Raw genomic sequence first — 144,179 nt, 5'->3', positions numbered from 1 at the left:
TCCATTTTTCCCTTTGGAGAGAGCTTGGGAGTGTGTGTGTGTGTGTGTTTCTCTCTCTCATCCCCTACCATTAGGGCTTGCACCCTCCTTCCTAGGGATGTGGGAAGACTTTTTAGTCTTCCCATGACCATCCAATTTTCCCCTACTTTGGCCATTAAACAATTGAATTAAATTTAGGAACTTTAGCCTATGGAAGTCTCAATGGAGCTGAACCTTAGGTCTTTTTAAGCCCCATTGAAGCACATTGCTCTTTTACAGACTGCCCCCCTTTGGATCCCTATTTTCCCTCCTTTGGGTCCCTACAGAGACCAGTCTGGCAGCCTTACCAATATTCTAGCTTTTACTCCCCTTGTACTTCCCCATATTAAATGATCAGTTTAACATGGGAAAATCATTTGGAAGAATTAGATATTAGTTTTTATGACAGTTGGCATCGAATAGTAGGAGGAGTCCTGTCTTGGTGTCGGTCTCAAGCGGGAGGGATGTCGGAGATCCCGGTGTGACAATTTGGAGATGGTACAGTCGGTGGTCCCTGGCATGGCCCTCACAAACACATTTAACTACCTGACATGGTCGCATATGTCATATTTTTACAACCATTCTCACTACTCCTGGGTCTATATTTTCCCCTAGGATCTCTAGTTGGAATTCTTTATGTGGCCCTCTCCTCAAGAAGCACATCTCTCTCCCTTGTCAAGGTAATCGGATCTCTTGTTGTATATATTATGCTCAGAGCTTCATTGCCCCTATGTTTAGTCATTGGAAACCTGGATCCCAAGGATCCCATTGGGATAATCACTAAAATATGTTGTTGATTCAACAATTATTGATCTTTTTGGACACAATCTTCATGTTTCTAGTTTGGTCTCTCAAACAATCGGTCTGATTGTATCAGGATTGATATAATATTGATAGAGTAGGCCTCCAAAATATGTATATCTCTCAAGTTCTCTCCGGTTTACTGTCAAGTATCTATGTCCATACGACATCAACCTTTTCTGCTCCGATAACTCTCCTATGTAAGGTTCATCGCATTATAGTGTATTTGATACCCATTATTGTATTTATACAATCCTATGTGGGTATTGTCTATGTTAACACTAGGTTGGTAATGGGACACTTTTATGTCGTTGGACACTTTTATGTCCTGTTAAGTGACCATTTTCCTTGAATTATGTCAAGAGTTTCAAAATCGATTTTGAGGTGCTATCTATCTAGAAAGTTGTCTCATGAGCTGAAAAAAACTCGACATTTTTTTGGAATATGAATTCCATCTTTAACCTTGTCCTTGCACAACATTTCACAACCTAAACTGTGTGAAAAAATGGGTCCTTTTTTGGCTTTTTTCAACTTTTTGCAACTATACCACTCTAGAATTCATGTTTGTGAGGTCTATAATGCTAGAGAACTATCTTTAGTAGTCCTCAACATGTCCTGATGCTTCTAGGGAGAAATAAATGTTAAAGTTGTAAGTTATGACCAAATTACAAAAATTGTCAAATCCTGTTTTTTAGCCAATTTAAGCTCTTCTATGATAATACCCTATTTTGCATAGTAGACAACGATGGTGGATTTTTTCAATTATAGAAGAAAACGAAACATTCTAGTATATCAAGTATAGCTTTTTCAATATTGCTAGTTTCTTGTGTTAACTATATGCATTTTGTAGGTAGTAACCATATCTAGTCATAAGGATCAAATTTGGCTAGATATTGAATAGTTTCTATTGGATTCTACAACTCATAATGTTGAACCCAAGTTTTTTCATGTTTTTTGTATTTAGCACTTCATCTTTGTCCCCAAGATTCCCCTTGGTAAGAGATGTATTATTCTTTTGACATGCTCCATGGCTCCTTATGAACCTAAAGGACAATAGGGAACTAAGAAAACATGCATATATTATTTGTATTGAGCGTGGCTATAGAAACTTTGATGTTAGGTTTGAAGAATGGTAAAAATTCAACTTTTTTGTACCTATTTCTTTTGGCAAAACAAAAAATGGTGAGTGAGAAGCAATCATATGTTCAGATCACCAACCCATTGAAGTTAACTAGGGAATTTATCTCAAGTCCTACAAAAATCCCTAATCTTATTTTTATGCAACAAAATGTAAGAAATGACTGTTTTGATGAAACTGTACTTGTCCATCAACTTTGGAGGCTTGGTGTGACCAAAAGATGAGAAATTTTACAAATTTCTTATTTTTTCCATGTGTAGTAGGCCTTGAACTATAACCTCATGAGAGGATTTTACAAAATGAGTGGATCTACTATGGTTTTGGAGGTTTTTTTCACAACCATGAAAGGACACTTTTATGTCCTGTTAGGTTACCAACCTAGTGTTAACTTGTTTTGTGTCCTTCACATGCCTTAGTTTAGTATTTGGCTTGTCCAAATTAGATAGCTAATCTTCCGACTCTATGTCAACTTTGTCTTTTGTGCCAATAATTCCCTATTTTTCAAAAATATAGGGAATTTTCACAACTAAATACATTGTTTCCTCCTCCATCAAAGTATCGAGCACTACTATAGTCAATAGGCACTAGGTCCTTAAACTCTCTAGGCCTTTCCTCTAACTTCACATAGTATCAATCCATACCATCTTTGTAGATATATGCACTTTGATGGTTTTTGAATTGATACTTTAAGTGAAACAATTTTGTTTTGGGTGTTTGCTCGGATGGTCCCGCTTCCATGTTTGGTCCCTCGTTAAAACACGCATTGTTGGATCGCTCAACCATGAAGGTGTAAGATCTCTTTGATGATGTATAAGACAAAATTTTCTCAATGATCGGCTCTAAGGGAGTTGATGGTTCTTAATTTACACTCTCTTCAGTAGAAATAATGCTCACTTGGTCTCCTACGGCAAGCTTTCGAATCAGGTGAAATCTACCTAAGCTCAAATACATCAAGAAATAATCACTCTTGCAAACCCCTTACATGTTACCTCTTTGGTTGCTTCCAAAACCTCCAAATCAAAATTACCTCAAAATGTAGTGCTCTAACCTTCATAATTTGCACAATAAGTACTCGATCGCTATGAGCTTACAACCACTTTGCTAGTCCAAAAAAATCCTGAATCGATCAAACAATTGCATTTTAAGTAAAAATCCTATCTTGGCTTGCAGATTCCTCTAATGATGTCCAAATTCAATTTTGAGAAGACCTCTATAATCCTAATAATTATATCTATATGTGGTATCATTTTGGGTTCATTCAGTTATAGGGGGACATGGATCACGATCCATGTACCTTAGTAGCCAAATGTGATAAAATTTGGTCCAAAGATTGCCCTTGGTACCTTGAGACTAGATATATATGATTTTTATGTAATTTAGATTAGTATAGGTTAGTTGAAATCCCAACCCTAGGTCTAGTTTTGCGGTTTTTTAACATGAGCTAATGTTGGTATTTTTGGTCTACTTTTTTATTCATTTTTGCAAATTTATTTCTGGAAATTATGTCCTTAGAGATCTCTGCTACAAACTATATAGGCTTCTACCAAAATCTCAAACGAAGGGCATAGATTGCGATCCATGTTCCATCCCTTCTAAATATGAAACTTTGTCAATTGGTGGAATCTGCTATAAGGAGCTTATTCCCAAAATATTTTTTTATTTAGATTACAAAAAGTAGAAAGCTCTCAAATTTTAGTCAGATAAACTAACTTTAGGTGCTTTCCCACAATTTCCTTCTTTTGAGTGTGTTCTTGATGACAATTGGATCCCAAAATTTAGTTTCAGTTGATTGAAGTTAGTATTTATCAATTGGTCTTTGTATTGCTTCAATCAGCCTTTTGAGACATGGATTGTGATCACGGATCCATGTTCCACCACACATAGAATCTTCTAAAAATTTAAGTTTTGTTTCTAATTTTTTGAGGTTCTTTGGTACCCTCTTTTTGGTTTTAAATCAGCTTCTTTCAGGTCTCTACCATCAAATTTTCACTATTTCAGAGTTATGGTCTTCTTTCCCAAAATATGGTTTTCTGTCCTTTTTGCCCCGGATCTTTTCAGCCAAATATGATGGTGATGGTTCCTACTTACCCAACTCCTATGTGCTGAAAAGAAACAAGAAACGAAAAAGAACAAAAAATACAAATAAAAGTCGTAATGGAAAATGAAACAGCACTCTCAAAGAAATGAGAAAACTTGAATAATAAAATACATATGGCTATCTCGCTCAAACTCTCTTTACCTCTTAAGAATAGATCTAGCAATTCCCTTGACTCTAGACTCTATCAATCACTAAACTCACATCTAGCTGCTTTGTTGCTAATGTGTATGGAATGGATGACAATTCTCTAGATAACAAAATCTCTAAATATGCACTAGGTCACTCACCACCTAAGGATCATTCCTTGGAAAATGATGCCAACGTTAGCAGATCGCCTGACAAACGCTCATAGCATAGCCTTCTTGCACTAACATACTCGTTTAAATACTCAGAGAAGTGACTCGAATGGGACATGGAGACTTTTTGAGGATGTCAACTTCAAGAAGTGAACCTTACAAGCAAGGATGCCAATCTCTATAAGCAAATCAACAACTCAAGAATCATAAAATCTATCTGTGTCCTTTTTAACCACTCTAGGCTATCATGCTATTTCAATGACTAAATGGATTTGGATAGCCATAAAACTTTGGGGAAAGCTATACTGAGTCTAAGGAAACAAGTCTACAAAATCTGGCAACATTTCAACAAGATACAAAAATCACGATCCATTATTTATTGGATCATTAAAATTGCAACAAAACCATTCAAGTAGGTCTCGCTAAGATCTAATAACACTCTCCTATAGTCAAAATATCATACAACAAAGATTTAAGCACTCAGTGTTGAAGACATAGCTTGTTGACACTTAATCATGAATCATCACATAACTTGGAATGCTTACGCTTGAAAGAAAGAGCAAGAGAAGAGGAACACAATGCAAGTTTTAGAATTTGAAATACATTACCCAATCAAGACCTATGTTGATTACAAAGTAGAACTAAGAAGCAACTTGATAGCACGTACAACAGAGCTCCTTCTTTATTCAAAAGATTGGCCTCTTCCAAACTAGAGCTATTGACTTATATATCTAGGGTTTATTTTTAAAAATGACCATTGACAGGCTACTTTGGGCTTTCATACATAATATGATATTTACAACTCAAAAATATATGGCTCTAGGATCAAAATTACATCAGCTCATGTACATGGTTCTTGAAAAAAATAAAGGACAATCTATCAACAATGTGGCTCTGAAATTTGTGTCCGGCTAGGGGAGCGCCCATAATCTCTAATGATAAAACAACAAAGACGGATGGAATTATTATGGAGATATTATTTTTGAGTTGAATATAAACTAGTAAAGTAAAACTTAGTGGTGGCTGATGCTTAAGAAAAAAAAGTGCGATAATGGCAATTACAACCTCTACTACCTCTTTGATTGACCTTGTTCCTGAGAGTACACCCCATGATGCATTTTATAGGAAGATTCACTATTTGTTGAACTTGAATAATCATATAGAGAAGTAAGAGAGAAAATTTAAAGGCTTTCATGTTGAAGACAATGATATCACGATTAACGCGCGATGTGTTAAACTATGTCACAAGATGGTTTGACATGTCAACATATTAAAGCTGAGCGAGTTTGATACCCTGGTATACTTCATCCAGTCAATGAAATGCAATCATATCCATGGATTTCATTACATAACTTCCTTTATCTGTGAATAAGATTTTATTTTTGTGATCATGGATATGCTTGCAAAAATGACTCACTTATTCCTCATCAAGACTACAATTACGGCTAAGGATATAGTTCAAGTTTTCATGAAAGGTGTCTTTATGTATCATGGTTTACTTCACTGTATAATTTTAGATCGTGATATAAAATTCACTTCAAATTTTGGAAAGCTTTATTCTCAGCCATAGGAACCCAATTGTCCTTTAGTACTTGCTTATCATCCTCAAACCAATGAGAAAATAGAGAGAAGCAGCCAAATCATTGAGAATATGCCATGAGTTTATTATATGCATGAACAGAGTAAGTGGATTGGATATTTATATTTGGTTGAATTTGCATATAATTCTTTATTCCAACATATAATTGAGATGACTCTTTTTCAAGCATTATATGGACAGGAGTGTCTCACTCCATCAAAGTGGATAGATCCACTCATAAGAGAAAAGCATCCAAAGATATGTTGAATGAGATGCAATTGTAGATGGACCTCTACGATAAGATATAAAGATTGCTTAGGATAGACGAAAAAGTTATAAACAATATATTCAACTCTTTAAAAAAGGGGATATGGTATTTTTGGGAGTGAAACCCAAACGTAGTTCTTTATAAATGGGTAAGTGCAAAAAGCTTAGTGCAAGATATTGTGGACCTTTTTTCATCACAGAAAGAATCAATGACCAAGCTTACGGAATTTTGTTTTACCATCGCATATCAAGGTATATGATGTTTTTTATATCAGCTTGCTTAAGAGGTATGTACCTGATCCAAATCACATTCTTAATGATTCTCTGTTATCTACTTCCATCGATAAAAGTTTGGAAGTACACCCCGAAGCTATTCTTCAAAGTAGGACTGAAATTCTCAATCACACCTTGTCAAATGGTCAACTTATCCTTTACACGGATGCTACTTGGAAACATGATGATGTAATGAGACTTAATTATCCAAACTTCATGTCAAATTGAGGACACCTCAAATTTTTCATGTGTAGGAAAATGTAAGATTCCCAACTTTTGGGTCTCTTTTAAAATAAGAAAAGTAGGTTCTAATGTTCGTTTCTTAAAATTTTGGGTTAAAATCGACGTTTAGCAATGTTGTGAGTTTTTGGATTGAATATTAAGGTCATTTTCATATTCCAATAGGTCAAACATAATATTTTTGTGCTTTTTGATGCTTTTTCTTTAAAAGTAGGGCCAAATCCTTAATCTACAAGTCCCAAGGATGATATGGTTCAATTTTGTAAAAATCTACTTTTTGAGTGCTTGTCATGCTATTTTTAGCTTTTTATATTTTTCTATTCTTTTCAATAAAAAGGAAGTTCATTTTCTTGTTCAGATGGACAAGGGAAATCCGTGATTCATTTTTAGATTTTTTATTTACTTTTTTACTTTAAACACTATTTTTAGCTTTTTGTGCTTTTTGATATTTTTTAAAATGACCTAAATATAAAAATAATCTTTTTAGTCATCATTTGGATATCAAATGGCCGTACAATAAAGACACATGATTAAATAGGATTTTTATGGGAATTATTTCTATAAAAAAGCGGCACGTAAATATGTCAAGGTAGTATGAGAAAGTTGTAATTAAGACAGAGTATCATGATGCATCCTAGTTCAATTACAATCACATTAGTTGTCAAGATACCATTTCAAAAACTCTGAACTCCATAGCCATCATCTCTTTCTCTCTCTACTTTGCTTCTGAGAAACTATCCTCTCGGTGGTTACTTTATCATATATGTAGGCATGTGTGGGCTTGCCACATGTGTACAAGGATGTTCCATGCTTATTCCATCATGTTTAGCATGCCGATATATGCCTACAGTGTGTTTATGATCACGTAGGTGCATAAAAAGTGCTTTTTGTTTCACATCACGTAGGTGCATTTTTTTGGTCGTATCTCCTAAACCACTATGAATCGGATCAAACCCTTTAAACTAGAGATTAAACAAGGGTTTCATATAAGTGGAAATCCAATCCCATAAGGATGCATAAAATCCTTAAAAATTATAAGAACCCAAATCTTGTTTTTCATCTGTCTTTATTTATTGTGTTTATAAACACCGTCTTTTTCCACGAACTATCAAACTCCTTGGTTGCATGTGCATGTTTGGGGGGGGATTCCCAAAAAATGTGAAAATTTTCAACATTATAAGAAATGCACCAATTCTCAAATTTCCATAATGCAAAACTTTTTTCATTTTATCTAATATGTTCTTCGTTGTATTGATGTGATCCTCATTCTCAGTAAATAGTATGATAGCTCTTCTTCCTTGTGTTGAGCACCGTACATGCATTATGAATGATAGATTGGCAGTGAGTTCTAACTAGGAGATTGGTTCGTTTCAAGACCTTCAGCTCTCCACCATGATGCCAAAATTGAATGAGTTGGATTGCTTTGACATCTATTTCAAAGTCAATCTCAGAGTAATTAATCGAGATCAAACTTTAGATTACTATATGATAGATTCAGACTTCAAATGACCAATTGACAGACATCAACAGACTTTATATGAACAATTGAACTGAAGGAAATAGACTTCAGATTATAAGATCATTGGAATTGTATTCAGAATCAGATAATGATTCAAAATACAAGAGTTCAAAGAAAAGATCCCTAGAATGAATAATCTAGAAAGTACAATTGGTGTTAGGTTCATCACGGAATGCTCCTAAGATTCACAAGATAAAAGATTCTAGGGTAAAGAGATTCAACAGTGAAGAGTGTCAAGCCAAGGGTGCTCAAAATGGGACTAGTGGGTCCTATTTATAAGTGTCCACAGTAGCGCTAGAATCTGATTGGTTGCACAATCACTCAAAAACAGGTAAGTGATGGTAGCTCTGCGAGGTAACCACTAACTCATCCAGCTAACCCCTTGTGTAAGGCCTCTCTAAGAGTGAGTTTCCACCTTCCACATTGAATAGCTCATATGATGCTCAGAGTACCAAAAACTTCATGTGATTGTAATGGAGATTCTAAGAACGTCGAACAAGCTACATTGCATTATTCATATCCATACAATTAATGAGTATAGCAATTTGCAACCTAATGAATAGCACTAGAATAGTCATTTTATTTTACAAAACACTTAATCAAGTAGGATTCAATCGAATCTACTTTGGTTGAAATAAATATACCTAGATACTCTATTTGAAAAAAAAAATCCAATTCCAACATACATAAAGATGTCCATCTAGTCCTTTAATTCATTTGAATACACATTTTTGACAGTTGAAAGTTCTTTGATCGGTATTAAAGTCATTTTGGTGATATTGTAAACATCATTCACTCGGAAATTTGGTATCTTGGATAAAGTACATTACAAACACAAATCCGCTATTCCTTTTTCCTTTCACCTAATATATTGCCACAAATTTAAGAAAACAAATATATGAATCAATTTGAGAAGGAAAGGAATTTGATAATTAGATGTTAGAGGGAAGATTTACAAAATGAAAGTCATGAATAGTGCAAGTGAGTGTTTTTTTCTATGTCCTTGTTTTCTACTTGGATGTTTTGATTGAATAAATCATTTATGTATACGGTTTTATACAATTAATATGCTTAGATTCAGTATCCATCTATCTTCTTTTCTTTAGCAGCTACGATTAATAATGGAGAGACAAACGGAGTTTGAGTCATGGAGCTAGAACGGCGAGGGACTAATTCTACAAACTCTTATGTGATCAAAACTTAATGAATGATTGATTGGTTGGACATATTCATGATGATTTCTTGAGTCATTGTAAAACATTCAGCTTTCTTGTCTCCATTTATTGTAACTCTCTCATTCATGTCATTGGGTTCACATGATTTTTAGTTACAAGTGCATCTTTATAAAATGTTTATAGATTGTGTCAAACTTAGCATTCAGTTATGCTAAAATATTGATGTGTCTAATCCTAATTGCATCACTGTATAAGAAAATATGCCCCATTCTATTGCAAAGGCCATTTTGTGCTAATCCTTTGGCTTTATGGTGAGCTAATTATAGCCCAAAAATCCATCAAGAAAGTTGTAAGCTTAATTGTCCACCACTCTCTAAATCACATGATTGGTGATGGGTAAGGGATAGTTATCTCTTATGGAAGCAGTGTTGACCTTCTTGAGATTCATACAACTGGCAATTTGTCATTCTTTTTGGGCAGTGGCATGATTGGCAATACCCAATCTATGTGTTCAATCTCATAGATTAATGCAACCTCTTTAATCTTATCTATCTCCTCTTTGATTTTCTTCACAAAAGCTTCATTGTAAGTGTAGGGACATTGTCTGTGTGGATTAATATCACTCTTAAGGGGTATTTTATGATGAAATATACTTGGATCCACTCCCCTAAGCTCCTTATACGACCAAGCAAACACATCTCTATATTGTTTGAGAGTAGTTATTAGAAGTTGTTCTTTCTCTTCAGTGGCTATGTAAGCCGACCTTGGTTTGTCCCTAGTTCAGCTAGGTAAATCCTCATGGAATTCTCCCGCACATCATGTGATGTACCCGGCTCCTTGAGTTCCCTCATTGGCCTACTAAATCACAATTTGTTTGTCTGAAATGGTATACTTTTTGTAGTGAGAGGATACATTCCAACTTTTTTGTACTAGAATCCTCTTCACTTTTGTCTCCATTATTCAAACTTCTTTTAGAGTCTATTTCATCTTTTGATATTCGTATTTTTGTTTAGTTTTTGATATTTTTGTTGTGTCCTTGGGTTTATTTTTATTTGCTTCTTTAGATTTTTGTTAGAGAAGCCGATTTCAACGATTTTCTTGTAATTTTGTCTCGGACTCAGTTATCTTCTCCACAAGCATAAGATACTTTGTTTTGCTCAATAATCAAGTCATTGGTTTCTCTTTTGTCATTTGTTGTTTTCTCGCTCATTTAGCTTGATATCTTTGTTTTTTTCTCGTTCATTTAGCTTGAGATCTTTGTTGTCTTCTTGACTTCTAATTTGGAAAATCATAGAAGATTTCCTTATTTGTTGTGGTTTATACTTGTTTCATGAGTTACTCAATTGGTCTATGTGGTCCCTGCCCCTTTTTGAGAGGAGCGGAGTACCTTTGATAGGTCTCCACTCCTGAAAAAGAAAAACCAACGGACATTGCTTTAGCTACTACGTAGCCACGTGCATGAACCGTTAGTGAAGGATTAGTCCTATCTCACTATGGCGGAGCGTGACCACCATAACCCTATCTAATAACTATTTATAATCAATTATACCTAAAAGTATAAATCTTAGAGTGACCAACCTGTGCGCTTTTTTCTCCATGTTTCAGAAGCACAGCTGCCAAGGTTTGTCTCTTTTAAGATTTATGACTTTAAAAAAAAAAAAATCTAGCATTGGAAAGTTACCCGACTCATTGGGTCCACCCGTCCATAGAATGATACCGTCGGGGTATCATTCTCTCACTTTCCACAGCACACTCACCCTTCTTTTGTTATCTAATTACTACCACACTGTTAAAACATACATGTTCCTTTACTTTATTTATGATACTGGTTCGTTAAAACAGCCCTTCAAACAGTATTACAAACAATAGTCAAACAAGAAGTCCTCCAATTTTAAACCAACAACCCTTGGATTAGGTTCACTTAAGAATCTCTACTGGCGCTATTATGTCCGATCGGTATATACATTATTTATAAAAACCCTTGTCCTCATGAGCGTCCCATACCGATTGACAAGTACTCATTGTGCTAATCTGGACGTACTCCCTCCACAGCAACAACGGTGCCAATCTGGGCGTCATCCTCATGACACGGCAAAACAAAACTGCAGTATCCAGCTGGGCTAATCTGGGTGTACTCCCACCAGCATCAGCGGTGCCATCCTGGGCATGATCACGCCTCGACAACTGCCACATAATACCAGCGCTAATAAGTAGAGAGACTTGAGAGAAACCCTGCCGAAGGTTTTGGACAAACATTCTTTCGTATAGCAACCAGTTTAACCAAACTATCTTTCCTACTTGTCAAACATATGCTAAGTTTCTTGGGGTTAAGCCCCTTGGTTTAGGTCCGTGTTTTATTTTCATAAGGTAAATAATATATTCCTATGGTCTCGCATATGCAATGATGCATAACTTGAAACTGCAATACTAACCTGTACCATAGCTCCAATTGGTTTGATTGGTGGAGACATAGCATGTTCCGCAAGGGTTCCACCGTTACTTGTACCAGCTTCATGATCATTAGTGCCTTGGGTTCAAGCACGCTTTGGAGCCATTTTTTTTTACTACACTTATGTTATACACTTAGAACTTTAAATTGGTCAATTTCCCTAGTAATCTCTTGTTTCCAAAGAGAGTCTGTAATTTGAACCCTTGCCAACTCGGATTCACACTTAGTGTTGTTGTTCTACATCTAATTTCTATACATCAAATATTTGCTAATCGTAATTAATCAAAAATCAAGTGTGTAAACTATGAGTGAAAGTTTAGGAATGCACCACTTTTATGCTTCACATTTCTAATCCAATTCTAACATCAATTTCTATAAATCAATTTTTAGTATTATTCAAAATTCTACTTAATCTAATTGACAATAAAATTGATGAATGAGAATTTCATCATGTATAATAAGAATATGATGAGTTCTCTTATGTATTAACTTTCAATTAACTATGCATAAGTTAATAGTGAAGATGTACTAACTAGAGAGAGTAGGTATACTTACAGAGATTAGAGTAAGAGAAAACATACACACACATCTTTTCTAAAGTTAATTGAATCTTACTAATCCATTAGAAAAATTAGAGTAAAAGAGAACACACACACACATCCTTTTCTAAAGATAATTGAATCTCACCAGTCTATTAGAGAGATTAGAGTAAGAGATAACACACACACACACATATCCTTCTTAAAACTAATTGAATCTTACTAATCCATTAGAAAGATTAGAGTAAAAGAGAACACACACACATGATTTTCTAAAGCTGATTGAATCTTACTAATCTATTAGAGAAATTAGAGTAAGAGATAGCACGCACACACACATAGCTAATTGAATCTTACTAATCTATTAGAGAAATTAGAGTAAGAGATAGCACGCACACATACATAGCTAATTGAATCTTACTAATCTATTAGAGAGATTACAGTAAGAGATAGCACACACACACATAGCTAATTGAATCTTACTAATCTATTAGAGAGATTAGAGTAGGAGCTAGCACACATACATCATTCTTAAAGTTAATTGAATGCTTAATTAATACACATCTTATTAGTCCACTAGAGTTTTTGCTCTCTTAGTGGTTTGTGGACGCCTTCTCTCTAAGAGAAGTGGCAACACTTCGTAAGCGCTATAGAGGCAATCTCTATGTCTAAAGTGTGAGCATGGATGCTCTATTTATAGCAGAAAAGAAAACGTCCAACTTTTTTTTCCAAAAAAAAAATTATTTTAATTATTTTAAATTTTTAAATTTTTTTCTCCAAAAATCATACCCGCGTTTTTGGTACCCTTGTGGTACCCATCAGCTTGACCAATTTGTCATTATCATCAAAAGATAAGGCCACACAGCCCCCCCTCATTAAGATTAGTCAAGACTAGCCTCTCCTTTTCATGTGACAGTGTGTCCCACTTTGTCCCCTCCTATGTGAGTCCAGGTGAGTCCATGTGCCTTCATTTGTCATCCCTGTGTATTCTTTTGTCTTTATAATTATTTTATTTATTTCCTTAATGATAATTTACTTTACATTTTTAAGTTAAACTGTATAGTCTTATATTAACTTTACAATAGTAAAAGAAAATTCTACAATCAGTAAATAAGTCTTGCAATAAGTTAGTTATTGATTCATATAGCTAAACATGTCAGAATTTTGTAGCGTAAATCTTAAATTCTAGGTTTTCTCAACCTACGATTCATAATTTGAACTTGAATATCTTAAATAATGAGTGATAGTTAAAAAAAATTCAAATGCATAATAGAACTTGTGTGAAATTTGAAAGTAGAGACCTTACATGGTCATTCTCTATGTTTTTACTAGCTTGTCACTCCACGAATCATGAAACTCCTCATCATCATCATCACTAATGCCTCAAATGGAAACCTCGTCCACTATTTGCTTACAATCAACCATTTCATGAGTCTCCCTTGTCTCAATTTCCACTTCTAGCTCCAAGATAGCATTCACCATCTAGAAGAAAGTTATGTCAAAACCGTCTTTATCGCAAAATTTTGTGGGTGTTAGCTCCTTCACACACACATCTAGAGTCACCAAAATTTTCTCCCATGCAAAGGGTTTGAATAAAACTTCTAGAAATGGCTCTCGCATGTAGCTTTCATCCTCTACTGATTGCTTTAGGATGTAGTCTTCCTATGATTCCATATTTAGATGCTCCTTCTTTTCCAAGTTTTTTCCCATTTGACCCCATAAATGTGGTCTAATATTTAGAAGTTCTACAAGAGTAATGGTGCATCTTATATGACATATCATCAATTTGTGTAGGCTTTTTGTGTTCACCATCTATGGAACTGGACTCCATTGAGATGGAACAACCCTCACCTCTGATTTTGTTTTGTGTTCCCCTACAAAAGAAGGTAAAGTCCTTAATGTCCTAGGTTTACTCTTTGAAGATACTTTTGTCCCTGCATCTCTGTACAATTAGTATATATCGCTCGGATAAATCTCATGGTCCATGTTGATTTTTGGTATTGGGGTGATGACTACAAAGTGGCACTGCCGTCCTTTTAGTTCTTGATTGTTTCCCACACGAATTACGGCCATGGCTCGTCCACTTCAGGAATTGGCTACATCTCTTGAGACTTAGCCTCATCCATTGTGTTTTCCACTACCCTTGTATTTAATGGTGTTTTGTTCCTCGCCTTAGTTGGTCCACCAATTTTGTTTCCATTTTGCACGCTTTCTCCTCCTTTTTAGGTATCAGTACTACTTGTTTAAGAATGTTTTTTTTTTTGCTACATTAGAGCTTGGGCTGTCTCTATGAGCCATTTGCACATTTCCAATTATTTTGTCTCAACTTCAGGATGTAAATATGTCAGTCATTTTTGTTCTAATGTTTGGTTTCTTTTCAATGTTGCCTAGTAGGTCTGCATCATGGCATCCAAGTGCTCATTAATTTTTTCTACTAAAATTGAACCTCTCGATAAAGTTTTTGACAAGTCTGTTTCCTCAACTTTTCCTTTGTTATCTTGCTCATGATTCAGTTGTTTCCTTGTTTTGTGTAGTTTTGTCTCTAAGGCCTTCTTTTCCTTTAGCCTTTTTGCTTTCATTTTATCTCTTTTTGCTTTCCATGATTTTCTTTGAGCCCTTACCGTTAAGCTTTCAAACTTCGTTTTTTTAGCAGGTTTTAACTCCTATGTTTCTGTCATACTTTTTACTGCTTCCTGAGCACGATCTCTAGTCACTACATTGACGGTAACTGTTGGCTTTGACTCAAATACGCTAGAACAAGGCTAAAACCCCAATGACATTCCCAATTGCTTTTCCCTTGTTTTCTAGGTTCTTTGGATAAGAAACCTATGATTGCTCGTTCGAGTATAGAGGCAGAGTATTGGACTGCTGTAATGGCAGCATGTGAGGTAGCATGGTTAGGATTCTTACTTCATGACTTTGGAGTATAGGTATAGAGGCTAGTTGAGATCTATTGCAACAACCTCAGTAGCATACAGCTGGCATGAAACCCAATGTTTCATGCCAGTACCATGCACATTGAGGTGCACTACCACTTCTTAGCATGCAACATTGGCCTTGAGTACATGGCGATTGTAAGATCCCCAAATTTTGGGTCTCTTTTAAAAATAGGAAAAATAGACACCAATGTTCGTTTTGCCAGATTTTGATTTAAGAATGCTTGCTTGACAATCTTATAAGGTTCTAAAGTGAAAAGCAAGGTCGTTTCCATGTTCCAGTAGGTCAAACGGATGTTTGGTTCAATTTTGGGACAATATGCTATTTTTAGATTTTTTATGCATTTAGGTGCTTTTTTGCAAAACGCAGGGCCGAATCCTTAACATACAAGTTCCGGAGAAGCTATGGTTCAATTTTGTAAAAGTCTGCTTTTCGAGCACTTTTCATGATTTTTTGTGCTTTTTGCTAAAAAACGAATCCGCTTTCTTATTCCAATGAGACAAGGGAAACCCATGGTTCAATTTTAAAAAGTTTCACTTTTTTCTTTTTATGCTATTTTTAGATTTTTGTGCTTTTTGGCATTTTTGAAAAACAACGTGCTTTCTAGGAGGACCTAAACATAGAAATATTAGTTTTAGTCTCCGTTGAATTTAAAAATTGACCACCTAGAGAAAAGCAGTATTGTAAATATGATGGGGCAGTACGGGAAAGCCATAATTATGTCCGGGCATCATGGTGCGATATAGTCTAGTCACGATTTCATTAGTTGCAGGGATATTAGCTAGTTAGTCAATTTTTACTATAAAAATTGAATGGTAAGTGGGAGAGTTGACTTCCATAAGTTGTGCCATGCTTTTAGAAAAGACTAGAGTCTTTTCCCAAAAGTTTGCAGCTAATCTAGGCTGAGAGGGGGCACTTGTAGCGTGCCTTGGGCATCACTCTGGCTTGATACAGTGCCTATAAATTGGCAGGGGGTGCTCAGTTTTCAGGGCCGTGAGTTGCGTCTACTACCGCAAAGCAATACATACCAATTATACGGAGTGGTGCAAGCTCTTCATCACCATCTCCATAAGGTCTTCTCTATCATTTACGACGAGAAGAATAAGAAGAAGAATACTCTCTCTCTACTTGCTTACTATCTCCTCTCTCGTTTCACAGTGTACGTGCTCTCCGAAGGCTCTAGTGGTGAAAACCTCTACGTAGCTCTCATCACCGCTCTCTTGCGGCAAAGCAAGAAGCCATTTGACAGCCTAATCAATTCTAAAGCATGCATCGCTACTACAAGACTAGGATCACCTACATCACTTAGCCTTAGATAAAAGGGTCATTGACCTGGGGCTTTGCTGAATCGGGAGTGTTGCCTAGGTCTTCTTCTTTTGTGCTAGGTGATTAGTCCTTCGGGGGTTGAATGACCTACATGGCTAATGCGTCGGGGATCTTGCCTTGAATTTGTCTAAACACCCAATGTTGGGCATCGAAGAGTCCTGGCACCTAAACTGATATGGTTGGTGTTGATACCGTACCAATTGCTGGTATTTGGGATCCTTTTAGAGTTCGGGTTCATGGAGGGAGTAGAAGCGGCCTCAATCTCTGTCTTGCTCAGGTAGGTTGGAGGTGTTGTGGCTCGCTCCCGGCGAAGTGAAATTCTCTTTGATTGTAGTAGAGCAGAAGTGGATGGGTGGACCAGTCAATCCCTACACAGGGTGCGGTGCTCTATTAGTTATTTTGTTATACTTCTTTTGATGTTATGGTATACCCAAATTTTTTCATTGTATTAATACATGGTTGCTTGCTTCATTTAGATGGGGCATTTAAAGATTCTTTATTGTCATTGTCTTGTGTCTCTGCGCACTCTATTTCATCCTCCACTATATGCTCTCTCTCTCTCTCTCTCTCTCTCTCTCTCTCTCTCTCTCTCTCTCTCTCTCTCTCTCTCTCTCTCTTCCTGCAATGCGGTGTACACATATATTCACCCTTTACAATGTTACTTTTTTTCTCGTGTTTGCTTTCATCCATCACACCCATTCAGGGGTAGCACTAGTCGCTAGGTTCCTCTAGATGCAGTCCAGCTCATGGCCTAAACTCCATGCTAGGTCGAATGTTGAGACCTCCTCCCCTATGAAACCGTATACATAAATGAGGCAACCAATAGCAGTTTGGTAAAGAGTGACATCAGCAGGATCGCCAGCATCATGTAGACTCAACTTCAAACCTGTTTCCATGGGAGTGGCAATAGGTCCTCAAGTCCAAACTTACATAGCAATGTCTCTATGTAACTTTTCTGACACAAGGCAATACCACCATCACATTGCTTAAACTATATACCCAAGTAATGATGCAACAGTGCCAAATCTTTCATCTTGAAAGTAGCATTCAAATTAGCCTTAAATTCAGCAATATGTCTCTCATTTGGTCCAGTGATCAATAAATCGTCGACATAAAGAACCACAATGAGAAGTACATCACCCACACGCTTTACATACAATGTGCTTTCTGTTGGACTGTTACAAAAGCCTCGTTTGACCAATTGAGTGTCAGCTTTCTCATACCAAGCACGAGGAGATTGCTTCAACCCATACAAAGCCTTCTTACATATGCACACTTTGTCCTCTTGTCCTTTTATGAAAAAACCGCGAGGCTGTGTTACATAAACTTCCTCAAATATGTCATCATTCAAGAAAGCAGTAACAATGTTTGGTTGATGTACATCCCAACCAAAATGAGCTGCCAATGCACATAGAAAATGTAGAGTAGTCATACGACAAGTGGGAGCAAAAGTCTCTTCATAATATATGCCTTTTCGTTGTGCATAACCCTTTGCAACAAGTGGAGCCTTATGGTGATCGATCTCACCATCCGGCTTGCGTTTCAACTTGTAAACCCACTTCGTACCAATGGCCTTTTGCCAGGAGGCAAATCACATAAAGTCCATGTGTCATTTTCTATAAGTGCATCATATTCTGATTGCATGGGAGCCATCCAATTTTCTAAATTTTGTGCTTCATCAAAAGACAGAGGCTCCTCAACATCATGCAAGCTAGACACAGCCAAAGCATAACAATCTGATGCATAAGATGCATGGTGAGAGCCTAAACGAGTACGACTAGACAAAGGTGCATCCAATGTACTGTCATGCAAAGTGTGCACCAGCCATTTTGGAATACCCCTAGCCTGTGCTCATTTTCAGCCCTTTCCTCATCAAGTACATCATGTATATCTGCATCAATAATAGGCTGATCTGTAACCTTTTTAGAAACCACCATAGGCTATACATTTACCTCGTAGGAACTTACATTCGTATTTCCACTACTCAAAAGAGGCAACAAAGTGTCATAAATGTCATGTGAGCTTACATTATTGTCTCTAGTACATGACAACAAGGGCTGAACAGAATCTTCCACAAACACTACATCCCGTGAAACCAAAATACGTTTTTTTTGCGCATGATACAACCTATAACCTTTGCTTTCAGCACTATAACCAGCAAAAATACATTTGACAGCCTTATCATCCAATTTTCTGTGTTGTGTTTGTGGCACCAAAGCATATGCCAAATAGCCAAAAACACGCATGTGCTCAATAGAAGTCTTTCTATCATGCCATGCTTCATATGTAGTAATAGACTGCAAATCTTTTGTAGGACACTTGTTTAGTTCATAAGTGGCACACATGATGGCCTCAAGCCAAAAAGAATGCGGAAAAGCTTGACTTTTGACCATACATCGTGCCATTTCCGTAAGTGACCTGTTTTTCCTCTTAGCAACACCATTTTGCTAAGGTGTATAAGGCACTATACATTGGTGTTTTATCCCACGACTAGCCAGAAATGCATTGAATTCATGAGACGTATACTCGCCCCCTCGATCGGAACGGAGGGTGCCCATAGTGCATTTCGAGACATTTTCAGCCATAGCCAGAAATTGTTTGAAGCACATAAGAACTTATGACTTTCCTTTAAGAGGAAATACCCATGCAAGGCTGGAGTAATCATAAATAAAAGTCACGAAGTAATGGTAATTTCCCAAGGATGGAGTTTGCGTGGGCCCACAAACATCACTATGCACAAGCTGCAACCTACATGTGTCCCGAATTGAACCATCCTTTGGAAACTTAGAACGCTGCATCTTACCCAAAATACAGCTTTCACAAACATGTTTGACCAGTGCTTCAAGAGGTGGCAAAAAAGCAACCATATCAAATTTCTGCAAACGTAGCAAACTGACAAAATTCAGATGACCAAAACGTGCATGCCAAAGTTTTGCATCTGTCATCCACAAATTTGACTACAAGTCCAAGTCTAGAAAGTGCGGATACAGACAAGAGATTCTTCTTGATCCCAGGTACATAAAGTGCATCAACAAGTGTGAAGGAACTGCCATTTGCAGCATTGAGCACAATCTTTCAAAAACCTTGAACCAGATAAGAGGCATTGATGGCACAAGTGACTGAATTTCCATGAGGGACAAACTCGAGAGAGGCAAACAATTCACGATGTGAGGTAATGTACTTTGTAGCACCGCTATCGAAATACCACACATGTGAATCTGCAGCAAAACTGACAAGCATGCATCATGGACAGCAGGATTGTAAGTGCACTCTGCACTAAAAGCCCATTTTGTGTCAACATCAGCAACACAGTCTCCTTTCACAAAAGACTCAACAATGGTTGCATTTGTAGTAAAACCAGCATTTGCAGTGGAAGCACCCTCTTTCTTCTTAGCCTCTTTGGCCTTCAACTTAGGACACGACTTGATCAAGTGATCATTAGCTCTACAATAATGGCAATGATTTTTTTTTCCCCTTATCACCAGAATTTACAGACGATGTGCTGCCAGCAGAAGCATTGGGAACAGAAGTTTTGCCACTCGCAACAGAACCATAAGAAGTGGTTGCATTTCTATTACCACCCTTTATTTCAGAAGCAATAAAAGCCTGTTCAACTGCACGCTTTCTAGTCCTGTTTTTTCTAGAAAGTGACTCTTGCAATAGCAATGTGCATAATGCATCAGACTTGACAACTTCTGGATTTCCTTGGGTCATAAGCCTCCAAGTACTAGCAAAAGTATGGTAAGAATTTGGTAAGGCATCAAGAAGAGTCTACACAAGGGAACTGTCTGAAATGACTTCACCTGTAGAAATAAGTTGCTCATTGACATCCTTGACACTAGCAAGAAAAGTGTCCATATCATGTTCCTCATGCATAATCTTCGACTAATGCTTTTTACGCAGCAAAGCAATTTTAGCCTCATTGCGACTTGCATAAAGACCAGCCAAAATATCCCAAGCTTGTTTTGCAAATTTTGCTGAACGGATGTGAGGAACAATGGTGTGCGTCACAGACAACGCAATCAATGCATGAGCCTGCGCATCGTTTACATCTTAACGAGCTTGTTCTTTCATAGGCAAAACAACACTAATAGCAGCAATCCTTGCAGCAAGACTTGCAACATCCTCAACATCACTTATATCCTCAGAACCAGGACGTACATCAATGCCTTGCACAATATTCTAGACGCCCTTTGACACAAGAACGTGTTGCATCATATAAGCCCACATAGGGTAATTGTCCCCATCCAACCTGTCAGCAGCAAACATCTTGAACACATCTGTGTTGTTGTTGTCAACCATGGTAAATGCTACACCTGATGTGAAAACTGCCCAAAAATAGGAGAAATGGAGCAGGAACAACACGTGCTATATAGCGCAAACCGTAGAAGACTATAAGGCACATGTTATGCAGAAAATGGTAGTGACAGAAATTCTACACAAAATGACGAAATTGCCCGTGCAGTCCTGCCTATAGTGGAAACGGAGGCCGAAATGAGCCCGAATCAAAAATCTAATCAGACCGAGATCTAAGAGCTCTCCTGAAATATTTTTTGACTTGCGAATACTTGCAAAAGCTTATTGAAATTGAAGAAAGTGAGCAGGTGTGTACTGGAGCTGCTGGCGACTGAGCCGGGGAGGACGCAACCTGCTCTGATACCGATGGTTAGAATTAGGGTTGCAGAGAGACACACACAGCTTGGAGAAGATGAAGAAGCTCAAGGCACACAATAGAGAGTATGTTACTTAGTGTGCAATGGAAAGATAGATGGCCCTAGAGTGATGGGCGTATATACAATGCTTGGGGGAAAAAACCTCCTAAAGAGGGAAAAAATGCCCCGGCGGTTCTAGTGTGTTCACACACATCACTACCACATGTATATGGTAACAAATTTGATGGATTATGTGCATAAATTTTTGGCATAAATTTGGGTGTGTGTGTCTACTCAATGGCATTTGATATCCACATTGGGGATGAATAATTGGGATCAATTACCAATTATGATGATTGAAAGGCCTAAAAGATTGGTGCGTATGATCAAATGACTTGGTATGACTCAATTTTGTATACAATTGAGGATGATTTTATTACCATTGATGTGTATGCCAATTGGATATGGTAAAAATTTGAATGAATTATGCAATTTCTAATGTCATAATCAAAAGTGAGTATCCATGCAAAAATTTATTTTACTATGATTGAAATTGGTTTGGGAAAAGGCTATGATTTCTTATTTGATGTGAACTTGTATGTGTTTTGTGTGTGGGCATGCAAGACTACCAACAAGCCTACTCACGCTTGATGAATTTGAATGAGTAACTTATGTTGCAATGATTATAAAGTGGGATGAATTAGAGAGGAAATTTATGCATTAATGAAGCATGAATGCATCACCTGATTAATTGAGATTGATTCAATTTTTTCAAATTTGAGAAGTTAAATTTTTTCATGAATAACCTCTCACGAATGCTCAAGAAATCATCAAATTAAAGCAATATAAATGAAAAACTGAATTAAAATGTGCATGAATTTAATGCATCCAATCCATTTTTCGTCAAAGGAAGATATCGTGTTTCGATTGTTCAAACAAGTTGAAATTTTCAATTATGAAAGGATTCGTGCATAGTATATGTGGAATTCAATGTTTTGATTTATCACTCATAAATTGTGATGGAATGAGCTTGAGTCAGCCCTTTTTTGAAAGATCGGGATGGTTGAGAAGATTTCCCTCATCTTGAAAGAGTGTTTGAAGTGCATCTCCATGCTATCTTCACTCTCCGTGGGCACATCTTTAAGAGGAGGATTTTTATAAAAATGTTTTTTGAATCCTGCCACTTGCAACCATCCCCCTTTTACCTACTTATGAGGCAAGTAGCTTGCTCACATATTCACCTCACTGCGGGACTCCACACTCACACACACATGCACGTTGATTGCCTGGATATGCTCACACTTTTTTTTTTCAAAAACACCTTGATTGCAGCCGCTGGCCTACAGCTTCGCCTCGGCCCCATTCTCTTTTTAGTCAATGCATTGCAGCCTGCCTATAAATGGTACCGCAAATGCACTCTGCTTGCTTGGCACCGACCCCACACCACACTCAACACACACACACCCATGATCGACCTACTTGCTCCAAAACTGCCGTTACTTTTGTCTAAAAACTATGGAACGCCATCATGGCCTCCTCTGCAATACATACCTTGCATATGTTGGTCTTATCCTTCACCCACCATCCCGGCTTAATTGCATGCTATCAACCTTGTGGTCCCCACCCACTAATTGGTCTTTGGACCCTTCCCAAACACACACACACACGCTCGCGACAGCCATGATTAGCCTCGCTCTGATCACCACATTGCAGCACAACATATGGACCATCCTTGTCTGCTTGCAATTATCCAAACACCTTGAGCCGTTTTCTGCAGCTAGTCTAGTTCAGAACAACCACACACACACTCAGTTCGGGACCCACTTGCCCGGCTTGGGATTCATCTCTCTCTCTCTCTCTCTCTCTCTCTCTCTCTCTCACACACACACACACACACACACACACACACACACACACACACACGTGTGCGCGCATGCATGCGTGTTGGTTTTCTAGGCTCCTTGCTCATCTCTTTTGCTACCCCTACTTGCATGGACTGCCTCGCGTCCCACAGGCGCATGCGAGCAGTACTGCAGCAGCCCACCATGAGAAGAAGTCAGAAGCATTAGAAAAAGAAAAATAAAAAAGTTTCTTTATTTTAATCAAAGAGAAGGAGAGGTTCTCACCCTCCTCCTTTTCAAAACAACAAAAATTTTAAACAAATGTTCTCCTTGACTTGTATGAGCTTGGGCCGGCCGATGAAATTGGAAAAAAAATAATGAATAAAATCAAAGAAGCGCGAAAGTAAGAACGGCCAATCTCGCGGCCAATGAAGAAGATATTTGTCATTGTTCAGCTTGTGGTTTATGTCAATAGTAGAATGTTTTAATGCATTTGTTGTTGAATGATAATTAGCCAATGTTACAAATTGGGTCTTGGATTACCGATAGACACAGATGAAAATTGTACTTCATCGTACACTTTCTCTCTCATTGCTATGTATGTCAAATGTGCTTATTACAAGCATCAATTTTGTGCCCTTTGCGACAGTTCATCGAAGTATTGCATTAGTGGCATTCAAAAAAAAAAATCAAGATATGATGGATCATGAGCTTTTTCATGCACTAAAAGTTGACTTTTTGCAATTGAGTACTCGCTTTCTCTTGATTTGTATGAATTAAGAGCATGGGACATTGGTTTTGTGCACTTGTTGTTGATTGAATTAAACTTCTTTGAATGGAACTCATGGGAATATGAAATAGTTCAGGGGTTTTTAGTGTTTGATGTGAATATATGAAACTTCTCATTGCACTAAGGAATTGATCTATTTTGAACGGAAATCAGCCAATGGTACGATTCTGTTATGCAATGTATGGAAATATACTTGCTACCTGAAAGAAAACAGTCACACATCGAGTGTATGCTATGATTTTGAGAGACTTATATGAATAAGTGAACCTCATTGCACAAACTTTCTGGTTCATGCATTGGGTGAGTGTCACCTTGATTGTCACCTCATTGCACTAAATGAAATACTCTTTTCACCATGCATGCAAGCCTCATTTGAGAGCTACATTGATGATGCATACATGCTTGATAGAGAATATGATTTAAAATTTGGTCTTGGCATTGATTATGTATTTTAGTGTCTGATATGTATGCAAAAATCATTGGAAAAAGCAGGAAAATTGAGCCTGTTTTTGATAGCCAAAAGAGATCACTAAAATATGGGCTTGACATTGACTGTGCATTTTAGTGATTTCTCTAAAATGAAAAATCCTTGCATAGCACTAAAGTTGAGATTCTTGAATGGCCATGAGATAGCATTGAACATGATTTTTAGTGCTTGTATTGGGTTGACCATATGAATGTATAGCACTAATGATTTGAGTTGTTTTGAAGGGGTGTGGTTAGAAGTGTACTCTCATTGATCCAAGAAGGGGTCATCATTGCAAAAAGTTGCAAAATTTGGCTAGTTAGAGCCATTCCAATTGTTTGGATTAAAATTTGTATATATGCTAGCTCATAGCTTGGTCAAAAGTTTAAAATTTTTCATTTCAAGATAGTATTTACTCAAGTTTTTAAAGAGCTTTCAAGTACAAAATTTGGCTATTGAGAGCCATTCATTTTCATTTCGTCAAGTTGCACTCATCTCTAGCTCATAGATTGCTCTAAAAATTGTAAGAACTTCAATTGAGCTAGTTGTTAGCCAACTTTTTGAAAAGATTTAAATTGTAAAATTTGGCTATTAAGAGCCGCTTCAAATTCATTCAAAAGTTGCATTATTTCTAGCTCATGGCTTGCTTTAAATCTTCACTTTCATTTGAGCTAGAAATTAATCGACTTTTGAATCATGCATGAGAGACTTTAAATTGTAGATGCTTATATAGAAGCATTGTATCTCTCATTGTTGATGTGTATGCATAAATTTGCTATCAAAGAGCATCATGTGCTTAACTAAAGGCATTTTTTTCCGTTGGATTCCTTCCCTTTGGCAAATTCGGGTATGCAAGACCCTAGCTTTAGGTTTTCATTAATGTTTTTTGTGTGTTTTTGGATTTCAATAAAAGGCCTTTGAAGCTTGTGTTTATACTTAGCTTCAAATCAGGTTCTTTTGCAAATAAAATGATCAAATGACTTCTCTACACAAAGGGGATGCTTGCTCAAGGATGCTCAAAAGAGAAGGAATAGGTGTAATTGTTCCCTGATTTTTGCTCTTTTGTTCATCATTCCCTATGCTTGGCATAAGTAATTTTTGCTTCTAAGCTATGGTTATTTCATTTTCAAAAAGCTAGGCATATTAAAGTTTCAACACTTTGCTTTGTGAAAATTAACTCATCAAAAAATTAGGTTTTATGTATGCTAATCATAGGTAATTGGCATTGATCTTAGGTTAATGTAGGTTCATTTCTTATTAGTTCTAGACTCTGAATGATAGTTTTATTACTCCATTCATTTTTAACATGACCTAGGGCTATGATTAGGCTTTAGTCCTTTAGTCCATTGCCATTAGCATCTCATGTTGGAAGCGATAAAAAACGTGTTAAAAAATGAAACAATGAAGCAAATAGTGTCAAGAAACGGTAGCAAAAATTCTACTAGACACATGAAAAGAAAATTTCTATGTTATGTTGTGTCTTGTGAGGCCTAGCGCCTTATTGGAATTTGGCAGGCAACGGGAATCACCTTGGCTCGCTTGGTCAAGGCCCTAAACCAATACCCTGGGCTGATAGGGGTTAGTCGTCACCTTGGTAGGCTAATAGGCTTTTGGAACACCTTCTTGAGGGTTCAAGGAGCCAAGAGTCGCACCTAGACTTGCCTTGGGGTGGTAGCCTTGTATTGTGCTTTACTTTTTTCAATGAATGAACAAACACAAAACTTCCATGAGATTCAAAAAGCTGTGACAATGTGCAAATACATTAGGAGCTTTTTTATAGCCATAGACGTGATAGACTTGAGTGGTTTATTAATATTGGTTACATAGTTTTTAGGCTAGTAGGTCTATGAGCTTGCATTAGCTTAGGGTCTTAACTGATGCTTGTTTTTCATGCATAAAACTGAAATTTCAAGTGGTTTAATCTTCACGATAGTTTGAGTGTTTTTTTTCTTTATGTTGTTTAGTTTTTGACTATGATTCACCCATATTTTAGAAGCAAAAAATTCACATTGCTCATTGTACTTCATGTTTTTATCCATGTTGGCTTTTGATGCTCATTACTTGTTCTTATGTTTTGCACCTCAATATTTCTTCCATGGACTTGCTTTCTACCATGTCACTGTGTTTTGCTTCACCAGCACACGAGGACGTGCGCCAAATTAGGAAGGGGGAAATGTTAGCAGCAGCGGCTAACACAGGATACACTGAATATGCATCAAGCGGGAGACATGCTATGGTTTTGCATAATATTTCCAACTCACTTTGTATAAGTCTTGGACTCACTTGGAGTTCTAAAGTTGTATATGCTAGTTAGAGGGCTCAAGCTTAAACCCATAGTAAAAGGGATTGTGGTGAAAGCCTTTAAAAGGAAGCCTTTATGCAAGGAGGCTTCATTCTTGAGTATCCACTCTTGAGGATCCACTTTTGAGAGATCTCTCTCTCTCTTGAGTGTTACTCTATGGATGGCCTAGCCTTGAGCTTAATGTCCATGCTTAAGAGACTAGGACTAATCCATTGTAATTAGAGAAGCTTCATTAATCTAATTCCTATCTTACTCATTATTCTTATCTTCTCTACATTTCATTATGTCATGAGGTAGTATTACACTTTCATTATTCTATAATTGAGAGAGGTATGTACTTCTTGCTTTGATCTTAACTCTCTTCTTCCATAAGTATTTCAATTAGTTGATTTATCCTCTAATTATCTTGATTAGTGTAGTGTGTGTGCACTCTTGGTCATGTCCCCGAGGAGGTCACCTAAGAAAAACGTAACCTATCACGTGAGTTCAACAGAAGGGTAATTAAAGTTCTTGAAACTTATAGAAATATACATACACAAGGACATTATTTTTCCAAATTTGAAAAAAACTTACATATTTTAAAAGAAAAGGGTACATTATATTGCCAAAAAAATTCATAAATAAGGGGTTTTTCAAACATGTTTTGAATGCACGTGATATGGTAGTTTTACACATAGTGAACCCCCCGAGGTCATGTCATTAGAGTTTGTGCCTAATTGTGTGCTTAAGTGTGAAGATTTGGGAGCCTTGAGCTAAATGCCACTTGTGTGTGATGTGATTAGAGTAACTTGGTTGGCATGTGAAGATTGGGAAAGCCAACTTCAATGCAATTAGTGTGTGCCTTGATCATTGATGCTTGTGTTGATTGTGTTCTTGTGACTCCATAAGATTGGCAAGTCGGACTTTGATGGACTTGATGTGTGAAGAAGTGGATTGATTGGTGATTAGAGTATGTTTAGATTTAGTCTTGACATGGCTAATCTCTACTTGCATTGGTGAGGTATTCTCTTGAATCCTCTATTTATATGCATCCGATGCTCGTGCTTCCATGCCCTAGCCGGGTTTCCGATCCATGGATTTGATAGTTTTGTGTGGGTTGTGATTAGGTCATTGCTACAACATCTCCCAACATTTGGCGCCGTTGCCAGGGAGGATTCAAGAGAGCACCTATCCAATGCAAGTAGAAATTAGCCATGGCAAGACTAACTCTATACATACTCTAATCACTAATCAATCAACTCCTACAGACATCAAGTCCACTGAAGTCCGGCTTACCATAGACTAGAAACCCCAAGAACACTAATGATAAGCACACACTAATTGCATTGGTATTGGCCTCTCCAATCACCACATGTCAATCACGGCACTTCATCAATAGCTACACACACGAGGTGAATAGTGCTAGAGTTTCTAAAACCTATCTACACACAAGCAAGCAATATGGAGCACACATTAGTTAAAAGATTAAGATCCAACTTAATCAACCTAATTAGTGATGCTAAATATCACAAATTGAATGCTTATAGAAGAATAAGAGTGGTTAATAGCAAGAAGTACATACCTTTGTCAAATCTAGACTAATGAGAGTGTAATACTAAATTAAGGACGTAATTAAATGTAGAGAAGAAGTAGACTAATAAGAAAATAGGAATTAGATTAATCAAGCTTCTCTAATTACAATGGATTAGTCCTAGCCTTTTAAGCATGGGCATTAAGCTCAAGGCTAGGCCATCCATAGAATAACACTCAAGAGAGAGAGAGAGAGAGCTCTCAAAAGTGGATCTTCAAGAGTGGATATTCAAGAATGAAGCCTCCTTGCGTAAAGGCTTCCTTTTAAAGACTTTCACCACAATCCCTTCTACTATGGGTTTAAGCTTGATCCCTCTAACTAACATATACAACTTTGGAACTCCAAATGAGCCCAAGACTTATACAAAGTGAGTTGGAAATATTATGCAAAACCATAGCATATCTCCTGCTTGATGCATATTCAGTGTAGCTTGTGTTAGCCGCTGCTAACAATATGCTCTAGTCCTGTAGAAAAACTAAGATTTCTCATGAAGTTATATTTTGGATCCTACTTTTGCAATGTATTTCTTGTCAGAGTCCAAGAATTTTTCTTTACAAAACTTATGTTGGAGTTTGGAGAAAGTCATATTTGTATGCAAAAATCCTAGAGTTCAAGCACAAATCGTTTTTTGTTGGAGAAATCAAGTTTCAAGCCAAGTTACAACCATACTTCTAAAGAGAAATTATATCTTAGCCCAACTCATTACTATAGGTATTTTCTTGGAAAAAAATAAAAAATTCATTTGTAAGATTACTAAACCACTTTTTGCAACTACAACCTAATTTTGCTAGCAGAATTACAAGGGACTGCAGTTTGACAATGTCATAACGTTCACATTCGGCATCAAAACATAGTCATTCAGCCACTCAAACCAAAGGGAAAATGGTGTTTGAGCGTGTAGTTGAGGTTAAAAGCTACATAAAACATCATCTAAGATGTCAAAATTACAAAATTAGCTTCTTGAATTAATATATATTAATTTTGGAGGCTAGACGTTTCTTGCAAAATGTTTAATATACGAAAGAGAACTTTGATAGCATATTTATCTTTCTTTATTTTGCCGTGGACCTTATATTGAAATTTTATAAACAAAGACAAAATACTTTCCAAACTTAATTTCTCTTGAAAATATATTTTGTTGTCTTTGATAATTGTATCAAATTTGGGAGAAATTGTGTGTCTATGTTGACCCCCAGCTCGTCGTTAGCTTGTGGGTTATAGCTCAAAAAATGGCAACCCGTCTACTTAATCAAATGAAGGATTTTCTAATAGTGACACTAAATTAATGCAAGGTGCCACTAAATGAAGCACAAATTAATCAAGATGTGTTCAATTTGAAACTCTAATGATTAAATTTTCATTATCCAAACTCAAATCAAGACTTTTTGATCGTCCTAGTGAGAACATGAAGGCTACATCAAATTGTGAGTTAATTGCGTGATAGAGGGCTCAATCAATAGCAATTTGCAAAAACCAATCCACATGCACAAATCAAGAAAAGGAACCACTTGTAGAACTAAACAAAAGTAATTTATCATTAATGGGAGTGCTAAATAGAGAATCTTATTAGTGATGAACACACACTAATGTGTGGTTTAAAAATTCTCATTAGTGGCATGTGTGTGTGTGTGTGTGTGTGTTGGGGGGGGGGTCTTTGTGTTTTGTCTAAAAAGTGCTAGAAAAATCAAGAATATTCCCTTGGTTTTCTTAAGAAATAAGACGTAGCTAAATAGATAGAAGAGTAGTTTACTTAATGGAGAGAGATGTTTTTTCACAAATGAGAGATTATAGACTAGAGAGAGCGAGAGAGAGAGCACATATAATATACGTGGTTCACCTAATCTGGTCTACATCCACATAAAAGCAGCCACTCAATGGATTTAGTACTTCAAAATAAGAATTAGATTACAAAGGGACTATACCCTTTTAGTGCTCCCACCCTTGCTTCACTCTCACCACCTCTTGCCACTTTGTTGCATCAACTTCACAATGTGTCACCTCTTCAATCCGTTTTTGTGTGTAGAAAAGGCCTCCTTTTATAGTCCAAAAGGGATGTCCTCTCTCATGAGACGCAGCCGTTTGTACGCGCCCTTGTGTAGACAAGTCCAAGTTGAATTCTCGCATGCGCCCCTGTATGGCCACCCTTGAGAAGACAAGCCCAATTTTGAATTAGGCCACAGGCCATTGACTTTCATCCACCGACCATCACCAACGAGCCGACCGTTTTTTTACCACTTTTTTATCGTTGGCCGGCCATAATATTTTGGAAAAGCCAGTCTCAAGTGAAGCTCAAGACTGGCCATGGAATTTTTGGTTTTTTGATGAGTAATTTTTCTTCACGCACGATGGTTTCTCTTCATAACATGGGCCTTACAAATGCGCGTTTTTAATACAAAACAAGGGATAAATTAGACTCCATACTTAACAATCTCCCACTTGGAGACTGATCTCCACACCAAATCTGTGATTGATTTGCATCCTGGCTTCTTATCCTTGAATGCTGATTGAAGATGAGCAAAAGCTCAACTTCTCCTTGTTGACTACCTTTGTAAACATGTCTGCGATATTTTCACTTGTGTGCACCTTCCCTAGCTTTGGCAGTCCCTCTTCCAAAAGAGTATGTATGAAGTGATATCTCACATCAATGTGCTTTACCCTTGAGTGAAAGGCTGATTTCTTTGCAAGATAAATGGCGCTTTGACTGTCATTGTACAAGACACAATTGTCTTGCTTGCATCCAAGATCCTCCAAGAATCTGTGAAGCCACAAAATCTCTTTGTTTGCCTCCGTCGTTGCTACATATTCTGCTTCCGTGGTAGAAAGTGAAACCACTTTCTGCAGCTTTGAAGCCCAGATTACTGTTCCGTCTCCAACTGTGAAGGTATAGCCAGTAGTGCCCCTTTGAGTATCTTTGTCACCTGCCATATCTACATCAACATACTCTTGTAAGAAAATATCAGTGCCTCCAAAATATAAAGCATTTGTTGTTGTCCCTTTTAGATACCTAATTTCACAGCTTGGCAGTGCTCCGTACCTGGGCTGTCCATGAACCTACTTACAACTCCCATTGGATGTGCAATGTCTGGCCTTGTCCAAACCATAGCATACATAAGAGAACCTACCACTGCAGCATATGGAACTTTAGACATATAGGCTATCTCCTCTTGTGTCTTTGGACACATATCCTTGGTTAGTTTAAAGTGACCAGCCAAAGGTGTAGAAACCATTTTTGCATTTTGCATTGCAAACCTTTCTAGTATCTTCTTGATGTAATCCTCCTGAGATAGCTTTATTGTCTTCTTCATCATGTCCCTTGATATATTCATGCCAACTATCTTCTTTGTAGCACCTAAATCTTTCATTGAAAAATATTTAGATAGCTCCTCTTTTAGGTCTTTGATGTCTTGCATGTTAGAACTTGCAATCAACATGTCATCAACATACAACATTAGGATGATGAACTTCCCATCTACCAAATTCTTTGTGTAGATGCGGTGATCTGAGCTGCATTTTGTGAATCCCTAATCCAACATCCATTGATCAAACTTCAAGTACCACTATCTTGATGCTTGCTTTAAACCATACAAGCTCTTCTTTAATCTGCAAACCATTTTCTCCTTACCTTTTACTTCACCCCTTTGGTTGAATCATGTAAATTTCCTCCTCTAAGTCACCATAAAGGAATGCCATATTTACATCCATTTTCTCAAGATTTAAATCTTGTGCAGCCACAAGGATTAAGACAAGACTAATTGAGTTCATTTTTACAACAATAGAAACTATCTCATTGAAGTCAATACCTTTCTTTTGAGAACACCCTTTTACCACAAGCGTGGACTTGTACCTTTTCTTCCCACCTTCTTCTTTCTTCAGCTTATACACCCATTTGTTCTGCAATGCCCACTTACCTTTAGGCAACTCAACCAACTCCCATGTTTGGTTGCGATGTAATGAGTCAATCTCCACTTGAAATCTCTTCATCCATTCTTCTTTGGATTCATGATGCATAGCTTCTTCATATGATTCCGTCTCTCTAGAATATGAGATCAAGAGATGGTTGAAGGAAGGAGCAACCTTTCTGGAGGTATACTTTCTCTTTTGGATCTTCGGGAAATAGGTTGAGGTCCTCATTTGGTTGACATTGTTGCACGTTATCACCGTTTGCACTCCTTGAGTCTTCATCGTCCTCAAGCTACATGTACTCATCACCTATATCTTTTTTTTTTCTTTCTAAGTAATCTTTGTGTACATATTTTTCTCATTGAAAATTACATCCCTACTTTCTAAAGATTTTACCATCTTTAGGATTCTATAGATCAAATGGTACAAGAAAAAGGATATAGAGACTCCTAGGCCACATCTATAGTGAGCTCAGGCCATGTTGGGAAAATATTTATGTCAAATACCACGACCAAAATAGAACCCTCATCCTAAAAGTGACAAATGGTCAAAATAGGCCTTAAATCATTACTTCCTCAATGGCGTCTTCTTAGTCTTCTTAGGCCATGTGTACAAAAATATTGGCTTTGAAAGATTCCAAATAGTAGGGGTCAAACTTACAATTATAGGCAACATTAGCCATTTCTATTTTAAAAGATGGATGAAAAATGAGAAAATCTTCCATAATTTAGATTTCCCTCCCATCTTTTTGAGAAAAGATGGATGAAAAATGAGAAAATCTTCCATAATTTAGATTTCCCACCCATCTTTTTGAGAGATACCCCTCCCCACGGGTCTATGCAAAAAATACACAATTTACACTTTTATACAAGTTTCAATACACAATTCTTGTCCTAAAATCTAATATCTAACCAAACCAAATGATTTTCTCATATTAAACTGATCATTTAATGTGGGAGAATAAACGGAACAAGTGTTAGAATATAGACATGTGCTTATGGATCTATCTCAACATGGGGCCAAAGTTAAAGGGTTCCAAATGAAAGATGGTACATCAAAGAGAAATGCTAGCTAATGGAGCTTAAAGACCTTAGGGTTAGCTTCATTAAAGACCTCCAAAGTTTAGTGTTAAAAGTATTTAAACCTTAGTTAAGCTAGGACTATGCTTGAAATTAAAATTGCATGAGATGCTTGACAACAAAGGTGCATGCTTGAAGGTAGGCATGTGCTTGAAGTCAAATCCAATCCCTATAAGGAGGGGGCAAGTGTTACCATATACATGTGGTAGTGATGTGTGTGACCACATAACTACCACATGTGTGTGAACACACTAGGACCGCCGGGGCATTTTTTCCCTCTTTAGGAGGTTTGATCCCCCGTGCATTGTATATACACCCATCACTCTAGGGCTATCTATCTTTCCATTGCACACTAAGTAAAACATTCTCTATTGTGTGCCTTGAGCTTCATTCATCTTCTCCAAGTTGTGTGTGTTTATCTTCAACCCTAATTCTAACAATTGGTATTAGAGCAGGTTACGTCCTCTCGGGCTTAGTCGCCAGCACACACCTGCTCACTTTCTTCGATTATAGTGACGTTTGGCGAGTGTTCGCAGCTCAACAAATACTTTTGGGAGAGCTGGTAGATCTCAGTCTGCTCAGATTTTGAATTGGGCTTATTTCGGCCTCCATTTCCACTACAGGCAAGTCTGCACAGACAATTTTGTCATTTTGTGCAGAATTTCTGTGAGTGCCGATTTCTACATAACAGGTTCCTTATAGTCTTCTATGGTTTGTGCTATATAGCAAGTGTTTTTCCCGCTCTGTTTCTCCTATTTCTGGGTAGTTTTTACATCAGGTGCAACATTTACCATGGCTGAGAACAACACAGATGTGTTCAAGATGTTTGCTGCTGAGGACAGGTTGGATGGAGACAATTATCTTATGTGGGCTTACATGATGAAACATGTTCTTGTGTCAAAGGGTATCTAGAATATTGTGCAAGGCATTGATGTACATCCTGGTTCTGAGGATGCTGGCGATGTTGAGGATGTTGCAGGTCTTGCTGCAAGGATTGCTGCTATTAGAGTTGTTTTTCTTACGGCAAAACAAGCTCGTTGGGATGTAAAGGATGCGTAGGCTCATGCATTGATTGTGTTGTCTATGAAGTGCAATATTGTTCCTCACATCCGTTGAGCAAAGTCTGCAAAATAGGCTTGGGATATTTTGGCTGGTCTTTATGCAAGTCGCAATGAGGCTGAAATTGCTTTGTTGGGTGAAGAGTTGGAGTTGAAGATTATGCATGAGGAAGATGATATGGACACTTTCCTTGCTAGTGTCAAGGATATCAATGAGCAACTTATTTCTGCAGGTGAAGTCATTTCAAATGGTTCTCTTGTGCAGACTGTTCTTGATGACTTACCAGATTCTTAGCAGACTTTTGCTAGTACTTGGAGACTTATGACCCAAGGAAATCATGAAGTTGTCAAGTTTGATGCATTATTCACATTAATGTTACAAGAGTCACTTTTTTTAAAAAAATAGGACTAGGTAGCGTGCAGTTGAACAGGCTTTTATTGCTTCTCAAAGAAAGGGTGGTAACAGCAATACAGCCACTTCTTATGGTTCTGTCTGCGAGTGGAAAAAATTATGTTCCTAATGCTTCTGTTGGCAGCAATTTGTTTGGAAATTTTGATGGTAAGGGCAAAAATAAAATGCATTGCCATTATTATAAAGCTAATGATCACTTGATCAAGTTGTGTCCTAAGTTGAATGCCAAAGAGGCTAAGAAGAAAGAGGGTGGTTTCACTGCAAAAGTTGGCTCCACTACAAATGCAGCCATTGTTGAGTCTTCTGTAAAAATAGACTGTAATGCTGATGTTGATGCACAATGGGCTTTTAGCGTAGAGTGCACTTAGAATCCTGTTGTCCATGATGCATGCTTGTCAGTTGCTGCAGATTCACATGTGTGGTATTTCGATAGTGGTGCTACAAAGCACATTACCTCACATCATGAATTGTTCACTTCTCTCGAGTCTGTCCCTCATGGGAATTCAGTCACTTGTGCCAACAATGCCTCTTATCCGGTTCAAGGAGTTGGAAAGATTGTGCTTACTACTGCTAATGGTAGTTCTTTCACACTTGTTGCTACACTTTATGTACCTGCAATCAAGAAGAATCTTTTTTCTGTATCCACACTTGCTAGACTTGGACTTGTAGTTCAAATTTGTGGATGATAGATGTATAGTTCATGATCTCAGTTTTGGTGATGAAATTGTTGCATCTAGCCTTTTGTGCCATGGGCTGTATAAGCTCACTTTTTATGACAAGTGTGGACAAAATTTTGCAAATGTTTTTGCAGATTCAAGGGCTATTTCACATGCAAAACTTTGGCATGCACGTTTTGATCATCTGAATTTTGCAAGTTTGCTACGTTTGCAGAAATATGATATGGTTGCTTCTTTGCCGTCTCTTGAAGCACCTATCAAACATGTTTGTGAAGGTTGTACTTTGGGTAAAATGTAGCGTAAGTTTCTAAAGGCTGGTTCAGTTAGGGCCACATGCAGGTTGCAGCTTGTGCATAGTGATGTTTGTGGACCCATGCAAACTCCGTCCTTGGTGATTACTCCAGGCATGCATGGGTATTTTCGCTTAAAGCAAAGTCCGAAGTTTTTATGTGCTTCAAACAATTTCTGGCTATGGCTGAAAATGTCTCGAAATGTACTATGGGCACCCTCCGTTCCGATCGAGAGGGGGAGTATACGTCTCATGACTTCAATGCATTTATGGCTAGTCGTGGGATAGAACACCAATGTACAGTGCCTTATACACCTCAGCAAAATGGTGTTGCTGAGAGGGAAAAACAGGTCACTTACGGGAATGACACGATGTATGGTCAAAAGTCAATCTTTGTCGCATAATCTTTGGCTTGAGGCCATCATGTGTGCCACTTATGTACTAACCAGGTGTCCTATGAAAGCTTTGCAATCTATTATTCCATATGAAGCATGGCATGATAGAAAGCCTTCTATTGAGCACATGCGTGTTTTTGGTTGTTTGGCATATGCTTTGGTGCCACAAACACAACATAGAAAACTGCATGATAAGGCTGTCAAATGTATTTTTGTTTGTTATAGTGCTGAAAGCAAAGGTTACAGGTTGTATCATCCGCAAACAAAACATATTCTGGTTTCACGGGATGTAGTGTTTGTGGAAGATTCTGTTTAGCCCTTGCTGTCATGTACTAGAGATAGTAATGTAAGCTCACAAGACATTTATGACACTTTGTTGCCTCTTTTCAGTTGTGGAGATACGAATGTAAGTTCTAATGAGGCTAATGTAAATCCTATGGGGGTTTCTAAAAATGTTACAGATCAGCCTATTACTGTTGCAGATGTACATGATGTACTTGATGAGGAAAGGGTTGAAAATGAGCAGGCTAAAGGTATGCCAAAATGGCTGGTGCACACTTTGCGTGACAACAAATTGGATGCACCTTTGTCTAGTCGTACTTGTTCAGGCTCTCACCATGCATCTTATGCATCAGATTGTTATGCTTTGGTTGTGTCTAGCTTACATGATGTTGAGGAGCCTCTGTATTTTGATGAAGCACAAAATTTAGAAAATTGGATGGCTCCCATGCAATCAAAATATGATGCACTTATAGAAAATGACACATGGACTTTATGTGATTTTTCTCCTGGCAAAAAGGCCATTGGTACAAAGTGGGTGATCGATCACCATAAGGCTCGACTTGTTGCAAAGGGTTATGCACAGCAAAAAGGCATAGATTATGAAGAGACCTTTGCTCCCACTTGTCATATGACTACTGTGCATTTTCTATGTGCATTGGTAGCTCATTTTGGTTGGGATGTACATCAATCAAACATTAATACTGCTTTCTTGAATGGTGACATATTTGAGGAAGTTTATGTAACGCAGCCTCGCGGTTTTGTCATAAAAATACAACAGGACAAAGTGTGCAGATGTAAGAAGGCTTTGTATGGGTTGAAGCAATCTCCTTGTGCTTGGTATGAGAAAGTTGACACTCATTTGGTTAAATGAGGCTTTTGTAATAGTCCAATAGAAAGCACATTTTATGTAAAGTGTGAGGGTGATGTACTTCTCATTCTGGTTCTTTATGTCGATGATTTGCTGATCACTGGACCAAATGAGAGACATATTGCTGAATTTAAGGCTGATTTGAATGCTACTTTCAAGATGAAAGATTTGGGGTTGTTGCATCATTATTTGGGCATACAATTTAAGCAATGTGATGGTGGTATTGCCTTGTGTTAGAAAAGTTACATATAGACATCGCTATGTAACTTTGGACTTGAGGATTGCAAACCTATTGCCACTCCCATGGAAACAGGTTTGAAGTTGAGTCTACATGATGTTGGCGATCCTGCTGATGTCACTCTTTACCAAACTGCTGTTGGTTGCCTCATTTATGTATGCAACACGAGGCCGGATATTCAGTTTGCAGTCTCACTGGTAAGCAAATTTATGCATAGCCCAGGGTCTAAGCATTGGCAGGCTGTCAAGAGGATTTTCCGCTACCTTAGTGGCACTTTACATCTTGGCTTGTTTCATCCCAAAGGGGGATCATTGCCGCCAGACTTACATGCTTTTTCAAACTCAAATTGGGCTGGTTTTTTTGACAAGAGAATGTCCACAAGTGGTTTTAGTTTCATGCTTGGCAATTCATGTATATCATGGTTGAGCAAGAAGCAACCTACTATGGCCACTTCAAGTTGTGAGGCTGAGTACAGGGCAGTCTTCACAGCTACGGTTGAGTGTGTATGGCTCAGACACCTTATGGTTGATTTGGGTGTTGGACAGGACACTGCCAACACTATCTACACTGACAGTCAGAGTGCATTGGCACTTGCGAGGAACCCAGTTTTTCATGCTCGCACAAAGCACATTGAGGTGCATTACCACTATGTCAGGGAGAGGCTCTCAGCAAGAGAGATCAACTTGTCTTATGTGCCAGCACAGGACAACCTTGCAGATCTTTTTACAAAGGCATTGTCTCGTGAGAAGCTTGAAGCTTTGCACAAAGCTTTGGGCTTACTCCCCTTTGTGGACTCATCATGTCATCAGGGCATGGCACTTCCCTTTACTCATGTGCCATCTCTTGTTCACTGCATCACTCCAGAGGGGATTTGTTACCATACACATGTGGTAGTGATGTGTGTGAGCACACTAGGACCACCAGGGCATTTTTTCCCTCTTTGGAGGTTTTTTCCCCCATGCATTGTATATACTCCCATCACTCTAGGGCTATCTATTTCCCATTGCACACTAAGTAACACACTCTCTATTGTGTGCCTTGAGATTCCTTCGTCTTCTCCAAGCTGTGTGCATTTCTATGCAACCCTAATTCCAACAGTGAGCCCTTGAGGCTAGGGGCGAGAGAGAGAGAGAGAGAGAGAGAGAGAGAGAGAGAGAGAGAGAGAGAGAGAGAGAGAGAGAGAGAGAGAGAGAGAGAGAGAGAGAGAGAGAGAGAGAGAGAGAGAGAGTCCATGCACTTGCATGCTTGAAGGTAGGCATGTGCTTGAAGTCAAATCCAACCCCTACAAGGAGGGGGTGAGCCCTTGAGGCTAGAGGCATGGGAGAGAGAGAGAGAGAGAGAGAGAGAGAGAGAGAGAGAGAGAGAGAGAGAGAGAGAGAGAGAGAGAGAGAGAGAGAGAGAGAGGCGTCTTGAAATTCAACATGCATGCCTTAAAGGAGGGTGTGAGACACACAAGTAGGGGATGAGGTTGAATGACTTCTCTCTCTCCCAAAGGGCACCCCCTGCTCAACAGGCAAAAGGGACACATGTCAAGCCCCCAGTTAGGTTTCCCTCAAGGTGTGCCTAAAGACTATTGGTTGACCCTTAGAGGGGTCCAATGAGGATTTTTCTAAATAAATTAAATGATTAGGCATTTATCAAACTCTCTCTCTATATGGGGGAAGGAGGACACTTGTCCAAATACTACCTCCACTGCTTGACTTGACCCAGGCTTATGATTGGCTACGCTTGAGAGAGCCAATGACCTTCATGCATGAGCTAGGGAGGGGGTCGGCCCAAGCAAGGAGGGGGATTACTTGCAACATATACTTCTCTCTCTCTCTCTCTCTCTCTCTCTCTCTCTCTCTCTCTCACACACACACACACACACACACACACACACACACTCATTGTGGGAAGTGCCAAGTGCAAGAGCTTCATCTCCTTCTCCAAGCTTTTTGAGAAGTTGAGAGCCTACACCAACACTCTTGGCTATGGAATACAAACCCAACAAAAAGTCATGCTTCAATGCTTAAGCTTGCCATCTTCTCCATATTCATTACTATTCTATTATGATATGCTAAGGAAGAAGATTTATGATAAGTGAGGAACTATTTCTGCTCATATGAATGTTTCTTCTTCCTCTTTCCTACCCTCATTCCCCGCTAGCTCTCTCCACTTTTGAAGGTGTTTGAGGCCTTGGGAATGAGTCCGGGGATGGCTAATGCTTTTACAAAGGTTCTGTCATGCTTGTGATCCATGAAGCTTTCCATCTTCATTGCATCACCTAGGTCTTAAGGAAACCAAATATTATATTGTATCAAGTCTCTCTTTATGGGAGAATCTATAATACAAAAGCCTATTGGAGGGGGGGACCGGCTCCACATAAATCCGGTCCTCAACTATTGTGAAATTCTCTAACTCTCTCTCTTGCAAAAGTATTGATCATGCCAAGTTAATTAAGTATAAATGTCATGTTGTTAAAACTAATTAAGTTCACCCTCTATTTTCTCAAAGAAGCCTCTTAAAAATGCTCATTATAGTCTCTTAATTTTTTTGTTCTCAATGTTCATAGGCCATTTCCGTTACATTCAGGTATCATAGCTATTGGTTTCTCTGTTTTTGCTTAAGAAGAGAGGTCCTTAAGTTGTCCATGAAAGGTTGGACCTATTCATTGCAATAGGGTAAGTGGGACAGGGATCTATTATCTTGGTTGAAAATGACTTAGTTCAAGGAGGTACACCATTGGAAACTATAGTCTTAATAATGGAGTCTCTCAGGTCTTGCCTTTGGCTAAACCATTATTGAGCTACTAGCAAGATCAACAGGAACCATAATCAATTGAGCAATGTTAGACCCTCTCCATTAGTATTTTCAATCAACAGTTTCTAAACCACGAGGGTGGTTGCTTAACACTAGGTTGGTAACCTAACAGGACATAAAAGTGTCCTTTCAGGGTTTTGAAAAAAACCTCCAAAACCATAGTAGATCCAATCATTTTGTAAAATCCTCTCATGAGGTTATAGTTCAAGGCCTACTACACATGTAAAAAATAAGAAACTTGTAAAATTTCTCATCTTTTGGTCACACCAAGCCTCCAAAGTTGATGGACCAATGAATTTTCATCAAACAGTCATTTCTTACGTTTTGTTGCATAAAAATAAGATTAGGGATTTTTGTAGGACTTGAGATAAACTCCCTAGTTAACTTCAATGGGTTGGTGATCAGAACATATGATTGCTTCTCACTCACTATTTTTTGTTTTGCCAAAATAAATAGGTACAAAAAAGTTGAATTTTTACCATTCTGCAAACCTATCATCAAAGTTTCAATAGCCACGTTCAATACAAATAATACATGCATGTTTTCCTAGTTCCCTATTTTCCTTTATGTTCATAAGGAGCCATGGAGCATGTCAAAAGAATAATACATCTCTTACCAAGAGGAATCTAGGGGACAAAGATGAAGTGTTAAATACAGCAAACATGAAAAAACTAGGTTCAACATTATGAGTTGTAGAATCCCATAGAAACTATTCAATATCTAGCCAAGTTTGATCCTTATGACTAGATATGGTTACTACCTACAAAATGCACGTAGTTGTCACAAGAAACTAACAATATTGAAAAAGCTATACTTGATATACTAGAATGTGTCGTTTTCTTCTATAATTGAAAAAATCAACCATCGTTGTGTACTATGCAAAATAGGGTATTAGGTACCCCAAAACTCAAGGAATATTAGCTTTATGTTACAATATACGACATAGAAAATCAAAAATGGATTTGGATATCATGAAATCCACCAAAAAAATCATAGAAGAGATAAAATTGGCTAAAAAACAGGATTTGACAATTTTTGTAATTTGGTCATAACTTACAACTTTAATATTTATTTCTCCCTAGAAGCATCAGGACATGTTGAGGACTACTAAAGATAGTTCTCTATTATTATAGACCTCACAAACATGAATTCTAGAGTGGTATAGTTGCAAAAAGTTGAAAAAAGCCAAAAACAGGACCCGTTTTTTCACACAGTTTAGGTTGTGAAATGTTGTGCAAGGACAATGTTAAAGATGGAATTGATATTCCAAAAAAATGTCGAGTTTTTTTCAGCTCATGAGACAACTTTCTAGATAGATAGCACCTCAAAATCCATTTTGAAACTCTTGACATAATTCAAGGAAAATGGTCACTTAACAGGACATAAAAGTGTCCCATTACCAACCTAGTGTTAAGAACTAATTTTCAAAGGTAAAGAAGAGCAGTGACTAAGGTTTTTGAGGGTGCTAAAGTACAAAGTAATTTATACATAAGTTTAATTAGCACGGTTGACAATAACCAAAAGAGTAGAAAGAATATTGACAACTTTGATTTTACACATGAAGGTGCTGATAATGATGACCCCATGTTTGTTAATTATCTTGTTACTAGGTTGCAACAAGAAATGGGCAACCTTGCTTTGCAAGCCGAAGTTACTCAACAACTTCGTGCTTATAGGATTTCCCTTCCTCTCCAAGAGGAGAGAGAGCTTAGGAGGCCTCTTGATGAGACTCCCAGAAGAAGACTCTCTCCCATAAGAGATGAGGAATCCAAAGAACTAGAAAGAAGTGAATCACTAAGCTCCTCTGAAGATGTGGCTCCACAAAGATGGCGGTCTAGATGATCGCCAACTCCTCCCGAGAGGAAACGGTCAATCCATAGTCCTTCTCCTTTTCACTCCAAAAGGAAAGAGAGGAAACAAAGGAAGAAAAAGTCAAGAAAGAGGTCACCCTCTTCTCCTTCTTCTTCATCTTCCTCCTCTTTCAATGAAAGCAACAACAATTCTCCTAGAGAATACAAGAGAAGAGGACATTGCAAATCCTACCCTACATGGAGAAGGTCCAAAAAACTCAAGAAATTCAAAGAGGGAGGAAAGAGTGTCTCTTTTCTTACCTATGATGTCACCTTTGGTGCTATTGACAAAGTATTGACATGTATCCGACAATTTGATGCGGCCTTTGGAGACGAGGTCTTCACAGAGTCCTCCAAGCTATGTCATGTAGCTATGCACTTCCAAAAATCTACTCATCATCAATGTTAGGCTAGCCTTCGTGGCAAAGGCAAAGCCCCAAACACATGGAAAACTCTACGAGTTTCCATCATGAAGCAATTTCTTGCAAGCGATGCAAAGGAGAAAGTGCTTATTGAATGGCAGAGTTTGAAGCTACTCTCCAACGAGATGAGTCTATCCACAATTATGTAATCAAGTTTTGGGGTTTACATCTCAAGGATACTATCTTTCAAAAGATAGATTTTGCCAAGCAAAAGCAACAATTTTGTGTAGGATTACCTGAAGAAATGGCTGAGTATGTTAACTCCCAACAGCCTGGTTCTATCAAAAAGTAATCCACACACTATGGTTGCTTCACGCATCAATTTCCAATAAGGGGCTAAAAGGAATGCCAAGCCCATGGAAAACAAAGATCAAAATGATGCGCCAAAGGGGAAAAACAATACCCAAAACTCTTCCAAGAGTCAATTCCAACAACAACAAAAACAATCGGTCCAAGAAGAAGGGAGTTTACAAAGGTAAAAATAAAGTCTCTCCTGAAGACCTAGAATCTTTTCGCAAGGACCACAAATGCTTTAAGTGTGGAGAGCAAGGACATGGCTATCATTCTTGCCGCAAAAGAAATGCCCGCAATGAGACTCCTAGAGCTTCCATGATCAAAGCTCCAAAAGAGAATGCTCATTGCAAAGGATAACAACTCTCCTGTGCTTGGGGAAAGGTAAGGGAGCATGATGCCTTCTTCTTATTTGACCTTGGCTCTACTCACGATTTCATATCAATGGAGTTGGGCACATCTCTCCTCTGCTTGAGGAAAGGTAAGGGAGCATGATGCCTTCTTCTTGTTTGACCTTGGCTCTACTCATGATTTCATATCAACGGAGTTGGGTCACCAAGTTAGACATTCAAGCTCATGAGATGGGAGATGTGTTGTAGCCAATGCAGCCTTCAAGGGGCAAGAAGCTACAGGTACTCCCTTGATTGGTAAATTGAGGCTTCATGTCCAAGGCTATGTTGACAAAGAAGATTTCTTCATCTCTCCTCTCAAGCATGAAGATGTCATCCTAGGGTCACCATGGTTTGACCATATGGCTATTAATGTAAAGTTCCTTGAAAGAAGGTTGTATATCAATACAGGAAAAGAACATGTATATAGATGCTAATGAGCCTGGTAGTACCATACCCCTTGTAAATTCTCCTGCTTTTGACAAATCAATGAAAAGCTCAGTTTTTGCGTACATGGTTTTTTCAAACAATCCATAAAAGGTCCTAATGTTTTATCAAATGAAAATGGTAGGAATCAAGAAGAGTTAGACTTTTCTAATTTTCTACATGGATTCCAAGATGTTTTTACCGATGATATCCCTATGGACTTACCCCCAAAATGAGAAGATGATGACCATCGAATTGAGCTCATACTAGGAGTCTCAACGCCTAACAAGCCTCCTTATCGAGTTTCCCAAGCTCAACAAGAGGAGATCATGAGGAAAGTACATGAATTGGCAGACAAGGGGATGGTGAGGCATAGATCCTCTTCCTTTGGTTCTCCAGTCCTTTTAGTGCAAATGAAAGATGGTACATACCACATGTGTGTGGACTATCGAGTGCTAAGCCATATCACTATCAAAAATAAATTTCTCGTACCGCGGGTCGAAGATATGTTTGATAAGCTACAAGGTTTGATCTACTTCTGTAGGATTGAACTTAAAGTGTCTATCATTAAATAAGAATAGTGAATGAAGATAACATAAAGACCACGTTTCATACAATGTTTGGTCTTTATGAATATCTTGTCATGCCTTTTGGTTTGACAAATGCTTCAGCCATATTCAATCATTTGATGGAGAAAATATTTACACCCTACCTCAAGTACACTAGGGAGTGTTCTTTGATGATATCATCATCTACTCTAAGTCCTTGGAGGAGCACAAGAAACATCTCCAGGTAATTTTTCAAGCTTTGAGGGAGAACAAGCTTTTTATTAAATTAAAAAAAGAGAATTTTTTTCCTTCAACAGATTCAATATTTAGGTCATATTATCTCTCAAGATGGTATCCATATTTGGATCCATCAAAGTTGGAGGTAATAAAAGCATGGCCTAATCCAAGGAATCTACATGAGATACAAAGCTTTATTGATATGTGTGCATACTATAAACGCTTCATAGCCAAATTCTCTCAAATAGCAGGACCATTACATGACTTAACAAAGAAGAACGTTAAGTCATGGACTACTAAAAAGAAAAATGCTTTCAATAATCTCAAAGATAAGGTTACCTCTCCCAACCAACCCTTATGCTTTTGGATCTCTCAAAATCATTTGAGGTCCAATGTGATGCTTGTGGTGATTGCCTTAGAGAAATATTACTTCAAGAATGGCATGCCATAGCATATGAAAAATGAAGGCTCAATGCCAATGAACAAGTCTTGGGCATATTATACAAAAAAGAGATTTTAGCTTTTCTACATGCCCTGTAACATTTAATGGCCTAGTAACGTGTATGTAGCGGAAAATAGCATGAACATAGTGAGCATTCCATTAGAATATCTTCCTAATGAGCATAACAAGAGTGCTTGGGTGGAGAGAGCAATTAAAAGTATAACACCTAGTTAGATAGCATGAAAAATACTTCAAAAGAGAGGGAAATTAAGCAATTGACAACAATTGAGGACCGGATTTTCATGGAGCCGGTCCCCCCTCCAAAAGGCTTTGTATTATGGTTTCTCCCATGAAGAGAGACATTTTATAATACAGTTCTTTGTGTTCCTTCAATACTAGCTAGTGCAATGAAGATGTAAACTTCATGCACTAAGCAAAACACTTATCAAACACAACATCAATTCCCTCACAGTCTCAGACCCAAGACCTCACTCACCTTCAAAGATGGTGAGAGCTAGCGGGGTATGAGAGTAGATTGAGAGGAAGAAGGAGTATTCTTACAAGAAAGATGTACATCTCCTCACATAATCACTTATATTAGCATAGCTTAGCTTAGTAATTAGCATGGTAGAGGAGATGAGCATGCATTGAAGCTTGGCTCTTGGTTGGATTTGCATTATAAAGCCAAGAGTTGTTGGTGTAGGCCCCCCTTCTCAAGCTTGGAGTAGGTGGTAAGCTTTTCATTAAAGCTTGAGAAGGAGAGAGATTCTTCTTTGATTCACACATGAGATTGTGTGTGTGGGTGTCTATGTGTGTGTGTGAAAATCCTTGCCAAAAATCAGCCCCTCTCTCTCTTGGTCGACCCCTCTTGCTATTTGCTCATCCTCACACCTCATTGGACCTCCCCATGCCTAGCCATGGAAATTAAGCAGCATAAGTGATAGTCTTATGACATGTGTCCCTCTTTCCCCTTTTGTGAGAGCTTTAGGTAATTACTTAATTCAACTAAACTCTCATTGGACCCCTTTGCCTCCTGGGCAATAGGAATTAGGCAAGCCATTGGGCTGTTGAATGCTCATTGGACCCCTTGGGGACACTGTCCAATAGTCTTCTAGAGAGCTAAATTCTTATTGGTTCTTTTATTAAGTGTTTTTAAACTATATTTACTCTAGATTAATTTTCATTGGTCCACCTCCATGGCCATCCAATAGGAATTGAGTACACCTTGTGGGCATCTGGGCTAGGGAGCTCACATGTGTCCCTCATTCCCTTTGTGTAAAGGGAGCTTGTGTGTGTGTGTGTGTGTGTGAGTTTCTCTCTCATCTCCTACTTCTAGGGATCGCCCCCTCCTATGTAGGGATGGTTGAAGACTTTTGGGACACGCACAAAGCATCCAATTTCCCTAGGCTTTTGACCTTTGGATAGAACCTTTGAATTTTTGGAACCTTAGGTGGCCCCCCTTTTGGATCCCTATTTTCCCTCCTTTGGATCCCTGTGGTGGCCGGTCTGCTAGCTTAACCAATATTCTAGCTTTTTCTCCCCTCGCACTTCCCCATATTAAATGAGCAGTTTAACATGAGAAAATCATTTAGGAGAATTAGATATTGATTATTATGACATTACCTCTCTCTTGAAATCATAGTCGTCCTCGACTATGGGGTAGAGAAGATAAAGCATATTCATTAGTCCTTTTCCCTAGCGGGTAGAGGATCCCTATGTTACCCTACGACATCGTTCCAGAATGGATGATTAGTCCATTTGGCGCTTGAGAGCCTAAGCTATCGCAAGCATGTCTGCACATTAGTCCTATCAATCTTCCATAGTGGAGTGCCAAGCTCTACTTGGTGTTTGGGAGACGTCCTCTCCACAAACTTGATCTAAGCATGCATACTACTTCGTTTTTGTGCACAATTTTTTTTTTAAAAGTCTTATAAGACAAAAACTTTGTTCATTTTTAACATTTGTACATTTGCTTACTCTAGGGAAGCATTGTAAGCATTGACAAGGTTTAGGTTATCCTTTAATTGTATGCCTTGCATCCATCTAGCATCTTCAAAAGGATAATTCTTAAACTTAATAATATATCATTGAATAGTCTTACCACCTCTTAGTACCTTGTCTTCATGTCGAAGAATGGACTCGAGCTGCAACACCTCTTCTTGGTCCTCGATCTCCAGTGGGTTCTTCAATAGTTGGTTCTTGAGGTGGCTCTCCTTTGTAAGGCTTTAGTAGGCTCACATGGAAATCAGTGTGTATGAGTCAATGGTTGTAAACTTGAGTTGATAGGCCATCTCATTGATTGGCCTAAGAATTTGGAAGGTACCATAGTACCTTTTTGCTAACTTAGCATAGTACATTTGGTGCTGTAGGATTCTTGCCTGTCGTGTGCCTTAATCAAGCCTTAGGAAATTTGAGTAAGACCCAATCATGTTCTTCAAAGGCTTGGGCTCTTCTGTGCTTGTCAGCACTAGCCTTTTGCCTTTGCTGTGAGATAAGATAGAATCCTTAATCTTTTAGAAAGATTCTTGTAGATCTCGGCTATACTCATCTGTAGTGAAGATCTTCCCGTGTATCTTAAGTAGCAAGGGACTTTTTGATCTTCCCTCAATTACCTAAAGGTGCTTTTCCTGTGGAAGTATGTACAGTGTTATTGTAGGCATACTCCACTTAGGGTAAGTACTTCTCCCATTGGGATCTTTGATCTACTTCCGTTATATAGGCTTTTAGTAGATCGATAATTACTAGGTTAGCTATTTCACTTTGGCCATCCGTTTGTGGGTGATAGACCAAAGAGAAGTTTATCCTTGTTCCTAAATTCTCAAAGAGACCCTTCTAGAAATTACTTGTCATTCTAGGATCTCTATCCGACACTATGGACATTGGCAAGCCATGGTACTTGAAGATTTGTGAAATGAAGAGGGTTTCCATTTGATGGGCTTTGATAGTCTTTTTGACAGGTATAAAATGAGCTTGTTTACTGAACCTGTCTACTATCATCCATATTCCTGTATTCCCATGGATAGTTTTAGGCAACCCAAAGATAAAATCCATGGATATACTCTCCCATGGTGAATTAGGGATTGGCAAAGGTTGAAGCAATCCAGGTTGCTTCCCTCTATCAAACTTCATCTTTTTGCATACCACACATTTAGAAACATACTCTTGTATGTTTACTTTCATGGTAGGCCAATAGAAATATGTTTCAATCCCCTTTATGGTAGACTGAATCCCTCTAGGCTCTGCATAAGAAGGAGCCTGAGATTCATACATTACTTTCTCACGTAGTGAGCTAGTAACACATAGTCTATTGCGATAGAGAAGATAACCATCTTGTAAAGTAAATGGTTCCTCTTTCTTCCCTAGTGCAAGGGCTGAAATCACATCTCTAAAATCGAGATCAATAGCATACTCATCTATCATAGAAGATAGATCATTGTGAGTTGCTATGGAAACCGCATTCACTCTCGGCCATCTTGAGAGTGCATCAGCTACTTCATTGTGCTTGCCAGCAATGTGAGAAATATGAAAATGAAATTGCAAAACAAAGTTTGCCCACCTCATTTGTTTCCATGAGTCTAAGGCATGTAGAACTGCAAGGAGATCCTTTTCATATATGCCTAGAGCTTGCTCAACAGAGTCAAGCCTTCGACTTTCATAGCCTATGGCATGTCCTTCTTGGAGCAAAAAAGCTACAAGGCAATCACCACAAGCATCACATTGGACCTCAAATCGCTTTGAGAGATCCGGTAGTGTAAGCACAGGTTGAGAGATAAGCTTTTCTTTAAGCTTTTCAAAAGCATTGTTTTTCTTGGCAGACCATGTGTACCTAACGTTTTTCTTTGTTAGATCATGTAATGGTCTTGCTAATTAGTGAGAACTTTTCTATGAAGCGTATATAGTATGCACGCATACCTATAAAGCTTCTTAGTTCATGAAAATTAGTTGGTTTAGTCCATCCTTTTATTACCTCTAACTTTGATGGAACCATTTAGATGCCATTTTGAGAGATAATGTGACCTAAATAATGAATCTCTTGTAAGAAAATTCACTTTTCTTTCTAATAACATAAAGTTTATTCTCTCTTAGAACTTGAAATATTACTTGGAGCTGTTGCTTGTGTTTGTCTAATGAATTAAAGTAGATGATGATATCATCAAAGAACACTCTAGTAAAGGTTCAGTGAGGCCTGAATAGATTCTCCATCAAGCGTTTGAATGTGGCTGGTGCACTGGTCAAGCCAAAAGGCATGACGATATATTCGTAAAGACCAAACGTAGTGCAAAATGCAGTCTTTACAATGTCTTGATCAACTATCCTTATTTGATGATAGCCACTTTTTAGGTTAATCCTATTGAAGTAGGTGGACCCTTGTAGCTTATCAAATAGGTCTTCTACTCGTGGAACGGGAAACCTATTTTTGATAGTGATCCTATGTAGTGCTCTATAGTTGACACACATACGATATGTGCCGTCTTTCTTTTGCACTAGTAGCACAGGAGAACAAAATGGAGATGAGCTAGGCCTAACCATGCCCTTCTTAACTAACTCATGCACTTGCCGCATAATCTCCTCTTGTTGCGCTTGAGAAACTCTATAAGGAGGTTTGTTAGGCGGTGAACTTCTTGGAAGAAGTTCAATTGCATGGTCATCATTGCCTCGTTTAGGAGGTAGCTCACAAGGGATGTCGTGACTCATCAATAAAGACATCCTGACACCCCTTGAGAAAATTGGATAGCTCTAATTCCTTTTGATTGTGTATATTTTCTTTTGCTAAAACATTAGGTTCATTTTGGGAATCTTAAACAAAAATCATGTACACAGAAATGGAGATCTTTATTGACTTGTTGAAAGCTTTTGTATGTACAATGGGTATAGTGTTACCCATTTTCTTAGCATCTATATACATATCTTTTTCCCTGAACATAAAGCAGATTCTCCTTTCAAGCAATTTAACATTGGAAGCCATGCAATCAAACCATGGTGCCCCTAGGATTACATCCCCATGCTTGAGAGAGAGATAAATAAGTCCTCTTTGTCCACATAGCTTTGGACATGGAGCCTCAATTTCCCAATTAAGGGAGTGACTGAAGCTTCTTGCCCCTTGAAAGCACCGTCTGCGGGTAGGAAATCTCCCATCTCGTAGGCTTGTATGCCTAGCTTGGTGGCCAATTCTATAGATATAAAATTGTGAGTAGAACCAGGGTCAAAGAGAATAAAAGCATCATGTTCTCTTACCTTTCCCCAAGCATGGCATAGAGGAGATCCTTTGTGGTGAATTTCCTCCTCTTGGATTTTGACCAAGGTAGCTCTAGGAGGTTCATGGTGGGTGTTCTTTTGGGGACAAGTGCGGTACGAATGCCCTTGCTCGTCGCACTTGAAACAACAGTTATCCTTATGATAACGCTCAAGCTCTTCAGGAGAGAGTTTATTTTTGCCTTTATAAACTCCCTTCTCTTTAGCTTTGTTGGAGTTGCCCTTAAGAGACTTTTGGACATTGTCCTTCCCCTTAGGCTCATTGGAACCCTTGTTTTCCATGGACTTAGAATTTCTTTTAGCCCCCGTTTGGAAATTGATTCGAGGCGCCACCATAGTATGGCGTATAAACGCCGATATGGTGCGTGGCCTTTGGGAGTTGACATACTCCACCATTGCTTCAGTTAAGCTCGCACAAAATTGTTTCTTTTGTTCTCCAAAATCCAACTTCTTGAAGGCAGTGGCTTTGATTTGTAATCCCAAAACTTGTCTATGTATGTGTGAATGGATTCGTAGGGAGAGATCTTCAAGCTTCGCCATTCAGTGAGTACTTTGTCTTTGGCATCGGTGTCCAAAAACTGCTTCATAATGGAAGCTCTTAAAGCTTTCCATGTTCTTGGAGCTTCACCGTTGGCCCGTAGGCTAGACCACCATTGTCTGGCAGACTTTTGAAAGTGCATAGCTACATGGCATAGCTTGGAGGACTCTGTGAAGCCCTCATCTCCAAAACGCCGCATGGAATTGTTGGATAAAGGCCAAAACTTTTTCCGTGGCACCAAAGGTGCCATTGTAGGTAAGGAAAGAGATGCTCTTCCCTCCCTCTTTGAACTTCTTGAGCTTGGACGACCTCTTCCATTAGGCATAGGATCTCCTATGGCCTCTTTGAAGTATGGTGTGGAGAAGTATGCGATGGTCTTCTCCGTTTTGGAGGTGATGGAGAGCATTTATCCCACCGTCTTCGTGGAGCCATCTCCACCGAGGTGGCAGGAGACTCACTTCTTTCTCATTCCTTCGGTGGAGGCTCTTGAATTCTCCTTTGAGAAGGAGATGCGTCATCAAGGAGAAAAATTTTGAGCCCTTCATATGGATCCTCTTCTTCTTCCCGCATCGGAGAGAGGCCTCTTTTGGAAGTCTTGCAAGGAGGCTTCCTAGGTGTTGTCTCGTCATGGTGGGGAGCTTGGAGAATACCATGAGCATGAAGCTGCCGTTGCACTTCACTTTGGAGGGATGGATTGCCCATGGCTTGTTGAAGCCTAGAAACAAGATAGTTAACAAGCATTGGGGCATCATTAGTAGCCTGCTCATTAGCAAAATCAAAGTTATCAACATTAATTTCACTCTCTTGACTATTGTCAGCCATTCTAACAACTTTTAGGTGTAAAATTTTTAGGTGTACTTTGGCACTTCAAGCCCTAATTGCTGCTCCTCTTCACCCCTTTAGAAAAAGCACTCAAGCTACTGTACCCGTGGCTCGAATACCATTAATTGCAAGGAATAGAAGAGAGGGTCGTTCAACACCAAAATAGCACCGGCTCCTGTCAAGCTTCTAATAGCTCAATAGTGGTTAAGCCCCATAGGACTCAACAATTAAGACCATAGCTCTCGACGGTGATGCCCCGTTAACTGCACAAAGGCAGGTGCACTGCAAGGCTGAAAAATCCCTATTCTACTTACTCATATGCAATTAATAGTACCAACCATTTATAGCTAGCTTGAGGACCTCCCTTCTTGAGCAAGAAAAGAGAAACCTCGTGATCTGATACCAATGTAAAATTCATTGGCCTAGTAACGTGTATGTAGCGGAAAATAGCATGAACATAGTGAGCATTCCATTAGAATATCTTCCTAATGAGCATAACAAGAGTGCTTGGGTGGAGAGAGCAATTAAAAGTATAACACCTAGTTAGATAGCATGAAAAATACTTCAAAAGAGAGGGAAATTAAGCAATTGACAACAATTGAGGACCGGATTTTCATGGAGCCGGTCCCCCCTCCAAAAGGCTTTGTATTATGGTTTCTCCCATGAAGAGAGACATTTTATAATACAGTTCTTTGTGTTCCTTCAATACTAGCTAGTGCAATGAAGATGTAAACTTCATGCACTAAGCAAAACACTTATCAAACACAACATCAATTCCCTCACAGTCTCAGACCCAAGACCTCACTCACCTTCAAAGATGGTGAGAGCTAGCGGGGTATGAGAGTAGATTGAGAGGAAGAAGGAGTATTCTTACGAGTATTCTTACGAGAAATATATACATATCCTGACATAATAACTCATATTAGCATAGCTTAGCTTAGTAATTATCATAGTAGAGGAGATGATCATGCATTGAATATTGGCTCTTGGTTGGATTTGCATCACAAAGCCAAGGGTTGTTGGTGTAGGCCTCCCTTCTCACAAGCTTGGAGTAGGTGGTAAGCTTTCATTCAAGCTTGAGAAGTAGAGAGAGTCTTCTTTGCTTCACACATGAGATTGTGTGAGGGTGTGTGTGATAATCCTTGCCAAAAATCAATCCCCCTCTCTCTCTTGGTCGACCCCTCTTGCTATTTTCTCATCCTCACACCTCATTGGACCTCCCCAGGCCTAGCCAATGGAAATTAAGCAGCATAAGTGATAGTCTTATGGCATGTGTCCCTCTTTCCCCTTTTGTGAGAGCTTTAGGTAATTACTTAATTCAAATAAACTCTCATTGGACCCCTTTTCCTCCTAGCCAATAGGAATCAAGCAAGCCATTAGGCTGTTGAATGCTCATTGGACCCCTTGGGAGACTGTCCAATAGTCTTCTAGAGAGATTAATTCTTATTGGTTCTTTTATTAAGTGTTTTTAAATAATAAACTAGATTTACTCTAGCTTAATTCTCATTGGTCCACCTCCAAGGCCATTTAATAGGAATTGAGTACACCTTGTGGGCATCTGGGCTAGGGAGCTGACATGTGTCCCTCATTCCCTTTGTGTAAAGGGAGCTTGTGTGTGTGTGTGTGTGTGTGTGTGTGTGTTTCTGGTGAGTTTCTCTCTCATCTCCTACTTCTAGGGCTCGCCCCCTCCTATGTAGGGATGGTTGAAGACTTTTGGGACACACATAAAGCATCCAATTTCCCTAGGCTTTTGACCTTTGGATAGAACCTTTGAATTTTGGAACCTTAGCATTTTGGAAGTCTTGATGGGCTGAACCTTAGGGTCTTTTAATCCCATTGGTGCACATTTCTCTTTTTGATGGCCCCCCTTTTGGATCCCTATTTTCCCTCCTTTGGACCCCTATTGTGGCCAGTTCGCTAGCTTAAGCAATATTCTAGCTTTTTCTCCCCTCGCACTTTCCCTTATTAAATGATCAGTTTAACATGACAAAATCATTTAGGACAATTAGAAATTGATTAATATGACATGCCCTAGACACATGGGAGCACTATCTATTAGGGACTCTATTAATTTTGCGCACGAACCACCAAAGTCTCAAGTACTTCATGACCCAAACCAAGCTCTTCAACAAACAAATGAGGTGGGTAAATTTTCGTTTGCAATTTTATTTTCATATTTCTCACATTGCTGGTAAGCATAATCAAGTGCCCGATGCACTTTCACGACAATCAAGAGTCAATGCAGTGTCTATAGCAACTCAAAATTATCTATCTTCTATGATAGATGAGTATGCTGTTGACCCTAACTTTAAAGACATAATGTCAGCCCTTGTCTTAGGGAATAAGAAGGAACCATTCAACTTGTAGGATGATTATCTTGTCCATGGCAGGAGGCTATGTGTTACTCACTCCCTTTGTGAGAAAGTTATGTATGAATCCCATGCTCCTCCCTATGCGGGGCATAAATGCATTCAACATACTCTTCGAGGAGTAGAAACGTACTTTTATTGGACTACCATGGAAGTAGAAATACAAGAGTATGTTTCAAAATGTGTGGTATGCCAAAAGACCAAGTATGATAGAGGGAAGCAACCTGGTTACTCCATCCCTTTCCAATCCCTAATTCACCATGGGAGAGTATATCCATGGATTTTATATTTGCATTACCTAAGTCTATGCATGGGAATACGAGAATATGGAAAATAGTTGATAGGTTTAGCAAGCAAGCACATTTTATTATTGTCAAAAAGACTATTGAGTCACACCAAATTGCAACCCTCCTCATATCCCAAATTTTCAAACACCATGGATTGCCAACATCCATCGTGTCAAATAGAGATCCTAGAATGATCAATAATTTTTTTTAAAGGTCTCTTTGAAAATCTAGGTACAAGATTGAATTTCTCTTCGGCCTATGACCCACAAATGGATGGCCAAAGTGAGATAGCCAATCTTAAAATTCTCGATCTACTAAAGACATATGTTACAAAAGTAGATGAACACTCACAACGGGAGAAGTACTTACCCCTTGTAGACTATGCATACAATAATATTGTCCATACTACTACGAGAAAGGCACCTTTTGAGATTATAGAGGAAAGACCTAAAATTCCCTTGCTACTTAAAGTACATGGGAAGATCTTTGTTTTGCTAATGAGTATATTTGTGACCTACAAGAATCTTTCCAAAAGATTAAGGAAGCTATATACATCTCTCAATAAAGGCAAAAGGCTGTTGCTATTAAGAACAGAAGAGCCTTATCGCTCAAAGAAAATGATTGGGTCTTACTCAAGTTTCCCAAGGCTTGATTAAGGCAAACAATAGGCAAAAATCATACGGGCCATCAAAAGCATTATGCTAAACTAGCAAAAAGATACTATGGTCCTTTTCAAATCTTGAAGCCAATCAATGACATGGCTTATCAACTCAAGTTTCCCAGCCATTGGCTCATACACAATGCTTTTCATGTGAGCCTACTTAAGCCCTACAAAGGAGAGCCACCAAGAGAACCAATTATTGAAGACCCACTAGAGATTGAAGATCAAGAAGAGGTGCTACAACCCAAAGCTATCCTTTGACATGAAGACAAGGTGCTACGGCATGGTAAGATTATCCGATGATATCTTCTTAAGTTTAGAATTATCCTTTTGAGGATGCTAGATGGATGCAAGGAGTACAACTTAAGGATAGTATGAACCTTTTCAATGCTTACAGGGTAAGAAAATATAATTGTTTCCTTGAAATGATCGATGTATTTGTCTAATAAGACTAATTTTCTTTTTATTGTGCACAAATTTAAGTAGTATGCATGATTCTCTCAAACACCAAGTAGAAATTGTCACTCTACTTTGGAACTATGATATGGACTAAAAAGCAGACATGCCTGCGGTAGCTAAGTCTCCCAAGCCCCAAATGATTAGTCATCCATCTTGGAATGATGTCGTAGGGTAAAAAGGGATCCTCTACCCGCTAAGAAACATCAACTAATGAATAAGGCTTTATCTCTTCAACCTCATAGTCGAGGACGACTATGATTTCAAGAGAGAGGTAATGTCATAAAATATAATATCTAACCAACCCAAATGATTTTCTCATATTAAAATGATCATTTAATGTGGGAGAATAAATGGAAACAAGGGTTAGAATATAGACATCTGCTTATGGATCTATCTCAACACAGGACCAAAGTTAAAGGGGTCCAAATGAGAGATGGTTTGTCAAAGAGAAATACTAGCTAATGGAGCTTAAAAACGTTAGGGTTATCTTCATTAAAGACCTCTAAAGGTTAGTGCTACATGTCCTTAGACCTTAGGCAAGATAGGCCTATGCTTGAGGTGCTTGATAATTAAAATTGCATGAGGTGCTTGATAATGAAAAATGCATGAGATGCTTGACAACTAAGCTGCATTCTTGAAGGTAGGCATGTGCTTGAAGTCAAATCCAATCCCTACAAGGAGAGGCGATCCCTTGAGGCTAGGGGCATGACAGAGAGATAGAGAGAGAGGCCATGCACTTGCTAACCCTATGCTTGATGAATAAGGTGTTTGAGTGCTTAAGAATGTAGGGGGCCAAGTTGCTTGGGGCTTTGAAAGCCAACATGCATGCCTATAAAGGAGGGGGTGAGTCACATAAGTAGGGGATGAGGTTGAATGACTTCTCTCTCTCCCAAAGGGCACCCCTTGCTCAAGAGGCAAAAGCGACACATGTCAAGCCCCTAGATAGGTTTCCCTCAAGGTGTGCCTAAAGCGTATTGGTTGACCCTTAAAGAGGTCCAATGAGGATTTAGCTAATTAAGTTAATTGATTAGGCATTTATGAAGCCTTGTCTCTCAATGGGGAAAGGAGAACACTTGTCCAAGGACTACCTCCACTACTTGACTTGACCCAAGCTTATGATTGGCTACGCTTGAGAGAGCCAATGAGCTCCATGCATGAGATAGAAGAGGGGGTCGACCCAAGCAAGGAGGGGGATTGCTTGCAAGATACTCTCTCTCTCTCTCTCTCTCTCTCTCTCTCTCTGTCTGTCTCATCACCACACACACACACACACACACTCTCATTGTGAGAAGTACCAAGTGCAAGAGCTTCATATCCTTTTCCAAGCTTGTTGAGAAGTTGAGAGCCTACACCAACACTCTTGGCTATGGAATAAAAATCCAACCAAGAGTCATGCTTCAATGCTTAAGCTTGTCATCTTCTCCATCTTCATTACTATGCTATCATGATATGCTAAGAAACAAGAGTGATGATAAGTGAGGAACTATTTCTTTCTCATATGAATGTTTCTTCTTCCCCTTCCCTACCCTCATTCCCCGCTTGCTCTCTCCACCTTTGAAGGTGTTTGAGGCCTTGGGAAGGAGGCTCGGATGGTTAATACTTTTACAAAGGTTATGTTATGCTTGTGATGCATAAATCTTTCCATCTTCAGGGCATCACCTAGGTCTCAAGGAAACCAAAGATTGTAATGTATCAAGTCTCTCTTTCTGGGAGAATCTAGGTACCGGCTCCACATAAATCCAGTCCTCAACTGTTGTCAAATTCTCTAGCTCTCTCTCTTGCCAAAGTATTGTTCATGTGAAGTTAATTAAGTATAATGGTTATGTTGCTACAGGTAATTAAGTTCACCCTCTATGTTCTCAAAGAAGCCTCTTAAAAATAATCGCTATAGTCTCTTAATTCCGTTACTCTCAATGTTTATAGGCCATTTCCATTACAATTTCAATATACAATAGAGTTGTGGAAGTGTTTGCATAGGGGAGGAGTTCTCAACGCTCGACCTAGCATGGAGTTTAGGCCATGAGTCAGAATACATCAAGAGGCACCTAGAAACTAGTGTAACCTCTGAATAAGTGATATGAATAAAAGCGTACTCAAGAAAAATAACATTATGGAGGTTGAATATATGTGTACACCACATTGCAAAAAGAGAGAGAGAGGAGAGAGAGAGAGAGAGAGGGAGAGAGAGAATATTGGAAGGTGAAATAGAGTGTGCAGAGACACAGGAGACTGACAAAAGAGAATCTTTGAATGCCCCATCTACATGAAACAAGAAACCATGTATTAATGCAATAACAAAATCTAGGTATACCATAACATCAAAAAAATAAAATGACTAGCAGAGCATTGGGCCCCATGTAGGGATCGTCCAGTCCACCCATCCACTTCCTCTTTACTACGAACTAAGAGAATTTAACTTTGTAAGAGCGAGCCAAAACACCTCCAACCTAACTGAGCCAGACATAGCTTGAGGCCACTTCACCTCCCTCCATGAACCCGAGCTTTGAAAGGATCCCAAATACCAACAGGTGGTAGGGTATCAAAACCAACCATACCAATTTAGGCACCATGCCTCTTTGATTCCCAACATTGGGTGTTTAGGCAAAGCCAAGGCAAGATCCTCGACGCATTAGCCATGTAATTTGTTCAACCCCTGACACACTAATCATGTAGATGAGCCTAAGAAAAAATAAGACATAGGCAACACCCCTGATCTAGCAAAGCCCCAATTCATCGACCCTTTTGTCTAAGGCTAAGCGATGTAGGTGATCCTAGTCTTGTAGCGACGCTGCCATGAGAAACATAACACGTGAGTCGAATCATAATAGCATCTTCCATATGCACAAACAATCTTTTTCAAGCAATCAAATTGTATAGGGTCTCTACCCTTTCAAGTCCACTATGAACCATCAAAACCCACTTTTTGATCCAATCCAAAAACCATAAACCATAATCCAATCACATCACATGGGCGAGCCCCTCACCCAACTCAGGGTGATGTGCATCCACTCTTGCAAGACCACTTTAGCACACAGAACATGGCTGCAAAAATTTTGGTAGCCTAAAAATACTGTAGCATAAAAATATCAAAAAAAATATCCAAGAGCCACATAAGCTTCCACAATCAAAATCACAACCATAATCCATGAGGGATATCAGCCCTTGACAATAACCCTTATTCCATATTGAACCAACTCCCACACTTGGAGTTTGGCATATCCACTACAATCGAACTGAGCCCACCCACGTGGCCCTTAAGACATGAAATTTTTATGCATTAAATAATACCAAACAACAGCTAAACATGATATCAAAACCCAACTTTTACAATACCCAACCATGCATAAGTGATGCACTATGACTACACCTCACCCCCCTAGCACATAGAACTAGTTTTTGACCTAAAAGGGTGAAAAGCAATGTACACATGCATATGAGTAATCCACATCCATCGATGAGGTTCCATATATCATTTGACATCATTCCATCATCATAAACATGATGAAAAATAGCTCCGTCATTTTGATCAACCATAAACCATAACTTCACATATATGCGAAAAACAGCTTTTTGCAATTTTGGGTGCATGCATAGTATGCAAATAGAAGTATCTGACCTCAAACCAATGCATAAATCTTAGCTCCATAATATAGACTAACACCTTATCACATTACTTTGCCCATATGAGACTCATGTAACAAATAGTAACAAGAAAAGAAAGCCACTTTATTCATATCTGCATGTAGGGTTCGAGTTGACTAACCATATACCCTCATATAAGTTTATGGACATATAACACTTGAAATCAACTCAAAAAAACAACCATAAATCATATATAAACAACTTGACCAACTCACAAAGTCGTATGATACTCCCCCTTGGTAGCACCTCCACACGTAGGTAAACCCAGTCATGGAATAGTTAATAATCGCACTCACAAAGTGATATTGGAGACCTAAATATATTTATCATCAATTGTAATCAATAATTTAATTTTTCTAAGTGGGTTTTCTCATCCAATGAATCTATATAATGATTCTCCAAGGAGCTTGGGGTCCATTGTGCAGTGGGCAGCAAGCTGTTTTCTTACCATAACTCTTAGCTCGGGATTTTCACATGACACCCAAGAGAGAAAATGTTTCAATTGATGTGTTTTATCTATAAATTTAAAAGTTTTGACCTTATTCATAGCCATTTGTGAGATATGACCAAAATAGTATTCCTATCATCTCTGTGATGTGAAACGAAAACCGTTTCATGCCCACATTGATGCATCATCTTATGCTATAAGATGCATACTAGCTCAATCAAGTGAAGGTAACATGGATTTTCCCATTCGTTATGCTAGTCAAAGATTGAATGGTGCTAAGAAGAACTACACCAATATGGAACAAAAAGGATTGGGAATGATCTAGGAAAAAAGTCTCAACACTATTTATAAGAAAATCAACTCACATTCTTTGTAGATCATGAAGCTTTTGTTTATCTAATGAACAAACATTATAGTATAAAATATATTTTTTGATGTTTTATCATACTTCTTGAGTTTGATTTCACAATTGTATATAAGAAAAGTATGACCCATTAAAGGGCTAGCCACTTTTCACAAATCATGCATGATAAAACACATATGGTTTATCGTATTTCTTGAGTTCGATTTCACAATTGTAGACAAGAAATGTACAACCCACCAAAGGGCTAACCACCTTTTACCAATTATGCATGATAAAACATCTATAGGAACGAATGATGATGTACTCAATTCATATCTCTTTAACAGGTTGTAATTGATGAAATGTGACTAGAGGAACCTTAAGCCATTAGAGGAGGAGAAAAGATAGAAGGCTCAAGAATAGCCAGCCAAAGGATATACACCAAGTTTGATCCATCATGGAAGAAGGAATGTGTCATGTAACAAAATCCACGATGACGTAGAGACAGAAAGAGTAGCTCAAGAGCATCATACAAAGCTCAAGATGAATCCTCCCCCTTGGGCAAATAGACAACCACCATTGTTGCCATCAAAAACAAAGAAGAAGAAAATTTGGATACCTTGCAGATGATCCACTATCTTGACATAACATTGTTGATCAGTTGGTTTGTTATGCTTTGGACACAAAACAGAAAAAAATATGGGAAGCTCCTCTTCCTTTACTAGCAATGCATAGAGCAAAAACAAATTCTATGAAATTCATCACAATTTGATTTTCTAGTTGGAGCATTTTCTTGTAGAATTTGATAAGATGATACACGCTCTTCAAGTTCATCTCCTGCTCTCAAAGTTTAATCCTTGTCTTTGACCCTTTGTTGCTGGTTGCATTGTTCTCTACTAGAATCTTGATCTTGTAATTTAGTACTCCTAGAACAATTTGCATCTTTATTAACAACTCTTTGATTTAAACCTTGATATCCTTCATGCATTTGTATGTCAGTGTGTCTCCTAAAAGCATTTTCAATGATTTGGAAATGCATTGTGGAGGCGGTTCCTTCACATGGTGATTGACAATTATATCATTATTTTGGAAATGCACTGTGGAGGGGGTTCCTTCACATGGTGATTGACAATTATATCATTATTTTGGAAATGCACTGTGGAGGGGGTTCCTTCACATGGGGATTGACAATTATACCATTGTTTGTCAGGAACCATTTTGGTACTCTCTCCAGTACGTGAATGCAGTTGGGAAGTGAAGGTATCTCACAAACAATTTGGTCATGATATTTAATCAACTTCCATGGCTCCACCATTTGTTTGGTTCCCACATACAAATATTTTTAGTCACCGTTGAGTATCAGTCGACAATGGCGTCTACTATCGTACGGTTATCCATACGTATTATACAGAGTGGTCCAAGCTCTCCATCACCATCTCCATAAGAGATTCTCTCTTGTTTGTGAGAAGAAGAAGAAGAAGAAGAACACTCTCTCTCTACTTGCTTACTATATTCTCTCCTCTTTTCACGGTGTACATGTTCTTCATTCACTTCGCGGGTGGAGCCTATAAAAACCTCTATGTAGCTCTCATCATCCCTCTCTTGTGGCAATTCAATAATCCTTCCAGCCATCGTTTATCACTTCCCAAGCACAATAAGAAGCTATAAACTCCTAGCCATCATCTCTTTCTCTCTCTACTTGGTTTTTGACTAACTACCCTCTCGGTGGTTGCTTTTTTGTATACGTAGGTATGTATGGGCTTTCTAGAAGTGTACAAGGATGTTCCATGCTTCTTTCATCATGTTTAACATGTTGATTTATACACACAGTGTGTTTATGGTCACGTAGTTATTTTTGTTTCACGTCATGTAGACGATATGACATTGTTTTGGTCGTATCTTTTAAGCCACTATGGATCAGGTCAAACCATTTGAGAAAAAGATTACACATATCATTCAGAGTATTTTCTTTCTCGTGTGTCACGTGAAATTTTTGCATGAATAAAGAGTTCTGGTAAAAATACAGTTTGTTTTCCACTACTGAGTGAATATTTTGGACCCAAGGCTCCTTGGAGAACCATCATATAGATTCATCGGATAAAATAACCAACTTAAACAAATCAAAACCTTGATTAAACTTTCTAATAAATATATTTAGATCATCGGTATCACTTGGTGAGTGCGAGTTATTAACCGTTCCTTGTACGAAGTTACCTACGTATGCAGGGGTGCTACCGAGGGGGAATACCATATGAAGTTGTGAGTTTGATGAGTGGTCCATATATGTTTTATGGTTTGTTTTGGAGAGTTTATTTCAAGTGTTTGGTGTCCATAAACTTATATAGGGGTATATGGTTAGTCACCCCAAACTGTACGACCAAATCTGAATAAAGTGACTTTCTTTTTGTGTTACGGTTTTTCACATAAGTTTCATACCAGTAAAGTGATGTGATAAACTGTTATAATATGTAATGGGGCTAATCTTGATGCAGTGGTTTGAGGTCAAACACTTTCTTTTGCATATCATGCATGCATTCAAAAACAAAAAGAAGCTGTTTTTTACATATATGTGATGTTATGGTATATGATTGATCAAAGTGGTGGGGCTATTTTACATCATGATTTTGTTGACATGATGATGTCATATGATATGTGGAACCTCATAGATTGATGTAGATGTCTTATGTGTAAGCGTACACTGCTTTCCATCCTTCTAGGTCAAAATTAGCTCTATGTGCTAGGAGGGTGAGGTGTAGTCATAGTGTGTCACTTATGCATGGTTAAACATTATCAAAATGAGGTTTTAGAGTCATGTTTAGTTTCTGATCATACTTATTTCATGCATTAAAAAATTCCTTTCTTAAGGGCCATGTGTGATGGCTTGGTTGGTTACAGCGTGTATAGTTAAAACTCCAAGAGTGGGAGCTGCTTCAATAAGGGTTATGGTTTATGGTAAAGGGCTAAGATCCTCATGAATTACAATTTTGATTTTGATGGTGGAAGCGGATGTGGCTCTTGGATCTTTTTTTTGTTATGGCTATACTATCAAAATGTTGTCAAATTTTTTGCATCCATGGTATGTGCTAAAGTGGTTTTGTAGGTTGGATGTGCATCTCCCTGAGCTGGGTGGATATCCCACCCATGTGATGGGATTGTATTATGATTTACTCTATTGGATTGGAATATGAAGTTGTTTGATGATTTTATGGTGAATGTGTAAGGGTAGAGACCCTGTAAAGTCCAATTGCTATGGGAAAGGATTGTTTGTGCATATGCAAGTTGCTATTTTGATTGGACTCATGTGTTATGTTTCTCATGAGAGCGTCGCTACAAGATAAGGATCACCTACATCGCTTAGCCTTAGATGAAAGATTCAATGACCTAGGACTTTTTTGGATTGAGGGTGTTGCCTAGATCTTCTTCTTTTTTGTTAAGATCATCTACACAATTAGTGCCTCAGGGGTTGAACAACCTACACAGGTAACATGTTGGGTATCTTGCCTTAGCTTTTCCTTAACACCCAATGTTGGGAATCAAAAAGGCGTGGCACCTTACCTGGTATGGTTGGTGTGGATTTCCTACCACCTACTAGTATTTGGAATCCTTTCAAAACTCGGGGTCATGGTGGGAGGCAAAGTGGCCTTAGCTTATGCATGTGTGGTTCAAATAAGTTGGAGGTGTTTTGGCTCTCTCTTTGCAAAGTGAAATTCTCTCTATCTGTAGATAGCAGGATTAGAAGTGATGAGTGGACCGAATGATCCCTACACAGGGTTGAGTGCTTCTTCTAGTCATATATATTTTGAGGTTATGGTATACCCAAGATTTGTACTTGCACTAATTCATGGTTGCCTGTTTTCACTTAGATGGGGCATTTAAAAATTTTATTTTGTCATTCTCTCGTGTATTTGTGCACTCTATTTCACCCTCCACTCGTCTGTTTTCCTCTCTATTCCTGTTATGCAATGTACACATATATTCACCCTCCACTTGGTCATTTTTCTTGAGTGCGCTTTCATCTATACCACACATTTAGTGGTAACACTAGTCGCTAGGGTACCTCTAGATGGATTCAAGCTCATGTCTTAAACTCCATGCTACCTCAAGCATTGAGAACTCTTCCCCTATGCAAACGCTTCAACAACTTTTAGCATATATTGAAATTGTATAAAAGTGTGAATTATATAAAAGTGTCAATTGTATTATCTTTGCATAGACCCTTGGGGAGGGGTATCTCTTAGTAATTATTTATAAATCCATAATCTCATTTGATATCCCATGAAATTTTTTTCTAGCCATTACTAAAGTGTACTTGGTCTAAAATGGGACAGCATCCCCTTTTATAATCATTCCAATTGGCTAGCATTGCCTTCCTTTATTGGGCATAATCCAAAGGGCAGTGACACATGAATTAACAAGTTAGGGCCTTAGATTTGACACGATAGGGAAATAAGTAGAGGTGACAGTCACCAAAATAGAAACCAAGCATTGTAACATGATGATATAATACTCCTAACATGCCAATATTATGCTTGTATCATGTCGGTATCATTTTATTTTTTTACCAAAGTAGTTTATTGTACAAAACGTAGGATTGTTTTGGTATCATATTAGTAATATTTAACTAGTGGTTTCCTAGGGGATCTTACTTTTGGTTATTTTGGTTCAGAAGTTACAAAGAGGCATGCATTCCCAAAGTTTTTGCAAGCCATTAGAGCCTCTTTAAACGGGTGAGCAAGTTTAGAAAAATGTGTCTAAACTACAATAGTCATAGAGAGGTGGAGGGAGTGATGCTTTTAGCAAACAATGTCCAACAAGTGGAAGCCAAAGCTTTTGGTAGAATGACAGAAGTTGTTTCCAAGAATTGGGCTATATTGAAGGAAGCAAAACTTGACTTTTTCTCCACATAAATGCCAAAAACCAAGGACTAACCGTACTAAAGTAGAAGAAAAAAATTAGGCAAGCAAAGAAGATTAAGAGTTGTCTTATGAGACAGGGTATGGAGAGCACATTCAAGAGGTATAAAGGCACTCTCAAAGAGTTAGAGACGTAATTTGTAGGTCTCGTCATTAATGAAATGATAGTAGAGCCCCTTGACATCCACGACTTTGACATCCTAGTTCTTTTCCCTTTTCACATCCTGCACATCAATCTCCCAAAACATGTGATTGGCATGCCAATCTTGTGATGTATCTATGGAAGAAGCACCATCTATCACGATTTTTCATAGAAATGCTATCACATCTACAACATATATTGTAACTTTTAGCAGTCCGGTTATAAGTGGTATTACATTAAGGCTCTCTTTACTATTGCTCATGCCTCATCATGCTCTCCCTTTTTGTGGCCTAATCCAAAAAAGCTCAAGGATATTCTCCATCCTGTATAAATAGTGTATCTACAAATCAAAAATCAAAGAAGAGAGAGAGAGAGAGAGAGAGAGAGAGAGAGAGAGAGAGAGAGAGAGAGAATATTATTCTATACCTTGGAAGAAAATAGAATGGTCATCTTTCTTTGAATTGAGAGGCGACTCCATCATATCACACCAAATCTAGCTGATATTCAAGCCAAATTGCCAAAGCTACTCTACATGCCTCAAAAAATAATATTGAACAAAAAGTCTATCATGTTGCTTGTCGTTTGATAAAAAGAAATGCAGTGTCTTGCGGATGTTGCATGCACAATGTTAAAATTTTGAATTAAAGATATTATTGGAATTATATCAGAGGTTTCCAAAAATAAAATTATTGTTTCAAGAGGAATGGACTTGCAAGTATGTTATGTACACATAAGTAGTTACTTGATCGGAATACCAATGCATGGATTGGATCTCAATCTACTCCTTAAAACCGTAGTTCTCTACGAAGTCAACAACTGAAATAAAAAAATCATTTGGAATCTCTGGATACATTCTTTACATTGCTCTGCGCGCTTGCCATCTGTACACAAAATTATGCAATGTGGATTTCCTCAAATGTTGAAAGAACATCATAACAAGATTGTTGCATGACATTTCCTTGTGTGATAGCACTTTTCTTTTCTTGCTTGTTGGTACCTTGAGATCTTTGAAAACCTACACTACCATCCTTTTGGAGGGTAAAGAAAACATTGATACACAACAATCCAATGTAGCCAGGGCACAATTTGTACATTTTCCAATAACATAATCTAAATTATGGTAACTACCACCTTTTGCTTTCAGACATAATATTGTATCCATTAATGTTGTCATGTTGTTTTATGGGTTTTGGGTTTCCTTGCATGGGCATAATGATATATCTTCTATGATAGATGAGTATGCTATTGACCCTGACTTTAAAGACATAATGTCAGCCCTTGCTTTGGGGAAGAAAGCGGAACCATTCAACTGGCAAGATGGTTATCTTCATCATGGAAATAGGTTATGTGTTACCCACTCCCTTCATGATAAATTTATGTATGAATCCCATGCTCCTCCCTATGCGGGGCATAGAGGCATTCAACCTACTCTTCGAGGAGTAGAGACGTACGTCTATTGGCCTACCATGAAAGTGGACATACAAGAGTATGTGTCAAAATGTGTTGTATGCCAAAAAACTAAGTATGATAGAGGGAAGCAACTTGGATTACTCAAGCCATTGTCAATCCTTAATTCAACCTAGGAGAGTATATCCATGGATTTTATCTTTGGATTACCCAAGTCTATCCATGAGAATACAGGAATATGGACAATAGTCAACAGGTTTAGCAAGCAAGCACAATTTATTCCTGTCAAAAGGACTATTAAGGCACACCAAATGGCAACTCTCTTCATATCTCATATTTTCAAACACCATGGATTGCCAACATCCATCGTCAGATAGAGATCCTAGAATGACCAATAATTTTTGGAAAGGTCTCATTGAAAATCTAGGTACAAGATTGAATTTCTCTTTAGCCTATCACCCATAACCGGATAGCCAAAGTGAGATAGCCAATCTTACGATACTCAATCTACTAAAAACCTATGTTACAGAAGTAGATCAACGCTCACAATGGGAAAAGTACTTACCTCTTGTAGAGTATGCATACAATAATACTGTCCATAATTCTATAGGAAAATAACCTTTTGAAATCATAGGTGGAAGACCTTAAAGTCCCTTTCTACTTAAAGTACATGGGAAGATCTTCGCTCTACCTATGAGTATAGCCGTGACCTACAAGAATCTTTCCAAAATATTAAGGAAGCTATATCCATCTCTCAACAAAGGCAAAAAGCTATTGCTGACAAGAACATAAAGGCCTTGACGTTTAAAGAAAATTATTGGGTCTTCCTTAAGTTTCCCAAGGCTCAATTAAGGCAAACAATGGGCAAAAATCCTACAGGCCATCAAAAGTATTATGCTAAACTAGCAAAAAGATACTATGGTCCTTTTCAAATCTTGAACCCAAGCAATGAAACGGCTTATCAACTCAAGCTGCCGAGCCATTGGCTCATACACAATGCTTTTCATGTGAGCCTACTTAAGCCCCACAAAGAGGAACCACTAAGTGAACCAAGTATTGAAGATCACCCTCCCAAAATCGAAGACCAAGAAGAGGTGCTACAACTCGAAGCTATCCTTCGGCATGAAGACAAGGTACTATGACATGGTAAGATTATCCAACGATATCTTATTAAGTCCAAAAATTATCCTTTTGAAGATGCTAATGGATGCAAGGAATACAGCTAAAGGATAGTATGAACCTTGTCAATGCTTACAATCCTACATTAGAGTAAGCAAATGTACATGTTTCTTTTAAATGATCAATGGTTTGTCTTATAAGACTAGTTCTCTTTTTATTGTGCACAAATTTAAGTAGTATGCATGCTTAGAATCATGTTTGTGATGACGACGTCTCTCAAACACCAAGTAGAATTTGTCACTCTACTTGGGAGAATTAAATTGACTAAAGAGAAGACATGCTTACGGAAACTAAGTCTCCCAAGCATTAAATGGATTAGTTGTCCCTCTTGGAATGATGTTGTAGCATAAAAAGGGATCCTCTACCCGCTAAGAAACATTGACTAATGACTAAGGATTTATCTCTTCTACCTCACAGTCGACGACGATTATGATTTCAAGAGAGAGTTAATGTCATACAATCTAATATCTAACCAATCCAAATTATTTTTCATATTAAATTGATCATTTAATATGGGAGAATAGATGGGAACAAGGGTTAGAATATAGACATGTGCTTACGGGTCTATCTCAACACGGGGCCAATGATAAAGGGGTCAAAATGAGAGATAAACTGTCAAAGAGCAAGGCTAGCTAATGGAGCTTAAAGACCTTAGGGTTATCTTTATTAAAGAACTCCAATGGTTAGTGTTAAAAGTCCTTTGACCTTAGGTAAGCTAGGGTTGTGCTTGAGGTGGGAACCCGGCCTAATCTTGAGGTGCTTATCGTGCTTGATGACTAAGGTGCTTGAGGTGCTTGTCGTGCTTGCTGACTAAAGTACTTGAGGTGCTCCATGACTAAGGTGCTTGAGGGGCTTGAGGTGTTCCACAAAGTCAACATGATCCCTACTCAAGGGGGGACGAGCCCTCATTATAGGGGCTAGAGAGAGAACACACACACCCTCACACAAGGCAAGTTTGATACAAAGAAAGCATCTAGGAACTTGTCAAGCTCCTCATCATGTTGCCCTCATTGTGTTCCTAAAGCCTAATGGTTGGCCTTCCAAGGGGTTGAATGATAATTTAGTTAATTGTCTATGCATTTATCAAGTCCTCGCTCTCAAAGGGGAAAGGGGGACACTTGTTCCAAGCCTACCCTTGTTGCTTGATATGCACTAAGCATGTGATTGGCAAGGCTTGAGGATGTCCAATCAAGTGTCAAATAGTGCGAGAAGAGAGGGTCGACCAAAGCAAGGAGGGGAGTAGCTTGGGAGATATACTCTGCCACACACACACACACACACACACACTCACTCACTCACTCACTCAGTCACACTCATTGTGTGAAGTGCAAAGTGGAAGAGCTCCTTCTCCAAGCTAGTAGAGAAGTTGAGAGTCTACACCAACACTCTTGGCTAAGGAATGCAAATTCAACCAAGAGTCATGCTTAACTGCTTAAGCTTGCCATCTTCTCCATCTTCATTACTATGCTATTATGTATGCTAGCAAGAAGAGTGATGATAAGTGAGGAACTATTTCTTTCTCCTATAAATTTTTCTTCTTCCTCTTCCCTACCTGCATTCCCCGTTAGCTCTCTCCATCCTTGAAGGCGTTTAAGGCCTTGGGATTGAGGCTGGGGATGGTTAATGCTTTTTACAAAGTCTATGTTATGCTCGTGATGCATGAAGCTTTCCATCTTCATCGCATCACGTAGGTCACAAGGAATACAAAGATTGTATTATATCAAGTCTCTCTTGATGGGAGAATCTATAATACCAAAGCCTATTGGAGGGGGGACCGGCTCCACATAAATCCGGTTGTCAAGTTCTCTAAACTCTCTTTCAAAAGTATTGTTCATGCCAAGTTAAATAAGTATTATGGTTAAGTTTCTACCGCTAAATAAGTTCAGCCCCTATGTTCTCAAAGTAGTCTCACAAAATGTTCTCTCTAATTCTCTTAATTCCGCTATTCTCAAAGTTCATAGGCCATTTTCATTACAAATTATATGGACTTTTTTGCAAATGATCCCATTCATAAGGAGTACTTTTCTTCAATAGAAGAGTCAAATAATGAGACTAATAAGAAAAATTACAAGAAAACTTCATATAATAACTACCATGATCAATAAATGAGTATAGCTCATGAAAAGTTTTAAGTTTAGGCCATGATCTTTGATTTTCTTTGGATCAATATGAATTTTCTTTTCTAAAACAATATGTCTGAAATATTCAATGGAAACTTGAAAGATGAGTTTTTCTCGGGATTCATATACAAATGATTTTGTTTGAGCAAGTCAAATACACTTATTAAGTGTTCTTTATGCTCGTTTTCATATTACTAAACCCCAAAATATCATTGAAAATGAAAATGAAAAAATCATGATGATTGATTAAAATGATGTTCATCATGTATGTAAAAAGAGACTATTGTGTTTCTGAGACCAAACAGCATAACAAGAAACTCATAATGCCCAGTTCATGTGCTAAATGCAATTTTATAGATATCCTCTTCAAACATTTTGACATGATTGTATCCAAACTTAAAATCAATCTACTGAAAACATTTTTCTCTTTAAGTTTGTTTAGCAAATCTTCTATTCTAAGAATAAAATACCTACTCTTAATAGTGATATTATCGAAATCTTGTAGTTTATACACTACTAGGTCTTATGAGTCTCCATTTGAGTAAGTTTTTTATTTGGTTTTGTATTTCTTTATAAAAAGCTTAGGGTTTACTTGATAAGGTGCTCTACAAGGTGATTCACTACTCGAGATAATATTTATTCTATGGTCTTCAGGGTGTGAAGGTGGAATTCCAAGAGGCAAGTCATGCATTAACATTCCTCAATTGAGAGAGAAATGCATTGTGTGAAAGATTTTGATAAACTTTTAGACTCGAAAAATACTTCATAGTTAAGCCTTTTGGGTTCGCCAATGTCCTTACAGCTTCGTCTGTAGAAATAAGTTGCTCATTAATATCCTTGACAACAGCAAGAAAAGTTTCCATCTCATCTTCCTCGTGCATAATTTTTTACTCCATTGACTCCAGCTCTTTACCGGCAATGCAATTGTATTCTCATTGCGACTTGCATAAAGACCAGCCAAAATATCCCAAGCCTGTTTTGCAGATTTTGTTGAAGGAATATGAGGAGTGATAGTGTGCTTCACGGACAAAGCAATCGATGCAAGATTTTGCGCATCTCTTACATCCCAACAAGCTTGCTCAGTCGTAGAAAAAAAATCTCTCGCAGCAACAACCTTGCCACTAAAACCTACAACATCCTCAACATCGCCTACATCCTCAGAACCAAGACATACATCAATGCCCTCCATAATATTCCAAACGCCCTTTGACACAGGGACATATTGCATCATGTAAGACCACATAGGGTAATTGTCCCCATCCAATTTATCATCAGCATCAAACATCTTGAACACATCTCTGTTGTTGTCAGCCCATGGTGGTGAATGCCTGCACCTGATGTGAAAACTGCCCAAAAAGAGGAGAAACGAAGTGGGACCAACACATGCTATATAGCACAACCCGTAGAGGACTATAAGGGACCAGTTATGCAGAACGGCACTGACAAAAATTCTTCACAAAATGACGAATTTGCCTCTACAACAGTCCCTGTAGTGGAAATGGAGGTCACAATGAGTCCGAATCGAAAATTTGAGTAGACTAACTTTACGAGCTCTCCCGAAGTAGTTGTGGACTTGTTGACGCTCATCGAAGCTCACAAAAATCGAAGAAAGTGAGCAGGTCTGTGCTAAAACTGTCGCGACTAAGCCCGGGAGAACGCAACCTGCATTGATACCAATTGTTGGAATTAGGGTTGCAAGGAAATACACAGAACTTGGAGAAGATGAAGGAAGCTCAAGGCACACAACAGAGAGTGTATTACTTAGTGTACAACGGAAAGATAGAATAGCCCTAGAGTGTTGAATACTCCCCCCTCAACACATGCCGAAAACTCTTTCAGCTTCGAAAGTCCTGTCCTTCGCTAATCAATTTCGATTCTATTCAATTTCCCTTTTTTCCAAAATTGACCACGCATACTACTACTGGGATGCTTTAAAAGAAAAGCATTACTTTTGTAGATGCTCTCGTAAGATACCCTTCTCCCTCGCCCCCAAACTTGAGCGTCGCCCCCGAAAGCTATACTGGCTATCGCCAGAGAATCGCAGTGCATGCCAAGGCAACCCTTGAGCTGCAAGAAAGACATAGAAGTGTGCCTGCCTGCCTTTACCCTCGACCCAAGATAGCCCTCCGGCAGACTATGAGAGAGAGAGAGAGAGAGAGAGAGAGAGAGAGAGAGAAAAGGGCCTGCCCTGCCTTCATCTTGCTCATACTCAACCCAAGACAACCCTCCTGCAGACTATCCAAGAGCGACATGAGATGAGAGAGAGAGAGAGAGAGAGAGAGAGAGAGAGAGAGTCAGTAGCACTCCCTGCGCATGAGAGAAAGAGGGGTTTCTCAATATAGTCGGTGAGAAAAAGCCAGACTCCAACCCTTTGATGTGCATGTGAGAGAGAGAGAGAGAGAGAGAGAGAGAGAGATATGGCATGGCAAGCCACACGTGTGTGAGAGAGAATCCCAAATCCCTTCCTGATTCCTCACCCTCAAATGGCCATATTTTTTCCATTTTTTACAATTGGGTGCCCCCTACTACAACCTCTTGAATAAGATATCTTGAATTTCAAATTCGGTGTAGATTCTTGCTTCGTGTGCGAAAGGTTGCAAGTTCACATATCAACTAATTAAATCTCTGTAGTCTCTTGAAATTGGTTCAAATGACAACCTCAATAGGCTCTGCTCAAACCGCTTAAAGCTCCAAAGCTTGTTGCATTTAACCTAAACTTATCTTCTATTTCTTCGACCCTGCTTCTTCGATTTCTATCGCTTCTCTTCTTCTTCACAAGTTCAATAAAAATTAGATTCCATGTGTGGTTGATTTTGAAAAAAGTTTGAATTGAGTCGAATCAGGGAAGATACGGTCAAAGTCTCTCTCTCTCTCTCTCTCTCTCTCTCTCTCTCTCTCTCGTGCGCCGTTGCTGTGCGAAAAGTCTATGTGCATTTTCTAATCCATGCACGCATGGGCTCGTGCATGGACACATGTAAGGGTAGTAGGTATCAAGCGAGTATGTGTCCCTTCTCCGATATATATATGTCTCTCTCTGTGCTTCTATGGCGAGGAAGGCCGACGGGTCTCTACAGGGCAACCAAGGGGCTTGTGCACGGAGGGGGTCTCTCTCTCTCTCTCTCTCTCTCTCTCTCTCTCTCTCTCTCAACGCTGGAGTTGCACGCGGCTACCATTGCAGGTGGAAGAGGGGGGAGACAAGCGGGGGTTTCTACGCGTAGGTCTCTCTCTGGACTGGCGAGGGCTTGGAGGTCAAAACTTGACGTGGAAAGGGAGGGAGGCAGGCACGGCGGGGCTGGGCAGGAGACGTAGGGTGACAGAGGGTGAGGGAGCTGCGCGAGCAGAAAGAAGCAGACACATGGACTTTGGGCTTTTTTTAAGGGGGTTGGAGGAGAGAATATTAAGGGGGAGGGGGGCTCCGGACTAAGTGACACGGACATGGGAGGGTGGAATCTACGGTAGGAGGATTGTGGGCCGTAGATATGGAATACGGGTACCCTAGATTACTTTTTGTAATCTAAGGTACCCGCGTTTCGAAAGTAATGTAGGGTACCCCATTTTACGAGCGTGGGGTTTGAACCCGTGACCTCACCCATGAGAGGCACATGTCGTAACGACTTCACCTTGCGTGCGTTTTTGAAACATGGAGGTCCTAATTTACTTAAAACACATGTGCAAGGCGACAACCTCTGAAAGTATTGGGGTATCCTAAATTACAAAAGTAATCGAGGGTACCCTAGATTACTTTTGGTGCCGTCGTTTGGATCTACGGCCCACAATCACCTCGTAGATGGGGGGGGGGGGTGTTATTGAGGCAGCATCAAGTAAGAAACTGAGTTTCTTTATTGTTATGTCAGCATAGTAAAATATGTCTGAACGATTTACGAAAAGGGAAAATTACCAAAATACCCCTCTAATTTGAGGAAATTCCCAAAATACCCCTGTATCTATTTTGGTTGGATTGTTCAAGATTTTCTAATCTTCATTCATTTTTGACAATTGAGATCCATTTTGAGTGCTCAGGAGGTAATTTGTAACCAGTTACCATCGCAAAAAAGGTAATTATGTCTAAAAATAATGAAGTAATTCATCTCCAAAGCCAATGTAACCAACTCAAATTGTAGTTTTAGCATCTTGGACGATAGACAATCACTCTTCTTGTGACGACCTACAAAAAATTTTATTTTTCGAGAAATTTACTCTCACAACCAGGGGTATTTTGGGAATTTTGGAAAATTTGAAGGGCATTTTGGGAATTTATGACAAAATATCGGGGGTATTTTGGGAATTTTTGAAATTTGAGGGGTATTTTGGGAATTTCCTAAAATTAGAGGGGTATTTTGGTAATTTTCCCTTACGAAAATCGTTCAAAAAGTAGGGAATCTGGAGATGATCCGTTTGCGGCGAAGGCCAGAGGTTCGACAGCGAGGCAAGTCCCAGGACAGAATTCGGGACGGGCCCTTCTCGCAAGGCGGTGGACGGTGGACGGCTATACTTCACCGTCTCCTCTTCGCATGTACACTCGCCTTTTTGCAACAGAGGGAGACCTCTCTCTCTCTCTCTCTCTCTCTCTCCATCCACAATGAGCTTTTAATTTTTGGGGGGGGGGGGGGGGGGGGGGGGGGGGCGCGGCTACAAGCTCTCTCTCTCTCCCTCTCAGGGTCAAGCAGCAGGCCCTCATGCAAGCCCAACATGGATGCCGCCCAGAGACTTACGAGCAGAGTTGGAACTTACGCGAGGGCTGACAGAGGAAGGGCGGAGGTCGGAGGGGGGAAGGCCTATGCCGACGTGGAGTTCTCTCTCTCTCTCTCTCTCTCTCTCTCTAAATAGGTGGGAGAACTCAGGACGTGTAGAGTGTTGATTTTCTGCTGCATTGGTTCTGCAGCTTCGAAGAGGGGAGAGAGGTGTCGCTCACGGCTGGAGGCGGCCTATGCATGGGAGGCAGGTACTCGGACGGGGGTGGAATGGATGAGGTGGCACAAAGGGGCAGGAGGGTGAGCGAGCAGGTCGCGGAGACAGGGGAGGAGGGGGGGGCTCACGTGGATTTCTTGGCTGGACGGGGCCGAATATCGAGATAAAGAACTGCGTTTCTTTATTGGTACGCCAGGTATGAGTAGTAGTAGTAGGGTACCAACTCGAAAAAAATCAAAAATTAAGCCATTTAAGTCTTTTTATGAAATCTTGGAGGCTTTGATTGTTAGTGCTGAAGAAGCTGGTTCATGATCTTAATGATCCTTCTCATTTGAAATTTCCATTGGCCCATAAGAGTTGAAATTGTTGTAAATCAGCAATAAGCTTGCAAAGCACTCCTACAACACTTAGTTTTGAATTCCCCTATGACTCTACATTTGTATGATCATCTCTTTGATTTGCAGCCGGATATCTTTCATGCATTAGTAGGTCAGTCTGGTGCCCACTAATATCTCTATCTATATCCCTAGAGACTTAAGAGATATAGTGATTAAGTCTTCTATTGTTGGGTTTATGGCTTTGTCGTCATTTGCAAGGCATTTTTTTGGGACCCTATTTAATACTTGGATGTCATGGAAGTTGGCAGACTGACTGATCATGATAATTGGCTGATTTCTAGTCTTCCACGATCCGTTTGGTCCCCACATACAACATCCAAAACCTCTCCAAGTTTGAATAGATTGTGTCATCATCCAAGTATTGCTAGATCTAGAGATGTTTTTGCTTTTGTAGGCTTTTGTTTAGTGTTAGTAGCTCGTTAGAGTGATTACGATTAGATTCATATTTAGGGTCTAAGAGAATGCCTTTCCCTTACAATGACTATGATATGCCTGCCTACCAATTTTTTGATGATCAAGTGGCTTGTGTTGGTTGTCCCCATCTTGTGGTGGTTGATCCTTAGTAGGCCTATCTGCGGCATGGTCTATGGAGGCTAGCTCCCAATAATTGTTGATGGACTTGTAGTAGCTAACCCTGTGTTCTGTCCACCCTCATTGTCTCGTCATCATCATCATCATTATTTTTCTTCTAGTTTTGTTGGTCGTGTGTCACAGGAACAGAATAATAGAGATAGACAGCAAAAGGTAGAGAAAGAGATCTTTGTATTGATGAATCTTTGCAGACTTTTGATACAATAGAGGAGCAATTGAATATGGGCGCACTCCGTTGTACGCATCTCGAACCTCCCGACCACCCCCGAGCTTCAGTTTGCTTGCATGCAGCGTCTCACTCGCACTCACACTCGCACTCGCACTCGCAGAAGAAGAGATCGGTGAATGATCCCCAAATGCACCACCCGTCGCGCTTTTATCCTTCTTTTCCTCGAAAAGCCTACGACTTCTCAAAATAGTCGCTTTTTAAGCGTTCAGTCAACTCGATTTTCGCACCAAGTATACCTTCATAATCTCAATTGCAATAGTCCACCATGAAGAAACAAATCCACTTCTTGGTTGATAGCAGGGAGAGTTGTATGATGTTGTATGTCTGCCTGTCCCTGCGTATACTACCTTGCTGCTGCCTTCTGTTTGTTTCCATCATAACTTTTACAAACGAACTCAGAACAAAGCAATCCAGTTACTCAAAACGACGGAAATAGGTTTGGTCTACCAGGTTTCGCGGACAGAATTTCGAAAAACATCTTTCTTTGGCTGAAAACGCAACTTTTAGGTCGCGGCTCCTAAAACCTCTATTTTTGGGTCTCCACTACTTTTTCAACTTATTTTAAGCCTAACCATGCAATTTAAACTAAAACACATAAATATAAAACACTTATATTAATAAAAATCTCAATTTTACTATTCATAGACAGACTATCTGTTATTCATTAATCTTTATCAAATACGTCTTTAGTGTATTATTTTAAAAAAAGAATATATGTTCTCTCTTAATAACTCAAACTCATTCATATAAGCTCTATTTAATAGACTATTCAACAATCTTTCAAATCGTGGTAAACGAAAGATGTGCCCTACTACATTCTTTTCGACTTTAAGAACTTCAAAGATTAGTCCTATTACATTCTCCCCTTATCAAAATTAACTCTGTCCTCAGAGTTGGAAAAGAGAGAAAATTTCTGTTTACAAAACACTAAGATCAGCACATGATGCATCCTCTATTGGATAGTTCTGCCACTTAACCAAAACTTCCACAATGTCTCTATTTCTCAGATGTTTAACACGCCTATCTAGCACTAAGTCTGGTTCTACGGTCAATGTTTCGTCATCTTTCAACTTAGAGTTGTCTTGTAAAACATGATGCACATTAGGAACATACTTTTTCAATAAACTCACATGAAATACAGGATGCACTTTAACATAAGAAGGCAATTCCAATTTGTAAGCTAATGAACCAATGCGCTTCAAAATTTTAAACAGCCCAGCAAATCATGGAGACAATCTTCTATCCTTTCCAAGAATCAAATGAGACTTCTCACGAATAACCTTTAAGAAAACCATATCACCAGTTTCATACTCCACAACACGATGTTTCTTGTCATAATACAATTTATGTCTCTTTTGAACTTCTCTAATATTCCCCCTGATTTTGACCAACTCGCTATCCATTTTCTCAAGCATCTCACGTGACAGTTCTACCTTATTCCTCGAGTTAAGGAAATTAATAGGTGTGGGACAATTATAGCCATACATTGCCTCAAACGGAGTCATCCTAATAGATGAATGATATGAACTGTTATATGCAAATTCAACCAAAGGCAGATATTCATTCCAATTAGATTGGTTTTCATTGACATACATTCGTAACATATCTTCTAAAATATGATTCACTCTCTCTGTTTACCCATCTGTTTGAGGATGAAAAACATGCGTAACTGGGTACCTATAGAGTCAAAAGTCTCTCTCCAGAAATGAGAAGTGAACTTAGAATCTTTGTCAGAAACTATGCTCTTGGGCATGCCATGAAAACGAAATATCTCTTTCACAAACAAGCGTGCAATGGTCAATGCAGTATCAATTATTTTTACAGGAAAAAAGTGAGCTTGTTTTGTGAGTCTATCTACCACCAGAAAGATCGAGTGATACCCTCCACGAGTAGTAGGAAGTCTAATGATAAAGTCCATGCATATGGACTCCCACTTCTGTAAAGGAATGTCTAAGGGTTCAAGGTCACCAGGCATCCTCTTATGTTCAATCTTAACTTGTTGACATTGAAAGCATTCACCCACATAATTCTTAACATCCAATTTCATACGCGGCCAAAAGAATGAACTTTTAATCTTTTCATATGTTTTATTCAATCCAGGATGACCAGAAAAAGGTGAATTATGACACTCATGCATAATTTGACTCTTAAAAGCAAAATTTGCAGGAACACACAAGCGGTCATAATAATACAGATTTACCTTATACAAGTGATATCTGTTCTCATACATCTCACCAATATTCTCACGCAAGAATTTCAAAATAGGCATATAAAAAGAATCATTTTCAAATTCAGCATGTATATCATCAATCAAATTAGACCGCACAACAGTCAACAAAGTACACATAGGCCTACGACTCAATGCATCTGCAGCTTTATTTTCTTTTCCACACAAATACTTCAAATCAAATCCATAATCATCCAAAAATTCAATCCATCTCCTTTGTCTGTTGTTTAACAATGGCTGAGTGAAAATATACTTCAAGCTTTGATGATCAGTACGCAATTCAAATTTGACACCAAGCAAAAGATGACGCTGTTGGGAAACAAGCAAACTGAAACACCTCTATAGTGATGTCACCCAAGAGTGTTGAAAGAGAACTACAAGACGCAAAAAGCTTTGAAAAATCATTTTGAAACACCACAAGTCCAATAGGAGTAGACCCTTGGGAATTTACTAGCCGTCGCCCACCCAAGAGACTATGTCACATAGTAGCAAAACCCTGTCAAAGCACGGATTTATAGCACACGTCGACCAATGAAGATGAAGACAACAGCCTCTCCTTTCACAATCAAGCATCACAAACCCATAACTTCAACATCAATTCCACAATTCATAGATACATGCCCTCCGAATCTGTCTACACACAATTTGCCACTAGGCTGCCATAGCCATAACCCTACAGAGAACTAGTCGTAACCTGAAGAGCACAACTCCAATTGGGGCACTTTAAAGCTTGAAAAAAATATTGAAAAATTACTGGAGAGAAATCTGAAGATTACCAAAATCGATTCCATATGCCTCCATGATAAAAATTGACGCGAACAGAAAGCTGTCCCAACACGACTACACGTAGAGAAGGCTAGTCGGGGCAAAAAACTGCATCCAAGAGCACCAAGGAGACACAACGAGCTAAAACCTGAAAATTTCTGATCTTTGGCTGAACTTTTTTTATTTTGTACATGAGTTTTTGTTATATACAAGGCTCACTTCAAAAAACTCACTCACGGGCACTTACAGTAGTAGCCCGACAGCTGTCACTAGACTAGTGACTTGCAGTGCATGTTAATGTGCTTGCTCTAAAAAACCCGCAAAAAGAAATTCCACATGCCCTTTTGACATTGGACGTCATGTCCATACAAATTTACAAAAAACGGGGTGTCAGAAATGCGCCCAACATAGTTTGCCATACCTCAGCCTGCTAGATCATTCATGATCAGCAGCACAAAAGAGATCCTGTAAACCACATGAGGGAGTCTTCACTTCATCTTCATCATTAGAAAAATGATCAGAAAATTATTCAAAAGAAGGATCATCCTCAATCAAAGTAATCAACCTTGCAATATATTTCTTCAACCTGTAGCCATTCACACGTGCTTTATGCGGGGTACCATCCAAGTCAGCAAGCTGATATGTGCCATTTGGAAACCTGTTTAAGACCAAGAAAAGACCTTGCCACTTGATTTGAAATTTCTTTTGAAAAGTGCTATCAAGCTTACTATTGTAACAAAGTACCATGTAACCCTTCTTGATGTCCTTGTTCTTTACCTTCTCATTTGCCTTTGCTTGATTCTTCTTCAAGACCTGCTCATAATGCTCAAAAGCTAACACCCTATCCAATTGTACACATTGCAAATATAAAATTCTTTCCTTGAATTCATCCTTGGGCTCTTCTTCAAGCTTTAGCATCATCTTCAAGGCTGGTATCTCCACCTCAATAGGAAGTAAAGCCTCTTTGCCAAAAACTAGATGGAAGGGAGAAAAACCAGTACCTGATTTGATGGCAATCCTATAAGACCATAGAGCACAAGGTAACTCTAAATCCAAAGTCTTCACATTGTTTCTTGTCATCTTTGTAAGCATCCTTATGAGCTCTCCATTAAACCTTTCATTCATGCCATTGCATTGCGGATAGTATGGAGTAGTAAACCTGCGATGCACATGAAGCTTTTCACATAGATAATCCACCAACTCTCCCCTGAAACCTGGACCCTTGTCAGAAAGTAACTCCAATGGCATACCAAATTTGCAGCAAATATCTTCATATATAAATAAGGAAACATCTTTACTCGTGATGTGCTTAACAGCTTTGGCTTCGGTCCACCTGGATAGATAGTCAACAGCAGTAAGTATGTAACATTTGCCTCTAGTTGTCATAGGTAGAGGACCTATTGCATCAATATCCCACTTCTCAAACACATCATAAGACACAATGGTGCCTCTAATTCTGATTTGAGAACCCTATTTTCCATACTTTGACACTCTTTACAAGACTTGCACCAATGATGAACATCACGTTGAACACTTGGCCACACATAACCCTCCTGCAAGACTTTATGCAAAGTGATCTTTGAAGCAAAGTGACCACCACAAGAACCCTCATGATTCTCCTCTAAAATTTTTTAAATTTCCTCTTTCCAAGGCACTTTTGTCATCACAAGATCATCCCCCTTCATATACAAGGCATCACCAAGTAGCACATACCTTTTGTCACGACTTAGGAAGGTGTAATTTTTTGGCTTCTCCAACCCTGATGGAAGCATACCTGTTTGTAGAAACTCTTTGTCCCTCTCTAAAGCTTCCCTTCCCAAATAAAGAGGAGAATCATCCCTTATCACATACAGTTGCCCAATTGAAGCTTGCGCTGCACCATGTGCTTCTTCATTTTGAGACCTGTCCACATGCCTTAAACTCCAAGCTTCAAAATGCTTAAGCAGATTCTTCACTTGAAAACACATATTTTTCAGCCTTGGATTCTTACTTTTCCACACCCCAAGTACTTGCTTAACCACCAAAAGAGCATCACCTCTTACCCTCACACAACGGATGCCAAGCTCAAGGCAAAGGTTGAGACCTTTCTCCAAAGTAGCAGACTCATCTTCATTGTTGCTTTGTGCGGTAAGATTCAAACTCCTTTTAGTTACCAAAGAACCTTGAGGATCATAAAATACCACACCTCCTGAAGCTTCACCATGCGCTTTCCTGTAAGAGCCATCAAAAAACAATAGATAGGCATTGTCTATGTCAGGAGCTTCCATGTGTTGCTTCTTCACTGCATCCTCCTTAAGAAGAATAGGGATTTCCTTATAGGTAAGCAAATCAACCAATGTAGCCCTTGTAATCTCCTCAACAAGAAAAGAGAATTGGAATTCATGTAGCTCCACAATCCACTTCATGAGCCTCTTTGACAAAGTAGGGCTATTCACCAATTGAGGTAGAAGAGTGTAGCTAGTGAGGAATGTGAATGGTTTAGGGAGAAGGTAGTGCCTAGACCTTCTACATGTATAAATCACGCTTACCATAATGAGCTCCACCTCAGTATAGACTCTTTCCACCTCTAGATTCACCCTGCTAGCACAATAGATAGGCTTCATGTAGTGAGAATTGTTACCTCGTTGAAGAAGCATAGCTCCAATAGCATCCTCACCTACTGATGGATTCACATAAAACTCATTATCCCAATTAGGAGCTTGCATAGCAGGAAGAGAACCAAGAACCTCTTTGATACCTTGTAAAACCTCTTCACATTCATTTGTCCATTGTAGAGGATCCAACCTTGCTACTTGTTGTAGAGGATAAAGAAGTTGAGAGGACAAAGGAATGAACCTTGCCATATACTTCACCTTTTGAATAAAAGTAGAAAGTTGCTTTGTATCTTTAGGTGATGGGAGGAGTGAAATGCATGATCTTCTTCATTCTTAGAATACACAAAAATATCATCCAAGAATACCAGAATGAAGTCATCAAGATACGAGTGAAAAATATTATTCATTAAGCACATGAAAGTTGCTGGTGCATTAGTCAAACCAAAAGCAAGAACTGTAAATTTATAATGCCCATAACGTGTACGAAAAGCAGTCTTTGGAATGTCCTCGGCCTTAATGAAGATTTGATGGTAGCTAGGATGAAGGTCAATCTTCGAAAATATTGTGGCACCACTCAATTGGCTAAGCAATTCATCTATGTGAGGAAGAGGATATTTGTTCTTAATGGTCTGTTTGTTTAATCCCCTGTAGTCAATGCATAACCTATATGTACCATCCTTTTTCTTTTGGAATAACACGGGACTACCCCAAGGAGATACACTAGGTTTAATGAAACCCTTTTTCAAAAGATCATCAAGTTGTATCTTATTTAAGCTCATCAATGTTGAACCTGTATGGAGCCCTTGAATAAGGTGTTGCTCTTGGATATAGATATATGGCGTGGTCTACCGCTCTAGGCGGAGGTATACCAGGAAGATCGTCCGGAAACACATCCTTAAATTCATGTAAGAGATCCTCTATAAATTTTGGATTTGTCTCTTTCTAATTATCCCCAGATTCTTCTTTAATCTCATTAGCAAACACAAGAAACGTCTCACACCCTTATCTAAGTCACCTTATCAATTCCATGGCCAAAACTAGATTTAGAATCTCCTTCTTTCCACGAAGAGTGTGACTTATCATCATCAAATGATTAAAGATATATTTTTCTTTCTTAACAATCAATCAAAACATGATTTTCAATCATCTAATTGATACCAATGATAACATCATGCATATCAATGTTTATGATATAGAAATCATCTTTATGCTTCCGACTCTTCAAAGAAAAAAAAACAAATTTTCTAATAACTCTTTCGTGAAACTATTATTACCACTGGTTAAGTCCACAAGTCTTTTGACTTCTCGATTTAATTTCAAGTTTAATTTCTTAATCAATTTAGACGATAAGAAGCAATGAATACTACCCAAATCAATTAAGAAATTCAAATTTAAATCTCAACTTTTACGCATAATTTCAATCACAGAATCTTTCAAAGGACGTATCAAAGACATAAAACATCACAAAGAAGGGGTAGATGACTTACCTGTATCGTACGCATTGCCAAAAGTCTCCAATTGAGCCATCTTGGTACGTATTGTCTTATCCGTCACCTTGTTCGAGCATTCGAAAGTCTGGTGGTCGTGTTCTCGATATTGAAAGTATAATCCAAATCTTTGAGTTCTTCAATCCACTCTTCTAAATCTTCGCATATCTTTCTTATGCCATCAAACTCTTTAAGCTTAGCCTTCGTTAAGAATGATTTGGTTGTCGCTTTTCCCATATCGTCATCGTTTCTTTTTTGTGTTGACGACCTCTACGTCCACCGCCACCATTCCCACCATCACCACCGCCAAGTGCCCCATCGCCACCATGATGATTATTGTTTCCTGGTGGAGTAGCATGGTTTTCTCCTTCATGTTCACCATGAAGGTCCACATAGATATCAGGCTCTCGTGCTGCTTTTCCCTGTAGATCCTCAACACTCTCCCAATTTGTAATTTCTAGATCTTCTCGTAGTCGTCGAATCGGGTCTTCTTGCTCCTTCATCCTCCCCTCGTATCCTTCTATGTCCAGAATCAACCACTTGCTCTGATACCAATTGTCATAGGAACAGAATAATAGAGATAGACAGCAAAAGGTAGAGAAAGAGATCTTTGTATTGATGAATCTTTGTAGACTTTTGATACAACACAGGAGCAATTGAATATGGGCGCACTCCGTTGTACGCATCTCGAACCTCCCGACCACCCCCAAACTTCAGTTCGCTTGCATGCAGCGTATCACTCGCACTCGCACTCGCACTTGCAGAAGAAGAGATCGGTGAATGATCCCCAAACGCACCACCCGTCGCGCTTTTATCCTTCTTTTCCTCGAAAAGCCTGCGACTTCTCAAAATAGTCGCTTTTTAAGCGTTCAGTCCACTCGATTTTCGCACCAAGTATACCTTCATAATCTCAATTGCAATAGTCCACCATGAAGAAACAAATCCACTTCTTAGTTGATAGCAGGGAGAGTTGTATGATGTTGTATGTCTACCTGTCCTTGTGTATACTATCCTACTGCTGCCTTTTGTTTGTTTTCATCATAACTTTTACAAACTAACTCAGAACAGAGCAATCCAGGTACTCAAACGACGGGAATAGGTCTGGTCTACAAGGTCGCACGAACAGAATTGCGAAAAACATTTTCTTTGGCTGAAAACGCAACTTTTAGGTCGCGGCTCCTAAAACCTCTATTTTTGAGTCTCCACTACTTTTTCAACTTATTTTGAGCCTAACCATGCAATTTAAACTAAAACACATAAATATAAAACACTGATATTAATAAAAATCTCAATTTTACTATTCATATAGACAGACTATCTGTTATTCATTAATCTTTATCAAATACATCTTTAGTGTATTATTTAAAAAAAAGAATATATGTTCACTCTTAATATCTCAAACTCATTTATATAACCTCTATTTAATAGACTATTCAACAATCTTTCAAATCGTGCTAAACGAAAGATGTGCCCTACTACATTATTTTCGACTTTAAGAACTTCAAAGATTAGTCCAATTACATCGTGGGTCTGATCATCACATTTGTTTCCTCATTCTCATAATCATCATCTTTATTCTTTTGATTCTCTATATATTTTGAAAGGCCTCATTTACGAGTGATGTGGTGTATGTCCTAGCTCTCTCTTAGAGATATGAATGAATGGATTTGACTACTTTATCAAGATCAGTCACATTCAAAGCCAGATCGTTGTCTTTATTTATTATATGTACCAAAGAGTGATAAATGTACTTTTCCATGATTGCCTCTTTGTTAGGTGGTGTTTCTGATATAGCTTCTTATAGTCTACTTTCTTTGCTTCTAGAAACATCTGGAATCAATGAGTGTCTCGTTGAACCCGTTCAATCTCTTACTGTAAAAAATTTTTCTCCTCCTACAACACCCTATTTATATTAACTAATTTATTTATCTTCCTCTAGAGGGCCTACACATCTCTAACTTGGCTCTACTACTGGAGCTGTAATTCGAGAATCTATTGTACCCAGCCTACTTTGTCTTTCTTTACCTACTCTAGTGCCTCTTTCATCATTTTAAGCTCTTCTTTTATTTTATCCATTTCTAAGCTAGACACAAATGCATGTAGCTCCATCATCTCGCCTATGGACTCTATCTTGAACCACTTTAATAAATCCGTAATTATTTGTTTCTTAGTGGATGACCCAATTTTGTATGTGTTGATGGTCTCTTTGTCCTTGTTAGTTGCACCGTCTCTTTGCCTTTACTTGCAACTTGTTTTGTTGTAGTGTCCTTTGTCTGTGTTGTGCTAGTCTTGTCAGACCCTCCAATCTTGGTTTCTTCAAAAGACACAATTGTGATCTTAGGCACTTTGTCCTTAGCTACCCTATCCCAGATTGTCTAAACATTAACGGGTATTGGAAACAAACTCTGCCCATTAACACTAGCTAGAATGGTAACAGGACACTTTTATGTCCTTGGACACTTTTGTGTCCTGTTAAGTGATCATTTTGCTTCAATTATTTGGAGAGTATGAAAATGAAATTCTAGGTGCTATATATCCACAAAGTTGCCATATGAGCTAAAAAAAACTTGACATTTTTTTTGGAGTATCGATTTCACCATTAACCTTACTCTTGCACAACATTTTTGAGCCTAAACTGTGTGAAAAAACGGGTCCTGTTTTTGGCCTTTTTTCAATTTTTTGCAACTATACCACTCTAAACTTCATGTTTATGAGGTTTAGATTGCTAGATGATAAGACTTCATAGTTCTCAACATGTTTTGATGCTTATAGGGAGAGCTAAGTGTTAAAATTAAAAGTTATGACCAACTTACAAGAATTGCATAATCCTGTTTTTTGGCCAAAATTATCACTTTTATGATTTATTTGGTGGCTTTCTTGATATCCAAGTTCAATTTTGATTGTGTAAGTGTAATGTATAACATAAAGCTAATCTTCCTTAAGTTTTGGGGGGACCTAATATGCTATATAGCATAATATATGATGATGGTTGAGTTTTTTGTTTGCTGAAGAATACGATACTTTTTAGAGTAGCAAGTATAACTTTCTCAATATTGCTAGTTTCTTAGGCCAATTGTGTGTATTTTGTAGGTAGTAACCATATCGAATCATAAAGTACAAACTTGGCTAGATATTGAGTAGTTTCTATGGGTTTCTAGAGGTCATAATACTAAACCCAATTTTTTAGTGTTTGCTGTATTTAGCACTTTATCATTGTCCCTAAGATTCCACTTAGTAAGAGATCCATTATCCTTTTGACATGCTCCATGGTTCCTTTTGAATCCAAGGGCCCAAAGGGAACTAAGAAAACATGTATATAGTATCTGTATTAAGCGTGACTATAGAAACTTTGATAATAGGTCCGCAAAATGGCAAAAATGTAACTTTTTTGTATTTATTTTTTTGCCCAAAAAAGAATTAGTGATGTAAACTAATCAACCATATGTTTTGATCACCAACCTATTGAAGTTAACGGGGCATTTTATCTCATGTCCTACAAAAATCCCCACTCTTATTTATATGTGATCAACCGTAAGGAATTGCTGTTTTGGGCAAAATGCACTGGTCCATCAACTTTGGAGGCTTGTAGTGACCAAGGGATGAGAAATCTTACAAGTTTCTCATTTTTTCCATATGTAATAGTCCTTGAACTATAAGCTCATGAAAGGATGTTTCAAAATGAGTGGATCTACTATGGTTTTGGAAAATTTTTCCAAAATCGTGAAAGGACACTTTTATGTCCTCTTAAGTTACCAGTCTAGTGTTAAAGGAGATACTAGATATACCAGGCTTTAATTAAGCTCCTAGATTTAGCCTTGGTAGTCCACTGCATTACGCTATTGTACAAGAATTGCCAAATATTAGTACTAGTTTTTGGGTTTTGAACCTTGCCCAGTAACATAGCAAAGAATTTTTTAGAGAGATAAGTGGAGTTATTCTTGAGGCTGATGGTTTCACCGATAATTGTGTCGACTTTGTCAACTATGGATGGTGTATATTTGGGCATATCTAGAATGCAAAACACATCTACTAACTCATCAAGGAGCTCCAAGGTTCTGCCATTCAAACTAGTGTTGTGCCTTTGGTTGCTTGATACGTGCTAAGCACCTACTAGGTGATCCAACATCAAAGGTTAGTGCTATAGTATCCACCACCACTTCTAGACCCCACAATTTTAGGAGGTCCTTCTCTCTCTCTTGGAGAAAATATTTAGCAATTTTGTTGTGTTGGACAACACCTATACGTTCTGTTATAAAAACCATTAAATTCTTTGCATTTCGTGTCATGGTGTATAACGTCTCTTGCATCTGTTGTGAAGTGGACTTCTTTCCCATATACGACTTTGATGAACCTGTTTGTAGAGAGGAGAACTTACTTGTGGTAAATGATTTGTAGAGCGAGTAGAGAGGTGTCTCTAATAGGGTAATAGTCAAAGGAGGGTTTATGTGTAGAGTTGTATGCTATGAGATCAAAGATTTTTCTATACGGCAATGCGAGTAAAGTGTAGATGGGTGAACCCTTCACATAGTTATATGTATACATGCAATGAATGCTCCACTATTTGCCTACCTTTGATTTCTGTGCACCGTTTGTGAGATGTCATGCATGCATTTTCCTGCTTGATTTTTTATTATTGACAAGATTCTTTTTTTGATTGTTTCATTCATTCCCAATGATGATCGCTATTCGATTTTGGCTTCATTAGTGCATGTTACTGAATCTAGACCGGTCTGACTTCTGGAGTTTGAATCAAGTGCTCCTTGAAAGTGATGAGTTCTTGAACTGGTCCTGAGTTTGACATATGTGGATTCTGGGCTTGAGGTTGCTGGCACCTCTTCTACGAATTTTGAAATTGTATTGACAAGGAATAAATTGAGTGGTTCCTTTTTTGCGTCTGGTACTCAGGGGTCTCACCTCTTAGACATGTAAGTTACTACGTGAGTTCAAATGAATGGGGTTTTTAATTGATTTTAGAGAAAAACCTGTAATTTTTGAAGAAAAAGGGACCATTTTATTACCTTGAGCATGTAAGTAGATGTGTTTTTTTTATACCCTTCAAACGCACGCTATATGAATAGTTTCTTAAAGGTACACCCCCAAGGTCTCGTACTAGTTCTATTAGAAGCTCCTCTACTTTGGAATAGTATAACCTGATTTTGGTCCCATTGTAGACTCCAGGCAACAGTAAATCCAACAAGTCTCTGAGTCTTACTATCACATTGGAGAATACCCAATCTACTTCATAGGGTTGTGACAAAGCTATCTTCAATTTTGTCTTCTTCGGTCCCAATTTGGATTGATATAATAATACTAGATCACCCCTATAAAATTCTCCTACCTTTATCCTACTTTCATGCCATTGTTTCCTTTGTTGAGCCACTTCTTGTTCAATCATGTCCCTCTATTTGATTTCATCAAACTGTAAAAACTCATCCAATATTTGCTTTAAATTTTGATTAAAGTCCATGCCATAATTGATCGCCATCCTGAGACTGGGAATATTAAATTCCATATGTACTACTGTCTCTTTGTCATATACCATTTTGAAAGGTTTCATCACAGTAGCAACCTTGTATGTAGTTCTATACGCCCATAATGCGGACTAAAGCTTAATGTCCCACTTATGCGATTCCTTATGAAATATCTTAGTGAGGATATCCTTGATACTTTTATTATTTCTCTTTGCCTATCCATTGCACCTAGGATAATATGGTGTTGCTTCTAGTGATTTACTGAAAACATCTCAATCATAATCTAAATAGTTTCAATGTGTTCTCCCTAATTTAAAACTATTTCTACTAGACAACCATTTTGGTAAAATAATGTTTTCATATAGAAATGTTGTTGTTGATTTTAAGTACTATCTGGTAAATCTTTAGCCTAGATGCATTTGCTGACATAACATGTGGCCATAATAATATATTTTTCCTTCCCTAGAGTGAGTTTCTTGAATGGCCCCATAGAATCTAGACCCCATTTCATGAAAATACTCAGTGGATATATTGGAGTCAGTGGTGTCATATCAGTTGGTTTTGGCCTTCCCATTCTTTGGAAAATATCACATGTTTTGTAGAAGACTTTGACATCATCTATCATGGTTTTCCACCATAATCATGCCCTGAGGATATTTTAATACATGATATCAGCTGAAAATTTTCCTTCAAAATCCCCATTGTGAGCTTTAGGGATCACTTTCATTCTTCCTCTCATTGGTACACACCTGCAAAGCACACCATCAATGCCTAGTCTGTATAGTTCTCCAACAATGATACTAAATTTTAGAATTTTTATAATAAGTTCTTTATTCTTATTTTGGAGGTTTCATCTAGAAACTTCCCTAGTTGAAGGAGATCATAAATGTCCTACCATTATAGTCTAGTTCTTCTTCAATTGTGCTTTAGAATAATTCAGTACCTCTTAACGATGTTTTGGAATATCCCTTTGTTCTTCTTGAAAGAAGGTATGCCCGACAGTGTGTCTTCATTGGTTTGTGGAAAATTTGAAACTAAATTTCCATAAGAAACATTATCCATTTGATCAACCTTCCTTGTTTTATGACTTTGTTGATTAAAAAAAATAAAGCTTGATGATTGACACAGGAGAGAAATATATTTCCTGGTAGATAATATTTGAATCTAGTAGTGTTGAATACCATCCCCAATTCTTCTCTTTTAGTGGTCGAGTACCCCTGGTCAACTGTACTAAACGTGCAGCTTGCAAAGTAGATTGATTAGTCTATCTTCCCATCAAACTAGGCCCAGTATGGCTCCCATAGCCATGCTAGAAGCATCTACATGAACATGGAAAATAACATCCTAGTTAGGCTGGCAAAGTACCGACTCTTGTTGATCGCGTCTTTTAAGCATTGGAAATTTTGTTCACATTATTTAGTCCAGATGAATTTATTCACTTTCTTGGTTACTTCATATCAAGATAATGCCTTGGTTGTAAATATATGTACAAATATCCTATAGAAGTTTATATATCCCATAAACAAGCTCATCTCAAACACTGTGGTTGGCGCTCTAGCTTGATGAATGCACTTGATCTTATTATTTGACATTTTCATCATATTCTTGGAGCTATATGTCCCAAAAGTTGTCCCTTCTAGACAATGAATACTGACTTGAAGGCATTGAAACAGATCCTTTTATCTTTGTACTTTTTGAACACCATTTCGAGAAACAATAAGTAAATTTCTTTCATGGAGAAGACTATAAAATCATCAACAAAGATGGCCAAAAACGTATGGAAGAATTCATTGAAAATTTCCATCATACATTTCTAAAAAGTTTCTAGAGCATTACAAATCCCAAATGGCATCACCAGTTACATGAATGCTCCCCATTCAATGATGAATGTGTTCTTGATCGTATCTTCAAGTGCAATCTCTAGCTGATTGTAGCCATTATAGCTATCCATAAAGCTATACATTTTGTGGCTTGCAATCTCATCCAGCATCATGTTTGTGAATGGTAACGGAAAAGGATTCTGAATGATCTTGGCATTTAGTTTTTTGTAGTCCACACACACTCGCAGCTTCTTGTTCTTCTTAGGGACTACCACTATAGGAAACATCCAATCACTTTTTGCTACATCAGCGATGAACCTTGTCAATCTCCTCCTTTACCTTCTAAACTTAGTTAGGGTTTTTTATGCACCTTTGCAAAATGACTGGCATCCAGCTTGGGGGAATGTGATGTTGGAACACTTTTGCATCTACTAATTTTGGGTCAATATGATCCCATGAAAATACGTCCTTGTACTTGTAGAGTAGTGCCCTTGTTTTTTCTTTGATTGTTGTCGGGCATATTCATTGCTTGTAGTTCCTAGCACAGTGAGAACTAGGCCAACGAAGAAAATGTCAACCAAAGGACGGAGCTTGACCCGTAGGTGTTGGTGCAACCAAAGTTGGTCCGTGCTAGAAAGTGGTCTATGCTAAGCAAAGGTTGTCGACAGGTGCAGTGCACAAGGCTAGGGCAGGTATCAAGGTCCTAGGTAGCCAAAGGGTAGTGGGGGTGTATGCCCATTTCAGCGTTTTAGGCTAAAACACCTCCAATTTGTCTCAACTAGGATAGAAGATGAAGGTGTCCAAAATGCCAAGTCTAGATGGCTTGTCAAACGGAGCCTCAGTGTGCAAGATACTGAAGTACAAAGTTAGAAGGTATTGCAGATCCTCGAAGGGTAGGGCAGCTGGGGATAGGTGGCCCAGGCTGATGTTAGTGGATGCATGTGTAGAGTACAAATTATGGAGCATGCATGTTTTCTCGGATTGCAAATCACAGCTCTGGTTAGCAAGTTATGGTCAGTTGAAGATTTTCCAAGGGCCGGATTTGAGCCCACTTGCCCGCATTGAAGAATGCACCATCTGGCATCTTTTTGGCCTCACCAAGATTCTTGGAGATATTCTAAATCATGTGAAGGTAGCACAAATTGATGGCTCGTTAATTGGATGCTTGGTGAGCAAGATACAGCAGGATGAAGTTGGAAGCATTTGGCGGTGGAGAGTTTGCCAATAATTTTCTTTGTTTTTTATGGCGCGAATACAAAGGTCAGAGAAGTCAAAAAGTAATCAGATTTTCATGTCCCTTGCTTGACACGATGTATATTTGATCCGGCTTTTGGGCTCGGCCATCGCGCATGGGAGCAGAGAGAAGGAGCAATGGTGGTGTGTCGCCAAAGTAGGGGATGAGAGATCTTGTTGAAATTTTTGTGAAGGCTTGGGAACCCATGAGGGTGCAGTGGAACGAGGGGCCGACACGTGGCATGGGATAATCCCACATGCACAGGGCGGCATAAATTGCGCACACTATATGGATTGGTCCATGTGGCCCTATTGAATCACAAGGTGGAGTGTGGGGAGCTTAGACTCCCGTGAGCTATGGCATGAGAGCTTGGTGGCGCTTCGAGTGCTGTGTGCGAGTGGCGGGGGTAGAGCGCCGTGGTGTTTTGGCCAGGAGGAGTGGCACTGGTGGCGTGCACCCGTGTGAGGGGAAAGGGAGGAGCTGTTGGTCAACGGCCGTAGCCTGATGATGTGGCAGTTTTGCAAGGGACCGTGCCGCCCCTCAAGGGGCCCCCATTTGAAAGGAATGAGTCACCCCCCTCAATACCAACATCGCTAATGCCATAGGGTAGGGAAGGTTTCATGTGATCAAGGAAGAGAGAGGAAATCCGAAGTAAAGGAGCCCGAGACTAGTCAAGCAGTCAATCCCACTAGAGAAAGAGAGGAGGAAAGCTGCAGTAAAGGAGCCCGAGACCAGTCAAAGCGGTCAATCCCACTGGAGAAAGAGAGGAGGCTAGTGGGAAAAAGGTCAAGAGAACCGGATAGAAGTGATAAAAAAGGAGCCAGAAGGATAGTGAAAATTTTGGGTATCCCAAAGAGGTAAAAAATGAAGAAAAATGGAAAAAAATACAAAGAGGCATAGGGACCAATAGAGACATCGCTAATGCCCCTCTCCCAAGCGCAAAAGAGAGAGGAATTGAGTAGATGAAGCAAAGCGGCTATCCCTTCCAAAAGATGCTAAAATGGAGATGTCAGATCTTCAATGTGAGAGCACTTTCCAAAGTTGAAGACCCCCCCTATAAAAGTCAAATTTTCATCAAAGTAGTGGCTTTTTTTTGGGCTTTTTTGTGCCGTTTGAAGCCTGCAAAGTGGAACTCTTTGACAGAGGAGTGTGCATGTCAAAGCCCTTTGTATTTTTCTCGTGGAAATGGCCATGGTGACGGTGTTCCAAGCCTATGTACATATTTTGTGACGTGCAATCGAGACCCTATTTCCCCGTCTTGTTGTTGTTTCCCCTTCCTCCCTTCTCTAGTGTTTCCCCTTGGTGCCGGTTGTGTGGAAGTGTGTACCCCCCGGACTAATGGTGTTTTGTGTGAGAGAGTGAGATTGAGCGGTTGTGTGCGTGTACAAGGGTGGAGACAGACTGTGGCACTAGGTGTGCATTGTAGGGTGGATTTGTGGAGTGTGTGGACAGTGGAAATTGAGCAAGTGGTGGTCTGCTAGGGTAAAGTGTGTTTTTGAAGGTGAGTTTTGAGAGGATAGGGGTCGTATGGATACCGTGAGCTATAGAGAGGCCCTTGTGTTTGTGGTGGGTGTGCTCCCCCATTCCCCCTCTCCATCTTTGGGTGCCCCCATGAAGGAGTATGTTAATGCTCCTAGTTGACGTTAAAGTGGTGATTTTGGTGATGCCAAAGGTGCAGCCTTTGAAGAGCAAGTGCTACTATTGATGGCTTGGACGAGATTTCCTATTTTCACTGAGGTTGAAGATGCGTAGACCTGGCTGCAAGACTATGTGTTGTTCCGGTTGGAAAGTGGTTTATTGAGAGAAGACGGTGTGGTTCAGGTGTTCCCGCTCCTAGTTCATGGTAAAGCGAGGCTATGGTTTGATAGCCTGCATGATGAAGACAAGGTAGATTGCAAAGCCCTGGAGATGGCTTTCCGAGGAAGATTCATTGCGGATGTACAGCTGGATGAAGTAAAGTGGAAGCTAGACGGTTTGAAGCAAAACTTGGAGGGTGATTTTCAAGCGTTGGAATGGGAATCCCAAGCCCTTTGGGGGAAATTGATCAAGGTAATTGTTGCAAAAAATGACAGATTTTTGAAATTGAGTAAATTCATGGATTGCCTGCATGAGTAAGTGCGAGATAAGGTGGAAATAGATGGCCCAATGTCATGTAAAGAGGCGGTAGCTCTAGCGAGAGTACGAACCAAAAAGATTTTGAAAAAGCACGAGGCTAGGCAGGGTTTTCCAAATGCAATGATGCCAATGTAGTGTAATGTGGTGGTAGCCGATCCACAGATGATACAAAGAGAAGTGCAAGTACAAGAGGAACTAGGGGTTCTTTGGCTATAGAGAAACAGGGTGGTTCATATGCCAAAGATACTGGCTAGAGCAGTTCCAATGGTGGAGGAAGTCGAGGTGGTTCCAGAAAGGATAAAGGAGGTGCTGCCAAGTTCGAGTGCAGTAAAGAGCAAAGAGTACATTTTGTAGACTAGGTCAAAATGGTCAAGCTAGAGGAGGTTCCTGAGCTTGAAATGAAAGAGGAGACCTAGTCGAATGATAGTAGCTCTATAGATGCAGATACAAGTTGGGAGACTGAATCGTCTCAATCGAGGTATGATGAGTCTAACCTCTTACATGTGAGTGGAGAAACAGTGAATATGTGCGAGGAGCAGCATAAAGTGCAAGCCGAGATTCCTAATGAAGACCAAGTAGAGCGGTCTAGGCCTACAGGTGATGATGTGTAGGTAAAGGTGATGTGTGGTGCTATGCTAATGGCCATGTTGATGAAGGTAGAAATGGAGTATGCCATAGTGGTGCAACAGGTGCAAAGTTTTGCCAAGAGGGATAGAACAGTTGTTCCTATAGAGGGAGACGAGGATGATGCAAAAGAGAACGAGTTTCTCTCTTCTTTGGCAGAGCTTGATGCAATGGTATAAGAGTAGGTGATTGTAGACGACAAGCAAATGGTGCTTATTGACCTTGAAGGGCCAGTTGAAGAGGAGGATCTCAACAATGCTGGAATTGAGGGCATGGTAGGTGAGAAGGGTAGAGTGAAGTCAGAGATAGAGGTACTTCCTATGCATCAAGTGCACTCTATGACAGGTGATGTGAATTCCAAGGCGGTGTCCAAGATTTCTAAGGAGGTCTATGAGTGGTGGTTGAAGGGAATGCTAATAAACACAGCTGTGTAGTGTGCCATTGAGCACGTGTAGGATTTGCTAGATGAGGATCTAGCTTTATATGGTTGTGATGGGTTACGTATGTCAGGTCTGTTTGATACAAGCGATGGGGCAAGTATGTTTTTGGATGGGGAGAACAATGGTGCTCCATTCGGTGTTCTTGGAGGTTCTTTTTTTCAAGTGGGAAATTTTCCAATGAGTGCAGAGTAGTAGAAGGATGTTGATGGAAGTTTGGCTATGTGGTTGGTTATGTGCTTGGTATGGCACTATGTGAGGGTGTTACAGGTGGATGTAGGAGACCAATGCAAGGTGTTTGACCCAGGTGATTGATGACAAATAAAACAGGGACTTAGGCAACCTGCATTAGCAAAGGTGGTGGGTGACAAATTCCAAGTTTTGTATAGATGTTAGGTGTTTTTGTGGTGTACATAGAGTTTGCTTTGAGTGTGTAGTTTTTTAGTGCAATAAGCCTGTATGTGGTTGAACATAAATTTTCAATAAGGGGGTGGGAAATGATGGTGCAACCAAAGTTTGTCCATGCCGGAAAGTGATCTATGCTAAGTAAAGGTTGCAGGAAGGTGCAGTGCAGAAGGCTAGAGCAGGTACCAAGGTCCTGGGTAGCCAAAGGGTAGCGGGGGTGTATGCCTAATGCAGCTTTTTAGGCTAAAAAAACTCCATGTTGGCTCAAGTGGGATAGCAGATGAAGGTGTCTGAAATTCCAAGTAAGAACTCTAGAATGTAGTGTTTGATGTTCTCCAGAAGCCGGTCCAGACGGCTCGTCAAACCGAGCCCCGATGTGCAAGATACTGAAGTACAAAGTTAGAAGGTATTGCAGATCCCGAACGGGCAGGGCAGCTGGCAACAGGTGGCCGAGGCTGATGTTAGTGGATGCATGTCTAGAGTTTGAATTATGGAGCATGGTTGATTTCTTGGATTGCGAATTGGAGCTCTGGTTATAGCAAGTTATGATCTGTTGAAGATTCTCCAAGGGCCGAGTTTGAGCCCATATGCCCGCATTGAAGAATGCGCCATCTGGCATCTTTTTGGCCTTGCCAAGATTCTTGGATATAGTGCGCACAATGTGAAGGTAGCAAAAATCAATGGCTCATCAATCTGATGCTTGGTGAGAAAGATATAGTAGGATGAATTTGGGGGCATTTGGCGTGGAGAGTTTGTAGATAATTTTCTTTGGTTTTTATGGCCGCGGATAGCAAGATCAGAGAAGTCAGAAAGTGATGAAATTTTCACGGTTGGTGCTTGACACGATGTAGATTCGATAGTGCTTTTTGGCTCGGCCATCGGGCATGGGAGCAGAGAGAAGGATCAATGGTGGTGTGTTGCCAAAGTACGGGATGAGAGATCTTATTGAATTTTTTTGTGAAGGCTTGGGAACTTATGAGGGTACAATGGAACGAGGGTCCGACACATGGCATGGGTTAATCCTGCATGCGCACGGCGGCATAAATTGCGCACACTAAATGGACTGGGCCATGTGGCCCTCTTGAATCACGAGATGAAGTGTAGGGAGCTTAGACTCCCATGAGCTATGGCGTGAGATCTTGGAAGCGCTTCCAGCGCTATGCGCGAGCGGCGGGGGCCGAGCTCGGCGTTGTTTTTGCCAGGAGTGGTGGCGCCAGTGGTGTGCGCCCATGTGCGGAGGAAAGGGAGGAGCCGGTGGCCAGTGGCGGGTGCCTGATGACGTGGTAGTTTTGCAAGGGACTGTGCCCGCTCCTCAAGGGGCCCCCATTTCAAAGAAATGAGTCACCCCCCCCCCCCCCCCCCCCCCCCCCCCCCCCTTCCCAGCTAGCGACATCGCTAATGCTATGGGGTAGGGGAGGTTTCATGTGAGCAAGGAAGAGAGAGGAGAGCTTGGGTAAAGTAGCCTAAGACCAATCAAGGGGTCAATACCACTAGAAAAAGAGAGGAGGTTGGTTGGAAAAAGGTCAAGGGAACCAGATAGAGGTGATAAAAAAGGAGCCAAAAGAGCAATGCAAAGTTTGGATGGCTCAAAGAGGTAAAAAATAAAGAAAAAAGGAAAAAAACAAAAAGAAGCCTAGGGGCCAATAGCGACATCGCTAATGCCCCCCCCCCCCCCCCCCCAAAGTGCAAAAGGAAGAGAGAGGAATTGAGTAGATGAAGCAAGGCGGATACCCCTTTCAAAAGATGCTAAAATGGAGATCCCAGATGTTCAAATGTGAGAGCAGTTTCCAAAGTTGAAGAACTCCCCTATAAAAGTTAAATTTTCATCAAATCAGTGGCTTTTTCTTGGATTTTTTGTGGCATTTGAAGCCTGCAAAGTGGAACTCTCTAACAGAGGAGTGTGCCTGTCAAAGCCCTCTGTATTTTTCTCATGGGAATGGCCATGGTGACGGCATTGCAAGCCTATGAACATGTTTTGTGAAGTGCAATCGAGCTCCTGTTTCCCCGTCTTGTTGTTGTTCGCCCTTCCCCCCTTCTCTTTCTCCTGCTCTGGTGTTTCTCCTCGGTGCCGGTGTATGGAAGTGTGTACCCACCCCAGACCGACGGGGTTTTGTGTGAGAGAGTGAGATTGAGCGGTTGTGTGCGTGTGCAAGGGTGGAGACAGACTGTGGCAGTAGGTGTGCATTGTGGGGTGGATTTGTGGAGTGTGTGGACAATGGAAATTGATCACGCGGTGGTCTGCTAGTGTAAATTGTGTTTTTGAAGTTGTTTTCCGAGAGGATAGGGGTGTTTTGGATACCCTGAGCTATAGAGAGGCCCTTGTGTTTGTGTTGGGTGTGTTCCCCCATTCCCCCTCTCTAGCATCTGGAAACAAATAGATGGGTGTCAATAATCATCTCCTCGACCTTCTAATGAAAATCACTAACAAGGAAAACCAACTCAAAATACACTATGTATGCAAGCAAGCTATCATGTCTATGACAATTACACTCTCCGAAACAAGACCTAACGTTATCAAATGACCTCTATACACCTAAAGAACACTACCCTAAACGCTCTAGACCAACTCACAACCTGTAGACACTTGGTGCAAAAATCACGTATGAAGACGTGCCAAAAATTATAGGTCAATGATTCTTGACCAGTTTAAGCCTAATGTGTAGTTCTAGTCACTATGAATGCAATGACATATAGAAATATCTAATCGGATGCATGGTTAGCAAGAAAAGTCACCTCAAAGATCGTGGGAGAGCTCTTTCCTAAGGGATTGAAACCGTACAAGCTTGGCGTTGGTGTGTAGCTGTTACCATTGCTAACACAATGGTGAAAATTCCTTCATAATGGTGAAAATGCCTTCACAATGTAGCATTCGTAGTGTACGTTGAGGGTAGAAGAAGATCATTTACTCTCTCACACAAAACTCACGGCACACTTAGTTGAGCTCAAAAGTTGATTAATTCCAAAAGATGTTCGTAGGGTTGCAAAATTGTCTTTTGTACCTCAGCCTTGAAGGTTCTAGCTTATCAAAATCATCACCTACTTTCTCCCATGGGTTCAACTGATCTACATATTAGTATATGACAATCTGGAAACCGAATCGAGTCCCAAAAAGTAATTACATTGAGCTTGATGGAGTAAATAATAAAAATTGGGCTTTTGCCGTGTTCAGTGGTTAACACTCCCCCCCTCCACATCCATTTCATCCCTGACATGATAGTTGTTTGACATTTTGTCTCCTGTGTATAGTTGTTGTAGCATATTCTGAGGCATTGGTGTCAATGGAACCCTTCAAGCTTCAACATCTTTAAGTACAACTCATACCTTATGTTGTCCAAGGTGACTGTCGACGGGCCGAAGATTTTTCTTTCATAAGTGAATAAGCGGGTGTAGAAGAATTCCTCAAAGGCTTGCATATGATATCTTGGCAGAACATTAGCCTTTGATAACATAAGTGTAGAACCTCCAAGGATGTCTGCTTCAACAAGTCATATGTCATCCTAGTTACGTGTTGCCCCATCGATAGTAATGTGTAATCCATTGCTTTTGATGGGGTGAACCCTTCAAGGCAGGCCAGGAGGGTCTTGCATATCTTCCAAATCATCACTCACGTTAAGCTCAGAGAGCCAGTGAAAGTATCAATGGTTCACTTTAAGGTTTTGACCATACAAGAAAAACCTATCCCTCGGTGGTTCACTGTTCAGTACCCCCTTTATAATGTGTGTTCATGGGGTATTGAAAAAACCCTCTTTTAACATGTCTGAAGGAATAAAATGACCCCTTGTTTTAGGAAATTTGTCCAAAATTGAATATAAACACCCCTTATTTTAATGTATGACTATTAAATTGCCTAAATTCTTTGTATTTTAAAACCCCTCCTATGGAACTCACATTATACATTAACATGGTTACACAGTGCACCCCCTGAGACCTATTATCTCTCCTTCCTTAGGTGGTGGAATTGATGGGTAATTGAGACAAGTAAGGCGTTTCTTCAGTAGCCTAGCATGAATTCCCTAGGTGCATACATGAGGTATTGGGCAAGTATTTCAGAAATCTTGGGTACTTGAGGTCCCACCCTTTCCTACATTTTGGTTGGGAATCCACTATCTTTGGTAGGCTCTGGGTCCTAGAGATCCCCTTTGTATATTGGCTCTATCACTTTTGCTTCCACTCTCTTCTTGATTGCCATAACTTTATATTTTAGGAGAGGGTAGGGAAGGGATGGTTGCATCCACTTTTCCCTAAGTACATATGTGGCCAGGCCTTGGACTCCCATGGAGTGACTCATTCTCCTTTCCCATTCCAAGGCAGCCTTATGGTCTTCTGTTGTTGCTTGCTCAATCAAAGTTTGGAGGCATGCCTCCTCTTCTATCGTTAGTGGTCGTTCTGCTTCTCCTTGTGTATGTAATCGTTCTTCTAGGTGTTGTAGGTCTTTTGCACCTTTGGGGATCTCCATTGGCTCATTTTGTGCATTGATGCCCAAATTTTTAGGCCCTTTCTCTATCTCTAGTGTTCTTGTCTCTTCTTTTCCTTGTTGGAGCTACGACAATCGTTGTTGTGCAAGGCTATCCTTCTTGTGGCCTCCTTTGCTTGATCAACTAACGGATATTGCAGATGCTCTAGATGTAGTTGGAGTTGTTTGTTTTCTTTTTGTAGGTCTTGTTCACGGTCCATCAATCTCTCTTTAGCGGCTACGGAACCTTCTACCATGTGCATTTTTTGAAGTTGTTCTAGATTTAATTCCCTATGAATCCTTGCAAACTGGGCCTCCAAGGCTTGTATTGCCTCGCTGTCTGCTCTTGCACTTTCTTGTGTAGCCTTTGGATTTCTCTAATCCTTTGGATTGTCACATCTTGAAGCTCTAATTTTGCTTTTAGCTCAAGTACCTCATCTTTGGCTACCTCCAACGCATCCTCTGTCTTTTCCCTCCCTTCATGCAAACTCTTGACGTTGCCTGAGACCTCTGCCATCTGTAGTGTAAGAGTGTCTCGTTCAATCTTAGCATATTTTAGTGTTTTAATGAGAGTTTCAGGCTCTCTGTATTCCATCTCGTCTCTTTGACTTGCTATTTGGAGAGTCTTTTTGTGATGCTCTCATACTCTTCCTGCATATTTCCCTCCCTAGTGTGTAGCATGCTATTCTATTTGCGATTGTAAGAGATCGCATTCTCATTCTATCTACTATTTAATGAGCATATCTTGCATCTTCTTCATTATCTGATACCATGTTGCTTGCCAATGGCCTGGGTAGTGGACCTAAAAATGAAACCTGGTGTCCCCTACTTAGCATTACCCCCACTGGAGGTGGTCTCCAAGGGTTGGCCAAAGGTCTCTATTGTGGTAGTAGTGGAACCTTTAACAACCCTCATACTCCAGGTGGTGGTGACTACACTTGAAGTGGTCTTCTCTGTGTATCCTAGTACAACCTAAGCTTTTCTTCCTCTCTCTCTTTGTCTTTTGCATCCCATGGTGGAATAGAAGTGCCATATATAACCTCAAACGCATCCTCAGAGCTTTGAGGAGGTCTTCATAGGTGCATCGTTGTGCTCCTTTATTTTCTTCTGGCGTCAACTCAGCCTCTATTTTCTTCTTTGGTAAGCCCTTCTCTTAAAATGCTGAGGGTTTATAGCTTGTAGGTAGAGAGGTAGGTTCTAGGTAAGGTTCAAGTGGCAAAGTGTTCACTCCTTGCTCACTTTCTTGGTCTTCATTCCCTTGTGGTTCTGGCATCTCTTTCAACTTCTTCTTGACGTCTTGGACTTATTCAACTATGAGCGGCTCTTAATCTTGTTGTTTAATCACTCATTCAGATTCTTTATAGGCTTGAATGTAGTGATCGAACTCATCTTCAAGTGGTCTTGAGGAATTGCCCCCAATCTTTGCACGATCTGACACCCACTACACTTAAAAGTCTCCTTTTAGAGCTCGCTCCCCCTTGAATTGTTTTATAAGGCGTTCAATTCAGGTGGCTTTTTGGATTGCAATCTCTTTCAGTTTCTCTTCTTTGATCATGGTTGCTTTCCCCTTTTTCTTTGGTGGTTCCTCTTTTGTATCCTTCTGCACGGTCTTGAGCTTTCTCTTGAGCCCCATAGAGATAGGGGGGGCTACTGCTGTTGGAGCCTCTTCCTTAACATCCTCTTTCAATCTTAACCACTCATTCTGTGTGAGTTCTTCTATTCATAGTCCTCTTGCTCCAACTTCTTAATATCCAATCCTTGTGATAACTTCTGGCCCTGCACCAATGTACTTTGGCTTATTTGTTTCCATTCCAACCACTTGTTCATGCAGATACTGGACAAAGTTTACATCTTTGGGCACACTCCTTCTTAGTTCCCATGTGATCGTGGTGGCTACTTCATGGGGTGGTGTGATGTACTTTTGTGGTTGTTTGGTGCAAACATGAAAATATTGGTTGTAAAGCCTGTAGAGTTTTGCAGCCCTCGGATCCTCTAGGTCTTCAAAGGTGGGATTTGACTTCTTGTGAACGTAGAACTTCCCATCATCTCTTCGTTCTCTAGTGTTCTCGTCTCTTCGTTCCCTAGTGTGGAGTTCGAGATCATATGCAATGATTTGAGGGGTATTTACTACCTTAGTCTTTTGGCCACAATGATGTCTTTCAAGGACATCCTCTTCTTTTTACTTGGTGATTTGCTAGCTTCCATTGATCTTGCAGGCACTCCAAGTGCAAATTTTAGTGTTGTTACAAAAATTTGGCATTTTTCCAATTTCTAGTTATCCAAATGACGCCAAATTTGAAACAATAGCTAATTAGGGACTAAGCGTGCTCTTCTGTATGTGGTTAAGAAAACATTTTGGGTGCAGATTTATGTTGTGAGACATCATACATGTATGATGTCTAGGTGCTCAGAACTGAGTGATTTCTCGTATGCGAATAGCTTATAACATGTTCATCATGGATATATGCTTGGATCTTAATTTGGATGTCATTTTGGCAAGATGTGACCATTAGAACTTCTTTTCATGTTCTAAAGTTGGATTCTGGCTTAGATCTGAGAAAATGAGGTTCAAATGAGGTGAAACTGGGTAGATGCTTTTATAATCATGTGGTAGATTCTTAGAAGGGGTCAAGTTAGCTTCCAAGTTCATTTTTAGGCTAGTGAGACATCATACGCACATGATGTCTACTTTGTTCAAAATGGCTCAAACTTGTACTATAGTTGGGTCTTAGCATGATATAGACTCCTATGAGGTCAAACTTTAATTTGGGTGTCTATTCATGTGTTTGAAGCCAAAAATCAGGTATAGTGATTAGGATTCCAAAACCTGGGTTGAGATGGGTATAAATAATTAAAACTTGATGAGACTTGGGTTGTGGGCTAAGATTAATGGGATAATGGCATTGGAAGTGAAAAATCCCCCTAGATTGGTCATTTTTACCTTTGGAGACTTCATACGCGTATGATGTCTCTGTTGAGATTTTTGGCCCAGACTTCATCTGTAGCATCCTCAAGTGATGAGAAATCCTTTTATCATCTCAGCTTTTGAGTTGGAGATTAGTCATGTGTCTGGGGCCATAGAACATGTCTTTTGCAAAGATTTTGTGATTTTAGGCTAAAGTGGTCACAACCTTGCTCAAACTTGTCCAAATTGAATGCATGGCCTTTATACTATGTGGAGAACATGCTCATGATGAAAGTTGTGGAGATTGGAATCTACATGAGAGAAGAGACATCATACACATATGATGTTTACTAATGCAAAACAACATGAAACTCCTTGGGTAAGTTGTGTATAGCATGTGCATTGTGTCCATGGTCTCAAATTTCAAATTGATCTTGCGATGAGTGTCAAAGGGATCGAAGGGGTTTGTGCATCTATATTTTTTCTTTTTGTGTAAGTGGAGGTCAAAAGATATCCAAATGTGATGAAAATTTGATGGGGAGTTCATAATGATGTGTATAAAGTGCTAGAATGTCCAAAATCGCAGCAGGATGTCAATTCAAGGGGTCTAAACATCATACGCGTATGATGTCTAGGTTGGAATTTTTGGTTCAAGATTGTTGCAAAGGTATCTCTTGATGTGTGTATTGCTCTAATGTGTGCAATTATGAATTAGGACAAGTACTTATGTGCATAAGGCCATAGAATGGGTTTAGGACACTTGATTGGAAAATGATGAGCGTGGTGATCAAAACGTGCCCAAAGGTGCCCAAACTTGGTGTAGAGCCTATATGCACCATGATTTACGAACCTCGATGCCCATAATGTTGACAAAACTCTACTACGACGGGTCTAGCTAGACATCATACACATATAATGTCTCATCTTGCAAACCAGGTATTTGAGCATTGGGACATGATGTATAGGCTATGTGCTTGGTATGTGGAAAATTTCACTTGATTTGGAGAACTTCTAATAAGTTTAAATCCAAATTATGGGATTATGCCAAGAGTTTTTTTTTTTTGGACCTTGGGCACCCTCATTAGCTCCAAATCTTATGAAATTCTATGTGCTTCATGTTTAGGGTTATGCACAACGTGTCTGTAAAGTCATGTGAGTGAAATATGTGCAAAATATGACTGTGATACATCATACATGTAAGATGTTTACCTTGATAGAAAGTTCGTTTGATACCTTGGGGGGTTCTGTGCTTGTGCCCTCAGCCTTACTAGCTAGTTTTCAACTTAAATAGTCAAATGTTTAGCTTAGAAACTCCCTGTTTGGCTTTTTAGTCTCAAAAAGAGATTTATTCATTTGGAGACGACTTCCCATGATGATTACTCTTGAGCTCCATTTCCCAAGCTTGTGGATACAGAAGGGCACCTTTCCATGGATTTGGTGTATCGTTCGCCTTACAGATATCCTTTTTGGCGATATGTCGCACAAATAGCATCTTTTTGGGAGAAGATGGTCGATGACAATTTTCTTATTGTCTAACCATATGTGTTAGTTGTTGGTGATATGCCGATGATGCTCGTGAAGTTTGATGGAAAACAAACGCACCATTTGGCTGTGAAATCCAAATGACACTTTGCAGGTCCAATGCCTAGCTTGATGTTTTGATCAATTCCTGGTAGTCTAGCTCTAGAGATATTACATAGAGTTGTAGGTACCCTTGAGGAGAACCTATTCCTGACTTTTGGTAGCATCTTGACAACTTTCTTCTGAGTTCACTTCTGCAGGCTCCAAGAATTAGGGTTTTTGATTGGTCTAAATTAGTATAGGAGGTTCTAGACATGTTCCTCTCCTCTAGCCTAGGTTTATCCCCCTATCAAGTCTCATAGATACCAGGTTGGTGGTTGTTGCATTATGGCCCCTTTTCGGTCTCTTCCTTGCGATGCCACATTGCCCTTTTCGTCAGTTTTTCACGAACGAAGTGAGCATACAACATGTAGGGCACACGGTGAGGATCCTACCTCTCAGGTGTGATGTCGAATAATGTCCCATGTGCATCATATGAAGCCATAGAAATTCCGTGCGTTATAGTTCTCTCTAGCTCTCTCTAACTTGTGAATAATAGAAATGAGAGAATAAGTGAGGTCAAAATATCTTATATTGGGGTTCCTTGGACCACTTGCCAGATTTGACATGTGCTTTTATCTTGTCATGAAATGCACTTTAAGCTCAAAAAAAATCCCCTTTGGACTCTGTTTGACCCTTTTTCTGAATAATTTTCCCTTTGATCTAAAAATTGGTCAGCTTGGGCTTTCGCAACTTTTTTCCGTAATTCTGCCTAGGCTTCACCATATGATGGCTAAACATTCTTGTATTTTCCTTTTGTTGTACCGACTCCATCTCATTTGCTTTTTCTATTTTTCTTTATTTTTTTCAAGAAATTAGAAAAAATAGAAGGAGAATACCTTAAGTAACTCAAAAAACACCAATTAATCAAAATAAATAAAAAACAACACAATGAAGCATTATGTAGATTTATCCGCAATGTTTTTAATTGGATTGCTCCATTTTCTTACGTTTATGCATGAAACCTGTTATTTTTACATATATACACATACCTACAGGCTCATTGATGACGTTTGTTCTCATGTATCTATTGAATCACATTAGATAAGGGCATATATACTTGGGTGCACCAATTTTTACAATCAAACACAATCAAAACCCAAAATCATAGAAAGTAGTGCCCTTTTATTACTCTTCTTTGGTTCGCATTGAGAAGTCCTCTCAGATGATGGCTATGGTATGTGTTGTGCAAGGTTACTAATTGGTGCTAATACTAGCCAATGTAATGAGGCCCTATATGCATACTCAATCAATGCATAGGAAAACGTAATGATGTGCAAGAGGACTAGGGTATGAGCGATGTGCTTATTGGCATTCGATGTGGAGGTTTCCTATTAAGTCAATACCAGGGCAGGCATGGCTCCGATAGAGTGCAACAGCAAAACAAGACCGAAACCGAGATGGTTATCAGGCTGCACGAGGGCTAAGGGTTTTGCAAGAACCACCACTCTATTAAAGATATCAAGGAGAGAGTAATCCAAAAACTCAAGGGTCGACAGAGCCTGGAGGACCACCCATAGAACGAGTTCGAAGGGATGAAACACCTCCAACAAGAACTGTTAGAAACTATGGCTTAGGAGCACCACTAGGAGAGGAACCAGCTTATTACAGAAGACCTGAGGAGGTATATCAATTAGGACGGGGAGATCCAATGATGAGGTTTGTAGACCATCGGAGAATTAGGCCTTCTCAAGTGCAAAAATGGGTAAACAAGAAATACACAGGAAGCAAAGACCCAAGAGATCATGTAGCGGCCTTTGTGCATGTAATTAGAGCCGAAGAGGTGTTAGACTTCCCTACCCAATTTGCAGGGTTTGGACTAACCCTAGTGGATGATGATGCCACTTGGTTTGACTCTGTAGAGCGTAGAGACTTTGAGTCTATGGAGGAAGTGTTTGACGAGTTTATCAAGGAATTCTCACAAAGGAGGATAGCTCATAATACCGTCTCAAAAATCCATAAGTTCAAACAGAAAGATGGAGAATTTGTACGAAAGGCATCCCTAAGACTAAAAAGATATGTTAAGTTCCGTCCTGTTGAAGAACTGCCAACCCAGTCCAGACTTATGCTGATATTTATCCAAGGACTAAAGAATGCGGATCTCCAGAAAGACTTACATATGAAGAGAAGCACGACGTTGAATGAGTTGACCAAGGAGGCTCTTTACCTTGTGGACAATTGTGCGGTCTACAAAGAGAGGGAGTTCAAGGACCTTGACAACGATTCATCTTCACAACAAACTGGAAGCAAGTCTTCTAAGACAGCACCGAAAGGAGAAGTAGTTGTAAACCAAGAGCAGCTTGTAGATGAAGTGCTAAAAAGATTAACTTGTATGCCAAACCCCAGGCTAAACAGCCCAAGTGGTGTGCTATTGAACAAAAATGGACAAACCATGGGACCGAGGAATGTTATTATAATAAGGGATATGTGAGAGAGAGACCTTACTCTCCCCAAGATCCATTAGCTTCTCCTCAAGTTCCACCGATGCCTAGATATCAAGCAGGCAACCTACCAGGACCTGTAGGTGTCGAAAGACCACAACCGGTGTTGGGGCAACAACCACCCCTACCAGGATTACGACCAGTCGGTTTAAGATACACACCAACCATAACTGAATCAGAGGATAAGGCTTTGGTGCCTATGCATGCATATTACGAAGATCCCAATGGATATGCGGCAAACCGTGTCTATTACCCACCGGAAGAGCCCTCGACACCAGAACCATGGAGCATGATAGGAAATACAGGACCACAAACTGGTGCACAGGCAGCGGGAGAAGGAAGATATAGCTTAGATAAACGAACATTGTTGTTTATAGCCAATGGAGGCATGGGCGGACAGAGACATGCATACCAACAAAGAGGAGCTCAAGGAGGACCTCAACAACCCAAGGGACCCTGCTACAAGTGTGGTGGAGACTGTTGTCTACGAGACTGTTGTCTACGAGACTGTCCTCATGATGAAATCATTAGAGTCAATGCATATTACACTGAGTGTGGAGTTACTCATTTGATCCCCGATTGCCCTAAAAACCCAAGCAAAGGATCAAAAACCACCTTGAACATGTTAGAAGCAGTACCTTCCAGTGGAGGATCGGAAAATGAAACAATCATACCCATCCAGGCGGTAACACGAGCCCAAGCTCGAAGAAGAACGAACGAACCCATAGTTGAAGAACCAAAAACCGATGCCCAAAGTTCAGAAACGAGAAATCAGAGAAGCACTTGGAAAGCTAGAAAGGCGCGTAGGAAAGCCAGGAAAGAACAAGAACAAACAGCTCTGTCCGAGGAGTTGAAACATACAAAGGATAGATTAGAGAGGTTAGAGGATCTAGCTAGCTTAAGCTCACACACCACAGCAACTATAGCACCCAAGGAAATAGCAGAGCCCAAAAGTGCAGGATTAGGAGGATCTGTATTGGCTGACAAGGTAAATGAGAAGCTGGATGCGCTTCTAAAAGCTTATGAAGCTAGACTCAAAAAGAACCAAACCCAGGAGCAAAGGTGGATGACCTATCCATATGCAGAAATAGAAAAACAAAGGTTGGAAATTTGTAAAAAGATGATCAAAATAGCTCAATCATTGATGGAAGACACGTTGGGTAAACCTGCAAATCGGCATGAGGCACCAGCTCCAACCCCTATCCAACCAACTTTAGAGAAACATGTAGAAACAAAGGAAAGGCTCACCAATGCCTATGAGTTCAGAGGAGAGCCTACCATAGTGCCAAATACCACAGATGAGGCAAGTGACGAGTTCCAACCTAAAACATTGGCAGAAATGGGTAAGGACTGTAACGGTCTAGACGATTTGTGGAAGCAAATCTGTGAGGCCAACGAGGCTAATAGGATGAGTAACCACATGAATAGCACGAGAAAAAAAAAGAATGTAACCTTACCTCATATTGAAGAATTTGAGGCAAGGTCACAAATGAACTTTGAGATACATTCACAAGGGGGAGACCAAGGGTCAGTTAGTTCGGGGCACAGCCAACCAGACTCGCTGAAAACTTTACCCTCTTACCTAGGAGAGTATGAAGCCAAGTCGGAGGTGAAAGAAATCCCATCTGAAAGACTTTCTTCTAACAAGGTGATGGATTTACAAGGATTGATTGAGTTGTTGTCCACTCCGGTGGCATGCACCATCACATTAGCAGAACTCCTAAGGTTACGGCCAAACATGTGGACCACAGTAGGTAAATGCCTAGAAAAATTTGGAGTGAAAGACCCCACCTTTAAGCTACAGGAAGGGATCAGAGAGTTGGACAGGCCTCAACTAAACACTAGGCCAGTACCATTGAAAAAAGTTGGAGAGTACTGCGACGGAGAAGATGGAAACACCACGCTACCAGTAGAATTCCAAGGAGTAGGTTCCAAAGCTATTCTTGACAGTGGAGCGGGAGTTGCTATCGCCACCAAGGAAATCTGGAAAAAATGGGAAAAACCAGCTTTGAAGGCTACCAGAATGAAACTGCAATTGGCATATGGGTTCATGGAGAAGCCTCTAGGACTCTTAGAAAAAGCGATTGTCACTTCGTGCAGAATGGAGTACGAGAATACATTTGCAATAGTCAATTTCGACAAAAAGAACAATTCTGAGATCATCTTGGGACGACCATTCATGCGACAATTGAAGATGGTCCAAGATTGGGGTTACGACCACATATACCTTAGACATGGCGAGACAACAACTAAAATACACCTGAAAGACCATAGTTACAAAGATGTGAACCAAACATCTGTGGAAGAGTTTGATTCAGCTACAGTAGCAGGATTAGAACTCCCAACATGGTTAGGGCAACCAAAAGAGCTATGGATGTGCGGAGCTTCACATTGTGGAATCTAAAGAAGAGAGGCATGCATCTTAGAAAGAACGATAGAGGACAAGGAGTATATTCCGGAACCTTTCCCTGAAGATGCCTTGGAACCTCTAGAATGGGAACACATACTAGAAACATTGGATGTCTGTACCATTACAGATGGTCCAACAACAAAATTTTGCGATAAGGATGGCTATGATGTGCTACCCTACTACATGGTAAGCATTATACCAGGAGAAGAAGAGACGGTAGAACCACCAGAACAAGAAGAGTTTTATAACTCCTCTGAACATCTGGAAGTAAATGATGATGTAGATAATGAGTGTTCAGACATCTCAAGTGAGCGTGGAAGGAAAATCGAGAATGTCAAGTTTTATGATTTTGCTAATCAACACCCTAGACGCCAGGAACGCTATAGGAGGAAACGAGTAGGAAACAAAGCGAGAGAGAACCTAATGCCCAGGATAAAAGGTAAAACTCACTATTTGATGCTTGTAAAAGCAGAGGATTGTGTGAAAGATCAAATATCAGGAAGATTCTCAAAAGATCGAAGGGGAAGAACGCGAGAGGAAATAAAAAAAGTATGAAAAGCTAAAACAGAAACAAAATCACAAAATAAAAAAAGAGACAACAAAAGACCAAACTAGAGCGTAAACAGAAATACCAAGAACTGAAACGGTCTTTAAGAGAGATATGGACTACTGAAGAAGATAGTGATGGTAAAGGGGAGTCAGAAAAGGGGAACATGAATGTACCATCACACTATCGGAAATTTACTATCCAGGACAGAAAAATCATCATGACACCACCAGTTAGGGAAAGAACCAACCAAGAATCTTACGATGGGCCAGAAAATGCAAAAAGGATAGACCTCGCAGAACCAGGTGAAAAGCCTCAGCCGGCGGTCTATATAGCCAACGATTTAGAGCCTAAAGAGGAAGAACGGCTAACACAACTTCTCAAGAAGTATAAAAATGTGTTCGCATGGTCCTATAAAGACCTCAAAGGAGTTGATCCATCAATATGCCAATATACAATTCCTTTGAAATCGGATGCAAAACTTAGCAAACAACGTCCTTATACTTATAATGACACATTTGCTAAACGAATCAAAGAGGAGATTGATAAACTGATCGAAGCTAAATTCATCTAAGAAATCGAACATACAGATTGGGTGTCACCCATTGTGGTAGTTCCCAAAAAGAATGGAAAACTGTGAGTGTGTGTAAACCTCAAAATGGTAAATGCAGCCACCATAAGGGATAACTATCCCTTACCAATCACAGAACATGTACTTGAGCGAGTGGCCGGGAAACGGACTTATTCCTTTCCGGATGGGTTTTTAGGATACGACAAACTGACAATAGCAAGGGAGGATCAACACAAAATAGCGTTTGCCACAGAATGGGGGATTTATGTGTATCGATTTATTTCGTTTGGCTTAACTAATGCCTCAGCTACCTTCCAAAGGTAAATGACTCACGCATTCAAGGAATACCTAAGAATATTCTTAGAAATTTACGTGGATGATCTTTGTGTACACTCTCTTCTACGAGAGGAACATATTGACCATTTGCAAAAGGTCTTTGAAAAATGTAGGACATATTGAATATGTCTTAACCCAGAAAAGTGTGTATTCATGGTTAAGCAAGGCCGCATCTTAGGACACATTGTCTAAAGAAATGGCATAACCCACTGACCTAGACAAAGTCAAAGTCATTGTAGACCTACCCAGGCCTACTAATGCGAAACAAGTTCAATCCTTCATGGGACACTATGGATATTATCGAAGATTCATATACATGTATGCGGTTATCGCATAACCTCTGTATCGTTTGCTAGTCAATTTCGATTGGACCGAGAAGTGTGAAACTTCATTCCAAAAGCTGAAGAAAAACCTTATATCAGCACCTGTATATAAAAAGCAAGGGATGGGACCCTTTATGGTTAGTGATCTATCACAAAGTGGAGTTGTCAAGCTCGCTACATTAGCAAGTGAAGAAATGCCGAACTGGATTAGCGGATGTCGACTGAAGAAATATCATCTACCACTCACACAAGAGATGCTCCAACAAATTCATCAAGGAAAACAAAGAATGAAAGAAAAACAAAGAGTACGAGAGGAAGCTCAAGCAGAAGCACAAGAACGCATAGCAAAAAGAAGACTTCTACGACAACAACAACAACGTGGAGCACCATTGCGAATCAATGTCATTCGACTGACGAAGTTGGATGAAGACACAGTGGAGCCAATAATTGCGGTCAAAGTGGGCAACAATCAAGTTGAATCGACGGCATTGAAATACGGCCATAAAAATTGCATGTGAGTGTATATAATGTTTTGCGGTGATGTTTGTGATTTATTATGATTTTTGGGGATTTTGTAAGTTGAATTGCTATTTTCCTTTTAATTTTGCTAATTTTCGGCAGAAAAACTTCAGAAATACAAAAAGCAGGTGAAAAACGGTCGTAATGAAAAACAAAAAATATGGGGATGATCAGTGACTATAGGACAACCTATGGTATAGTGGGGGTGCAATTATGAGACTGGAGCGGAAAGCGTGTTTTGGCCAAGTTTTGACCGAAATGCCAAATTTCTGGTAAACAGAGCAAATGGAGTCCAAATCAAGAAATTTTTGAGCCTAAACCGCATCTCGCAAAAAGATAGGAGCACATGTCAAATTTCACGAAAAGTGGTTCGGGGACCTCCATTATAAGAAATTTTCACCTCATTTTTAGCTCATTCTCACTATTGACTTTGTGGAGAGAGCTTCTACCACCTAGAGCGGACCGACCTTCCAGCAGCTTCTACGACGTGCACGACTACCCGCCGAGCTCCAGACATGAGAGGTAGGCTCACTACCTTGAGTTTTTCACGCATGTTTGTCATTATGTCGCGAAAACTAGCATAGGAGTCACACACAAAGAGGGTCTTGCCAGGAAGGCGGTCTTGCTAGGAAGGCACCGGGCCTCTTGCTGTGAGAGTTTGTGAGGAAGCTCAAGGGTTATGAGAAAGAGCTAAGATGTAGATAACATAGCTTCTAGAGCTAAAGAAGAAATGTAGCCAAAGAAGCCGCTCAATTAGAGATAGACTTAAGTGTGGTGGTGGTATTAAAGATAGGTAATGAGAGATAGAGATAGAGTTAGAGACAAGTATTGGACTAGATATGAAAATGAAAGTAAAACTAGCAACATATATCTTACATGAGAGCAATTGCCACCACCTTAATGGAGAGAGAAGATGAGGCAAGACTTCAGCTTTTCTTCAAGAGAAATTGTGGCACTAAGATGAGTGTGTCACTATGGAATTGAGCTATTCTCACTCACTCATAACTTGCCCCCAATGAAGAGAAGGTTGCCCTTTTTATAGGTGAGGGAGCCATGTTTTACATAATCACTTGATTAGGCTAAAGAGTTAGCCCAAATCAAATGTTCTTTGGATATTTCTTAAAATGGGCTATATTAGGACTCAAAATATCATGAAATTCAGCATTTTTTGTCGTTGAGGCTCCATGTGGGTGCATGATGTATCTGGGCCCCACCTAGGCATCTTCTGTGTGGCTCCAGCAGGGGGTCCCAACTTGTGCGTCTTGTCCTTCAAGGCATCTTTGAGGTGTCACATTCACATGCTTGTGTCTTTTATCCTCCAAATATATTATTTTATGGAAAAAGACCAAGATTACCTCTTTTCACTTGATTCACCTGTTTACCATCTCTTCTTGCAGTGTAGTTGTGAGAGGATTTTTCACTCTTTTCCCTGTAACTTTTGACCTGTAGCTCGGACTTACATGCTTCAAAAAGCAAAATTGGCCTACTAAAAGAGCTTGAATTGGTTTTGGCCTTTTCTCCATGTCCTTAGGTTGGGATTTTCAAATTGGGATGGTCCAAGAAGCTTTGGATCTTCCTTTTCATAAAGTCTTGTAGTAGGCCCTTCCCTCTTGTATGTATCCAAGAAGGTATGCATTATTGAAGGGTTATATTATTAAATAAATGTGAAAAGAAGAAAATAATTTTTATATGGTAGGGTATAGCTGAGATATTAGAAGAAATATACAAATGCTTTTCCCCCAGACAAAAAGAGGCACAATCATTGATACTTCTCTTGCAGTACTTTCTAATAGTAATGTACATTTATATTACTTCAAAGGTAATACTAAGGTATGGTAGAAAGCTTTTATTTATGCATATGAGTATTATATGAAGTATACTTATGCGTCAAAAAGTCACAAGATAAATCGTTTAATGCCCGTTCCCACTATATACGTGCCACAACACAACAACGTAGGATGTCTCTAGCATAAATTAGGCCTTCTGTGTAAAGAGTGACATCATGGGAGCCAATACCATGGTGCAATGAGCCCATATACCAATTTTCAACCCATTTTGACATCAATTGCTACCTATGATGGACTTTCTACCCAATCTGTGACCTAAAGCCGGAATCAGCCCAAAAATCCACTTTTTGAGCCATGTTCCATGAGCCATGCACTACCAGCATGGCAAGTATGAACCAATTCTGATGAAAAAGACATCCTACGCGTAGGATCTCTAGATGAAAATTTTTAGCCAGATTTGTACTCTGAGCACATGCACAGCTTCACAAGTTCCTTTTAAGCTTTATTTTCAATTTTCAAGTCATTTGGATAGTTAAAACTCAGTTTCGCAGCTAATATGGAAAAAATGCTAACTTCGGACTACTTAGTGCAACAGGATCTATGGCAGCCGCGAAGTCACCGGCAAAGAAGAAAAGAATGACCATCAAGGATTACCTGGAAGAAGTGGAACCCTTCGTCATTCCAGAAGGAACACTAAAGCCCACCAGCACATGGATACAAGAAGATATGTTAGAGTCCAACGACCTAAAGATCTACCAAGAAGTGTTCAAAGACACTAAAGGCAATGTTATCGAGCTACCAATGCTGCCGCGAGAACTAAATGAGTTCGTCAGAAGAAAGATGGCCGAGTACTTGGAGAATATTGATCTCCACAACTACTTTGAAGCAATACCGGCAGGTGTGGACATAAAGAGAGTCTGGGAGTTTGTGACAACCATCAAAGAGGATGGAGTGGCCAAAGTAACAGATCTACAAGGCAGGCGAGAAATAGAGATAATCATCACTGAGCAGGTTGTAGCAGATGCACTAGACCTCTCCAACAAGAGGGATAGTGTAACGAAAAGAAGAGATGAGGTAAAGGTGTACAATGAGAAGAAAGGGAATTACACCTTTGAAGATATTGCCAACCCAAGAGTGGCAATCATGAGCCAGTTGTACAACCAATACTTCCACATGTGTACGAAGAGGCCACAAAAGTACAGAATTCCGCCAGGTGCAATTACCACGACATTCACTTGGGCAATGACGAAAGGCACCCCAAAGATAATCAATTATGCAGCGTATATACATGACAACTTAGTAAAGATGGGTAACAAGAAGCCAACCTATATTGTGCCAGGAGAACTAATCACTAAGGCGATTTATGGGGCACTACACGCAAAAGGAAGGTGGCCTGAACCCTCGTCTCAGAACGACTCGCTAAGGCTAAAAGAAGACAAAGAAGACGAGCCTCAAAGAGCACCAAGGGTGGCTACAAGACTGAAAAGACGGCTAGAGCCAGTTTAAGAGGAGCAGCCGGAGCAAAAGAAAGGAAAGAAGGAATTTGCCCAAGTGCCTGTCAAAGAAACAAGGTCACAAAAGGTGGCAAGATTAGAGAGGTTGATGGAGAGTTTCCGAGCAGAGAGAGCCCTCAAAGGTGATTTAAGTGAACTCTGGGAGCTATCTCTAGAAGCTATGTCGGGATCATCCCAAAGAGTGCAAAGGGACAGATTCAAAGACTATATCAAGAACTTTGAGATTCTTGATGCCGCATCACAGAATATACCGCATGTCCCTTTCACAGAGGAGGAAGTGGAGCAAATACGGCAAAAACTTCTAGATGAGCAAGAGAACCAAGAAAGAAAAAGAAAAACTAAGGCAGACAGGGATTTAAAGGGCAAGCCTACATCTCTACCGGCCAGCCCTAAACCCAGCCCACAGTCCTCACCACCGACCTCACTGTTAGGAAATAAGACGTAGCTAAATAGATAATTGAGTAGATTACTTAATGGAGAGGGACAGATTTACATACACGAGATTATAGAGTAGAGAGAGAGAGAGAGTACACACGATATACGTGGTTCACCCAATGTGGGCTACGTCCACGGGAAAGCAGCCACTCAATGGCTTTAGTACTTCAAAACAAGAAGTAGTTTACAAAGGGATTATACCCTTAATGGAGCTCTCGCCTTGCTTCACTCTCACCACCTCACACTCACCTTGTTGCATCAACTTCACACTATGAAATGTGTGTAGAAATGGCCTCCTTTTATAGGCCAAAAGGGCTACCCTCTCTTATGAGAGACAGCCATGTGTAGCCGCCCTTGTGGGAATAAGTCCAAATCGGACCCTCCAATCCGCCCATGTGTGGCCGCCCTTGAGAAGACAAGTCCGCTTTTGAATTCGGCCACCAGCCACCGGCCATTGACTTCCGACCACCGACCACCGGCCACACGCCATTGACTTCCGCCCACCGGCCAACCGACCGGTTGTTTTCCGACCACTTTCCGGCCGCCGTCCGGCCATAATATTCTGGCGAAAAAAAAAAGTCTCGGGGGCCTCCGCCCTCAAGGCCTTTAAAGTTGCCCCTGATTCTTGTCCGTGAAAATTTTGGTTTCCGGTGAGTGATTTTCCTTCACGCACGATGGCTTCTCCTCATAATGGGGGCCTTACAAATGTGCGCTTTTACCACAGAAAATTACAAGGGTAAATTAGGCTCCATACTTAACAATCTCCCACTTGGAGACTGATCTCCAAACCAAACCTGTGACTGCTTTCCATTCTGGCTTCTTATCCTTGAATGCCAATTTAAGATGAGCAAAAGCTCAACTTCTCCTTGTTGACCACCTTTGTAAACATGTCTGCAGGATTTTCACTTGTATGCACCTTTCCTAGCTTTAGTTGTCCCTCTTCCAAAAGAGTGCGTATGAAGTGATATCTCACCTCAATGTGCTTTGTCCTTCAATGAAAGGATGAGTTCTTCGCAAGATGGATAGCGCTTTGGCTATCACTGTACAAGACACAATTGTCTTGTTTGAATCCAAGCTCTTCTAAGAATCTGTGGAGACACAGAATTTCTTTGCTTGCCTCCGTCATTGCTACATACTCTGCTTCCGTGGTAGAAAGTGAAACCACTTTCTGCAGCTTTGAAGCCCAGCTTACTGCTGTGCCTCCAACCGTGAACACATAGCCAGTAGTGCTACTTCGAGTATCTTTGTCACCTGCCATATCTGCATCAGCATACCCTTCTAGAAAAATATCAGCTCCTCCAAAATACAAAGCATTTGTTGTTGTCCCTTTTAGATACCTAAGTATCCACTTCACAGCTTGCCAATGCTCTTTACCTGGGTTTTCCATGAACCTACTCACAACTCCCACTGCATGTGCAATGTCTGGCCTTGTCCAGACCATAGCATACATTAGAGAACCTACCGCTGCAGCATATGGAACTTTAGACATATAGGCTATCTCCTCTTGTGTCTTTGGACACATATCCTTCGTTAGTTTAAAATGACCATCCAAAGGTGTAGAAACTAGTTTTGCATTTTGCATTGCAAACCTTTCTAGTACCTTCTTGATGTAATCTTCTTGAGATAGCTTTATTGTCTTCTTCGTCCTGTCCCTTGATATTTTCATACTAGGTATCCTCTTTGCAACACCTAAATATTTCATTGAAAAAGATTTAGACAGCTCCTCTTTTAGGTCTTTGATGTCTTGCATGTTAGCACTTGCAATCAACATGTCATCAACATACAACATTAGGATGATGAATTTCCCATCTCTCAAATTCTTCGTGTAGACGCAGTGATCGGAGTTGCATCTTGTGAATCCATGATCCAACATCCATCGATCAAACTTCAAGTACCATTGTCTTGATGCTTGCTTTAACCATACAATCTCTTCTTTAATCTGCAAACCATTTTCTCCTTACCTTTTACTTCATACCCCTTTGGTTGAAGCATGTAGATTTCCTCCTCTAAGTCACCGTGAGGGAATGCCGTATTTACATCCATTTGCTCGAGATTTAGATCATGAGCAGCCACAAGGCTTAAGAAAAGCCTAATTGAGTTCATTTTTACAACAAGAGAAAATATTTCATTGAAGTCAATACCTTTCTTTTGAGAAAACCCTTTTACCACAAGCCTAGACTTGTACCTTTTCTTCCCACCTTCTTCTTCCTTCAACTTGTACACCCATTTGTTTTGAAGTGCCCGCTTACCTTTAGGCAACTCAACCAACTCCCATGTTTGGTTGCGATGTAGTGAGTCCATCTCCACTTGCATGCTCTTCGTCCATTCTTCTTTGGATTCATGTTGCATAGCTTCTTTGTATGATTCCGGCTCTCCAGAATCTGAGATCAAGAGATGGTTGAAGGAAGGAACAAACCTTTCTGGAGGTCTACTTGCTCTTGTAGATCTTCGGGGAATAGGTTGAGGCTCCTCATTTGGTTGACGTTGTTGCACATTGTCACCGTTTGCAGCCCTTGAGTCTTCACCGTCCTCAAGCTCCATGTACTCATCACCTGTTTCTTTTGTTTGTTTTCTTTCCAAGTAATCTTTGTACATATTTTTTTCGTTAAAAATTACATCCCTACTCGTTAAGATTTTACCATCTTCAGGATTCCATAGGCGATACCCAAAGTCTCCTTCTCCATAGCCAATGAAGAAACACTTTTTGGACTTTGCATCTAGCTTTGATCTTAGGCTTCTATCTATGTGCATGAAAGCCTCACACCCAAACACTTTGAGAAATGCATAATCCACCGGTTTACCTGTCCATGCCTCTTCTGGAACTCCTCCATCCAAAGCCGTTGAGGGTGACCGATTGATTAAGTACACAGACGTACTTACAGCTTCCGCCCAAAGCTCAAGCGGTAGGCCTGCATGTAGCCGCATGCTTCGTGCTCGTTCCATGATTGTCTTGTTCATCCTTTCCGAAATCCCATTTTGTTGAGGTGTACTTGGGGTTGTCCTTTGCCTCCGAATGCCATTGCTAGCACAAAAGCTTTCAAAAGCTTGGCTGCAATATTCGCCTCCATTGTCGGATCTGAGGCATTTAACCTTGGTACCTGTTTCATTCTCCACAAAGGCTTTCCACCTTTGAAATATGGAAAATACATCGGATTTATTCTTCATGACATAAACCCATGTTTTTCTAGTCGCATCGTCTATGAATGTTACATAGTATAATGAGCCACCAAGTGATGGTGTACTTGCAGGACCCCAAACATCAGAATGAACCAACTCAAGTTTTTTATTTTTTCTTTCATTTCCCGATTTTTGAAATTTTACCCTCTTTTGTTTACCATAAACACAATCTTCACAAAACTCTAAGTCCACTTCTTTCAAACCTGGTAGAAGTTTCTTTGTTTGAAGGATTTGCATTCCTTTGGCACTCATATGCCCAAGTCGATAGTGCCACACCGCACTGTCAACTTCTGTAGTTGCTGCACAAGCTGAAGGTTGTGTGCTAACAGTACACAAGTAAAGTGTACCGACTTTTTCACCCTTGGCAACCACCAAAGATCCCTTTGAAATCTTCCACAGTTTGTTTCCGAATGCAATGTTGTGACCTTCATCTTCCAATTGTCCTGTAGAGATCAAATTTTTGCGAAGAGAAGGAACATGCCTAACATCTTTAAGCTTCCATTCATTTCCATTAGCAGTTTTGACAAAAACTGTACCTTTGCCGACAATCTCACAAGCTTCATCATCTCCCAAGTATACATACCCAAAATTACCTTTGGTGTAGTCTTGGAAATGTTGCTTGTGTGGTGTCGCATGGAATGAAGCCCCGGAATCTACTATCTAGGAATTAGACACATTGTCTAATGAGAGAATTAGAGCATCTTGCTCTACTTTACCTGCCACATTGGCCTCCGATGTTGGCTTGTTGTCTTGAGACTTTGTCTCCTTCTTCTTCTTGGACCATCAATCCTTCTTGACGTGGACCTTCTTGCCACAGTTCGAACATTCAAGAACTGACTTTGTGCGTGACTTGCTCCGCCTTGAGCGATCACGACCCTTTTGGTTTTTGAACCTCTCCTTAAGCCTTCCTCTTGTTTCCAGTGATAGTGCAACACTTGATGATTCTCCTGTGCTTCTCCTTCGCATTTCCTCGCTTAGGAGAACACCCACAACATCATCAAACTTAAGAGTATTTGTGCCAGAGATAGAATTACTTACAGCCATCACAAGGCTGTCCCAACTATCCGGTAGAAATGATAGTATAAGGAGAGCTGGCACTTCGTCATCGAAATTGATTTTCACTGATCGAAGTTGACTTATGTTTGTGTTAAAGTCATTTAGGTATTCTGCAACTGAACCATTCTCTGCCATCTTTAGATTGAACAAGCGCTTCATAAGAAATACCTTATTGGATGCCAATGGTTTCTCGTAGAAGTCGTCAAGTGACTTCATCAAGTCCTCTGTGGTCTTCATCTCCGAAACATTGAAGGCCACCGTTGACGCCAAGCTTAACCGGATTGTTCCCAGTGCCTTTCGATCAAGGACAATCCATGCTTCATCTGCCATTGTTGCGGGCTTCTTCGCAAGACCACCTAGTGGCAAATAGAGGTCCTTCTGGTAGAGATAGTCTTCAATGTGCATCTTCCAATGTTAGTAGTTTTTGCCATTGAACTTCTCAATCTTGAGCTTCCCTTCCTCTGCCATAACTCCCACTCAATTCAAGGAATCCTTTCCTTGAGATAATTTAACTACGAGCAAACCTTGCTCTGATACCAGTTGTTAGGAAATAAGACGTAGCTAAATAGATAATTGAGTAGATTACTTAATGGAGAGGGACAGATTTACATACACGAGATTATAGAGTAGAGAGAGAGAGAGAGAGAGAGAGAGAGAGAGAGAGTACACACGATATACGTGGTTCACCCAATGTGGGCTACGTCCACGGGAAAGAAGCTACTCAATGGCTTTAGTACTTCAAAACAAGAAGTAGTTTACAAAGGGATTATACCCTTAATGGAGCTCCCGCCTTGCTTCACTCTCACCACCTCACACTCACCTTGTTGCATCAACTTCACACTATGAAATGTGTGTAGAAATGGCCTCCTTTTATAGGCCAAAAGGGTTGCCCTCTCTTATGAGAAACAGCCATGTGTAGCCGCCCTTGTGCGAATAAGTCCAAATCGGACCCTCCAATCCGCCCATGTGTGGCCGCCCTTGAGAAGACAAGTCCGCTTTTGAATTCGGCCACCGGCCACCGACCATTGACTTCCGACCACTGGCCACCGGCCATTGACTTCGGACCACCGGCCATCGGCCATTGACTACCGGCCACCGGCCAACCGACCGGTTGTTTTCCGACCACTTTTCGGCCGCCGTCCGGCCATAATATTCCGGCGAAAAATAATATTTTGGCGAAAAAAAATGGTCTCGGGGGCCTCCGCCCCCGAGGCCTTTAAAGTTGCCCTTGATTCTTGTCCGTGAAAATTTTGGTTTCCGGTGAGTGATTTTCCTTCACGCACGATGGCTTCTCCTCATAATGGGGGCCTTACAAATGTGCACTTTTACCACAGAAAATTACAAGGGTAAATCAGGCTCCATAATTAACACTCACCACCTCCTAGCAGCCCTCCACAAGAAGATAAGGAGGCTGAATACAAACTAGAAGAACGGGAAGAGGCCGAGCAAGAGCAGAGTCAGAAGCCAAAGCCAAAGGAAGAGGCTAAGCCTCGAAGTGAGCAAAAAGAGTTAGAAGATTCTTTTCACAACTTTTTCGACTTGCTAGCTGCAGGATACACGAAGGAAGAAGCCGCCACAGTCGCATTCGACTTGGCAAGCACAGGGCCTAAAGAACAAATGCAAGGCATCAAGCTAGTGGAATTAAAAGAAATTGCCACAGATACAGTGGACCTGCACCCGACCTCCAACGACTGGGACGTGGTGATGACGAAGCTAACCGGGTTGAGAGCGCAATCCATGGCTTCAGAAAGAGATATGGAAGCTCTCAAGGACACTGAAGTGAATATTAAGATGGAAGTAGATTCTCTACAAGGACAAAGCCAAAGGAAAAAGGAGAGGGAAGTTGAGCTACAGGCTAGCCTAGCAAGGGCACTGCAAAAATGCCAAGCAATGGAGGAGGCAAATCAAGAAGCAGCAAAAAGAATGCAAGCAGTTGAAGAAGAATGTCAGCAGCTCAGCAAATCACTGCTAGATGCTGAGAAGGAAAGAGATAACCTGACCCTACAGCTGGCAAAAGAGTCTAAAGAAGTTGAAGCCATGAGAAACACCAAGGAAAAGGCGGAGATAGATAAAGAAGCCAGCCAGGATGAGGTCCTTGAGCTCAAGGACCAACTCAAAGTAAAAGATCAGACCATCCAGAGGCTGCGAGCATCACCTGCCCGAGTCAGAGCTACTAGCTCCACTCAAATCACTACGGAGAGTCAACTCTATGAAGAACATATGCAAGAACTTCAGAAAGAGCTGACTCTAGAGAAAAAGCAGATATTAATGATGGCAGAAGGATCTATCGTCATGCAAACAAGAATGGAAGAAGAGCAAAAAAGCCCTGCAAGAGGAAGTAGAAAGTATGAAAAGAAAGCTCGAGGAGGCGGAGAGGATAAACGTTGAACTAAATGACCTCCTTGTGAATATGGGCGCAGAAGCGGAAACGGAAAAGCAAAAACTCCTGAGGCAAATAGAGGAGTTGAAAGGACAGCAAGCAAGAGAGCAAGAGGACACAGGGCCAACAACCAATGAGGGCATTGACTTAGAGAATGTGGCAGATCCGATGGACACGCCTATGCAAGAGGAAATTCTAGAAGGATCCTCTCAAGAGCCACAGGATCTAACACAGGAGGAGGAAGAAAAATTGCGTAAATCAATAGAGGTGGAGCTCAGAGAGACAACAAAGGAATCCTTGGAGTGGGACCAGAGGGTTTTCAAGTCTATGACCATTCAAAAGATCAACGCTAGCAACCTCAGGCGCGAGTGGCTTCAACCCTCTCTCCCATATCCATTGCTGAAATATGAGGCAGCCACCATCAACAAGCAGATAAGAGAAGAGCCGACCGTACCACTTTACAATGCAGATACCTCACAACAAGAAGGGGTCAGGCTAATTGTGTATTCTCAGCCAAAGTGGAGGAAAGCCTGGCTCACAAAGTACCCACAATACCTAATCCACTTGGTAGAGGCACCGAAAAATATCAGAGACAACCTCAGCTTTTTTCCTCTACCAAGGATCAGGACATGGAAAGCGCAGGAAATCTTGCAAAGAAGCCAACCCACTTGGATGAACTACCCTAAGCTGCCGGGCTTGAAGGCAGGTGAGAGAATAAGTGTCCAATACATGGTGAAAACCCTACCATCAAGTTGTTCACTGGCTCACCTGACCTTACATGCATCATGATGAAGAAAACCTGCAAAACCCTCTTAGCAGTGGTTGAGACTTTCAAGCCATGCCAAGTGACCGACAACATCTTTTCCTTCTAGGATACTTACAGATGCGCTTATGACCTGTCTGGTCAGCCTTCCAAGGAGGTGATACATGCAATGTATCAGAGGATAATGTTTCTACCATCCTATCACCTCCAGGCTTTTGAAGAAGCGTTCAACACACACTTCTTCACAGAAGTTTCCCGATTGTATCCCAGTTTTGATAAGCTAGATTGAATAGATGGTTGATTTTGGAACTTTAGGGTTTGAGAATTGTAAGGTATATATAGCATTTTTTGACCTTAATGAAAAACCTTTTTGTCATTTTTAAAACAAGTTTTGAAGTCTGTGAGTGAGCGTATTGTGTACGAGAGAGAGTGTGAGCTTCATCTTGACGCTACGTGTGCACCGGTGGTCGGAATCGAGTGCGGAGAAGTGCAGTGTGTTGCCCCCAATGAGAGCTACGTGCCGATACCTACATTGCGCACGTACGGTCCCGGTTTGCGAGCTCCTTCTACGATCTTCATCTGGTATTTGGGTGAGCATACGTTGTCCAATTTTGCATTACAACATATCCAGGCATTCACATTGAGTAGAACTACACATTAGGAACTTTAGATTTCGAAAATGAAGACCTGAAAATTTCGGCCAGACATCCTACGTGATTTTGCACCGGGTGTTTTGGGTTGGGATTTTGGTTCATAGACCTTAGGGAGAGCGACCTATTGGTGTTAGTAGGGTCTCCTTCAAGTTCTATGGTGTTTTCGAGATTGTTTGATGGGTGTTCGGCTCTAGAAAGCGTTGTAGGAAGTTTCCTCTTATAATGCACTCTTGAAGGCTGTGACTTAGACAATTGGTAGAGACCTCTGTAGGAATTAGTTAGGAGTCAGTCGAGTGTAGGTTGACACATTATGCTTGCTTCCATGCATCTGCGGGTCGAGCTTCGTCCTTAGCTAACATTATATGTTAGGTGAGTTCTCACTGTGCTGACGTCCGTCGTGGCGTATCGGTCCAACATGCATCGTATGGACATCGCATTTTTTCTGATGATAGAGACTTGCCAAACCAAGAGCTACCATGTATGTCCACTAGAAAGAGCGCTAATAAGTGATAGAAGATGCTTAGATCTCTCTCTCTCTCTCTCTCTCACTCACTTTAGAAAAAAAAAGAGAAACAATATCACTATTACCGACTATTTTCAACATATACAAAACATCTTTACAACAATATGTTGAGCTTGGAGAATATCCAAGAAAAAGTCTTTTCACTTTCAGGGACCAAAGCTAACTAGATCTACTTCGATTTTTTACTTATCTTTCTTCTCTTTTACTTCACCTTGCGCATTCTGCCACTTAAATTTTAGTCCTCATGAAAACGAAGCCAATGTGTGAGCACAACCAAACTACCTTGTAGGATCTTCTCTCTCTCTCTCTCTCTCTCTCTCCTCTCTCTCTCTCTCTCTCTCTCTCTCTCTCTCTGTCACACACACACACACACACACAAAACTCTTTGAAAAAGTTTGCGTCTCTTTCAAGTTTTAGATTTCAAGTCCGCTAAAATATAGTGCTAAGAGCTGATTGAAAACTCAAAACAACCAATTCAAGGGAGGGAAAGAAGGATAAAATCCGGTTTGAAAATTCAAGAAAATAGAGTTCAATTGTAAAAAATGCCATTGTTTTGAGAAATTTCCTCTATGGATGTTTGTAAAATTCATTCTTCCCAAACACTGTCTAAAGCATGTGAGCCGGTGCACTCTCTCTCTCTCTCTCTCTCTCTCTCTCTCTCTCTCTCTCTCTCTCTCTCTCTCTCTCTCTCTCTCTCTCTCTCTCTCTCTCTCTCTCTCTCTCTCCCTCTCCCCTCTCTCTCTCTCTCTCTCTCTCTCTCTCTCTCTCTCTCTCTCTCTCTCTCTCTCTCTCTCTCTCTCTCTCTCTCTCTCTCTCTCTCTCTCTCTCTCCCTCTCTTTCTTTCTCTTTGACACGCTGAGCATACACTCATTAGAAGTATAACCAGCTGACATTTGTCCAAAAATGATTTGCGAGAAAAACCCAGCAGCAGTACCACAAAGTAAAACTTACTTTAGCAACGCTACATTCCAGAGAGGCACCTACCTAAGATTGATTAATTAGCTAATTCTCTGGAATCTCAACATCCCCATTGGCAATCTCTGATTTCAAATCCTGGGGATCCTTGCCATCCACAGAGAAACCCATAGAAACGCAGTACCCAAAATTTCCTTTACTGTGCCAGCAAGCTCCTTTGCCATTGAACGGGGACGCATCACCTAGGCTATCTCGATCACATCAAGAGAAATGTTGCCATTGTGCTTGATGTTCTTAAATGTATAAGGAGAAGGAAGAGGAATCTGCAGGTCAAAAACCAGCTAAGAGCTCATGGGGCACACTAGCATGGAGCGAAACCCTATCGCCAATGCTAGGACTGAGGGGAAAGCAAAAGACGAAGAAAAAGGCAATCGAGTGCTACAGTGGCTTGCATGGTCAAATTAAGAGGAGGAATTCTGACAATGCAATTATGCAAGTATCTAGCAATCATGAGGAGCATCTGCTGTATAACAATGTCATAAATGCAAACGATGGCATCTCTGTTGTTTCTCTCAGTGGGCTTTCTGTCAATGGGCTTCATCATTGTGGGCAGGAATCTAATGTCAGAGCTCGCCCTCTTCGAGATTAGGAAGAGAGATAATTGTTGCACGAAACTCAGAGAGGATTAACAAGGCCCTTAGCACTAATCATAAGCAACTCAAGCCGTCTTCAAAGACCGTGTTCACACTAGAGCACACGCGCCCACCACAGCAACACTCGTTCTTGAGCAAGCATTATAGCACGTTTAGCTACTATTTCAGTCCCGCGAGGAGCAACAGCAGAAGCAATGCATTCATCTTCTTCCTATCGCGCTCGGACTGCTCCTTGAGGGCTTTGATCACAAGAGAAGCACGCTAATTGCTCCCGTAGTTCTAGTCCTGCTCTCGTTCAACATCACCATTGAGGGAGCCACCCGGAAACTCCAGTAGATGGTAGACATGAAGCTGAGTGATGCATGTTTTGTGCCCACGATGAAGATGGAAGGTTGATAAGGCAAGGGTAGCAAGAATATGAGGAGGTGGTTTTTGTTCGTTTAACAAGAGGGGAGTTTGGAGCTGCCTTTTCATTGGCACCCAAGATTGGGCCTCTGGGTTTGTCGCCCAAGAAGGTAAGAGAGGACATTGCCAAGGAGACTGTCATGGACTGGAAGGGCCTGCGCGTTATTGTCAAGCTCACTGTCCAGAATCCTCAAGCCAAGGTTGATGTCATCCCTTCCACTATCTACGAGGAATCCAATTTAAGCGGCATCTCTGTTGGTTTCCTCTCCTTTCTTTTTGCACCTAAACATTATTACAAAACATGAAACATCATTGCAATCAAAACTCAACAACTCAAGCATAGGAGAGCTAATACTTGTAGTTGGCAACATGAAGTGATTCATCAGTGCCAACGCCCATAGCAGCATCCCCAGCATACTTGCCAAGGACAGCCTCAGAGTTGGCCTTGCATCAGGCAAGCAAAGTAGCTTGTGCTGCAGGAATGTTTTCCTTCTTTCCAGCTCGAGTCTTCCAAGTGCTGGCTTGTAATTCTCGTCCAAATGAGAAATAAAGTGGCCATGGCTTCTTGGTATCCAGCTCATTCATGGCATTCAAATTCAAAGTTTCTTCTTTCTCACTTTGACCTCCCGACAAGAACATGACACCAGGAACAACAGGAGGAACCGTCCTTTGTAGTGCTTGTACTGTGTATTTGGCTATCTCCTGAGGGGTTGTCTTTGGTGCTTTAGAGCGAGAAGTAACCATGTTTGGCTTCAACAAGAGTACATGATGATCTCTCAAAGCCTTGTAGATAGCAGCAAAAAGCACAATCTCCGTCACGGCAGCACATTTCTTAATATCATGGGGCCCATCCACAAGAATCTCAGGCTCAAGAATGGCGACTAGACCATTCTCTTGGCATATGATGGCATAGCGAGCCAACCCATTTGCATTCTCAAGTATGGCAAGAGGAGATGGCTCAGTTGGACCAATATTCTTGAGCACAGCTCTCCACTTCGCAAATCGGGCTCCAACATTATAATATTGCTGGCAGCGTTGGGCAAGGCCGTCCAGTCCCTGAGTGGTTGTCTCACTGTCACTGTCTGCAAGGTCGACAGTGCCCTTATCTACCTTGATACCGGGGACTACTCCACAAACGGCTTGCCACTCGCTATTTTTTGATAGAGGGTTTCCTCAAAGAGAATGACACCACAAAGGTACTGGAGGGCATCTGGGACAGTAAAAAGAATCTCCCATGGAGCTCCACATGTATACTTGCCAAACGCTTCCCAATAGTCCCTATGTTGTCATCGGCTGCCAGGATGCCCTTGCCAGGGGTCGCAAGGTACTTGGCATTGGCAATAAGCTCAGTTGCGTATTTACCCTCAAACGCGGCCATGGCGGCTAGCAGGGTAGATACTAGAGGTCTCTCTTTCTCTCTCAAAAAACTCAACTCTCTCAAAGAGCGCGCGCCGGCGCGCGCTCTTTGAGAGAGTTGAGTTTTTTGAGTTTTTTGAGAGAGAGAGAGAGAGAGAGAGAGAGAGAGAGAGAGAGAGAGAGAGAGAGAGAGAGAGAGAGAGAGAGAGAGAGAGAGAGAGAGAGAATTAAGAATTGGAACCATCTATTCGTGACGAGCTTACTAGCCTGCATCTACTTGCACTAATTCCCTGCTCATGCCCTGCCTCGCTCGATCCTCACTACGAGCAGGTGAAGCAGCAAAGCGATGAGTGGATAGAGGTGGTGGCTCAACCGCTCTCCGCTGCAGCCTGTCGTGCCGTCCGCGACAGTCTTCTGCCGCGTCTCGTCTGCCGCTTCTTTTGCAAGCTCTCTCGAGGCCACGCCTCCTGCACGCCATTAAATTGATCGCGTGGCTCATGATTGCTGACGACAATGACGACAAGCCTGAGCTTATGGGCTCCGACTTCAGTGCCACCGCCCACCGCGTAGGCCTAGTCATGGCCATCTTGCGTGGCACACAAGATGCAGGCACCGATGGCTATATTAGAGACCGCTGTCTTTCGAAGAGGTTGGCGGCCCTTGCAGAGTTGTGGCAGGACATGTCCCAAGTAATGAGCCCTAGTCTTCGCTCTCGCTTCACCGGTTGGCTTCGCTTCAGTTACCTGCAACGTTATATTTCTAAGGGGTCCGGCTTTAGAGTAGAAAATCTTGCCACAGGTGAGCACACTGGGAGATGACAGTAGTAGCTGAAGCGCAGGAGCAAGTGGAGAAGAAGACGCGGGAGCTGATGCAGCACCTGTAGAAGCACAAGCCAACGTCGAGTCAGGTGGTAGGGTTTGTGACACTCCTGGTGGGGGCGGGCGTGGTGGTGCTCACAGTGATGGCCCCACTGCTGCTGCTGTTAAGCCCAGTGTTGGTGCCTGTAGGCTTCTTGATGGTGTTGTGCACGACAGGTGCCCTCATAGCCAGAGGGGTAGCCATAGCGGCTGTTACTGCGGTGTCGTGGGTAGACACTCTGACGTTTCCCAGCAGCTGGACAGCGCCGGATTCTGCATCAAGGACGTGGCTAATGGGATGTGATGCAAGGTGCGCGACTTGGCCGGCTTCGCCCTTCATCTCTCCTCTCATGGCAGCAGCGCTGACGCCGAGGCTGCCCCTGGAGGTTAAGACTACCACAATTCTCTTTTCCTATACCACTAGGTAGCTTGCAATGCTCTTAATCAAGGTCCCGCCCTATAAAAATGCAAACCAAAATACTAGTAGAAATTTTCAATTTTCAAAAACTTTTCAACTATTTTCTCAAAAAAGAGAGAGATAGAGAGACAAACACAGAAAAACCCTTGCGCTCTTTGATAGAGTTGAGTTTTTTTTAAGAGAGAGAGAGAGAGAGAGAGAGACCCTTGCGTGCCGGCACGCGCTCTTTGAGAGAGTTGATTTTTTTTTTTTTTTTTTTTTTTTTTTTTTTTAGAGAGAGAGAGAGAGAGAGAGAGAGAGAGAGAGAGAGAGAGAGAGAGAGAGATCCACGCCCAAGAGGAAGTAGAAGCAGTTGCGGCATAAGCAGTCATGATGGTCAAGCATGGTAATGGTGGACGTAACAAGCACGGAAGAGGCCACACCAACCCCATCAAGTGCTCTAGCTATGGGTGATGTGTGCCCAAGAACAAGGCTGTCAAAACGATTTCCTGAAAGGACCATTGTTGAACAAGCTATTGTGCGAGTTGTGCAGGATGCGTTTATGATGGGTACGCACTTCCCAATATTTACGCCAAAATGCAATACTGCATTTCATGTGCCATTCACTCTCACGTTTTCCATATGAGATCCCACATAGCAAGAAGAGTTCAGGAGCCACCACAGAGGTTTAGACGCAACGAGGATATGCAAAACCAGAATCAGAGTACCAGTGTTCCTGCTGTTAGAAAGTGAAGAGGTGTCTAATTAGTATATAAGCCAGGAGATGAAGAAGGCTCATGAATATTGACTTCTATTGTAGAACTCTTAGAAGACGCATGCTATGAGCATTGCCACTATGGTTGAAACCATCAATTGGATGGACGTTGAGGGACTTTTGAGTCTTTTGTACATGCTTGTATTTGATGTTTTGGAAATGTCTTTCTAAAGTTTTTTCAAAGAGAGAGAGAGAGAGAGAGAGAGAGAGAGAGAGAGAGTCTGACTTGCTTCTGAGACTTTGAGAGTGTATGACAGAGAGAAGCCCTACAAGTGAGCAAGAGACACGACACTGAAAATTCATTAAACTCGGCTTTTGAGAGTGATTGACTTGTGCTTGAAAAAAACTTTTTTCCAAAAACTTGTCAAACCTACATGTTAGAAACAATAGAGGTAAACTGACTAAATCTCAAGGTTTTTACATCAATTTACATTGATTTTTTTCAAATTTTGGAGGTTTTCTCACCTTTAACTATAGAACTTTAGAGGTAAATCTCAAAATTTGTAGGTGGGGTTACACTAAAACTAGGTTTTTGTTACACTAAACCTATGTTTTTTCTGAGCACTGTGAGTGACTTACAGAGGCGGCACTGAGTCTGAGAGAGAGAGAGAGAGAGAGAGAGAGAGAGAGAGAGAGAGAGAGAGAGAGAGAGAGAGAGAGGGAAGAGCATAATTGGCTAGATTGGTTGAGAGGATGCATACCCCTTCCATGCACAGCTCGTTGCCTAGTGGCGGAATCAGAGCCAGTTTTGTGGAACTCTAGAAGAAGGTGGAGGTAGGGATTGTTGAAATACCAAGTTTTGATGCACGACTAGAAAGACTGGTTTTTAAGAAAAGAATCCTCGGTTGTGATCCCACAACTGTGGAAGAAGAACATCATTCTCTCTCTCTCTCTCTCTCTCTCTCTCTCTCTCTCTCTCACACACACACACACACACACATCCAAACTCTTCACCTTTGTTCTCGCCAAAAGATAGGGCCAAGGTGATTGCAAAGGCATTGCATAAGAGGTGATTTCCAAGCTGTTTCATGCAAGTGATGATTATCGTTCATGTCGACAGTACCTTATGATCTTCATCACCTGTCCCACCCTTGGCCACAAAGTCCTTGTGATTGGGGCCTCCTCTTTTGCAACTCACCATGAAAACTCTAAAAGAGTTCGTAGTCCATGAAAAATGTTCTTTTCATGATACATGTGATGTGAAGGATATTTTCCTTTTCCTCTTTGTTTCTCAAGTGTCATGATTATACACTGAAAGATCTTATTTGTGAGCTCTCTGCGAGCTGGACAAATGGATTCACTCACCCAAAAAAAATTATCTCCAATTTCAATAAGGTACAATCTAGCACCAAAGATTGCACATACACATTGTTCATATTGGCTCCAACCTACCAATACGATCTACCAAATCTACTTCTTGTTTAACTTCCCTACAAGCACTCACCATAATATTATGTATTGAGAAACCCTCCTTCCCCCTCCACAACATTGTACGCGTGCACACACACACACACACACACAATTTTACTTGTCCAAGCATCTACCATGGCTTGAATATTGATGGCCACAAGCCGTGATTCAGAGGAGGGAGCATAACCTTCGATAATCAAGGAGTTAATATAAGGGTGGATGATTAAATTCTCCATAAGGAACGCTCTAGACATTTAGAGACAATGATAGAGAGATTGTAATATGTAATTTGATGCTTAATGTTTCTATTATGATTTAATTTCTATGTATCTTGTGGGGTTTTTCTCTTTTATATTGCTCGAAAAGGTTTTCTTGGAGTTTGAAATTCCTCATCCTGTAGCCAACCATGGCTAGGCACATAACCATTTATGGACGACAATGTGGCAGCCAGATTTTTCTTATGTTTGACAATAGCATCTATGCACTTTCTTTCTCTTTTGTGATACAACATTATGAAATAACTAATGCATTCAATTTGCATCCATTAACTCTAATGGGAGAGCAGTTGAAGATAAAGGCTACTGAACTTGCTAGTGGTGAACAAATATTCCTTCTCAATCATGGCCAATGTCAATTCTGGAAGGTTCGCATTGCTATTGAAAGCACACAAGGCATTGCAATGAAGGACACACCAGTAATAGTCAGATGGTCCCTCCAGAGTAGTTGGTATACTACATGCAATGCCTTCTTCACAAAGCAGCCTACAAATGGCACTCAAGCAAGCAAAGGATATCATTCAAGTTCAAGAGCTACCTATGCATTATGATGGACATGTGGCATCTGAGTTACCATCTTTTGATCTATTTGTGCACGAACTTATGACAATTGCGACATGTGAATTTACCATGGAAAATAAGTTTGCGCAAATAGAGTTTTGGAATATGCTCAGCAAGATGGTTCAGAAGCAAGGATATGACTGTGTATCAATGTGTGTGTGAACACATTAAAGGAAGAGTATGGCTCTTTTGTTTGATACTATTTGAGATGCAACATGGTTACTTTGCTACACTACATATACTCTGTAGAGTAACTATTGAGATCTTGATCTAATCTTTTTCATTGTTTATTCTCGCTTGGTTTCTTGTTCTCTCGGAAGTACTCGCTCGAGGATTGGGATTCCTCCACAAATGATACAATGAGTCTAAACAGAGGCTGGAAAATCATAGCATACATGTGTAAAAACCTTCTATAGTACCCACAATGTCCCATAAATCATTGTACCTACTTTGTGTTGTTTAGTATAGGCAACTCTACAATTACCTTTATCTTGTCCAGGTCGGTATATATGCCATTATCCAAGACAATATGTCCCAAGATTCTGCCTTGTCTAACTATAAAGATGCACTTTTCTGTTAAGATAGATCTTGTAAGTCTTGCACTTCTTGAATACTTTTTTAAGGTGCTCTATTTTCTCATCTCTCAAGAGAGAGTGCACACATAGGTCATCCATGAATCTCTCCAAGAATATCCTCAAGTATTTTTTAAAGGCATGAGCCATCAATTTTTGGAAGGTGTTGGGGCATTGGTCTGGCCAAAAGGCATCACCCTATATGCATATATACCACATTGTATGGTAAAAGTTGTCTTGTTTTGTGCCTCAGGAGCAATGGCGAGTTGGTTTTATCTTGAGAACCCATCTAAAAAGGAGTATGCTCGCTTACCGGCCACTCATTCCAATACATCGTCAGTAATAGACAAGGGATAATTATTTTTTATCGTGATGGCATTAACCTTCTTTAGATTCACACACACTCGTAGTTTTCCATTTTTCAAGTTAGACATTACCACTATGGAAGATACGCAGTCGGTGTGTTCTATCTTCTAGATAAACTCAGCCTCCTTTAATTTATCAATCTCCTCCTTGATGCACTTAGTGAATGTATCATTGTAAGTGCAAGGTCTCTATTGACTGGTCTTTGCATCAGGGTTTAATGGGATTGTAGTACTGACATATTGTAGGATCTACTCCCTTCAGGTCTTTATAGGACCAAGTGAACATGTCCTTGTATTCCTTGATAAGACTTATAAGCTTCTCTTCCTATTCTGGATTTACATCTATTTCTATGTAGGCTAGACATGGCTCTTCTCCGAGACCTTCCAAATTTATCTTCTTTGCATCCTCTGGCCCATCCTAAGACTCCTTGTCTTTTTGCTCTCGTAGAGGTTGCATCAACACTACCTTTTAATCTTGGATAGTGAACTTTCTATAGAGGGATCGTACACTCATTTTATCGTCCTTATTGTCTTATCCCTCCCCACTTTCTACGTCCGTTTACACCTCCCTAAGAGTCTTCTTAAGCTCATGGTACTTGTTCTTTCTCTCCACCTTGGTCCATTTAGTTTCTCCAAACTCGTTTAATGCTGGTTCTCTTGTTTGTTTAGGTTTTGTTTAAGATTTTGACCTGCTAGTTTGCTTTTGCAGATCCTTTATACTCTCTTTAGTTTTGGGATCTTGTTTTAGAGAACCTTCTGGATATCTTGCTCTTAACACAATCTCTGCTTTTACAAGCATGAAAAACTGTGATTTGCCTCTTAGTCTAGGCATAGGGTTCTTCCTTGGTTTGTTTTCATCTCTCTCTTTCATGTAGCATTCTTGACATCTAGGTTTTTGATTTGAAAAATCATAAAACCTGACATTCTTATCATTTATTCCTACTCACTTGATTTATCGGAGCCTTCGTCATCCGCATCCTCCTCTCGTTCAAAATGTGGTCAGGAGTCATGAAACTCTCTCCCATATTTTTGTGCTTACCAAGAGATCATCTTTGGGTCCCTCTAGGGCTAGCGCCTCATCACTGGTAGTTACTATATTAACCATGTACTATGGACCAACTTTGTAATCATCTTTGTCACAACAATTTTTTGTGGGGCCATGTAAAATGGCACACACATCTAGGGTTGCTAGGATATGATTCCATTCGGCTCAAGAGATTCTTCAAAAAAAGGTTCAGGAACATATTCCTTATCTTCAAGTGCCCTTTTCATAATACACTCTTCTCGTTTCAAAATCCCACATTGTGATGCACCGCACATCCATAGCACTTTGGGTTTGCCTAACCAAGCTGAAAGTTTTGATCCTGCTATTGTAGCGGAGTCATACTCCTCCACTAGATTTGGTTCACGTCTTTGTAGCTATGATCTTTAATGTTTATGCGCGTCGTGGTTTCCATGTTTCTGAGGTATATATCATCATATCCCCAGTCTTGAACCATTTCAAATTGTCTCATAAGTTCTCGTTCAGGTATGATGTCGTATTTGTTCCGCTTGTCAAAGTCAATGAAGGCAATTGTACGCTTATATTCAATGCTGCAAGAAGTAACAACCATTTTCTCTAGAAGTCCCAGGGGTTTTTTATGTACCCATCTGCTAATTGCAATCTCATTTGGGTAGCCCTCAAGGTAGGTTTTTCCCATTTTTTCCAAATTTCATTGGTGGTGATAGCAACACTAGCTCCACTATCAAGAATTGCTAGTACAAGTCTTGTGTTCTATTGAGGTTTTTCTAGCTCTCGGATCCCTTCTTGAATCTGTGATGTTGGATATTTTACCCCAAATTTCTCCAAGCATTTTGCAACACTCACCCACATGTTTGGTCTTATCCTGAGAAGATCTACTAGTGTAATAGTACAAGTCACAGTCTTAGACAATATATCTATCAATCCCTTCTTGAATCTGTGATGTTGGATATTTTACCCCAAATTTCTCCAAGCATTTTCCAACACTCACCCACATGTTTGGTCTTATTTTGAGAAGCTCTACTAGTGTAATAGTACAAGTCATAGGCTTAGCCAATATATCTATCAATCCCTTAGAGTCCATATCCTTTTTTTATGAGAGCATTTGTGATGGCACTGCCTTCACCTTTGATTTGGCTTCATACTCTCCCATGTATGAGGGTAAGGTTTTCAATGACTAGGGTAGACTCACAAAAGAGTTTACTGATCCCTTACCTTCCCAATATGAGTGAAGGTTTAGCTCATCTTGAGATCCTGCCTTGAACTCTTCAATAGGTGACAAAAAAACATCCCTTCCCTTACTGGGTTGGTTGACTCTCTGACTCAACTCTTTCGTGTCGTTTGCTTCTTGTATGTGTCTCCAAAGCTTGTCTAAGCCATCAACCTCTCTGTAGCTTCTGGTATCCTGGGGTGGAGATCCTCATATGCGTGATCTATGATATTCATCACTACTTTAGGCTTTCCTATTTCTATTGTGGATTTCCCAATGGTCCCTTTAGTTTCATGCCTAGACGAGATTATCGATATGTTGGAGCTAGAACTTTGATTCAACTCTTTGGCTTACTTGCAGGTGGCTCTAGCAAATCTAGGGCAGTTTAGATCATTTCTTGACACGTCTTCAATCTTTTGTTTTCTAACTCAACATAAGGGTACGTCATCCACTTTTGTTCTTGGCTTTGTTTAGTCTAAAGTCATGCTTTTTAGGCTTTCATAAGTGCACCTAGAGGCTCATTCACTTTTTCTACTAGTACTAATCGCCCAAAACTTGCACTCCTTGTTATCTTTGTCTCATTATGCTCTCTAGGCTCAAAGAGTTTCAACTCAAGGTTAGTTTGACTCTCTAATATCTCTAATCTATCCTTGGATTTTTCTAACTCCTTTACTAGGGCTATCTGTTTACATTCCTTTCTAGCTTTCATACGTGCCTTCCTGACTTTCTAGGTGTTTTGTTGATTTCTTTGTTCATAACCAAGCGCATGTGTTTTAGGTTCCTCAATTATTGGTGCTTTCCTTGCTTTTTGCACTTTTTCTCTTTGTGACAACCAATATGGGTATCATCGTTTTATTTTTTGAGCTGCTACTTGATGGGATCACGCCCACCACTATGTTTAATGTAGTTTTCACTGTCTTATTTGGATTTTTTGGACAGTCATTGATCAGATGGTTAATGCCGCAATCTAGACAATACACATTCACTCTCATAATCTATGTGTGAGGAAAATCCTTCATAAGGTTGTCACCACCACATTTGTAACACGGTCCTAAGGGTTGGCAAGGCGCTCCTGTAGCCTCTCTCTATTAATAGGTAGGTCTTGGTCCTGTTAACCCCCCATTGGCTATAAAATCAATGTGCATTCATCTAAATAGTATCTACCTTCTCTTGCAACATGAGCTCTTGTTGGTGGTCCAACACTCCCAATCATGCTCCAAGGTTCAGGTGCTTTTGTCTCTTTGGGTGGATAGTATGTTGAGCTAGTATTTTCTTGGCTCTTTGTAATACATAGGCACATGCATTAAGGATTTCTCCTCTAATTCCTCTATAGTGGGTGTATATCTTATGCCCATCAATCGCATTCCTGGTACAGGTGGTTGTTGCCCTCGAACTAGTTATGGTTTTTCAATTCCTTTTGGTCCTGATAAACTTCCTATCATGTACCTAGGCATTGATGGTAACTAAGGGGGTGATACTTGGGCTGTTGGAGCATACTATCGCTCTCTCACATACCCCTTGTTATAGTAGCACTGTTTTGTAGTGTGATTCATCCATTTTTGCTCAATGGCACACCATTTAGGTTGCTTAGCCTATGGCTTAGAAAATGGTGTCGTACTGTGGTACATGCATAATGTGAAAATTAAAATATCTACCTCACTCTTAATTCTTTTGATGTGTGGGACCAAATGCTACAATGTACATAGTTTGAAATATGCGAAAATCGATGCCATGGTTGCAAGCGTGTACATACCTTGTCGGGCAGGCGGATGTCGCACCGCTACATGTTTAACCACATTCAAGCATTCTTAATTCTCTTTAGGAATGTACAAATGTCAAGTGTTTTAAAGTGGCATGCTCATTTTGCCTAGAAAGCTCAATGCGGGCGAGCTTGGCCAAAAATAGTAGTTTTGTGTGCGGGCATAAAAGACATGTTCATGGTGCTTACCAAGTGGTAAAATGAGGTTCAACATTAAATTTGATCCAAATGGGATTTTTCCCAGCTCGTTTGGGTATTTACAGACAAAAAAGGGGCATTTTTGGTCTAGAAATGGCCATAAAAAATGGTCAAAAAATAGCCCAAAAATAGTAAAAAATGGCTCAAAATTCCACGTCAATGATAGTTCCATCACTGATCAAGATGAGGGAGATGTTTAGATCCAAGAATGAGCTCATTTGGGCAGATAAGCAAGGAGATACATCCATTCCAATAGAGGGTGCTAGTTCATTCCGCTGCTGCTTCCACTACATGGTTGAGGTTGTGAGGCCTCCAATTAGGGTTTCCCCTCCTCAAATAACAACTTGGCAATATCCAATAAAACTTTGAAGCTTGCATGAAGTGGTCACAAAGAAGAATCAAAGCATTAATTTAGGGTTTTTAACAAGTTGAATGAGCACTGCATCTGTGAAATTGGGAGTGAGGCTACACCTAATCTTCACACACACAAGAGTTTTGAGTTAGTATTGGTTCTTTTTCAAAGTGGAGATTTCATGGCTGGAGTTTTGTTCTTTTTGAGTGGGTTTTTAACCTCAAATCATCTACGCATTGCTTGATTTTTCTATGAATCCTAACAGTCAGAGGCTCGATGCTTTCCTAGCCGCACTACGCACTTCTTGACACATTTCTGGTGAACCCGACATGAAGTAGGCTAGGGTGAGGGTTCAAAACCTTCATTCAAGGTTTCAAATTAAATATTTAAATCTATGGAAAAACAAGAGCAACAAGGGGTTTGGTTCGATCCACTCACAGTGCAAATGTTTCAAGCTTTTGTGGTGTTTATGCAGCAACAACAAGCTGCGAAAAGGAGGTAGATTTCCTAACCAAAGAGCTTCAATCTTGGTGAATAAAATGTACCAATTTAAAGGTAAATATTTAAAAAAGTATCTTTGTGGATATGTAAAGGATGTGGAGCTTCATCGAGTGTCTGAAGCAGAGATGGTACAAAGTTTGGAGCTAGCTATGGTTCTAGAGATCAGAGAGCATGTAAGGGGAATTAGAATTGATGATCATGGAGAAACATGGAAAGCATTTAAGTTAGCCTTAAAAGAATATTATTTCATGGAGGACACAAAAAGGGTAACAAAGAGGACTTTTTTAGAGTGGGTAGTTAGGCCAAAGAGGGTCTTTCACCTACAAAACTGCTAAGGGAATTTGAACGCCGCTACAATCAACTTTCAAGGAATGAAAAGGCTACCTTAAACGTGGATAAGACACAATTCTTTTTGCACGCCGTAGGTAAAGAGATTCAAGATAATCTAGAGCTACTACTTGAGGATAAGGATGCGGAACAGGGCTTAAAGACTGAGTGGAATGAAGTTGAAGATGCAATTTCACTGCTAGCCAAGCGACAACAATGGAGGGACAAGATGATAGTTAAACCTACTAAATCTTTGGTTCCAAAGAGTGACAAATCCATCCTTGATGATATTGCTAAATGAATGCAAGAGCTAAAGATAAAGATTACAAGGCTAGAAGAGAAGGGGCAACCATCAAGTCAACCTACAGGGCAAAGAACTGAAACTAGAGAAGGCTTTGTAAATGGGTGCATATGGTGTGATAGTACTGGCCATGCGAGGAAAGTTTCAAATATGCCTTGATGAAGGAGCTTGTTTTCTTTAAAGATGGAAAAAATCACTTAACTAAAACAGGTAAGCTCTCGGGGACAAACTTTGGCAAAGGTGGATCCTATAAAGAAAAAAGGATTCAAGGTTGGAGAAGAAGAATCTAATGGCATTGGATAACTATGGCCATGGGCATTAAAGTTTGTTGTGAAGGGTAAAATGACTAAAGAGGTCTTGCATGAAGCTGGAGATTACATTCAGCTAGAAACAGGTTGGAATGACCCTGCAGACTCTTTGTGAGTGCATGCTTACATTGCCAAATGTCAAGCCAATGAGGCCATTGTTGAAGAGAAACGCAGACGTGCGAATGGGGATGAAGGGACTTCAAAGCGGGCCACGAGGAGTGGAGGAAAAAATGACAAAGTTCCTCCTAGATCAGCTTCCCTACAATAGATGACTATCCCCGAAGTTTGTATGCAAGAAGTCTCTAAAGAAAAGAAGAAGGATACAACAAAAGCTAAAGCAAAGGGTCCGGCCTACAAACTCCAATCTGATATAGAGGCAATCACTCATCTAAAACAGGTTTTGGAAGAGAGGATTTTGAAGGTGGAATTTACCTTGGGTGAGGTCCTTGGAATAACAAAGAGAGAGTTTCATAAGGAAATAATTGATATCATAAAGAGGAAGTGGTAGTCTCTTACTAAATCTATCCATGTATAGGGTCAAGAAGAGACTTTAAATTCACAAGGAGTACATGTCTATGGTGAGCAAGGTAATGAAACTCTCATTTGATGCTACAAGTCTAGGGGAGGAGTAAAACATGTTTTCTTCTTGGATGATGAAGATGAAGTCGAAACCACTCAATAAAGTTATTACTTAAAGAGTCACTGGGCAAGAGCAACTACTGAGACCCTGGTAAAAGTGGGAGACTTAGAAGAGCCATACATTGTGTCGAGAGATCATGGGTCAAAAATTAACCTCATGTCAAAGAGTCTTTATCAAAAAGGAAAATTACCTATCGATATAGATCATGGATGGATGATTTGTGTAGCAACAAACAACTCATCAAGGGAGTTGTATGGAGCTTGTAAAGGTGACTATAGGGGATGTGAAAGATGACCAAAATTTCTTTGTGCAAGAGATGTCTACATACCCTCTTATGCTTCGGTAGCCATACATCACTGCTACTTGCATGGAAACGAAGGTGATGGATGATGAGTCAGCTTATGCAAGGATAAGGAGTAGGGATGGGAAGCGTGCAGTAGAGTTCCTTACTGTTTGTGTAGACCATGAAAGGAATCATGAAAAGAGAGAAACCCTTGCCAAACACAAACAGAGAATTCAAGGACTACAGGGAGATGAGGGGTTTAGGCCATGTATCATTGTAGAGAAAGATTGCAATGGTACAAGAAGAGAAAAGTTCTCGCATGATGTATATGCAAAGGAAAGATTTTCTATAGGTTTTGTAGGATTAACAAACTATGGATCTATTGCTTCTACAAAGTGTGAGGACTTAAAGCGGGGTGAACGACAACATGTAAATGGTGTACAAAGAAGTTTGAAGATGAATGGTTTGCTAGAAGATGATGAATGCATTGCAGGTGTGTTTGATGAGTGTTCGTTTGTGGATACTATGCAAGACTTGGAGTCTTTAGTGAATTGCAATTTGCGTATGGGAAGTGAGGTTGTGAGAGTATGGTCAATAGAAATGTACAAAGTCATTGGGGTTTTAAAAAATGCTCAAGGTGTTGATGTACAAGTGGAGGCCAAGTATAAGTCTTCCGCAAAGAAAGTGAAACCAGTGGCATTACCTCTACCAAAAGACTATATGGATAATATGGATCAAGATGCTTTGCAACCTAGTCTTCGTGAGCCAAGCAGGATTGGGCATAAGTTCTAACAGGATTCTTTGAAAGAGTTCAAATTTGGTTGCAAGGACAGTTTGACAGATGTTGAAAGAGCATGCTGACAAAGCAAGGGAGTTTTTCTCTAGGTTGGGCATTAAACTTGCTCTCACTATTGCATATAATCCTGAGGGAAATGGTAAATCAGAGCGTGGGCATCCTCCAATCATTAAAGCTTTGGCTAAGGCCCACAAAGGTAAAATGGGAGAGTGGCCTAGGTTATTGCCTTATGCTTTATGGACTGATCGTACAACTCATAGCTCAGTTATCGATGGTTATATGCCTTTTGAGTTGATGTATGGTCAGAAACCTATAATGCCAATCAAGGATGTAATTCCTATATGGAATTTATTGCCTTGCAAAGATGGAATGAGTATGGAAGACCTTCTTGCTTTGCGCATACAAAAATTAGAAAGAAGGCTCCAAGATATTGAGATTGCAGTAGCACAATTTAAAGATGCAAGGTTAAAGAATAAGGAAAATTTTTATAAGAGGCATAGGCTTAAACCTAAATCTATTGAGGAAGGTGATTGGATGTTGGTGTATGATAGTAGTCTTGAAAACCAGCATTCAACAATAAGAAGATTTCAAAGAGACTGTTTGGTCCTTATGTGGTTCAACATGCACATGGGAATGCAACTTATACCTTGCATGAGTTGGACGGGACAAAATGAAGATTCCCATCGCAGGGAAAAGAATCAAGTTATTGAAAAGAAGAGGTGATACATATTCCTTTGAATCACAAAAAAATTATATTGAAGGCTCTGATGAAAATGTTATGGATGTGGATTAAGAATGAGAGGATGATGCGTTAGATTTTGTTGCAAGCGATGATGAAATCGACATGTATGTGGACTTAGATGAAGATTGAAACTGCTGCAAAAATATATGTGTGGCACATGCCGGAGGATGTGCAGGTTTAGAGGAGGTGTATGTCGTGCAGTCGTATGTACATAATGTTAAATCAAAAATATCCACCTCACTCTTAATGTTTTTGATGTGTGGGACCAAATTCTACAATGTACATAGTGTGATATATGCGAAAACGGATGCCATGGGTGCAGGCATGTACATACCTTCTCGGGTAGGCGAGGCCAAGGACATGGCACTGTTGCATGTTTTGACACATTAATGCATGCCTAATATGCTTTAGGAATGTACAAATGTCGAGTGTTTTAAAATGGCACGCTCGTTTTTCCTTGTAAGTTCAATGCGGGCGCTCTTGGCCAAAAATAGAAGGTTTTGTGTGCGGGCATTCGATCCCAGTGGGACATTAGGAAGAGAACACGGTCTAGGAGGGCCTCTTTATTTGGAGTTTTAAGGAAGTCAAACCTTTAGTATTACAAAAGTGATCAAAGAACAACTTTTGAATGCAAATAGACAAAACAGCTACTTTATTTGAATTCAAAGTTTCCCCCCAAAATGGAATTTAAAATCTAGCAGATAAAACCATAGTCTCCCCAATCAAGAAAAAATAAAAAGCCTTTCAATACATCTTAAGTGCCTAAGTGAAGGGTGAGTTTAGGAAATGAAAAGACCCATAAAGGTGGAAATTCAAAAGACTTTTGGTGTCCATATAAAGAGGTGGTCTACCTCACATTGGTACATTTTTGTATTTCTTCTCCTTTTTTTGCCCTTCAAAGTCTTCTTTTCTTTAAAGTGTCCTTGCACTATGTAAGCAATGAATTGTTTTTTCAAAACCATTAGAAATACCTTATGTTAAAAGAGGCACTACAAAAAAAGTATCAATAATTCCTGTTTTTTACCTTCCTCTTCCTCATCCAGGGGTAAATAAGTTTGATTTTTCTAACCGTACAACAACCAAAACAAAATTAGATAAATCAATAACTTAAAATGATTATGAAAATATTTATTAACTATACTTGTTGCTTGTAGAAATCCAACTGAAGAGTCAAACTGCTCACGAGAGATATAATTCCTTTACAGCAATCGTCACCAAGTATTGAATTTTGTGTGTCTCTCTTGTTACTTGACAATCTCTCTTGTAGAATGGGCCAGAGTGATAGTTTTCTAAGTGAAAAACAACCAAAAAGTTTCGTAAGCTAAAATATCTCCTATACAAAACTTGCATAATTGAAAATTACTTACATATTTATTTTTCTAGGTTGCTTTCCCTCTTGAACCACGGTGCGTGAGAGTTTGCATGGCTCAAGCTTTGTGTTGTTTTTTTGTGGGATAAGCCCATTGCTGCTTCATCGCTCCTTTGTTGCATGGCCCAATCCCACTCTACATCAACAATGTTTCCACCACTAAAGCTCTGCTTTGGATTTATGACATGATTGACCACGTCATTTGCACACTTGATTGCTTACGTTTTAGGAATTTTTACATATACCCTTCTAACCATTGCATGGAGAATCATTGGAGGGGTTCAAAAAACAAGCATGCAACACTTCCATGACATATCATACATGATTGACATATTGATCATTGAATTTAAAAAAACAATTCTTATATGTTGATTGTATAATAATTTACAACTGTTGTTGAAATTTCTAGCCCTATGTAGTGCCACCATACTCGATGTTGTAGTAGCACCCGTGTGTATCTAGCATGGGCACATCACTATCCTCATCCTCTACAATTGGAGTGGTATGCTCCAAAATAGATGACCTCACCCCCACCACTACCAAAATATACATCCTTGCAAAAAGAGCCCCCATCACTCTGCCTATCATGACACTTGCTACCTTAAGAGAAATGCCTATGTTCACTGCTAAAAGATGTTCATTGTCCTCCCATGGATTGTCCACGAGACTCAAGTGAATCAAGAGTAGAATAAAATGCCATGGGTCTCTCTGATGGAAGGGGGTAGGCTCTTGTGAGGGATGGAGTGGGTTGGGTCAATAAAAAGGCATGATAGAAGGGGGTGGTATTGATATGAGGCTCAGGATACAAGGAGTCTCTCTTTGACTCCCCCACAGTGTGGTGTGCTATGCAAGACCATAAGCCGCTAGCTGTTTTGTAATGTAGAATCCAAATAAACCCTTTTTCAAACGTAGTGACGAGAGCAAAGCGAACCCCAAACCCCCGACGGCCTCTAAAACACCGGGGACCGAATGGAGCACCTCGAGCCTGTCATGGTAAAGTAAATAGAGGCACCACCTAGCTTCAGCGGCTAGGACGCAAACAACACACCACCATAACAAAGTTTTCATCCAAGAGAGATGGATGCTTGGGAGTAATGATAAAGACGAAAGGGAATGAGATCAAGTGAGAGAGAGAGAGAGAGAGAGAGAGAGAGAGAGAGAGAGTGAGGGAGGGGGTATAGCAGCTTAGTACTTAGGCACCACAAAAGGATGGAGAATCCGCACACCCTTCACACATACACAAGATCACTCCAAACACAAGATTAGGTGGCGATTTCGCACACCTCACATGGGCAAAACATTGCAAGAAAACATACTCACAAAACCTCAAGCTTTATTTAGAGAATAAGGCGATGAAATGGGGAGCATAGGGTAGGGGAATGAGAAGGGAGAGAGTGGTAGAGCACATAGCGGATAGGTGGGAGTTGATGGCGAAGACTCGCACGAGGGTTATGGCCATCATCCTTAATTAAGTTTCCCTTCATCTTCCATAGCCCAAGGGTGTAGAGGTCATGCTCAAGACGAGCATGGTGATTGCGGTGATGGTGATGGTGTGGGTGTGTGTGTGTGCACTAGGCACACATAGTGCATAGTGTACTCTTTGGTGAGGGCAACCAAAGGAACAAACTCTCTCTCTCTCTCTCTCTCTCTCTCGTGTTGGAAAGGCACTTAGCTTCAGCGGCTAGGACGCAAACAACACACCACCATAACAAAGTTTTCATCCAAGAGAGATGGATGCTTGGGAGTAATGATAAAGAGGAAAGGGAATGAGATCAAGTGAGAGAGAGAGAGAGTGAGGGAGGGGGTATAGCAGCTTAGTACTTAGGCACCACAAAAGGATGAAGAATCCGCACACCCTTCACACATACACAAGATCACTCCAAACACAAGATTAGGTGGCGATTCCGCACACCTCACATGGGCAAAACATTGCAAGAAAACATACTCACAAAACCTCAAGCTTTATTTAGAGAATAAGGCGATGAAATGGGGAGCATAGGGTAGGGGAATGAGAAGGGAGAGAGTGGTAGAGCACATAGCGGATAGGTGGGAGTTGATGGCGAAGACTCGCACGAGGGTTATGGCCATCATCCTTAATTTAGTTTCCCTTCATCTTCCATAGCCCAAGGGTGTAGAGGTCATGCTCAAGACGAGCATGGTGATTGCGGTGATGGTGATGGTGTGGGTGTGTGTGTGTGCACTAGGCACACATAGTGCATAGTGTACTCTTTGGTGAGGGCAACCAAAGGAACAAACTCTCTCTCTCTCTCTCTCTCTCTCTCTCTCTCTCTCTCTCTCTCTCTCTCTCTCTCTCTCTCTCTCTCTCGTGTTGGAAAGGCAAAACCAAAGGAGACTTTCTCTCTCACTCTCGACCTTGGTGAAGCGAGGAAGGAGGAGAAGAAGGTAACGGTATCTTGGCATGGCAAACAAGGAGAGCTCGGCAAGGTACCGAAGTCGGAGCTCGGCAAGATAAGGTACTCAAGAAAGAAGAGTTGGAGCTCGGCTTGGAAAAGGCAAAAAGAGAGTTGGAGCTCGGCAAGGTAAGGAGTTGGGGCTCGGTAGGGAAAGAAGGTGGCATGAGCTGGGAAGAGGAAAACACAAGGCAGGCCAAGCAAGTAAAGTGGCCAAACAAGGGTTAAAGCTTCGGAT

General features: G+C 40.1%; 1 protein-coding gene and 1 pseudogene across 1 annotated transcript; one reads left to right on the top strand and one right to left on the bottom strand.

Annotated features, from left to right (window-relative positions):
• The first annotated feature begins 124,395 nt into the window (after positions 1-124,395).
• LOC147435221 (uncharacterized) lies at positions 124,396-124,746 on the top strand. The gene has a single exon (XM_086487920.1). It carries the CDS (start codon positions 124,396-124,398, stop codon positions 124,744-124,746), a length of 351 nt encoding a protein of 116 aa, XP_086344046.1.
• Positions 124,747-125,503: 757 nt separating this feature from the next.
• Positions 125,504-126,533, bottom strand: LOC147435220 (fructose-bisphosphate aldolase, cytoplasmic isozyme pseudogene; annotated as a pseudogene).
• Positions 126,534-144,179: the final 17,646 nt, after the last annotated feature.

Source organism: Adiantum capillus-veneris, chromosome 18 (assembly GCF_014529385.1).
Source record: "Adiantum capillus-veneris isolate H3 chromosome 18, ASM1452938v2, whole genome shotgun sequence".
In the NCBI taxonomy this organism is placed as follows: Eukaryota; Viridiplantae; Streptophyta; class Polypodiopsida; order Polypodiales; family Pteridaceae; genus Adiantum; species Adiantum capillus-veneris.
This window is presented reverse-complemented; position numbering and strand designations above follow the sequence as displayed.

Bases quoted from the DNA above. Each gene is read 5' to 3' on its own strand.
- LOC147435221 (XM_086487920.1), top strand. From the start codon at position 124,396: ATGTATAAGGAGAAGGAAGAGGAATCTGCAGGTCAAAAACCAGCTAAG.